The sequence below is a fragment of the Acomys minous genome (assembly GCF_964271855.1).
Source record: "Acomys minous genome assembly, chromosome: 8".
Lineage (NCBI taxonomy): Eukaryota > Metazoa > Chordata > Mammalia > Rodentia > Muridae > Acomys > Acomys minous.
Genome location: NC_140489.1, coordinates 110,744,813 through 110,876,209, shown reverse-complemented (window position 1 = coordinate 110,876,209; position 131,397 = coordinate 110,744,813). Strand labels below are relative to the sequence as shown.

General features: G+C 45.7%; 1 protein-coding gene and 2 long non-coding RNA genes across 3 annotated transcripts; 2 read left to right on the top strand and 1 right to left on the bottom strand.

Moving 5' to 3' along the window:
• Positions 1-9,838: 9,838 nt before the first annotated feature.
• VIT (vitrin) lies at positions 9,839-125,290 on the bottom strand. Its single transcript, XM_084793090.1, has 14 exons — positions 125,104-125,290; positions 104,795-104,864; positions 91,755-91,820; positions 73,001-73,157; positions 66,302-66,435; positions 60,553-60,630; positions 53,236-53,421; positions 40,790-40,834; positions 38,985-39,047; positions 34,851-34,998; positions 18,359-18,462; positions 15,436-15,662; positions 13,114-13,627; positions 9,839-10,784 (listed from the first exon to the last, which is right to left on the bottom strand). Exons 2-14 carry the CDS (start codon positions 104,844-104,846, stop codon positions 10,606-10,608), a joined length of 1,953 nt encoding a protein of 650 aa, XP_084649216.1. The 5' UTR covers positions 104,847-104,864; positions 125,104-125,290; the 3' UTR covers positions 9,839-10,605.
• LOC311603857 lies at positions 21,820-25,943 on the top strand. The gene is made up of 4 exons (XR_014781290.1): positions 21,820-21,865; positions 23,519-23,697; positions 24,317-24,571; positions 25,030-25,943. It is a non-coding gene; the product is annotated as an uncharacterized lncRNA (long non-coding RNA).
• On the top strand, positions 31,201-63,430 carry LOC311603856. Its single transcript, XR_014781289.1, has 3 exons — positions 31,201-31,454; positions 33,848-34,011; positions 63,376-63,430. It is a non-coding gene; the product is annotated as an uncharacterized lncRNA (long non-coding RNA).
• Positions 125,291-131,397: the final 6,107 nt, after the last annotated feature.

Below are 131,397 nucleotides of genomic sequence, written 5' to 3'. Positions count from 1 at the left end.
TGAGAATTGGCTCATGGACAGACATGGGCCATTGCACATTTCTTCCTTTCAGAATGAGTTGTGGCCTTAGAATCTTTCTAAGTTTCATCTTTCCTTCAGAGTCTCTACCACTTTAATGTCCTAAGGTAAAAGTTTGCTATAGTCAGTCCCTGACCAAAGTGTGTGTTGGGGGGTTGGTGGTGGGGGGCCTCGGAGAGCAGCCCTTGTGTGAGGAAGTGAGAGTGATTCCAACTCACAGGTCCAAGGGAAGACTCTAAAGGTACTGTGCCACTCATTGGCAGGTCATTTGCTGTAAAAGTGGGTGAACACTGTAGGATTAGATGCCTTCAGAAACCTCCCAGAGACCATGCGGCCAGCAGGTCACATGGTACTTCCCAGGGTGGCCAAGATCACGGTCAGTGACTCTGGTCACTGGGCTTGTCACACTGCCACAGGTAGGTAAAGATTCAGTGCACCTAAGGGCCTCAGGTTCTTTTATAGTAAGCATGTGCCAGCTTCATGTACCATAGGACAATGCTTACACAGAAGGAGCCAGGTGACAGGCATAGGAGTGGTAGGACGCCAGTTGGAAAGGGTGGAAAAATCCATCTGAAAGCCTGTGTCTGCTGAAAAGGGTGTATAGGAGAAGTCCCAGGTGTCTCTGAAACCAGGGAGATTGGAAGTAAGGTGCTTGGTGTAAGCTTTGTGAGGCAGAATGGGGCTAGAAAGGGCTGTGGAACCACACCACAGACTGCCTCCCCAGCTGTGCTCCTCAGGCCATCTCTGTTAGACCCTCAGGGCCAGTGTCAGACTGCAGCTGCCCCTGTGGGGCACCTGTGGGGGTGCAAAGCTTCTGGGTTCCTGAGGCAGAACCATTTCCCCTTATCCTCTGTGTAGGAGCTGGGTATGGGAAAGGCCCCTCAGTGTTCTGACTATCCTAACAAAGACACTGTTAATACTTATTTCAAAAGAAAAAAATTCCCCAGAGCAGCCTGCTTCTAATATGCCTTCTTTTTGCAAATGTTCAGAGTCCTTTGATATTCAAAGACAACTACTTATTAATAAAAGATATCGTCTTTAAAGTGATGAGAAGGTCCTCTAAGTGAGGATTTTTGCTTTTCCTGATCTCCCCCCCCCCTCCCCCAGCTTTTCAGAGCACACAGGGTCACTGGCAATTATTCTATGAGCAACGTTTAAAAAAAAAAAAAAAGAAACTATTTGAAGGGACACACATGGAGACGCGTATGGAGCCGAAGGGATTTGAAGAAGGAGGGGGCAGATGAGTAAGGTGGTCATGATTGGCGGGGGGGTGGGGTGGGGGGATGGGGGGGTGGAGAAGCACGTGTTGCGGTGGGGAGGGCAGGGCAGGCACTGTAACCAAGCAGAAGTGAACCTGCAGTCAGGAAATGCGGGCTCATGGAAGTTCTCCTTCCTACCTGTGTGGGCTCAGTCAAATCCCTACCCTCTTTGTGTGTCCCACTGTCCTCCTTTGAAAGCAAGGAGTACTCATTGAAGATATACTGAACCATGAAGGTGTATTTGTCCCATGGTAGACTCTCAGCTGTGACTGTTAGACACAAGAGACTTGTCTTTTCTAGAAAAAGCATGTGGAAGAAAGATGGTTCTGAAAAACAGTTTGTTCAGCAGCAGGAATGTGGGGGTGAAGTCCAATGACATGATGAAGATAGAGCCACTTGTGTAGCTCACAGCTGAACTTTTTAAGTGATGCCAATGGTTAGATGCCATTGTCACCAAAATGTTTGTAGGTTTCTCCAGCCCATGGTGTTGGCCCGGCACTGGCACACTGCACAACCCAGGTTTGCCCCAGATCTGCGAGTGAACAACCCGATTGACCCTGCCATGCAGTCTTGGCTGCACCCACATGGGCACCTCCCACGGAAACTGCCACGGCATCACCAGTATTTGGCTGGCGTTGCTCCTTGCTGACTGCTGAGGTCTCCAGCATGGCAGGTGGCTTTTCCGCTGTAGGAATGTGCCCCACTGCAAAAGCACAAATAAGAATGGGGATGTCACAGGGCTGGGAAGCCACCCTAGAGATTTCCATGTTTGCAGTTTTCCCCTGGAGTTAGCAGTATGTTTTTTGTTTTTTATTTTAAGGAGAAAACAAATCACCCTGCCACTTTGCCCTTTAGAAAACTCCTGTTTATTTATTTTGCCAAGCACATATCTTAGCCTGTCATTACCACAGCAGTTTGCAACTTTCTGACTTGTCCCCTCTTTGGATTAAAATTGTGGCACAGCCTTTCCTACTGAGGTGGGAAAGGAACTCCTTTTTTTTTATCAGCTCCAAGGGGGAACTTGTGGAGTACCAAGGCAATGGATAAAAATCAATAGGGCGATGTCAGGATACAGGCTTACAGATGTCCGAGGATGACAGAGGAACAACAATTAAATTGATTTCAGGTCTCCTTACAGCATCTGTGTGGTTCCTTTGGCTTTTCGCCCCTGTGGGTATATGTACCAGGGCAGTTGTGTAAAAGCTCTCTGCAGGGAACCCAGATTCTGATTTGCCATTAACCTGAATACACCCCACTCAGCTCAGGCGAGTGTGAGCCTGGAGGAGTCTCAGAAAGGAGCTCAGAAAGGATGTATTTGTTAGCAAAGTCTTGGCTGCCAAACCACGTGTAGTATTCGCTTGCTTGGGTAGCTCCTGCTGACAAGCCCCATTTGTGTCAGAGGGAGGGCAGGGAGAAAGCTCAGCTCAGGATTTTTCAATTAAAAGACAAGAAAGAGAGAAAAAGAGAAAGAAAGAAGTGAGTGAGTGAGAGAGGGAGGGAATGAATGAGTTAGTGAGTGATTGAGTAAGTAAAGGAGGAAGAAAGGAAATAACTGCTTGAAATTGTGATTTTTGAGGGGCTTGTTTGTTTTTCCATGCTGATGGTTGAGTCATTTTCCTTTGTCAGGCCTTCCTAGAGAAGAAGTGGTTCCCAGAGCCGTGATGTGTCTCCCCATGGTTTATGAAGAGCTTTTCAGTGGATGATAATATGCAATAAGCAGGAGTTTGCCGTCATGGGGCTAAGGGCAGTGGCACGCAGTTTCTGAGAGGCAGACATTGGCTTTCTTGGTTAAGACACAAGGCAGAACACAACTCAGCCAGCTTTCAGGTGTTCTGGTTGAGGGCTTTGCGTTCACACTCACTGGCTTTTGGCTTGATTTTTCGCGGAGCTTCTAAGCTTATTCATTAGGCCGGGCCTCCTGGCATGTGCCTGCACTTGAGTCACTTGGAAGGTCGAGACAGAAGAATCATGCACTTGAGACCAGCCTGGACTACATGAAACCATCTCAAAGTGAAACAAAGTAGGCTTATTAAATTACAGTGATCACTGGGTGTGGGTGTTACGCATGCTTTTAATCCCAGCACTCCGTGAGTTCAGGGCCAGCCTGGTCTAGATGGAGTTCTAGGCCAACCAGACTTGCATTATGTGACCCTGTCTCAAATAAATAAGTAAAAAGTAGTGATTATGTAAAACGAACACCAGCCAGGAAAGCTGTGTGGTCCTACTGGGCCCTGAATCTTGAAGCTGGTCCCTAAGCAGAGAAGTTTCCCTGTCGTCTCTCAGCAGAACTATGTGCCGACTTCTAGATAAAGATAGTCATGGAGAAAAGTGTGGCGAGAAGGTGACCTGGTTCACTGCCCTACTCCTAGCCCTCATCCTGTTTCTGAGACTCTACTGTATCTCTGGCTTTGGACATGATGAGGTACTCCCAGTTCAGCCTCCCCCACCTCTTGCTTGAGCTACAGTGGATTGAGTCTTCGTTCTGTGCAATGAAGAGACTCCCTAGCCTTCACTCTCACACACCAGGACACATGAACATACGGGCACAGTCTCACACAGCATGGCCCCACTTTCCTCTCCCGCCTCACTTAGTGCCCTTGCCTCACGGTTCACGCTGTGTCTCACTGTTCACATGGCCGCTGCTTTGCTTCTGTCATCTCCTTTCTTGGATCCCTTTTTCTTTTTCTCCATCTGAGTGAGACGGGGTCTTTTCATAAAAGCCCAGTCTGGAAAGTTTCTCCATGTTTGCCAGCCTCCTGCCACATCAGCAAAGACATGATCTGCATGTCTGGAGTGTGTCTCACACTTGGGACTAGGCCTCTGTTTATCTTTTTACCCTAGTGCTGATCCTATTGGACACTTGGTAGTCTATTACATGAAAGTTGTAAAGCTAAACACAAAAAGGATTTTCATCTTCAGGGAAATGAAAACAAACAGGAAGTATCATGTAACCTTGAGGTAGAGACCCACAAAGGACTTTGGTCCTAGAAATACAGTGATTGTAGCACTCAGTAAGGGACATGAGGACCATGGAGAAAGAAAAGCATCTAGGGTAGAATTAAGCCCTCTTATCTATCTTGCTTCTTCCAGAAACATCTGCCTCTTGTTCTACTTGTGCCATTGTGTTGGGTTCCATGATCAGATGCAAAGATTTCATTTCCTTGATTCTGTGTCCATGGTGATGTGTATGGGTTGTGCCTACAAATGAGAAAGGGCCAGAGGGCTCTGTGAGGAATAGGTGGGTCAAGAGAGAGCTTTAGTTTCTCTGAGCACGTCAGAGGGAACTCTGAAGGGGAGGTGGCATTTGGACTGACACCTGAAGAATATGTATGAGCTTACCAACCCTTTATGCTGAGGAACTTCATGGGACTGTGGGCAATAGGCTAGTGTCACCCACCTGAAGTGAGAGCATGGTGGCCGTTCAGAGAATCAGGGACAGTGATGGAGAAAGAGACATTTGTATCCAACATTTCACAGACTCTTCTTCATATTGTACATTTAATAGCCCCCGAGAGTATACTTGGTGCCATTATGTGAACATTTTGAGTTTTTGAGCTTACTGGATAATGTCCAATGCAGCCACTTTAGTCATCTTTATGCCACTGTCATTAGAAGCTCAGTGGGTAAGGGTCTTAGGTACTAGGCAGTCATTGCTTCCTAATTTCAGAGGTTTCAGCTCCCGGCCACTCGTCTCTCTTGTCTCTGGGCCGTGGAGAGGCAGAGCGTCATGACACACGCATATGGTGGAGCAAAGCTTCATGGAGCCTGAGGAGCAAAGAGAGAGGGGCCAAGATGAGAAGACATCCTTCCCAGGCATATCCCATAATCTACTTCCTCCAGGTAGGCCCCACTTCCCAACAACAACTCGAATAATAAATCCATTAGTGGATTAACCTATTGATCAGTTCAGAGCTCTTGTGAGCCAATCATCTCTCCTTGCTTGGATCTATGAGCTGGGGACCACAATGCTGCTCACATAAGAGTCACAGGTGGGAAATGTTCATACCCAAACCATAACAGCTTTACCATGTTCATGGCTTTGCACATCTCCATGCCTTAGAGCAGTGGTTCTCAACCTGCGGGTAGTGACCTGTTTGGGGGTGTTGCATATCAGATATTCTGCATATCAGATATTTACATTATGATTTATAACAGTGGCAAAATCACAGTTATGAAGTTGGGGAGGGGTCACCACAACATGATTAGGAAGGTTGAGAACCACTGCCTTAGAGGAATCATCTGTGAATTTCAAATAAGATTTCCCTAGCAAATGGTACAGGCAAGTTAATCGGTGTAGCCTTGGCACAATGCTTAGTTTATGACAGTCACTTTTAGGCATAACTACCATTTTATTTCTCATGAGGTGTTGGTAATGGCTAGGCATGCATTCAGTGTATAACCCTGTGATAGTAATTATAGATTTTTAATTCAGTTGTTGGTGCTTCCCACTGGACTACAAATTCCCCAAAGACACGGGCTGAATAAATGTCTTTTTCCAGAGCAATTTAATTCATACTTTCAAGAATATTTTCTACTTACCCATTTATATATTTTATATTGTTATCTAAAGAGAGGCCTTCTTGGAACTTTGGCTGGAAAATTACATTATTTGGAAACTTCTTTTAAGCTGAAAAAAATTCTTTGGACACAGGAAGATTGTCTTTTCTGTAAACTCATGCTGCCCCCCGAGACAGCAGCTGGGGAAGTTGCATTATGAAGGGCTTGCCCTGTTCAAAAGGGCTATTTAAAGAGCCAAGAGAAACAAGAAATATCTGAACTTTGTCAGTGTAGCCAATTTTTTTTTTCCGGATCCTTGCCGCAAAGCTTTCAACCTCAGCAAAGAAACTTCTGCCAGAGGTCGTCAATTTCTCAGAAGTGGGAAAATTAGGTTGATTGGAGTTGAGCCTGCAGGGGTGCTGGAGACTCTTACTCGACGCTCCTGCCCATCTGTGTTCATTTCTCTGAGAGGAAAGGGCAGGCAAGAGATATTTTTCTGTTAAGAACACATTATGAAAGGCAGAGTTGCTTTAGGAGATTGGATCTCATTCTCTGAGCAGCTCCATGCACACTCAGATACACTCCCGATCAGCCTCCTCCCGGGTTAAGCTGCCTAGGACATGGCCCCTCACTTCGCTTGTCCCCATATCTGCATCCAGACCATCCCCTTTGGCTCTCTTGGTTATAGTCTCATTCCATGACTGCTGTCTTCAGCCTGCCTCCATGTCACCTTCTCTCACTGCCTGGAAATACCATAGCTTCATCACTATTTTTCTTTTAATCTGACTCCTGTCATCATTTCTCCTAATTTGAACATATGCACAAACAAGCCTGACATCATGGCTTCGTAGCGCCTCCACTACCTGGGGTCCTTTGCTCCCTCCAGCACACACACATGATTGTTGGCATCATGGAATCAGTGGCTCACAGGAAGAAATGTCATTTTCCCCATACACATATGAGACACCATCCTTTGGATCGAGGTCCCAGACTTAACAAAGAGGAAAAAGGAGAAAGCAAGCCGGTGGCAAGACTTCTCTCGGCTTCCTTTCAGAGGACATAGCGTGACCAGCCACCTTAGACTCCTGTCGCCGTGCTCTCCCACCACAATGGGCCCTGCATCCTTTCATTACCCAGAATCCAAACTGAGACTTTCTTCTTTAAATGCAAAGAAACATTCGCCAGCCATTTTGTCATAGCAGTGAGAAAAGTAACATTGATGATCATCTAATTTCCAAACTGGCGTAATTTTTTTTCTGCATAAAATAAGGCACCACAACAACTAAAATTGCATTATTTTTCTGTCGGCATAATGTTCTTATGGACTGTGTACAGTTTACCCTTGTTCATTCAAGTGCTGATTTCTCTACCCCACTATATGGTTTCAATCTGGACATGGCATCGTGATATTTATTCTAAGTGTCTCCTGTCTCAGCTTTGTGTAAACATGCCCCCATTTGTTCTCTGTATTGCCAATAAAAGCCAATTAGCCAATGCTGAGCAATAACAGAGAATAGGGTGGGACATCCTGGTCCAGTGAGGGGAGGAGAAAGAGAAGAAGGAAAAGAGGGATGCACATGGAGGGGACCAGGAAAACACCAGGAGAAATGAACTGGACCTAGGAGATGAGTAAAAAGCAAGTATAATGTGGGAAATCTGAATGGAAGTTTAAGATTGAGTATTTATTGCTCTAAGCTAATTAAATATATCCTAGTCTCTCTCTGTGTGGTTATTTGCATATATAGCTGGTTAAGGAGTAACTGCTGGTTTATTAAAAGAATAAATCACTAATAAATATTAATAATGATTCAACATTTAAAAATATTTGCTTATTGGTGGCAATTTTTTTTATTAAGACTGCTAGAAAATATTTGGCTCTCCGTATCCATGGATTCAACCAATCTTGGATAAGAATATTTTTTAAAAACTCTGTCATTACTGAGTGTTTGCAAGACTTATTATTTTCTCTAAACAATACAATGATATGTAGTTTAAATTTTTGTGTATATGTATGTGTGTGGGGGTACATGCTCCTGTGTGTGTATGTATGTGTGCATGTGTGCGTGTGTGTGTGTGTGCGTGCGTGTGTGTGCATGCGTGCGTGTGTGTGTGTGTGTGTGTGCATGCGTGCGTGTGTGTGCGTGCGTGCGTGCGTGTGCATGTGTGTGTGTGTGTGTGTGTGTGTGTGTGTGTGTGTGTGTGTGTGTATGGGCGTGTGTGCACACACAGAGGCCAGGGCCTGATGTGGGCTGTCTTCCTTGTTGCACCTTCTTCTATATTAAGATAGTCTCTCATCTGAGCCCTGGCTTTGCTGACACAGCTGGAGTAGTTAGCCTGCTTGTTACCATTGTCCAGGCTCCACACCCTGTGTGCTGGCATTAGAAACCTGTCGCTATACTCCCATGGCATTTATGCCATTCCTGGGATCTGAACTCCGGTCCTCATGCTTGCATGTCAAGTGCTTTACCCACTGAGCCATCTCCTCAGCCCCCATGAACTATATTTTTATATTGTATTTGGTAGTATAAGTATCTAGATATAATGTAAAGTATATGAGAGAGAGAGAGAGAGAGAATGTGCAGAAATCATATGCGAACACCATATCGTTTTTATATAACAGACTCGAGCATCTGAGCAACTGGGACTCATGGTGGGGGTATGTGTGGCTGGAACCAATCCCTCTTGGATACCGAAGGACAATTGTAATTATATTTCAAGAACATCTTCCAAAATACAATGTAAAAAAATTTTTTAATGCATTTACAAACGCCAAAGCAACACTGAAAACAAACCTTTGTGTATATTATCCTCATGGTAAAACCCAGGCTACTGCTTGCCCCCCGGGCTCTTTCTAGTGGTTTAATTAGTCTTAGCTGAGTCTACCGCTCAGAGAGGGTCCCTGAAACTTCACTAGGAACTCCCTCTAAAAAGCAGTCTTCATATTCTGAATTTCATTAGCAAAAATGTTTGTAATTGCCTTCAAAACAAATTTTATGGTTGGAAAGCTTGAAATTGCTGACACTTTTTAATTGATTATTTACTATAAACCAGAATCGTGTGTGTGTGTGTGTGTGTGTGTGTGTGTGTGTGTGTGTGTGTGTGTGTACCATGTGCTTAGCCATGCAGGTAAATAAAGAAACCAGAGATTGACACCAGGATATCTCCTTTAGTTTCCTTATTTTATTGAGATGGTTTCTCCCTGACTCTGGAGCTGGTTAGGGCTCAATTGACAGCTTAGTGAGGCCCTGGGATCTGCCTGTTTCTACCCTCTGTTGCTAAGGGTAAGGATGTGCTGCCGTCTAACCACTATTTAAGTGGTTTCTGGGAAGCCAAACTCAGGTCCTCATCCTTGCACATTAAGTATCTTACTCAACTGAGCCATCTCAGGCCAGACCACACTATTTTTAGTTGGTGCTGTATTGTTTAGGCTTAGTGTAAGTTCTACTCACTGGAAAGCAGCCTCAGTTGTTTTTAAAATAAAAACATCACACACCAAAACTAACCAGACCAAATGTCTAATGTGATGTTTTTATTTGTTTGCAAGATTCCTCACTTTAAAGTTTATAAAAATGTCAAAAATAAATATTAGTGTAAATATTTGTCTCAGGTATTGACACATGGAAACTGTTTTCTTGCCTCCAGCCGGAGCATCATTCAGCATATTTTTTAAAAGATTTATTTGTTTTCACTTTATGTATACAAGTCTTTTGTTTGCATATATGTCTGTCCACCACATGCATGCCTCATACCCTTGGAGGTCAAATGGATCTCCAAGTGGTCAAGAGGACAATGGATCCACTCGAACTGGAGTTGTAGATGGTTGTGAGCTGCCACATAGGTGTTGGGAATGGGACCCAGGTAGTCTGTAAGAGCAGCTAGTGCTCATAATGGCTGAGGTATCTCTCCAGCTCAATGGCTTTAATAAAATAAAACAGAACTTTAACAAAATGTTATCTTTATTTAGGGATCTTTTGAATATTTGTTAAGTGTTGGGGTTAAAACCAATCACCCTACGCATGCTGGTCAAGTACTCTACTATTGAGCTACACCCTGGTCCTTCTTGTTTGTATGTTTATTTTACCCAGTCTCATTCAGTTGACTAGTCAGGCCTTGAACTTGAGATCCTCCCGCCCCAGCGTCTTGAGTAGCTGGGGTTATAGGCACGTACTGCCCTGTCCATCCCTGAATACTCTTTGCATGCATTCCGTGTGTGTTTTATAAGCTAACAGACAAGTCCTGAGCTGAGGGTGTGATGCTCAGTCAACGTCCTCCCACTTCATTTCAGCGTATGCCCAGATCTAGTATTGACTTTTTTTATTTTTGCAAGAAAAGGAATAGTAGAGGATGGCCCCACCACAAGCCTAGAGACTCCCCATCACATGATCACAAAATGTCCATGTAATTCTTTTAAACATTTATTTAAGCAACCCCTACATTCTCATGACATAAAAAGTATGGATAGTTACAGGGGCCTAATGGGAAATATAAACAAGCTTCTCATAAAATCTCAGCTCAAATCTGTCGTAAGAGCTCTACTCTCTTCTGGATATGGATTTTTGAAAACAACTGTCAAAAAATTGCCAAAACTCTTCAACACATGCAAAAGGATGCAGTCTTTGAACCCAACCTGCAACCTGATGATCAGGTTTTTTTTAACTGGCAGGGTTTGAAGCATTTAAACCACCAACAGCAAAGATTATAACAGTGCATGCATTTTCCCAAGCCCTCCCCAAGCCCTGCCCTCCCCCCAGGCCCCAGAACAAGGGGGATGCCGCATGATGGTCCCAAGAGTCAGTAAGGCATCCTCTGCCCTTCTCTGTCTGCTCCAAGCTCAGTTCCGAGGCTGCGAGTTGAACTCCGTACAGATATTCCTTATGATCCTGGGTACGAACTTGTAGAGGTTGTCAAACTCATCCACAAAGAAGGAATGGTCCCTGGCTGGGTGGGTGGCTATTACGTCCAGCTCATCCTGAGCAGCCCATGCGATGCCTATCGCATATGTGGTCACCCCTGTGGAGATAAAGATGGCATGAAGCAAATGTCCCCAAGCAAAAGGACTGACAATGACTGTTTTCCCTCTGGGCTCCCCATATCAGGAATGTGCCAAAGAAAATAAATGAGAGAACCCCAGCAACTCTGGCAGATGGTCACCCAGGATGGACTTGGGTACTCCAAGAGACACAGTCCTTATTACAAATTCAGACTGAATCTCAATTTTGGGCACTAAGACCGGAAACCAACCCCTATGCCATTACAGCCCTTAGTAAAGGTCGGTAGCTCCAGTTCCGGAGCATCTAATGCCCTCTTCTGGTCTTCAAGGGCACTGCACATACATGGTGCACAAACACACATCAGGCAAAACACCCATCCAATCAAAATAAAAAACAAGGAAACCTTTAAGAGTATATAGACTATTCTAAAAGACAACCCAAATTACACATAGGCACAGAACAACAAAACCAACCGTGGTACTGAGGTCTGTGCCCTAGTTTAGCCTCTAGTGATCACTGACCACTCAATTTCCTTTTTGTCTTTTTGTTTTTAAGAGACAAGGTTTCACTATGTAGCCTTGACTGCTGCCCTGGACTTGCTATGTAGACCAGGCTAACCTCGAACTCACAGGGGTTTGTCCGCCTCTGCCTCTGGAGTGCTGGGTTTAAAGCTTGAGCCACCATGTCTGGCCCTTGGTTTATTTTATTGTCACTTGAGGTTTTATTTTCACGGCACTTTTCAGAACAACAGTACACACCTTGTTGCTTGTACAGGACAGGCTTAAGTGTGACTGAGTTTTATAAATATTTATAAAAAAAAAGTATTTTCCTCTTTCATGCTTTAAAAACTTCTGGTTGGTTTCTTAAGGCTTTTCTGCTTTTTTACTTATTTGCTTATTTATTAGTGAGTATGCACACATACAAATGCATGTGACCAGCTCACATGTGCTTGTCTGTGAGCAGAGGACAATTGTGTGTGGTTACTTCTCACGTTCATGTCCTTAGGCTTCCACCACATGTGCTATTACCCATAAGCTCCTAGGAGTGGTATTATAAGAGGTGTGGCCTTGGCCTTGCTGGAGGAGGTGTATGGCTGGGCAGGCTTTGAGGTTTCAGAAGATCGAGAAAGGCCTAGTGTCTCAGTCGTTTCCTACTGCCTGTGAACCAAGATGCAGACTTCTCCAGCACCGTGTCTGCCTGCGTGCCGCCATGCTTCCTGCCATGAAGATGGGCTAAATTGCTGAAACTGTAAGCCAGACTCAATGAAATGTTTTCCTTTATAAGAGTTGCTCTGACCTGGCGTGGTGGCGCACGCCTTTAATCCCAACACTCTGGAGGCAGAGGCAGGCAGATCCGCTGTGAGTTCCAGGCCAGGCTGGTCTATAAAATGAGTCTAGGACAGCCAAGGCTACACAGAGAAACCCTGTGTCAAAAAAAAAAAAAAAAAAAAGACTTGCTGTGGTCGTGGTGTCTCTTCACAGCAATAGAAACCCTAACTAAGACGGGAGTCATTGACAAAAATTGTATATTTCATCTATATGTGCTGACACATGCTTATAATCCCAGCACTCAGGTGGCCAAATCAGGAGGATGTAGTGTCTGAGATTAGCCTGAGTCATATAGAAAAAAAAAAACCTTCCCTGGGGGAGAGAAAACAAAACAAAGATCAAAACAAATATGAGCATTCACCTCCAATATTTACATCTCTTTAAACGCATTATTAGTCTATAAAAGGCACAAACATAACGTGGAGTCAATAAAGCTAGACCTTTGACATCTTTCATAAAACAATGAATTAACTTCCCCCTTCTGTTTTTGCCCATGTAGAAGGAGCTTTAGGCAACGGGGTGTAAAAGAAAGGGCTGCTGTCCTACCCCTGCAGGCTCTGGTACCTGAGGAATGCTTGAGGAACTGCTAAGCAGAATCCCTTTGATTCTGTGTCCTCTTCTCAGAAACACTTCTTCTGTTTCTCCCTACTGCTCTCCTTGTGCTTGTGAACATTAAAAAAAACTCTTTATGTGTATGAGTGTTTTGTCTACATGTATGTAAGTGCATATATGCGTGTAGGGTGCACACAGAGATCAGAAGAGGGTACCAAGTCCCCTGGAACTGAACTTTCAGATGGTTGTGAGTCACCATGTGGTGCTGGGCACTGAAACCAGGTCCTCTGCAAGAACAGCAAGAGTGCCTATCCACTGAGCCACCTATCCATCTCTCTGTGAATATTTTCTTAAGTCAGACAGACCCGACACATAAAAAAGGTAGTTCCTCCCTATCCACTAAGGACACTGGCCCTTTACTCCTTCAAGAAATGCATCTTTGCCCATGTTTATAGCAGGAGTGCTCACCCTTCTGGTAGGCAGCCATGGCTGGGATCCGCACGTCATCATAGGACCTGCCGTCAGTGATGAGGATCATCACCTTCCTCTTATTCGGTTTGGATTTCTTGAAGAGCTGTTCGAGGGCGTACTGGATGGCAGCCCCTGTGCTGGTGCCTCCACTCCAGTACCCTACCCTCCTGATGGCACTAAGGATGTCGTTTTTGCTGTTGTACTTGTCGAACCCAAATTCCAGCCGCTGCTCATAGGTGTACTGCACAGCCCCGATGCGCGTGTCGGTGTCTGAGATCTCAAACTCCTTGCTGAGGTTGGCCACGAACTGCAGGACTGTGCGGAAGTTGCTTGTCCCGACGCTGCTCGAGCCGTCAATGACAAAGCCGATGTCGGCCGAGTTTAAGCAGGTCTTGCTGCAGGCCAGGCGGTCTGTGTCACAGACCCGCTTCACCAGGGGCTGCACGATCTTGTGAAGGCTGAACCAGCTCTGCATGTTGAAGGAGTAGAAGCCGTTTGTCCTGCACACTGCCTAGAAGAGAGAAAGGAAAGAGAAAGGCAAGATGCTGCCCAGACCTGGGGTCAAGTCCTTCAGCCTGCTACCAAGACCCCTTGCCACCTTGCAGGCTTTTCGAGGTCATGCTTCCTGTATTAGACTTCGGAGTGCGCTCTCTCTATTCCAGTTTCCTGGCTGGGTACCACTGAGGTCAAGACCCAGCCAGTAACATCTGGACTCACTCCTGCCCCTCTCAGCTGGGTCCCTACCTTAGTGGAAAATGGTTCGATGAGCAAATTCACAGTTTGATATGTTATCATTGACTTTGGCTTCATATTTATGCCTCTGCTGGCCAGTCAACTCATTTATACTAGAAACCAGCCAGAAGAGTGGCATTTGTGGGTACCAGCCATCCTAGGGGAGGGCTAAAGAAAGCTATTGCTCTGATACACAAACAGGGATGTTTCCAAGGCAGCCCTGTACTCTGTTGGAAGGGATTCACAGTCGCTCAGTGGCCACATGTGATGGAGTGACACTAGATGCTCTTACAGTCTCTTATTTGGTTCCCACTCTCATTCTACAATATGGATCCCTCATCAAGGGACATGGGGACAGCTGTGAAGGGACATCTCTGAGTCCCTGAGATTGGAACATTGGTTTTATTTGCCATTGAAGTCCAAGATGTGCCTGCTGCACAACCTGCCTCCAGGCAAATGAGTGGTTTTGTTTGTTTGTTTGTTTGTTTGTTTTGTTTTGGTCTGTGCCCAAGCTTGTTCCAGAAAAAACAAAACAAACAAAAAAAAATGAAGGGAACATCAAATAAACTCTGAGCAAGTTGCTTAGTATGTTCTTAGAAGTGACCGGGCTCGTGTCCTGAAAGTTGGTCATCAGTCGGTCCTCCTGGCCTCTGGGATCTGGCAGGCTTCATGACTACAAAGGAACTTGTATTTTAAACAAGAAGTAACTTAAGTTTTTCCTAGGAAATATATTCTTTTATTGATTTATAAAAATCTAAATGGGGTTTGTGAAACTTTCCACAGCCTAGGTGGATGAATGCTGGGACAGAGCTGAGTCCTGGCGAGTGGATGGAGAGGAGGCGTCCCACCAGACCACCTGTGTAAAGTCATGGCAGGAGACAGTGGTGGCGCTGGCTGCGGAAGGGAGACTGGTTGGCTGGAACACACTGTGCATGTGGAGGTCACAGCTGGATGACCAGGAAGGAGGTTGGGGCCTTGTTTCAGGGTGCCTCATCTACAACAGGTAATGGTGAAGGGTTTGGAACAAGGACCCCAAGAGGCTTGGCAGAGTGCTTCAGAGTAAAACTGAGGAGACTCAACAGGAGGATGGACATATCTTAGGCCTGGGGTGGGGGTTTAGGACTGGATAACAGCAGAGGGTGAGAGCTGTGGTGTGGGTATCGGGGGGGTAATTCTGGGATGCCACCACCGTTGTGCCATCTAGGGGTATCATAGGGACATGACCATTCTGATATGCGAAGTGTAGACTTCCTTTGTTTGTGAGACGGATTCACTGTGTGTGTGTGTGTGTGTGTGTGTGTATGTGTGTGTGTGTGTGTGTGTGTATGTGTGTGAAGTCTATGTGGCTGTTTGGTTGGGGTCCCCTAGTGCTGTGAGAGGAGCAAGGTAGGTTTAAGTGAGACTCAAGACACTGCTCTTACAAGCTGCGGGCTGTGCAAGGAAAATAAAATTTGGCTTTGAAAGGGCAGCTCCAGGTTCCCCCATGAATGGCCCCACTGCCTATTCACGAGGCTTATGCACATTGGAAGGCCCTAGAGATGAGCTCGGAGCTCCTGCCCTTGAGTGGGTCCCTGGGCAGTTACCAACCTTGCTGGCAAAGTTGGGCTCTGTCACATACTGCTTCTCGCTTTCAGCAGCCCCTTCGATGGTGATGAAGAAGACATTGATCCCTGACTCCCTTGCAACTCGTGACACCTCTTCTACTTTGTCTGTGGGCCAGCCATCCACCATGACTACGGCAACATTGGGAGCACCACCCCTGTTTCCATTTGCTTTGGAAAAGAAGTTCTTGGTTACGAAGGAAATGGCACGGCCTGGAAGAAAAAGAAAATTTGTACTTGGAATGGTAGTAGTGACTATGAATATAGGAGCAGATCTCAGCTGCACAGAGAGGTCTAGAAAACATTTGTTCCCTCTACAGTTCTATCATCTGTCTGTCTGTCTGTCTGTCCATCTGTCTGTCTGTCTGTCTGTCTGTCTGTCTATCTATCTATGTATCTATCAATCTATCTCTCTATCTCTATATACATATTACACACACACACACACACACACACACACACACACACACACACACACACATGCACACACACGACCTAGAGTTGCAACAGTCTGCTCTAGCCAAGTACCACAGTTTAGCCAAGTCTCGAGGAACAATGGTGTCTCTGGCATGCTTTCCTCATGTGTGAATTTCACACTGTGCAAAGGTCTCTGGACATTTTCAACTAGCTCAAGCCACTGCCCCAGGTTCCCAGAACTGTCCTAGTTTTATTATTGAGTGTCCTAGGTCCTCCTGGGCATAATGAGATAGCTGGCTGCTTTTCAGTTAGCATGGCTGCATACAGCATGGCTCATAACTTAGAAATTATGGGTCCTGTGTGTGTGTGTGTGTGTGTCCTGAAGGGAGTTTTTGTTTATATGACTATATATACAGTTTCTAGGAGATTCCCATATGGTTTCTCATTTCAGTAACAGCTCGAATAGGCTTGTTTGGATTTTAGAACGAACACAACTTCACTGAGTGCTCTTCTGGCTTTGGTCATCCTGGCTCCCCTGGCTGTCTTACCTGTCTTACCTGTCAATTGAAAGCAACAGGTGGTTACGTTCAAAGCTGCTTCAGAAATGTGTTAGACAACCCATGCCAACTGGCTGCAGAGACCCCGTTGTTAAGGGCAAGCACGGCTGTTGAGCACGCAAGGCTCAAAGCACCCAGCAGTCTGCTCCAGCACAGGATTGAGAACCTGCAGTGAAGTGCATAAGTTGTAGGAAGCCATAAAATTTGATGCTGACTCCATCCGATCTTAAATTTAGAGGGTGAAGGGAATCAGAGCTTAACAGACATTCCATCCACCTTGAAACAAGAGGCTGGATCTGAAAGCTGCGTTGCCTGTGGTCCCTGGTGCCTGCACTTCCAGCTTCATCTAAGTTGATGCATTTGATGCAAAGCAAGGTAGGGGCTGTGACTTCATTTCTGTGGTTTCTGCTGATGAGACTGTGGTGTATTTGGATCTTGGCACTGGGTTTGGTTGGTGGCTTTGATGGTGTTGAGGTGATAAGGGTGGGGCTTGCTTTTTAAAAATATGAGAATGATGCTAGAGCTGTGAGCTGTCATCATGGCTACCTCTGGCTGGAGCAGCTTCCTGAAAAGGCCTTGTTGACAGAATTTGGAGATTGATATTCTGATCTTGGATGAAGTAACAGCCCTCTCACTGTCCCTTGTTCAGCATGACACCTTGATAAGTCATTCTGAACACTCGAACTACAGTGTCCTTCCTCAGCCCTCCCTGTGCTCCTTCTCAGACCAGAACCCCATGAGCCTCAGTCACTTACATAGATCATGTTCCCGGGGACTCCTGCATGATGCAGGGGCAGAGGGAGAACACATCGCCCTGAAAATGTGTGCCAACTGGGTAAGGACACCTCTCTGACATTGTCATCAGGGGCTGACCAAGCTTTCTCACTGAAGCTTTGCTTGTGTAAGTGGTAACTTGGAGACACGTGTGCAATCCCTTCCATCTTGCTTATGATGCAGGTAATGTGGAGTTACACACATGGATACAGTGACGTGGCATGTGGTTATTTAGCAGTGCACTGCAGCAAAGGATTCTGCATTTGCCAGATGCGAACGCTCTGGTCACTAGAGAGATATGGGAGGGGGGGGGAGACTAATTATTCAGACTTGTTATAACTCCAAGGATGCTTGGAGAAAGTTAGTCCTGCTTGCTGCTTCACTTCACACAAGCCATTGTAGCTTGCATCTTAATTCCTGTGGCCTCTAAGGGGTGGAAGGCTCCCTAAAGCACAACCAGCCTCTCTCTCTCTCTCTCTCTCTCTCTCTCTCTCTCTCTCTCTCTCTCTCTCTCTCTCTCTCTCTCTCCCTAACACACACACACACACACACACACACACACACACACACACACACACACACACACACACACACAGAGTCCCTCTTGTCCAGCCTCTTCTGGGTGAACAGGTAAAATGGAATTTCTGGAGCTGTCCAACTGAGAACTAGACCTTGGACTCTTAGTGGCACCCACCCCTCCTCAGGTTCAGACAGTACAGGAGACTCATCTTCCAGCACTGGGCTCGCTTCTCTTGGCAAAGTCACAACTACAACTTTGATGGGAACAAGACCCTCCTGCCCCCCCCTGCCCCCCCCCCCCGCGAGGGAGCTCCTTAGTGGGACTGATGATAGAATTTAGTGCTAGCCGATTGGTGGCTTACAGGTCAACCATGAAGTAGTCACAACAGCTGTCCTGCTAGGCCTGAGGAATGTGGCTGCAACCCAGGGAACTGAATGCGTAGGCGCTCTGAGGCGCAACCTTTCTGACTGTTCTTCTGCCTCAGTCCATGGGACTACGTTAGCAAAGATACAGAGGCTGTGTGTCATTTCTTGATGAATTGGTTTTTTCCCCTTCTCCTCAAATATGGAATATTATAAGACAACCACATAGAAGGTGCACCATGGCAACGAGGTGGAATTACCTGAATCTGGGTCACATACCTACATTAGACAGGCCTCCTCGCTGGGTAATTTTCTCTATAGCTGTCTTTAGATCCTGAGAAGTCGTGTGAGCTTTGAGGTTAAACTGGGTAGCAGGGTTGTCTCTAAAGAGAACGAGAAATCAAAGTCAGCTAGAAAGTTATTCCCTCCAGAGGAGGGTAGACATCATGGTTGACTCCTTCATATACGAATAGAACGGATGCTGTGACAAGGCCTGAGGCTGTGTTCATGCACTGTTCCTCAGTGGGCACGATGATGCTGAGACAGGGAGGCTGAGGTCCTCTACAGGGAACACAGGGGCAGCAGGCCGCTTGGGACAGGGCTGGAAGGTGTGAGTTCTGCTTTTGACTGGGCCGTGTTGTAGCTTTTTGTTTCTTCTTTGAGTGTGGAGAAAAGTTCTCTTTAGTCATTTTCTCAGTAATGGAATTTCCTTTTCTTTGATTGACTTTTGTTGTTTGACAAATCTTACACGTAAATGTGCATATGGTGTGTTTTGGCTACCTTCCCTCTCCACCTCCCTCTTTTCCTCTCATTGCCACGCACACCCCCTGTTCAATCTATACTGCTCCATTTCCCAGATTTATGACTTTTGGGTTGGCTTTGCGATCCATTTGGCTCAAGTAGGGCCACCGTGTGACCATTGGAAGTGTCTACTGGCTTGGCCGGGTCATCGGAGAGTATGGAAGTCAAGACAATGCTTTCTCCAGTCTAGCTGTGCAATCTGGAGCAGCCATTTAAATCTTTGGATTCCAGCTTCCTTACAGAGATCAATGCATCATCATAATGATCTCACTGGTAATGTCCAGTTGGATTCTACCACAGGAAGAGGACCAGTGAGCACTCAGTGTCTCTGGATTGCCTAGCCCTCTGCAGTAAGGGTCTCACCTGTTAGCCACTCCATGGGTGACCAGAGAGGCTCACCTGTTAGCCATGCCCTGCGTGCCCCCCAGCACTGGGAACCAACAACGAATAGGGGTGCTAGGAAGACCACTCTACCCATCTCATCGTCTGACCTGCAAGTAGGTGACACGACTGAAATCTCACCAGAAGGTCAATGTCATCTCCCTGAAAGCTAAAAAAAGACAGCTTGAGCAGATCTGGAGTGAGTTAAGTGGTGAGACAGGATAAGGACCCCTCTCTAGAGATGAGTATGCGCGCGTGGGAGCATCGAGAACAGGCTTGGAGCTACCTGTCAAGCAGAGGGTGTGGAGGAGGACCAGAGAGGTGAAGTTTCTGCCAGGTATGTGTGCACCATCAGTCATGGTGCAGCAAGGAGAGTGTTGAGATCATGTGGCTGGGGCACTGACACGCAACCCTAGGCAGAGCAGACACCCTAGGAGCAAGCACATCCTGTGCAACCACACAGGGCTGCGTGCTCCAAAAGAGCTCTCACTTGGTTCAAAGAAGCTGTCATCTTGAAACTCTTAGCTTCTGAACCAGGGAGCCTGCATACTACAGAGCCAGGACAGGCTGTGGGACCAAGTCCTCAAGAGATGGGGAGTCTTAAAAGCTTTCCCACCAACACCAGAAACCCAGCACTGGGCAGCTGCTCAGAGAGCTTGGGCTGAGGACTCTGAGGTGTCTGCGGTGTGTTCTTAGTATGTCCTTGGGTCTCCGGTGTGGTGCACAGGGACCCAGTCATCAGGACTTCAGGCAGGAGGCTTTCTCTTTCTCCCTCCCGCCCCTCTTCCTTTCCCATTTCCAACTTTCCTCCTGCCTCAAGCTGATCTTAGCTAGGCCCAGAATGTGTGCTTATCCAAGTGGCAGATGACAGCCATCTGAAGGGCCCTTTACCCTCAGAGACATTCAGTGAGTGCTGGTTTCGCCTCCAGCCACTGACCTCCAGCCCTGTGCTTATTCACAAAAGCCCCATGTCCCCACCATCACGTCCCAGCCATTCTGCTCGCCTTAACTGTTTTATTCCCGAGTCTCTTATGAAATCCTATTAGCAGAAGGCCCTCCCTTCTGCTCTAACTCTGCCTGTCATGCTGCTCTGTTCAAAATCCTGCGGGAGCTCTGGAGGTAGAGCAGTGGTGGAGACTGTGCTCAGCAGGTGCAAAGCCCGGGGTTTGATTCACAGCATCAAAGGTAGCTCATGTCTGGTTAGCATGTGGTAAATGAATAAGTGAGTAAGTGAGTGAGTGAGTGAGTGAGTGCAGCTGCCTGCTGTGGTTTGGATGTTGTTTTGAGGTCACATGTTGTGAGCTTAGTTCCTAGGGTGGCAGTGGTAAGAGGTCCTAAGACCTTATGAGTGCAGGCCCTGGTGAGACATGCTGAGGTCACTTGGGGAACAGCACTTGGAGGGATTGTGGCAACTGTGGCAGGAGCCTTGAGCATTACAAGAGTCAAGTTGAACTTTAAATCGCTCTCTGGCAATCTGACTGACAAGGTGATGTCCCTTTGTACTCTTGCTATCTTCCAGGGGATCTACTAGACCTGAGTTAATGCTGGTGCCCTGCTCTTGAATTCCAGAACATGAGATAGTTCCTTCAAAGATTAGCCATTTTATCATGCCAAGAAAAATGTACTTCTATTGCTAGACTTCACAGTTGGGCTTTCAAACCATTCATGATTTAATCACAACATACCAATGAACTCTCCTTCCTCTTTTCATTCATTCATTCATTCATTCATTCATTCATTTTTGGATTCCCTGTATCCTAGTCAAATACTGAGTAATCTTTTCCAGCTTGCTATTTTTGCATCTGCATTCTTCCTCCACTGACTCAGCTCTCTCTAACTACAGTGTATCACACAGTGCATGGCGCATGGAGGTCCTCAATGAAAACTACCGGAGAAGCAGCATTCCTTGTCCCATTTCTGAGCATCTCTGCTGGGGGCTCCATTGTGCACATCCTCCTCAGCTTGTCAGTCGTGGTCAGGTGTACTTGTAATCGCTTCCACACATCTCCATCACAAGGAAGGTACCTCAGTTTTGGTAGTTCCCAAACTGAAGACATTTCTTCTTCTGGTTTGCTCTGCCTAACTCTGCTCCTCTTCTGGACTCCTTGACTCACCGAGGTGTCTAGCAGCTAGCGTTCTTCTCACCAACTGCTGCATCCCACCCATCTCCCACCCGTCCCTCATGGCTCCTCCCATCCTGTCTAGCCTCAGCTTTGGACTTTGATCCCTCTACTGACTGACTAAGTTTCTATTTGGATCTGGGGTGTCTCTCAACACATGTCTCTCATCCATGGTGCTATTAGAAGGTAGTAAAAACCTGAGGCAGTAGGAGGAACTGGGTCACTGGGACCATGCCTTTGAGTGTGATAAATAAAACAGTAGCTAAAAATGCCAAACATTTCCTCATAGGTGTGTGATGTGACTTAAACTTCTTTGACTTTTTATCTCACAGGAATGTAATACACAGGGCTCTTGTTTTTCTCCTCTGTGGTGGAGTCATGCTGCTGTACGCATACTGTGATAACTCTAATTGTCGACTTGATACAACCTGCAAAAACCCAGGAAGAGAGTCTCAGCAAAGGACTGTCTGCGTCAGCTCAGCCTGTGAGTATGTCTATGTGTGATGGTGTCGGTCGCCTTAACTTATGTGGGAAGGAAGGCCAGCCGAACAGTGAGCATCATTCCCAGGCTTGGGGCTCTGAACCTTACAGAAGTGGGGAAGGTTAGCTGAGTCCGGCCTGCTTTCATCTCTTCTCTCTCTCCTTTTAGATGTGATGAGCTTTCCTGAACTCTTGCTTTGACTTCTCCTCAATATTGTGCTATAACCAGGAACTGTGACCTAAAATAAATCCTTTTCTCCTAAACTGCGTTTTGTCAGGGCTTTTTATCACAGTGATAGAAATGTAACTAGGATAGGTACCATCTGCAGACTCAAATCCCATCTCAAATCCCATCCCTACCCTCTCTTTCTTTTTCTTGTTTTCAGATAGCATCTCATTATGTAGCTCTGGCTAGCTTGAAACTCTCTCTGTAGACCAGGCTGGCCTTGAACTCACAGAGATCCACCTGCCTCTGCCTTCTAAATTTTGTGATTAAAGGTGTGTGCCACCATGCCTAGCCTGCTGTTTGCTTTTTATTCAGCTCTTATCTCATAAGTCCATAAGTTCACACTCTTTCCTGCTTATTTCACATCGTCATCACACTGCAGATGTTTCTCTAGAGCTTTCTGGAGTACACTCACCTCCAGATCAGCACACTTCCTCTCCTTTTCTCAAAGGACCAAAGTGCTGATTCATGAACATTGAGTCCACAACCAATAGCACAGTCACTCATGGCCATCTGTGCTTGCCTGCAGGTGACTCATGCCCACTCGTGCTCACCTGAAAGTGCGCTTTCTTTTACTTTTAAAATAGCAGTCATCAAAGCATGCATGTGTCCGTGCACACACACACACACACACACACACACACAGAGACAGAAATAGAGTGTGTGTGTGTGTGTGTGTGTGTGTGTGTGTGTGTGTGTGTGAGAGAGAGAGAGAGAGAGAGAGAGAGAGAGAGAGAGAGAACAGTATGTTAAACTATTAAAATGACTCTATGAAAGAGCCAAAGAGCCCAAGTGTTACCTCATTCAACTGTGTTTAGTCAAGTAACTACATATTTTGCCCCACTTCAGCATTTTATCAGGAATTATTGTGAACGCCTACTAATGTGATATTAAAATGAATGTGCATTTTAGTGAGTAAGTCACTCTGCAGATAAGGAGATGCACACACCCTGAGGCACCCATGACAAGGCCTGTGTCTTCTTCCTTGGCTTATTCTCTGTGCAGTAGAGCACTCCGCCTCAGAGCTCCAGCCCAGCCTCCACCTGCCTGCATCACCTCACACACCCACACCTCACACATCCACACATCACACATCCACACCTCACACATCCACACCTCACACATCCACACCTCACACATCCACACCTCACACATCCACACCTCACACATCCACACCTCACACATCCACACATCACACATCCACACCTCACACATCCACACCTCACACATCCACACCTCACACATCCACACCTCACACATCCACACATCACACATCCACACATCACACACAGTCCAGCTCTTCATACACTTGATAGAAAAGATACTTTTCATTTTTTAAATGTCATTTCTTAAAAAAAAAAAAGTGCCCCCTTAACTAGACTGTGGAGTCCTAAATAGAAGAAACTCTATCACATAGATTTATTCTTTTAGGGGACTAAAAGGTCGGACCTGGGACCTCCGAATCCCTTCCCAGTGTCTGAATTGATGGCGATTATGATTATGGCCAAAGACATCTACCAACGGTCTCCCTGGAAAATGTAATGAGATCACTTAGATGAACCTTACACTGGTATTTCTTTTCAATGGCACAGGCCAGAATGTGGTAAACAGTAAGTGCTCATTCTGTTTAAACCAAGGGAACGAGTGGGTTGCTAACTTGTAAGCTATGCCAGTTCTTAGGATAGACCTATCCTAGGAGTTGGGATGTACAGGTGTCTTTTTTTTTTGTTTCCAAGATGAATAGCTTAATCTTCAGACAGGGCTTCTAGGGTTTAGATGCTGTGTGTCCTGAGTAGTTCAGGTATTCAGAGAGATGGTGTTGACATGGCACAATCTGTAAGAAAGGTGGGTGGCAGACTCGACCCTAGAGGAGGGTACTTATGTAACAGGAGAACCATGTTTGGAAGGAATTGATGCAGGCCTTTAGGGCTGGGTTGGTTCTCACAGGGACGGGCTGTTGTGGGCATCCTGGGGCCTCCTCACAGTCCTTGTTCAGAATGTCTCATTTTTACCTCTGCTACCCGTACTACAGCCCATGCCCCATGTTAACATCCTTCAGAAGCTCCGCCCCATGTTAACATCCTGCACAAGCTCCTCACCAGAGTCAGCCAAAAGCTGGTGGAAACCTCTGTAAACTTGAGGTAAATAAAATTATCTCCCTTATAAAGTAACAGCATCAGGCACTTAGTTACAAAAGTGGAAATATTTGAATTTTTAATTTTATTACAGGCTCTCATGAAATGAGACTACATTTTTCTGCCTCAGCGGGATCAGAGATTTACTTTGAAAACAAGAGGAAAAAAAAAAGATGTTTACAGTTTAAGGACAAAACATGAAATTGTCTTACATTTGGAAGAAGAACTAGGCTTTTAATGCAAAGAAAATTATGCGGAGCCAAGAAGTTTGCTGTGCATAAAAAGGAATAATTTTATAGTAGCAGATGGCTGCCGGGAGCAGGTTTTGGAAGCAAGGACACCAATCAAGGTGAGTCCGGGCCGTTTCTTTGAAAGACTGGGGAGGTAGGTTGGGGAACAGTGCATCCATACCCCCTTCATAGTAAAACTTACCAGTGGCATTTGTTAAACTGTATGGGTTACTTGATACGTCTTTAAGAAGAAAAGCAAACACTGGCCTGGAAGTTTCTAAAACAAAGACTCCAGTGATTCATTCTCAGGAAGATTCAGGAGGCCGTGGATTTTGGAGGGCTTCTGTTAAAATCCTAACCCTACTGTTCTGTTGACATCCCGGAGTCTACTGGTCTACCTCTGAACGCTTTGAGCAAGCGGATGAACCTTTCAAAATAATTTGTTATACAAGTAGAGAAATATTAGCTAATTAGATTTCCTCCAGCAAGAACCTTTTAAAAACTATTCCCTCTAAGCAGGCAATGCCTGAAGTTACTATAAACTAATCTATATTTAGCCATTTAATTTTCATTGTAGGCTGACGTAGGGATGGCGTGGACTTAGCCAATGCAAAGAAGGACGTCTGTGAGATCAGGAAGAGTTTCCGAGGAACGTGCTGGTGGATGTAGGGGAGGTGACAGACTTGTTCATTGAAGGCTCAAATTGAAAATGATTCTGGCTCCAACCCCTCAACAGCTCTGAGATCTGTAGAGCTACTGCCAGCCTTAGTGCATGTGGCCTGGCCCAACCAGCTGAGGGACTTTGTACAACAACTCTTACAAATGGACACTGGCCTTTGATTTCCAAGTTACAGAAAGAGGGGAATAGACTCTTCCAGAATTGAGTTTTCATGTAATTATTAGCAATATTTTCCAAATAGAAGAAAATAAACCTGCGTTAACCACTCTCTGCTGGAGGAAACAGGATGTTCCATCTGATAACCTGGGAGTCCGTCCAGAAGCAACGGGCACACCAGATGTTAATCTGGAACCACACTGGGGGCCTCCTCAGGTGAGCACTGGAATGTCTAGGTAGCACAGCTTCCCACACTCACATGGCTCTGGTCACTTTGGTTCATGTTAAGGTGAAGATTTGCTCCTGGAGAGCCAGCACGGGGTCTGAGGTTGTATATTTTAAACTCCCTGATGCTGTGGTGACAGTGTGGATCACACTTTAAGTAGCAGTGTCTTAGTGGACGCTTTAAAAAATCCAGAAGATCAGCAATGAGGTTGCCAGTGACAAGCAAAGAAAGAATAAAGAAGTCTATGCCCCATATTTGACCACGTCCCCTGGATGGGGAGGCCTAGTGGCACTCAGAGGAAGGACAGCAGGCTACCAAGAAGAGGCTTGATACCTGATGAGCATATACAGGGGGAGGAGATCCCCCTCAGTCACAGTCATAGGGGAGGGGAGTAAGGGGAAAATGGGAGGGAGGGAGGAATGGGAGGATACAAGGGATGGGATAACAATTGAGATGTAATATGAATAAATTAATAAAATATATTTTAAAAAATAAAATAAAAGTAACACTGTTAAAGAAGGAGGAGGAGGAGAAGAAGAAGAGTAGAGATGGGGAGATGGATAACGTCTCAGTGGTTGAGAGTGTGCGTTACACTTGCAGAGGACCCGAGTTTGGTTCCCAGTACTCATGCTCAGCGCCCACATCTCTATCTCTGGCTCTGACTCTCTCTTCATGCCTCCATGGACAAGTGTGCTCACACTCACATACTCCCCCCCACCCGCCCCTAACACAAACACACACATACAAATAATTAAAAATAAAACTAAGTCTTGAAAGAAAGAAGTCTTGAAAAGGGGAGGAAAAGATTGAGGGAGGGACAGGATGGAGCCCTGCAGCCCTGTGACTGGCCGCCTAGAAGGAGGCATGTTGGTCTAGCAGAGGAGTCACATGATGGCAGCACAGCCTACAGGAATAGCTGTGCCTTCCCTCACCAGTTGTATGGATTATCACCTGCGAAGCCAGTGGCGCCTTGGCTCCACATGCAGAAGTTATGATTTCACAGAACTGATGCTTGGCTTGGGCATCAGAATTTTTAAGGACCCCCCAGAGTGGTTCTTATGTGCACTGAGATGGTGGTCCACTTTTCTAGAGGGAGGGTGGGCTCGGAGGACACTGTACAAACCCAGCCAATGTGTGCTAGGAGCTCACAGGAGTCACTGGGGAGCCCAAGTGTGATTGTTTTGTATGGGCCTCAAGAGAACTGCACAGGACAGTGTATTGGGGTTATCTAAAGGAATCGAACCAATTGAATGAATACATATGGTACATATGCTATATGAGCCCATATAATAAATCCCTCCTTATTATATATTACATATTACATATATAGATAACAAAAGTACGTATTATAAAATACATAATATACACACATATATGTGTCACATATTTTAATACATATATGTATTAAAAGGGGATTTATTAGACTGCCTTGTAGGGTGTGGTCAAGGTAGGCCACATTGGCTGGCTGAAAATGGAAAGGCTGAGAAGCTGGTAGCTGTTTCGGCTCATGAGGCTGGATGTTTCAGTTGTCCTAATATGGCATTGGAGTCCTGGCAATTCCTGGAGAACTGCTGGTCTTCTGTCTACATTGGAATCCTGAAGAGCCTGGATTAACACTAGTCACGGTAACAGGATAGATGAACTTGCCAGCAAGAGTGAGGACACGCAGGCAAAATGCAGTTTCCTTCTCCCATGTCCTTTTATGTGGGCTGCCACCAGAGGGTGTAGCCCAGATTTAAGGCGAGTCTTTCTGCTTCAGATAAGCTTATAAAGAAAATCCCCCCTCTCTGGAGCACTCAGTAGCTTGGGTCCCAACTGTTTTCAGATGTAGGCAAGTTGACAAATAAGATGACATCACAGAGGGAAAAGAAAAGGCCCAAGATTCTTTTAAAAAATACTTTCTTTCTGTATTGTATGTGCATATGTGCATGTATGTGGTATATGATGTGTGTGTGTGTGCGTGTGTGTGCATGTGTGTAGGTATGGGTGAATATGTGCCATGGAACACTTGCTAAGGTCAGTCTTTGTTTTTGGCCTTGTTTTGAGGTGCTAACTAATTTTTCCACTGTGCATGCCAGGCTTTAGCTGGTCCATGAGTTTCCTGAGTCCCCTTCTCTTTCCGCATCTCCCTGTAGATGCGCCACTACTGCAGGAGCATGCTGCAGTGTCTAGATGGGCACATGGCTTCTGGGGATAGGAACTCAGGTCTTCATGTTTGTGTGACAACACTTTTTTAAAAGTATATTTATTTATATATTATATATATGAATGAGTACACTGTCTTCATGTACACCAGGACAGGGCATCGGATCATAATACAGATGGTTGTGAGCCACCATGGGGCCATGGGGGTGCTGGGAATTGAACTTAGGACCTTTGGAAGAGCAGACAGTGCTCTTAACCACTGAGCCATCTCTCCAGCCTGTGTGACAACACTTTTATCCTATGAGCCATTTCTCCAGCCCCTGATACTCTTTTGTGTGTAGTATTTTCAGGTCGCTAAGCTTTGAAGACTGTCTGAAAGAGGAAAGTGGTGGGGTGGGGTCTTGTCCAGAGACACGGAGAGTCAGCTCAGTGAGGTGGCAGCCAGCTGGCTGGGTTAGGGTTCTGTTAGTTCCTGGAAAGGCAAGATCAACTATGGGGACAAAACAGCAGCGGGGCAAACTTGAGAAGTTGTGACAAATGTTGCAATCCTGTACTTTGGAAGCGAGGCAGTGCCTTCCGGTCCAACCTTGGGGAGTCAGGTGCTTCTCACATTGGCCACACATCAAGTGCACAGGAATAAGAGGTTAAAGTATCCATTTCAAATCCGTATCTTGTCTGGTTCTGTTCCACGTATCTGTGACTATACACATTATGGCCTGGGAGGAAGAAAGAAGCATCTCTTAGAAGCTGCCTGAGTGATGCTGATGTGAAGTCAGAGCCTAGGTTGCCCTTCTCGCTCAGGAAGATGCACACGTGCACATTGTTTGTGTGCTCCCATGCGTGTACTGTGATTCACATCCGCCAGCCACATCTCTGCTGCATCCCATGTCCAGTTGCTCCCACTCCTTGCTTTGCTGCAGCCATAGACTGTGTGGCAGAGTGAATACATTGTCAGCCCTGTTTATTTCTTATCGTTGCTGTAGCAAACGTGTCCTAGACAACACACGTCAAGCTCACAGTTGCCAAAGTCTGGAGTCCAGTGCTGAGGGTGCTGGCAGGGGTGCACATCTTCAGAAGGCCTTTGCCTTCTTCAGGAGAATGCCTGTGTCCCTTGCTCATGACCAACTCTGTCCTCAAAACCAGCAATAGGCATCTCTATTCTTCCAGTCGGTGTCCTTGGTGGACAACAGCTAGGAAAGCCTCTCCGCTTTCACAGGCTTGTTATTATATTAGGTCAGCAAGGCGCCCATCTCTTTCTAATTATGTCAGCAAGGTCCCTTCCGTTCGCGGTCCACAGCCTTTGGACATTTGCATGTGGATAACTGTTAGGGCCCTAACTGTTAAGGCTGTTACTAGGCAGCCGCAGGAGCAATGCCCGCTTTGCTCCCTCCCTGCATTCTGCCTGTCCATGGGTAGGTGGCGCCACTGATCCACAGCTGCTCCGCTGATTGTGACTGCAAGTCTTCAGTCCATGGCTGAGAACCAGGGGCGGGGGGGGGGGGGGGGGGGGGGATGAGAACCAAGAAGATATAGGAGGGGTAACCCAAGTCACCATCTACAAAAGAGGGAGCTGCTGTCAACCCCAGGGCAAAGGAACATTTATTTATTTATGTATTGTTTTTGTTTTAGGTCCCCCCCTCCCCCAGATCTCCATCCCAAGACAGGGTTTCTCTGTGTAGCCCTGGCTGTCTTGGACTCACTTTGTAGACCAGGTTGGCCTCAAACTCACAGAGATCCACCTGCCTCTGCCTCCCAAGTGCTGGGATTACAGGCGTGCGCCACTGAGCCCGGTTAAGAACATTTATTTTTAAATGAAGAAAACTAGTCTGTGTTCCCAAACCATCGTTCCTGTTTTGATGCCCTAGACTTGGCGATGGCATCCAAGAGAACATGCAAAATTCTTTTCCCTTTATCCTGTTGACATGAAAAACTATGGGAAGTCTAAGGGGCAGTTAGCTCCTGTGGATGTGGGCGGAGCCACAAGGCAAGCTGCGTGCTGTTTGCAGTCACCCTGCCCACTTGAGTTCACCAGACCACAAGCTCTGGCTGTGCTGTTCTCTGTTAGTGTGCCACTTGGTAGTAAGCGCAATTTCACACCTGTGGCTTGTATAATTTTAATTTGAGAATGCATGTGGAAGATGGCACCTTGGCCCATTGACCTAGCGCTGAGTGTCTGCCTTTGGGCTGGTGGGAAGCACCAGTTATAAACTGCTTTCCTGGTGGATGAGCCACAGTCTCCCTCTGAAGTCGATTTTGTTTGACATTTGAAGGATTAACCCCTCCGATATTTGCCCTCTCTCCATGGTTGTGCATTTAGCGGGTGTTCTTAGGAAAGCCGCGTGGTATTTCTGAGTCTGCACCAGATGCCACCTGTCCTATTGAAGGCACCTGATAACTGTGGGAGAAATGCCATGGTTGCTGACAGGATTCATGGTCATGCAGTATGAGCTGTGCAGGCAGGGAAGAGGGGAGAGAACATGCCAGAACTGTGGAGGGTCAGACCTCTCAGCCACAGGGAAGGCCAGTGCAAGGCGCATTACTGGAGAAACAGAAAGCAAGGGCCTGGTAGAGGTGCTGGTATCCAATAGGGAAATAGACAGGCAAAGAGCTCAGGAGACACTGGAGAGAGCGTGACAAGTGTCTTCTCACTCTTGTGAATTCTCCAGAAACTTCACTTCACTAGGATACGTGTGAGTCTGTTCTTTGTCCCCATGACATCTTTCAGGATTCCCCAGGGATCCAACATATTGCATTTCACAAATTTATACATCTTGGACTTTTATTTTGTTTTTCCCGTTACTACTTGGCACAGGTCTTTGAAGCTCGTAATTTAATTCTTGCAGAGTCTAAACCTTGCAGAGTCTCAATTCTGAGTCCGCTGTCCTGAGGAGCTCCTCTGGGGGAGCTGTGTGGGGCAGCATCAGCGGAAATGGAGGTGGGCGCCTGGGAGGTGGAGACATTTAGTCACTGGGTCCTCGAGGTTCTTCTCAACCTCCGCCCCTCCTCTGTGGCTGTTCCTGATGGGGTAGGCACTTCTCGGCAGGGCCTGGAGATCTCGCGACACCACGGCAAGGCAAAAGCAGGAGTCTTCAGGCACCCTTTATTCTAAGATAAAGGAATGACTTTACCTGCATGTGGGAGTGCACTGAGTGAGGTGGCTAAGTTTAACCTGAGGGACACCTAGCAAAAGGCTCGGCATGTGTCTGGGCGTGGCTCAAGAGGGTGTTTAACTGAGAATATTGGTACGTGGGTAAAAGCGGACTGAGGAAGACCTACTCAGGGGTTGAGTACTACCGTTGGACAGTCTGGGGGTTGGGATGGGCTAAAAAAGCAGAGAAGGGGGATTATATAAAAGCACTTGCTGTGCAAGTCTGGCAGCTAGGATTTGGCCCCTTGGCGCAGAGAGGAAGAATCGTTGTCTTTTGACTTCTACAGGTGTGCCGTGGCATGTGTGTGACTGCAAACTCCACCCCCCCTCTCTACACACACACACACACACACACACACACACACACACACACACACACACACTAAACAAGATTTTGAAGCAGCAGAAGGCGGGTGCAGGGGCATGCGTCTTCAGGAGCTGCATTTTCCTGCTGCCGCCCACGCATAGCAGCTTCTTCAGGGGTTGTCCGTGGGCTGGAAGCCGCCTTCAAGCGTGGGGCCTCAGAAAAGTCCCCATCATCCTTCTCCCCTTCTCTGAGCTGCAGCTTCTCCGCCCGAGCGGGCTACTGACTTCCTTGGCTCTTGAACCTGCAGGCAGCCTCTATGGGACCATCCTGGCTCTAATTGGGTAAGCCAATCACATAAGCCCATTCTGACAATCTTATTTCCAACTGCCTCTGTTCCTCAGGAGAACCCTGGCTCACACAGAAGGCAACTAGATCTGGAGAGAATCCCAAGGCTGTGCGTGGATTCAGATTCCCACCCTGTCCCACCCCACCCCACCCCACCCCACCGCACTGCACCGCACCGCACACACAAGCTTTTCCTTTTTCAGCACACAGAGCTGAGCTCAGCGACATCTTGTCCATTCTCCCAGCCACTCCCTTCCTCTGCCTGCACTAACACCCTTGAGTGATGAGAGAACTGAGGAGAGGTGGGAGGTGGGACCACCGTGCACCTTTAATAAAGAGCAATTTCAGCTGGATACTGCAACCCCTTTCAGCCCTGTCAGGCCACCTGCCAATTTATTTGGTTTCTCACAGCCCACAGTGGCCGGACAAGCCCATCAGCCCATCATTTCATCGTGGATCAGCCCACCTGATCGGGACTCAGGGCTGCGAGCAGGAGGAAGCTGCTTGCTGTCCCTTTAGCCCGACATTCCTCTATTGGCTACCTTCTGAGCCAGCCACTGAATTATGCCATGGCAGAGCTGGCGGAGCCCTAATAAATCATCAGTTGACCCCATATTTCACAGGTGTCAGCACTTACACGGAGAGGTTAAGTGATCGCGCAAGGTCCCCTCCTCCCCCCACCCCCCCCACGGGGCTGAGGTCAGAATTCAGATCTCCTGCCAGCCAGTTCACCATGCTCTCCTCCCCATCCTGCTACCGGCAAGGCAAAGGTGACAGATTACTTTATATGAGCATAAAATGGAGGGACAGACACACATTTGCTTCAAATGCTTTAAATTAAACTAATACACATGGAGGAAAGGCAGCTAGCAGAGGATGCTCGGAAAGGGAAACTGGAAAGCAAGGAGGTGAAGGGGGTCGGGTGGGGGGCTGGGTTCCTTTGTTTTGTGCTGCTATATCCCAAGGCTACAGGTGGGGACTTTTATTAGGAAAATAATTCTATTTCTTCTGTTTCTGGAGGCCACAGACCCCATTTCTGGGGAGGGTTTAGTGCTGTGTCATCCCACGGCAGGGGGTGGGAGGGAAGAGACCCTGAGACAGCAGAGTCAAGACAGGCCAAAGTCATTTTCATAACAAACCCACCTTCCTCATAGGTAACCACCCTGGTCCATTTGGAAGTAACCCTGGCTGCTGTCCCCCCCCCCCCCCCGCCCCCAACCCTCCTTCCTCGCTTCCCAGCACACACACATCACTGTTGCTCTGAGGGAACATTCACACCACAGCACTCCCCCCCTCCCACCACTGTTGCTCTGAGGCCACATTCACACCACAGCCCCGCCCCCACATCACTGTTGCTCCCAGCCATGTTCATACCACAGCACCCCTCCCCCCCCACACCACTATTGCTCTGAGGCCACATTCACACCACAGCCCCGCCCCCACATCACTGTTGCTCCCAGCCATGTTCACACCACAGCACCCCCCATCACTGTTGCCCTGAGGCCACATTCACACCACAGCCCCGCCCCCACATCACTGTTGCTCCCAGCCATGTTCACACCACAGCCCCCCCATCACTGTTGCTCCCAGCCATGTTCACACCACAGCACCCCCCATCACTGTTGCTCTGAGGCCACGTTTACACCACAGCACCTCCCCTCATACACAAAAATCACGGTTGCTGCAAGGCCACGTTCACACCACAGACCACCCCCCCACACACACACGTCACAGTTGCTCGAGGCCGTGTTCATACCACAGCCCCCGCCCCCCACATCACTGTTGCTTGAGGCCACGTTCACACCACAGCAGGGTAGAGGGATTCCTATTGATTTGGCTTTCCTGTCTATATTTATTATTTAATCCTCATTCTTGTCAACACACAGCACTTCTTTGGCCATTCCTCTTTTTTTTTCTTGACATATTCATCATCTTATTTTCATATCCCACCAGAAACCCAGATACACACAAGCTTTTCACATCAGCTATTTTTGATGCAAGATAACACTGCAAGTTTTGAATACCCCAATAAAATTGAACAGGACATCTGGTGGCACTAAATACATTTGTTCTTTATAGGAAGTCTTGCTCTGCATTTGCTATCTTAAAACATAACATAGCAACGAAAGTGGGTTGACATTTTGAGAACCAGGAAACCATGACCAAAAGGGCCAATTTCCCCCCCTCCTGATTTCAAGTAAAAAAACCTCATGATAGGTCATAGGACAATGACGGGGGCATTTGCAGCAATTGGCTATTTATAATCGACTCTTAACTATCTTTAACTGCCAGTTAGCCAAGCTACCAATTTTTCCTGAAATAGAAGATAGGAATAAGTATACGTTATAAGTTATTTTTAAAAGAAAGCGTTTTCACTTATTTTTTGTAGTATCTCAAAGTCCTGCCAAGGGCTTCACATGACAACCGTAACTAGCGCACTGCTCCAGGTAGCCCTGAAGGAAAGGCCAAGCCGCAGGAGCTCAGGAACGAGAGCACTAAGCTCCACGTCGCTTTCCAGTTCCAAGGGCTATGTGGCAAAGAAAAGCATCATGGGTAACCAACACCCCTTTATGGCTAATATGATCTTTATCTTGCCCCTAATAGTTGTTGGTCAGTCCACCTGTTTGAAATGTGTGTACAAGTGGGAGATTTATGTGTGATTTTTCTTCTTTTGATTATGATCTGTCATATCTGTAACCTGCTGTAGGGAGAAACACATCCATGTCTGAAGTGAGACTCATTTATTATTCCTAATTAGAGAAAAGAAGATTGAGCTTGGGATGTTGCCATGGCCCCTTAAACTCTACCCTTATAGAAATAATCAGATGGATTGGGGCTAGTCGACTCAGTGCTCGGCCAACTGGTGGCGCCCCCTCACTCTGCCCTGGAGCTTCCCTGTGGCCTGGTGGACTTAAGGGGTACAGTAGAAGCCCAGGGGTGTCTGGGGGAAAGAGAGGGTGCCAGCTAAAGCTCAGTGGTTGGTAGCGTCTTACTCTCATATAAGTGTAGCCTAGGTTGTACCCCTCAAACAGATGTTTTCATAGTCAAGGCTAACGGGGGATTTGGCTTTCTGAGTCTAGGGATGAGGATGCTGGTGATAGCCTACCCAGCTTACTCCCGACCTGCACCCAGCACTCTCCTACTACGCATGGATTCTCTTTGAGTGCAAACGGCATTTACTCACAACATTATTATTAACCTTCTCTCCCCTTGGGAAGGCTCACAGTTCTTCAGTGGCAGCTGGGTTGCCTCCATTTTATATTATTTTTTTTTTACACATTTGCATTAGAGAAGAGAGTGAGTCAGCGCTTCGTGACACACAGGTACTGTGGCTGGAAGTTAGGTGTGCAGAGACGCTGGATAGCCGGACGCAGAGCACGCGCTGCACTTACCCGTACTGAATAACACCCACAAGGGGACCAGCAGGGCCGATGTCGAGCGCCTGGACGACGTCCGCAAGGAACTGCTTCTGGATCCCGAAGCGGCGCTTGCCGATGCTGGCGCTCCCATCGATTAAGAATGACAAGTCAACTTTGCAGTCTGAGGGACAGAAAAGGATGCTGTCATTCTTCTGTCTGGCTCTGGGTGCTCCTACCTAGGCATCTTGCCTCTCTCAGTGTTCCCACCCAGGGAAATAATGGGAAACACACACTCACAGTATGAGTTAAGCTATATAATTTAATTGTTTTACAATATACATATGGGCAATATTTATATGTAATATACATTCACTGGTATGAACTAGATTATATATATATGTGAATATACATATTATATGCATTAAACTATATATAGTTTATATAAGCTATACATAAATTACATATAAATATATAAACTATAAATATAGAAGCTATAAATATATTTATATATAGGCTATGTATAGTTTATATAGAGTGTAATTCATAAGTTACACACACTAAAAGGCTAACAATGCCTAATAACAAAGCAGAATAATTACAGCAATATACTATAATTAAAAACTAATTAAACCTTGGGGTTACTTATTTCTGGACTTTTCCACTTAATATTTTCAGATCACAGTTAATGATGGGTAATCAAAATCGTGGAGGAAAAAAAAATGGGTAAGAGGATCTGCTGTGTGAGAAGGCAGCGAGGGAGGAACGAAGGATGTCAGGCCTAGAGGCTGGTTTCAGCCTTCCAGTGAATGAACGCTACCCGGCCTAACCAACCAGCGTGTGTTCCTCTCCTCCGCCGTGGCCCTGACTCAGCGTGCTAAGACCACGCGTTCATTGTTGCGCGGAGACTCTTAGTCTTGAGATTAATAAAAAATGAAGAATGAATTATTGAATGATTGCATCTGGGGAGACAAGAGCATTTCAGAAACACTTCTAAGGAGAAACAGAAGAGTGAAGAATTTTGATCTAGAGCATCGAAGAACACCTGACGGCCAGCACCGCTCGTGGGCGGGGGAGAGACCGCTTAGATAAGCGCCGAGGCCTCGCAGCTGTGCGCCGCCTGCTCTCCCTTAGCAAAGGCGAGACAGACAAAGAGGGCTGTTGAAAGTACCCAATACTTGTGAGATGACAAAGTTTGGAGCAAAATCATAATGATTGATTGATAATGCAGAATTGGTGGGAGGAAGAAAAAAAAGTAGAATCTGAGAATGTGCTGAAATGGCCATTGAAAGCAGAGGAGGGTTTGAGGAGGCCACAGGGATGCTCGTCTGCCCGTCTATTTTGTGTCTTAGCTCTTCAGCAAATCTCAAAGCTTTTTGCCCCAAGTCTGCAAAGTCCCTTCTGGTCTTCCCAGTCCAGCTGGCTTTGTCTCATGTTGCCTGTATGAAAGCATAACACTTGAGATGGAGGTTTCAGGAAAGAAACGAAATTCAAATGTGGTTTAAAGACTCCGCTAAAGACAGAGATAAAGCAGAAACCGGGAAAGACCTGCAGGAAGGCCTCTCTCAGGTCTCGCCTTGCAATGTGAATTATGGCCAGCAGGTGGCAGTAATGTTCTTCAGGGCTTTCGCCCACCAACCCCCCCCCCCCCCTACAGTGTGTGGGGACTATTGACTCCTGGGAGCCGCTCGAACGCAGAGAATCAGATTGGCCTTTAAATTATGACTCTTAAGTTTGAGAAGCACTCCTGAACAAAGGTTTTTCCCCAGACGCCAGCAGGTTAGTTTCAATATTGCTTTTTAAAATACAGGAAAATCGATGCTAGGAAGGGATTAGGGAGTTCCCACACTCGTTTTCATGGATAACAGCACGTGGATTTGGTAGCATCTGTTTTGGTTCCTCGAGGACAGGTCTTGCTCCTTTGTCACATCTTGAACTATGCTCAGGAAAAACGTGTTCATTTTTGCAGCGAGCAATTTATCCACGCAGCTCTCTTGGCGCTCTGGCCTGATTGCTGACGGCTGATGCAGAAGTCTTCTTCGTTAGTCTTCCCAGGATTTTTTTTTTTCAATCTCGGAGACCAAACGCAAGGCCCTGTCGCACTTCCTTGGCAACCACTATATTACTGATCAAAATCTCCTGCCTCCAAACTCCCAGGATATCTTAATGACTACGCTTCCGTCTCATGGCGTATACACTCTAAGACCCAGTGGGGCCTCTCATAATGGAAATGACAGCATGCTGATCTGAAGATGACATCAGTATTAAATGGACGGAGTGGTGTCATGAGGTGCTCTGTCTTACTTATGGCCACAGGAAAGGCTCAGGTTGAGGAAGGTCAAATGTAGTGAGTGTCCTGAGGAACCAATGCATCGATTTTTCTTAATTCCATGGTGCAGTTCTCCATGGTGTAATTCTATAGATGACCTCAAGTTTTGTGCTATATAATGCATCGAGTCCATAGTCTGCACCCATCAGAGGCACGCACAGGTCACAGGTGTTATACACTTTCCTACAAAATACCCTGCGAGCCACTCTCAGGGCCTCTGGTGACATCATTGGCTATAACATCTGTCAGCGGGTCTAGGGTGGAGGCTCTGTCTCCACATTTGTTCCAGAGCCCCAGAGCAACTTGCTGCTCTGAACATACTGGGAGCAGCCAGGGGTAGCAATGGCCTGACACAACAGGTAAAAGGCAAGAGGTGGGCATCTCGGTCTGTCTTCGGGTGTCTCTTACATTTGGCAGAGCTGAGAGAGTCCGCTGGTGCCTGGACGGCCGCAGCTTTAGGAGGACTGGCAAGTGCTTTCTTCTGGTGTGTTGGGAGACACCACGCCTTCCTGCGGCTCCTCTTTCGCTAGTCCCTCCTTTGTGGCATCCCCAGGTGTCTTCCTCCCCTGCCTAGCGTGGCCCATCCTCTGCTTCCTCCATTCCCACACTGTCTACATCCCATTCGGTAGCTTCACGTTATCGTCTCTGCCTTGAACCACAGTTCATCCGTCCTCCAATTCTAACCTTCTTCTCTTTTATTTTGAGGCGTTTAAATACCCATTTAACATTCTTTTTCTTTTTAATCTGATGAAGAATGACAGAATATCTATACTCACTGTCGTCTTGTTTCCAGACTCTGAAATTTCTGACTGGACCACCCTATCCCACCCAAGTATCAACCTTGCTATTGGAAATGAATATCTATCTCATGGCAAATGGCAGACAAACACCATCTTCCTGTCCCCAATCTTGCTCCGTCTTGTGTTCTCACCACAGTGCCATTTCTCCAGTTTCACGAGTCATTTTTAAAGAGTTTACATTACACCTATGTGTTTACTTATTGTGTGTGTGTGGGGGGGGCAGGGAGCATGCACAAGCCATGGCGCAAGTGTGCAGCTCAGAGGTGCACTCATGGGAGTTGCTTCTTTCTTTCCATTGTGGATGGAATCCAGTTTCCAGCTAAGCCACCTCCAGAGTCCACTGATGTCATTTTTAACTGTCTTGTCTCTTATCCCACTCCAACACTATAGACTCTTCCTTTTCTTTCTTCTTTTTTTAAAAAAAAGATTTATTTATTTATTTATTTATTTATTTATTTATTTATTTATTAATTAAGTACATCGTGTTCTGCCTGCGTGTGAGCCAGCAGGCCAGGAGAGGGCACCAGATCACGTTATAGATGGTTGTGAGCCACCATGTGGTTGCTGGGAATTGAACTCAGGACCCTTGGAAGAACAGCCAGTGCCCTTAACCTCTGAGCCATCTCTCCAGCCCTAGATTCTTCCTTCTCCATATTCCTTGACTCTGCCTAGTTCTCTCACTTCTGCCTCTAACTCCGAGGCCTGGCTTCTTTTAGCCCCTTGCTGCCCCTACCCCTGCTGATCAGCCTGCCAGTTCTTTTCATCCCCTCCTGCTCCCCACCCCTTCCCGTTCTTCACCCTGTTGCCATAGTGACATAAAAAAAAAAAAACCCAGAAAACCTCGATCCACTCCCCCCTCATGCATGTACTTTAAATCCTTCAAAAGCTCTCCGGTCTCCTTAGAACAAAGTGTCAGAAGATGGAAGGTAAATAGATCCGTGGTGGCAGAGAAGTGGGTCTGAACGGAGGTGGGTAGGCAGGGCAAGGCGAGCCCGTCAGATGTTAAAACCACCCCGGGCTCCCGGCTGTCAGTTAACTCACTTGGATCTCCCTGGGACACTGGCTCCGAAGACTGTGTGCTGAGTTCTTCTTTTGGCACGAATCCTGGAAAGAGAAGTAAAAAACTGTTGTGATTTCCAGGCGTAGGAAGCACCTGGGCCTTACCCCAGAGAAGGGGACAGAGTGGACATTCATAGCCAGCTCTGGAGCTTGGCTCCTAGCAGCCTCTTCTCTACTCCCCCCCCCCCCCCCATCCTGGGAAAAACAAGTACCCGGCAGCCTGCCCGAGGGCACTCTGATGGGTGTTGGGGGAAACTTACTCTGCTCTCACTTCTATCTTTCTATCTCCATCCTGGTTTATTTACGTGAAAACATGACTGATGTGCTGGTGTAACGGATCATTTTTTTAAAATGCTGGAAATGCTGAGGTCAGGAAATGAACCTGGCTCATCCAGACTTTACTGTGCTCAGTGCATGTGGGTCATTGGCCAAATGTTGGTGATAAAGGCACTGAACAAAAGACGAGGCAGATGTGTGCAGGGCAGCCTGGCAAAGGTCGTGTGCCTACCAGAGGGGAACGCAACTCAAATAAGAGGGCAGAGAAGACAGCTTCTCTAGCGCTTTAAGGCCAGAGGCAGAGATATAAAGTGTTCATGCTTGACTAGGTTGTGTGAGGGTGGGTTTCAGCTAGGCAGGGGTGTGGGACTTATCAGGGCTATGGACACAGAGTATGAAAAATAAGCCACAAACACAGTAAGTGTGGCTCTATTAGGACAGCTGTGACCAGTGGGTTTCTGAGAGGCAGCAAACATGGGCAGGAAACAGGTCTCTCAGTTGTCAGGATGCCTAGTTCTGGAAGTTTCCGGCAGTGGAGGCAGGTGTGGCGGTCTCTCTTTGCTCTGTGCTGCAGTGAGCTTCCTTCCCGTCCCCCCTCCCAGCCTCCCCCGCCAGCCTCCCCCGCTCCCAGCGCCTAGTTTTCAAAGCACATGATTTCATCTTCCCATGAAAGGTCAGCCAGCCGCCTTACTTCCTCACATCACTTGGAAATTTGGTTTTGGGTGTTCAACAGTATTTCTCAGCCAGATGTTTCACAGGGACATGTCTCAAGGCTCTATATAGTGTGTGTGTGTGTGTGTGTGTGTGTGTGTGTGTGTGTGTGTGTGTTTTTTGAGGTGGGGGGAGTTCAGAGATTCAACCTTCCTATCCCTGCCTCCCCTTGCTAGCTTCCTATCAAAAAGGATATTTAGAGGATTAAATATTTAATGTGGTATGCATTGAATAACACACACACACACACACACACACACACACACACACACACATAGAAAACCTAATACCAGTTTCTTTTTACTTTCTTTCTTTCTTTTTTTTTTTTTTTTGCCTTGTCCCCCGTGCTCCCTGCCCCCAGACAGGGTCTCACTGTGTAGCCTTGGCTGGCCTGGAGCTCACGATGTAGACCAGGCTGGCCTCGAACCCACAGAGATTCACTTGTATCAGCCTCCTGAGCGCTGGGACTCCAAGTGTGCCCTTCGGAATACCATTTTCAAAGGAGACTGAACTAGAGAAGGACAGCGCATGGCTCCGGAAGAAGTGGGGATCTCAACCCAACTCTCAATGAACTCACTTCCTCCAGCTTTGTCTTCCTGCTTTCTCTCTCCCTTTTGAAAAAACCAGGGTTGCCCAAGCATCCCTAAGACGGTTTCAATGGGCCCATCCCTGGACCTTACGGTGTCAGGAACAAGGCTTTAGAAAGACCACCTGAGCCCCTAGCTGGACTGTATGTGCTCCTATCCTTAGGTGCTGTGCATCTGGTCTGGTGGGGGTTCAGATGTCAGCTGGGTACTTACCTGAATCTAAAAGGACTGGTCCAGGGTTCCACAGGTTGGTCTCTCCTGAATTTCAACAAAAAGAAAGAAACTTACTAAAAGCAAACCAGCAAATGCTCTCGAGTGAGCTGCTAGGACATTGCTTCCCAGCCCAGGTAGGAAGCTCGATGGCGGTGGAGGAAGATGGGCCCAGGATTTTGGAGGAAGCAGTGTGAAATCCTTGTGATGGTGCCCCCTGTGGAGCTTAAAACACCAAAGGTATGTGTTTCATCCCCGCCACACAAGGAGGCCTGGATGTAAAGGAATCCTAGGATCCTGAAAGGCTCATGGACGAAGCACACAACATACTTTTATAGAGTCCCTACTACGTTAGCTGTAGGGATGGGTTGCTGGGTGACACTTCTGGAGACCAGGAGTCACCACTTACCCAAACAAAGCAGTGACAGCTAACTTTGTCTTAGATTCCTGAGAACCTGGTCTTAGTTTCCTTGTAGCCATCTGGAATATTTTGAGCTACTGTTTTACCCAGGGGTCCAGGCATATTTCCCCTACCCCCTCATCCACGCTTACTAACCATTCAATATGCGCCCAATACTATTTTAATTGCACCTGTTCTACCTGTTTGGATTATTTCCCCAAATTGGTCCCTTCCACCAGTTTCTGAGCTTCCTCTCACTGTCTGCCTCCGTCACTGTGTGCTGGCTGGTCTCACGTCAACTTGACACACAAACCGAAGTTATCAGAAAGGAGTGAACTTCAACTGAGAACATGTCTCCATATGATCTGGCAGTAAGGCTTTTCTTTCTTTCCTTTTTTTTTTTTGGTTTTGGTTTTGGTTTTCTGAGACAGGGCTTCACCGTGTAGCCTTGGCTATCCTGGACTCGCTTTGTAGTTTCTTAATCAGTGACTGATGGGGGAGGGGTCAGCCCATTGAGGGTGGTGGTCCTGGGTTCTGTAAGAAAGCAGGCGGAGGAAGCCACGGGAAGCAAGCTGGTAAGCAGCACTTTCTCCACGGCCTCTGCGTCAGCTCCTGCCTTCAGGTCCCTGCCTCTCTTGAGTTCCTGTCTTGATTTCCTTTGGTGGTGAAGGCAATTATGGACGTGTAAGCCGAATAAACCCTTTCCTCTTCCCCAAGTTGCTTTGGTCATGGTGTTTCGTCACAGCAACAGCAACCCTCACTAGGGCACAGAGTAAAGAAGCAGAGCACCTGGGTTCTAATGCACTAACAGGCTGGGAGGTGGAAAGGATGGTGAAGGGGGAACTCTGTGCAACCATCCCTGCTCTTGTTTGCGGAATCTGTAAGGTTAGGAGGGGCTCAGAGGCAGTGTGAGCATGCTGGGAAACCTCACAGCACTTTCTCTGTCCTTCCCTGGGTTCTTCCCAGAGGCTCAAGGACATGAATAGCTTTTTGTCTCCTGCCCAGCTGTGCTTGGAACCACTGCATCACTCAAAAGGAGCCCTAGTTTTTCTGCATGCGAGGAGGCCAGAGAATTTTTTAAAATGTCAGTACACCCTTGTATATCTGGGTTTAGTGGTAAGACCTGAATTTAACCTGGTTCAGGCATTACTGGCTTTGAGAGTCAATACCACCCTCTGGGAGCTTTAACTAGTTTGGGTGAGATAGTCAGTCTCCTTTCTTAATCATCTTCAAACATTTGTTACTTTACCCTTATTACTCTACTGCCACCTGCTGGTGAAAATCAACACTGCACTATTTTCCTTGTTTAAAAGATGGTGGTGGTTCTCTGGGGTATTTTTTGTTTGTTTGTTTGTTTTGTTTTGTTTTGTTCTTGTTGTTTTCCGAAAGCTCTTAAAATGTTATTTTGATCAGTTTAAATTTCCCTCAACATGAAGGCTAGGATACTGAGCACATTACTACTTTTGTGACCCCAGCTTCTTATTTATTTATTTTCTCACAAAAGCCTGTCTATTGGTGCCACTTTCATCTTGCTTGGTGACAAATCTGAGCAAATTAACATTCATTTAATAGTCAGGGCCTGAAAAATATTTGGACAGCTGAGATTCCGTGTATTTTGGACTTGGTGGTAATGAGAAATAAATGTGTAAAAGGACATTTGTGTTCTGGTGTCAAGGAAGGACAAGGTGGCGTGGGAAGAAATCAGTCAGAAGACCATACTGAGGCTGCCAAAAATAGGCAGGGTGTGCCTTACCCATCTTGTCTACAGGTCACCTACAGCCTTCTCCTGTGGAAGGCTGACAGTGTGAGGACGCATCCCACCCTGACTTACACAGGGGAGACTCTGAGGAGGTACATGGACACACAGTCACTCTGAAGTCGCACTCAACAGAATAGGGAATTATTTTAGTGGCAATCTCTGCTTGGCCATCTCTCAGATAAGTATGAGCTAAGGGAATTGTGTTCTGAGCAATTTCCAGAGGGAAGAAAATTCAAGAACTGTTAACATTTACCTAGAGCTTGTTCAGTGTCAACCAGAAGCACCTTGAAAGCAGTAAGTCACAGTGAGCCTGAATTAGGTACAGCTATGACCCCATTTTGCACGTGAAAAAACCGGAACACAAAAAGTTGCCTTGGTTGATGTTTAAGCCCAGGTCAACAGGTCCAAGAGACTGAGCTTAATCTCCATCCATCCATCCATCCATCCATCCATCCATTCATCCATCCACCCATCCATCCATCTACCCATCCACCTACCCATCCATCCATCCATTAATCTATTCACATCTCTTTCTCTCTCTCTCTCTCTCATGCCCACGTGTGCATGCGCGTGCGCGCGTGCATACACACACACACATACACACACACACACACAGAGAGAGAGAGAGAGAGAGAGAGAGAGAGAGAGAGAGAGAGAGAGAGATAGATCACCTATAACTCCAGCTAATGTGGTTAAGTCTTCAAAAGCACCTAGGATGATGGCCCCTGCCCCTCTGACACACTGAATGTGATACTGGGCAGGTTTCAGACCCTTCTGCTCCCCTGCACATCTGGAAATCACTAGCATAGGACCCAAGAGGGAGCTGCAACACACAGCCATCAGGCCTATAAAGTTTTATGAGCCCGAAGCCCAGGTGGCCTGACAGCCCCCAAGTTCCACCCTGGTGAGTCCCTGGGGTGTAGTTTGGAGGAGGAAGTGGAAGTTTGATGGTAGAGCAGGCCTCCAGAGCGAGGGGACGCTAGCAGCCTCCTGTGCCCTTTCCTGGTTGTGTGTCTCTAGGGCAAGAGGGCAGCCCATTTTCCTCAGACTTCCTCTTGCTGTACCCACACCGGAAGTGCTAAGAGACTACAGGCCAGCAGCTGTGCCCAAGGCATGGCATGCCAGCAGCCTGTCGCAAAGGCACTTTTAGAGTCCACTGGGGACATTTTCCAGCCCTCGGTATGAGTTCATGCCAGGGAAACATCAATGGCCCCAGGTTTACAAACGGGATGCCCTCCAACACATACTGTGAGATGTTTATTTGGGACCTGGAAACCTTTTCTCCCCCCCATGGAAACACTAACTCCATGCTTAGATTTCCAGGCCAGAGAAGTATATTTGACTCAGAAAGGACCCATGGGGCCATGTTTGATATCCTGACCTGGGTACACAGCCTCAAGGGTGCATCGACAGGATTCAGGGACCTGCTTGCTCTAGGAGCAGCAGAACAGAAGGATTCCAGGGACTCGAGTTGTTGTAGGACGGGAGCCAACTGTGAGGCGGAGCTTGCCCAGTGGGAGCCAGCACCATTTCAGTCATTCTCAGACACTGGGCACGGGGCTCTGCTATGCACTGCCTAGGACCTGGTGGTGGAACTGGAGACATTTACTCCAGAAATCATGAGACGTTAAGTTGAGGCTCATAGATTTGAAATTGTCTTTCAAGTTGCAAGGCACTCAGGATCTCAGACATCCTCTGGTCATTGAAGACCTCACAGAGTTTTTGTTTGTGTGGGGATTCATCTCTTTGGTAGGGCGTTAGCCCAGATTGTAATTCCAGGATCTGACAGTTTTGTAGTTGAGGAACTGGGCAATTTGCTTGACATGAGTGACCTTATGGGAGGCGAGTGCTGGGTAAAGATCCAAGGGCCCCAGATGCACTTACCTGCTTTGACCCAGAGTGTACAGATAGTCTCTGCCCTCTGCAGGAGCATTTGTGAGATTTCACCGCTGCTGGTTTCTGCACATGTTTGGCCTGGCAGAGTGGCCTCAGGCAAGGCCATGCTGAGAACGGTGGGGAGGGTCTGAGTGCCTCAGGGCAGTTGTGTGGATGGTGGCGTCCTAGCTTCCTTTCTGTTGCTGTGATACAATATTCTGAGCAAAGGCAACTCAGGGAGGAAAGGGCTTGTTTGTTTCACACTTTCAAGTTACAGACTGTCATTGAGGGAAGTCAGGGCAAGAGTCAGGTAGGAACTCAAAGGCAGAAACAGGGGAGGAATAGGTGATTGCTGGCTTGCTTCCAGGCTCTTGTTTAGCAGGCACATTATAGCCCAGGACTACAAAACTAGGGAATGGCCTTGCCCATAGTGGACAGGGACCTCCTACATCAATTACAAATCAAGACAATCTTCCACAGGCTAATCTGATTTTGGGGCACTCCTTCCCTTGTGACTCTCAGGTGAGTCTAGGTTGGGCCGAGTTGACAGTTAAGGCTGACTAGGATAATTACAGAGAAAGGAAAGTGCTGCGGAAATGGACAAGATTTGCGTCAGAGGGGAGCTAAGAACACCTTTGTGGGAAAAAACATGAAGGAGACCTAGGAGGAAGCAGAGGCTCACACAACAGAAGAACTGGAGGGTGACTTGGTTAGAAAAGAGGACCGAGGACAAATGCATCCAACAGAACAGAACCTCCAATCAACCCAAAGGTGGTCAGACAGTAAACGAAAGGGGAGCCCGAGACTGGGATTGTGACCCTGTTGACCTCCACCCCTAACGAGCACGTCCAATTCACAGGGTGCATCTTGGTATTTGCTCTTTATCCCAGAGGCCAGCCTGGGGAGATTGCTCACGGGGAAATCTCTGGGGAGGATAAGGTTACACGAACCCGCTGGGCTTCTAACTTGTTTTGAGGCTTCTTCTCTGTCTTACCGAGGACAGACAAAACAAAGATTTCCCGAAGGTCGGAATGACTTGGCGTGCCCACAGCTGTTGACCTGGAGTCGAGCCGGAGAGACCAAGGGCGATCATGACAATACGTTTTCTAGAAAGCGAGACTAGGAGGAGCAAGTGGCTTGGCCAGGCTGATGGCTGCTCCAGTAGGCTTCTGGGAAGCACCCCTGGGAGCCAGCCTCTGGGTACCTGTTAGGATTCTAAAGGCTCAGCAGATCTACAGCCAGCAACTACTTTCCTCTCTTAGGTTTTCCCCAGCTGAGAGTGGCTCTGGTCCAGACGGTTTCTTGAATCAGCTGTGTTATTATCTGTAGCTGACTCTACCACTGAGGGCTGCAGAGGAGGCAGAAATCTTGGCCAGGGAACGAGAGGAGAGAATATGGCCCATGGCTTGGCCAGTTCTGATTCCGAAGCCAAGATGACAGAGTTTATGTTGGCAAGAGTGTTTGCGAAGTTTATGGAAACCCTGTTAAGACCTGATTGGGGGGTGGGTGGGAGGGGGCGGGGGTGGTAGTGGTGGCGGTGGGGTGGGTCTTATTCTCTTACCATGTATCAAACAAAACAGAAGCTGTGAGGCTGGACAGGTAGCTTAACTTGCAGAGGATGTGGGGATGGGGCGGGGTAGTGTTAGATTTCCAGCATCCGCGTGGTGGTCCACAACCAACCACAACTCCTGTTCCAGCAGGTGCAATGCCCTCTTCTGACCTCTGCAGGCACCCGGCGTACCTGCAGTGCGTGTACTCACATGCAGGTAAAAACACCCACACACACAAATAAATAAGTAAAACTCAAACAGCAGGAGAGAGACACAAACATCTCTCTTCATGGCAGTCCTGGCCTCTGGTCCTCATGCTCTGCGGCCTCAAAGGGAATAGCACAGCCCATCAGCCCCCCAGAGCAGGCCTGGTGGAGCCTGTGGAAAGCACCTGTACCATACCTACCCTTTCTACCCTCTGCGAGCTGCATCAGTGCTATAGAGACCCGCAGGAGGCTCTGTTGCAGCACCAAGTCATTAAAGGATGCAGGGATGTGAAGAGAGGTAACCTCCCCCACCCTCACCCCTGCGATTTGCTACTCAGTTTCTCTTTGTGAAGCGTTCTCTCCCTGAAGCATAGCAGATGTCCCCAAGCAAGATATGCTCTGTCCTTTCTTGGGAGACGATACAAAATTTCCTTGATCTTTTAAGTGGCTTTCCCCAAACACGAGCCCCAAGAATAGCTCTTTTCAGGCTTCTAAGGGCCTGGTTACGGAATCCTTAGGAATTGCCCTAGCAACCTGTCTGAAATCGCCTCTGGGGAAGGGAGCCTGGGCAAAGGCTCAATGTCTTCCTTACTTCCCTTGCAGGTTTCTTCACAAGTTTGGGCCTGAGGCGGTGCGTTCTGTTGGACCAACTAGTTTAAGGCTCTATTAGCTCAAAATCGAGTGGTGAGGGTTTGAGCAGCTGGAGCACCGCAGCAGCCAGAGAAGAAAGCTGAGGCTCTCCTCGCCTGGACTGCTGCCAGGACTGGGTCGGCGGCTGCTCGCGTAGGCGGTGGCGGACCACAGACCTGAAACCACAGCTGAACTGGTCAGAGCATGAACGTAAAAGCTGGCTGCTCTCATTTTTTCCATGAGCCATCCTGGCAAGCTTGGGCCCAGGTCAGAATGAATGCAAAGCCTTTGTGAAGTTTGAACCTGCCCTGGAGGAGGCATTGGAATGGAAAAATAAATAAATAAGCAAGTAAATAGACAGACAGACAGAAAGATGGATAGATACATGGATAGATGATAGAGACATAGAATGATATGTAGGTAGATAAACAAACAAACAAATCAATAGAGTAGACTGAATTTATGACAGTGGTTGGTATTCCAGGCACTAAACACCCTTGTATTTTTATGACTGGCAAAGTAAGTCCTTTATTCCATCAGGGCCATATTTCTTAAATTTCCCTGTTCTCAAAAATAATTCCTCTCAACGGTGCCACTTGTGTGGAGGCTAAAGCAATCCTGCAGCAGAAATGTCACTTAACATTTAGCAATTTGCGTAAGCTGCACAAACGCGAGGTTGATACAAACAGCATTAGGTTTCGTCATTTTTAGAGGCGTCCAAAGGGTTAGCCTTGATTGCGCTGGGAGAGACTCAAACACATTTCAGCATTCGTTGCTTACTTGGCAGTCTCTCTGAACGAAGGCTTTGGCAGGGGTGAGGGGTGGGGTGGGGAGACGGGGTGTTTGCAGAGAGAAACACAGAGCCCCATGGGGGAGCAGTTAGCTGAGGCAGAGACCCGTGTTCCATGGGAGGCAGAAGCCAGAAGCAATGGGAGGGTTCTGGTTTCTTTTAGGGCTATCCATGGTGGATCTTTTTTCTTCCTTTTGACTATGCTTTGCTTATGTGACATGAACTCAGAGCAGACTTATTGTTTGTACCATTCATAAAAAACGACACAGGGTCACCGTAAAGAGGCACCCTCTGTACACTGTGCATGGCACAGCGCCGTCACTTGTTCTCCGCCCAGCGGTTGCTGGCCTCCAGTTTTGACATGTGGAAATACAACCCTTGTGCTCTGCACGCGTCCTCACATACAGCCCACACGTGCAGGGCCAGGCTGGAAGACCGTGTTGTACCTCACGTGCCTTTGACTGGGCAACCTACCACAGGCCAGGCTGTGCCCATGCTAATCAGCTTCTTCGGTTACTTAATTAATTTTAAAGGTTAGTATTCAAAGCTATAGGTTTAAATATGACATTTTATGTATACATGTCATATTAATGATCTTATTCATGCCCCTCACACAGTCTTTCCCCACGTCCCCTCCTCTTCTTGGGGTTCCCTTTGTTTGATCACATCCGCAAACAATGCCCCTCCCACACTTTCATGTCGCATATATTCCTCCACCCTCTCACCTTTTTTGCTCTGTTGCTGTCCTCTGCTTCCCTTCCTTTCAGGCCTCTCCCTCTCCTAGTCCACGTTGGACCCTCCCCCTCCCGCCCTCCCACACTTTAAAATCTAGATTCCACATAGGAGAGAGCACGCGGGACATTTCTCTTTTGGACTCAACCTTATTTTGCTGAAAATAATGATCTCTATTCTTTCCTCCCATTTCTCCTGAAAATGCGGCAGTTGCGTTTCTGGTGTGCTGAATAACACTCCGCTGTGTACATGAGAGCATTTCCTCCTGCACGCCATTTGAGCAGCCCTATGGTAACTCTCTATTTCTAATGACGGGTGAGTAAATCTTCATTTCCCTTCCTGCGAGCACACCCCCACACTCATTCTCCTCACGCTTGGACACTATTACCTTACAATGCTTTCTTGGAAGTGTGAATTCTGTCACTTCTCCACACTCTTGCCCAAATAGTGTACTTCAATTTGCAGTGTGACTTCTCTCTGTGTGTGACAGCTTGCCATTCCATTGGGACTTATCTGATTCTTGATTAAGTTGAATATATATATAGTCACTGGCCATTTGTAGTTTTGCTGTACTTTGCCTGATCATGGTCTTTCTCCATTGTTCTTTTGAAATGCTTGTCTTTTTAAAAGATTGAATTTTAAGAAAAACTGTCTCCAGACACCTGGAGGAAGAGCAACATTCACTCGTGACAGACATATGAGTGAGAGAGAAGTGTGTGGGAAAGGAGTGCACTGACAGACGCTGGTCTCCTCCAGCCCCATTCCTCCATCGCCTCTTCCTTTCTTGCCCAGGGCTGGAGGGCTAATGAATGGCCCTGTCATTTCTATGCCTTGCCACTAGGTGGTGCTGTTCTACCCCCTCTGGCCTATTTGTATGGAGCATACATTTAATGCTACATCAGCAGTGGCCACCAAAGTGCTTCTTAAAGTGAACCTGACCGGAAAAACAATGCTGCAAGCAGCCACTGTACCTTTTAAATCTCAGCAATTCCCAACTGCCCCTCCAGCTGGGCCTGGAGATTGTCCATCTTTACGGAAGTCTTTTCTGACTAAGGTTTTGGATCTGGTTCCCTGGGTGGCTCTCTCTGGGGTTGGGTGCTGGGTGCTGGGTGCTGGGTGCTGGGTGCTGGGGTGGGGGTGTGGCACTGACACCATATCCAGCCTTTCCCGTGAAGACAGCCTTACTCTGGTCCTGTGAGAAGTCTCTGTTCCTTTGTCTCTTGGCTCATTACTCCCAGTCTTTGCTTATACACTCACAGGTCAGAGAAAGGGCCTCGATGTGTCTAGCTCCTCTTCCCTCCGAGTCCTCCCACGCTGAAAGTGCTCCTGTCTCTCCTGTGTCTAAATATTTACTTACGCTGTTTTCAACCTCGCTCTAAGGCAGTGGTTCTCAACCCCCAAGCGTCACATATCAGAGGTTTACATTACAATCCATAACAGTAGCAACATTACAGTTATGAAGCGGTAACAAAAATGATTTTATGGTTGGGGAGTCACCATGACATGAGGAACGGTATGAAAGGGTCGCAGCATCAGGAAGGCTGAGCACCACTTAAGAGCCCAAGGTATTGTGTTCTGTCTGAGAAGAAGCTTTTGAGCTCAGTGCAGGACAAAGGTGACTCTGCCAGCTACACACGTGCCAGGTGTCCTAAGCGGAAGGAACTGGCTATGGCTCTTAGTGTATTGAGGTGGTATCGCCCAGGGTCCTAGAATGTTGTCTGACATATCGTAGGCATTCAAGGGGTACTTCTTAAATGAAGTAAGCTGTGCTTGAACAGCCCAGTTACAGTCAATGCTAGAATCTTTCCATTTCCGTCCCACATATAAAAGGGGAAAATATACAACAACAACTGACTTGCCTGTCAACACTATAAGGAGCGCTTTACTATCACTGGAAGACAATGTCAGCTTGTTAGAATGGAAAGGGCAGCTCTTTATCCACTAAGTATTACTTCGTGTAGTTGGGTATTCACGGCTGGGCTTCAGGAAAGGCACCGATGATAACATTGAGAATGCAACCCGAGGCCTCACTGAGCCACAACCCTGGCCCACCTTGTCATATGATCTTATTAAGTCTATTTTATAAAAGGACACAAAGGCAATTTAAATTATTATTAGTGATCAAGCTCCAAGACCACATTCTTGGAGGTACCACTGAACAACAGCACATGGTGTGTGTGTGGGGGGAGGGGAGCGGGGGGGGGGATGGGCTTCCATCACTTGATGCTGCAACAGGATATGACATCCACAGAGCTCACATTGAGATCTACGGACTCAAGTTACACAGTAAAATTCTCATGCTTATGCAAGTCATTCATAAAAGTAGACAGCTGTTTGATTAGGACAGTGACTCTCTCTCCCTGCCGACTTGGGCTCCTGTCTTAACAACTACGGTGCCTGCTACAGGGAGGCTGCCCTCTTTCCAAGGACTTGCCCAGCGGTGTGTGGGTTGCATGGAAGCAAGGGCTGTGTGAGGATGAAAAGGGAACACTGATGGGCTGGGAGGCTGCTGTCCAAAGCCCCTGTCTCAAAGCCAGGAGTAACAAACCTCTGCCAGGTTGGGAGTCACTACTTCAGGTTTTTGGGAGAGGTTTTTCAGCCAAACTGGCATCAAGATTTCCAAGCTGCCAGCACAGCCAAGAAAACAAGCCACACACCTACTGTTCTCTGTTACATAAGAGCTGATGCCCTCTGGGAGAAACGGCAGCTGATTCAGATACTCAAAGGCATTTGAAAGGATGAAGGAATCTAAAGCCAAGAGCTTGGGATGTGATAAAGAAAAAGCTCTGGCTCCAGGGACCTCTGTGAGCTCTGGTTCCCTAGACCCCTAGAATATTTCTCTCTTGCTACCAGGTATCATTAGATTATGTTAATATTAGTTAATATTCATGTAACACAAGAATGTGACGGGGTGGGGAACATGTCTGATGGATTTCAAAACTTTACAAAATTATTTTTATGATTCTCTGGCTTGGGATCTTTAGGTCACAAATTCCAGGAGGCATCTATGAAATAGAATACTTACAGTAGAATCATTGACAAGGATATAAAAAGCATGCGATGGACCTGACCTAAGGGATGCATGGGTGCTGTGCATCCTGACAGTTGTTATCAATCACTAAAGGCATCAAGGAAGCCCATCAGCTTCCAATCTTGCCACTTCATCCTGGTCAAAGTCTAGTCCTCTGTGGCTCAGATTTTCACTGGCGTGTTTGCTGATGACCCGGGTGTCCAGGTGTTGGAGTTTGACTCCTGCTCCACTCGCTCACCTGTGTGACGTAGGGCTCCTTCCCTCATCACCTTATTCCTTAGTTTATTCACCACGACAACGGCTTTGTTCAAGGTAGAAGTCATATAGACCTATATAGCTCCTATATAGACAGGAGCTGGGACGACCCAGTAAGCTAATAAATGTGTAATGTGCTTAGAAAAGTGCCCAGTGCATTGAAATCACAAACTCTCCTGTAGACAATAAAAGGGTGGGTGGTCAGACGGCTGGGCTCTGCTAGGAAACGGGGGGATAATGCTGCACGGCGGTAACAGTTGAAAACTGGGAAAATATAGGCAATAAACTTTGAACCCCTACCCAGACCTAGTCAATGGACAGGACATCCTCCACCGTTGAGTGGAGAGTGAGGTCTGACTTTCATACAAACTCTGATGCCCCATTTCTGACCATGTCCCCTGGATGGGGAGGCCTGGTGGCACTTAGAGGAAAGATAACAGGTCACCAAGAAGAGACTTGATACCCTCTGAACACATACAGGGGGAGGAGGTCCCCTTCAGTCACAGACATAGGGGAGGGGAGTAGGGGGAAGCAGGAGGGAGGGAGGAATGGGAGGATACAAGGGATGGGCTAACAATTGAGATGTAATATGAATAAATTAATTTTTAAAAAAGGAAAAGAAAACTGGGTGACGCTGAAAACAGTAAGCCCCGGGAACTTGCTTCAAGAAGGAAAATGTGTCAGCAGACAGGAACTGTTCAGAAAAACCTTCTGAGATAACAGCGATCCCGTGGCACACTTTCCCATCCCCCCTTGCGGGGAAACTATTTGAACTGACACAGGTGCTTTTTAATCTCAGGGTGGTGACGACAGAAGCCTGTGTAGAAACTACGTGACAAGCAAACCCCTGCCGTCTGACTTCCTAAAAAGAGCCTTTTGGTTTTATTCTTAATAGTTAAAGACTTCTGGGTGTGGGGCTCTTATTATTTAAGGAAACAAACAAAATCCAATAACACAACAATGGCTAGAGCGAAGCCTGCTGTCTTTATCAACTGAGCTTTTGGAGGAAGGAGTGGTGCTTTGTGGGAATATTTTGTGGGTGTGGCAACAGTAGTTGTGTTTTGAACCTGGAAGACACAACCTGCTGCTTCCCACCTGGGTGAAGGTCTCACACACTCCTGAAAGGGCCAGCGTGGGATACCCATACCCAGATTCCAAAAAGCTGTTCCTCTCAGGATATGCCATGCCGCTCTCATAGTACACCCTGGCCCACCTACTCACCCATCTCCTGGCTCCTGTGGCCTATGGGTTGGGGTCTGGGGCTGCTGGTAACAGATGCTGCGAAAGGCTTGGAGGTGGCTCTGTGGGTGGCCTCAGCTAGTGGGATAGCTAGAGCTTGTGTCAGGGTGACAGGCTGTGTGGTTGTCCTTGGACTAGATGGCTTCTCGTAGGGTTTTGTGGTCTCACCTGTAAGAAAACAGAACTGCGTTGGTACCCACAAAACAGCCTGCCTTAGAACTGAAGAGGACCAGAAGTCAAATAAATATTTACTAAACACCACTGGCTTTTAGCAGAGACCTATGCTAGTTGCAGTGGAGGGCTGAATCTACATAAAGAGCCTGCCCAATTTCAGAGCAATAAGCCAATAAACAAACAAAGATGAAACAACATATTGAAGTTACAGATCAAAGCTACAGCAATGTAGAAAAAGCGGAACACAGGTAGTTGCCAAATTACTTTGCTGGGCACCACAAGCAATGGTTTGTTTTCTTTCTTTCTAATCTCTATGTCTTTCTCCCCTTCCGCCTTTCTACTACCTTGCCATCTCAATTGCAGTTGGCCTATGGATACATGGTGCGTCCAGGGCCTCCACTATGGCTCACTCTTACAGAAGAATGCTTCTGGCTTAGTTCACGATCAGTCAACCGGCTTCTCCTGGGCCCTGAGGTCTTGGGAGGATGGGACTAACTCAACGGCAAGGATCATCTAGGTTCTCCTAAATTATGAAGGCCTAGATTGCTTCACTGGTCTCTATCCTTTTACACTTCCTCATGTGTGCATACTGATTTGGGCGTATTTTCCACTTCTCCTTGCTCTCGCTCATCACCCCCCCCCCCCGAAACTCCTTCTCTACCCAAATAAGCTCCCTTCTATTGTGGTGTCCTATATTTGATCCACTGAGTTTGGTTTTGGTTGCTTACTTGAGTATGAGTGGGAGGTTTATTAATTTAAAATTTTATTTTTACTCTTAATCCTCTGTGTGTGTGTTGGGGGGGGGGATGCTTATGCATTTGAGCATAGTCTCAGTGAAGGCCACACGAGGGAGTCAGATCCTTTAGAGCTGGATTTATGGGTGGTTGTGAGCTGCCCGACATGGGGTCCTCTGCAAGAGCATCAAGCTCCTTTAACCACTGAGCCGTCTCTTAAGCCTGGGCAGGAGGTCATTCCCTGGAGTGTGAGGAGCTGATACAAGGCTCTACTTGCTTCCTGCAAAGCAAGGCTCAGTTTGTTCGTGCTCCAGTTGCCCAGAGAGTCTCCCTGAAGGTTTAGGGCAAGGGAAGCTACTCCAGGAACACCAAGGACTCTCTTGGAGACCTTAGGCCAGGGCCATAGAGAGACAGAAAGGTCCCCCTCATGACCAGTCCCTCAGCTCTGGGTCTGGTGGCAGTGGCTACTGGGCACCCAGTGGAGCATGTCGGCTTCTGTAACTGGGACGCTGGTGTGCTGGTGTTGCTGTTAATACATTGCCTTAAACTTGGTGGCTCAAAGCAACAGAGACTCATTTTTCTTTTTATGATTCTGGAGGCCAGGATCCCAAAATAAGGACTATTGCGCCAAGTTTAAGGCATCAGCATCCCTCAGCCTCCTCAAGGAAGCCCAAGGGTAGACTGTGATCCTTGCACCAGCCAAGTTCATCTGGGTTGGTTCATGACTGTCTTTAAGGTTAGCATCCTCCATTTTTTCCCCTTTGTCCTAACTTTATATGAACTCCTCTTCTCAGTGTGTCAAGTAACTTCCCTCTACTTTCATTTTTATGGAGATGTATGTGATTGTATTAGGGCCCACCCAGACAATTCAGGAACATATTCAACGTTAAGACCCTCAATCCTATTAGCAATGTGCTCCTCTCCGTAGAAGGGCACATTCAGGTTCCAGCGATTGGGATCTAAGTATCTTTTGGAAGGGACTTTTCTTTCTACCATAGCATCCTGGCCCCAGTCACCCTGTGTTTAGAGCTGATGCACTTTAGCCACATGGAAAGCGGGCCAAGGGGGTAACACCTGGGGTCAAAAGATGCCTCTTTCTCCATCCAACTTGCTCTTTGATGTCCTATGGCACTGTATGTGGTACAGCATCCTTGGAGAACAGTGTCAGAACAACAGCCCTGCAGACAAACATTTGTTCCTCAGACCCCTGTGCCCAGCACTGGCATCTGCTCCCTTCCACAACCTGACACTGCCACCTTCCAGGGGTGAATCACAGCACCAATTTGGGAGGGCAGGCCATACAAACAGCAAAGCTGGGATTGGGGTGCGATTCAGCCATTCCATCTGCTCTTGCGGCTAGGAAGCAGATTTTTCATTTTCATTTACCCCGTGCTGGCCAACAGTTGGGCCATCTTTAAATCAGTCAGAAGACCGGGCCAGACAATATTAAAGAGGCGTAGATGGCTTCCGGGCTTCAGCCGGCGTCTGCACCGTCCTGAGGCAGAGCCAGCCCTGCCTGATGTATGACATGTCCTTTACTTTAAAGGACAGCCATTCATAATAAATCTAGAGAAGTGTTTAATTTCTCAAGAGGAATCCACTGCCGTATGCTGATGCTAGAAGGCGTTAGCGCCTCTTGAGGGAGGTGTGGGCCCAGGTTTGGTTTGCTTTCCTGTAGGGAGAAGTAGAACTGCTTGTAGATTTTTAAAGAACAGGATCAGAATCCAATTATTCATCTTGCTGGATCATCACTTAACTGTAGTTTGGAAATCACAATTACCTTTTCCTTACCCCATTGGCCAGATCCTCGGCCCTTGACTACCCCAGTCATCTCGGTTTGTGAATAATCCTTCTCAAGAGAGCTAGAGGTTAAACGTCGGGAGGGCAGCCAATGAATCCACCGGTGGGGGGGGGGGGCACAGCTGCCTTCCAATACTCGATCAGTTTATTCAAGAGTCATCTGTCCTGTCTCTGTCACCAGGGAGAGGCATCTTTAACATGGAGAGAGAGGATGCCACTTCTCCCCAAGTCTCCCAGTTCCTTACTGAGTATCTCACTCTTCATTCATAATATCCAGTCAAAAGGTTTCTGCACGCGGCGTCAGACATACGGAGACATCTGTCTCCTTTCAAAGTCTTTTGCAGAAATGCCTTGGGTTCTCTGTGTGCAGTTCATTTGGGCATGGCCAAGTACAGCTTTCCCCAGCAGCCTTCCATCCCTAGCAGCCTTCCCCAGCGGCGGCAGATGGAGCCCCAGAACTCCCTACACCTGGCAGTTCGCAGAGAGGCTGACTCACCAGATCTCAATGGGCCATGGGATTTTGATGTAAGAATGGCAGCCTGGCCCAGCCCTGGCTCCCAGCCCTGGCTCCTGGCCCCACCCTCTCCAGTCTTTCTTCTAAAGCTATCTGATTCTTATGAACGGGGACAGTCATGGCCTCTTGGCAGGGCTGATGCCATAATTTGGGTGACGTGTATACGTCAGCATACGTAGGATTCAAATATCCTACAAATAAGGTAGGAGTTGATATCTCAGATCAATGGTATGCCTCCTCCTCTGCAGTGGACAGCAGTGTGCCGTGGTGGCGGTGAAGAGGACAAGCCGAGATGCCCAGATGTCTGGATGCTGGGGGCGTGGCTTGGGGTGGGGCTTGCTCATCTCACCACTAACTCATTCTGAGCCTTGGGACTGTACACCAGGGTAGGAGACCTAAGATCCGCTGTCCGTCTGCTGTGTGCTGACACTTTGGAGGATTTTCACATAAGCATTCCAGGTAAAGATTGTCACCGTCCTGGTACATCCATATTTTAAGCTAAGGAGCAGGCTTAACTTAAGGAGAGGTCGAGAAGCAATTTCCCATACATAGGGACAAATGGGAGTAGGCACGAGCTTTGAACTCAAGGGCGGTCGACTCCAAACTCACAGTCTTTCTCCACAAAAAGGAAAGAAAGTAGGAGATGGCCTTGGTCACTTGAGAATTCCTGCCTCTATCTCAAGGTCTCTGGCCTTGTAACCAAAGCTTACCGTCAGGAGTGGTGACACAGGGGGTGGGGTGGGGTGAGGGGATAGGGGAGGTGGGGGGTTGGGGGGGAGGGGGCTGTGGTGGGTATGGGCAGTGAGGTCAGGAGATGCCTGGGAGGTGGAACTTACTGCAGTAAACATCAGCACTGCCTCCTTTCAGGGCAGGGCTTAGCAAACACCAAGGGGAGGCAGGAGAGTGTTTTCCTGGCACTCTTTCTCTATAGCAGCTTTTCTCAGCCTCCTTTGGCCATGATATCAGAAATGTGCCTCCTCAGGTTTTTTGTTTGTTTGTTTTTGTTGTTGTTGTTTTGTGCATTTCTGCAAATCAACACTTGCCTGTTTTTAATTTAGCTCAGAGCAAACGGAAACAGTAGCCAAGTAGCAGCTGCCTGCTTAACGGTTGCTAACTGCCTGGGAGAGACAGCCTTTAAATGTCGGGTAATATCTGTCCCCAGCGTGAGCCCCACTAAGCAAATCAGATGCGTTCCAGGGTTCAAGTGAGATAATTTGCCACTGAAGACTGTGGTTATGCTTCTGAGGCCGGGGGTCATCCTAACCTGATTCACCCGGTTAACTCATTCTCTGAGAGCCTAGTAAGCATTTTTGCACAGCGTGCTGAGACTGGAGCCGGAGCTGGCTCTGCATCTACCTCTTTTCTGTTTTGCCCAATTTCTAAAGGAATTTGGTCACTCAGGAAGAGTAGCAAGTGGGGTCCCTCTTTCATAGCTCTCACTGGAATATAGCATGTAAATTAGTAAGAACTGACCCCATGTGGGCCTATCCTTTTAAAAACAGAACAAGACCCCAGACATCCCTTTGACATTGACCCATCCGCCATTTGCTTGGTTACCACACAGAAGGTCCTCAGTTCATGGTGAGTGCATGGATGAATGAGTGAACGGCAAGTGTGAGGCCTAGAAGGAAGGAACAGGTAATAATACCCGGTGAGGGGCCACAGGAGCCTGTGTGGTACTGGGGACAAGTGGCAGCAGTAATGGTTGTGCTTCAACAATGTGACCTTTGGATACTTTACAGAGTTAAATAGAAGTAGGAGGGAGAAAAGTCCCATGATCCACTGCGCTACTTCAAGATACTAGACAGGCACAGAGACAAGCCTTTTGTGGGTGGGGACAGTTCGGCATGACCACAATTGGTGTTGATAAGGGGAGCTTTGGTCAGGCATCCAGTGCCTAGGGCTTTGAAACAAAATGGATTCCAAAATCCAAGATGGTATCTCTTGGATCCTGTTCCCTTTTCCCTGCCCTCTCGTCACCACTGCTTCCTGCTTTAGGATGACGCATTCCACCAGTCTCTAAGGAACCAGTTACAATCCCCTGGGCAAATTGCTAAATCCTTCTTTGCTCAGCTTCTTTATCTGATGCAGGGGAAGATTCTGGTGCTCTCTGCCTCAGGCTGCTGTGGTTCATGGGTGTGGCATAGAGAGAGCTGTGGTCACCAGACATTGTGTGTGGGCCCTTTCCGTGTTTCAGGTTTGAACTGAGGGCAGAAGCTGGAAGGACCCAATAGTACCTTCTATACCAGGAAATGAATCCCTGAGTTTTGAGAGTCATCAGACCCAAAGTCTCCCCATGCAGAGAGAGAGAGACAAAGAAAATAAAAGGAGGGGGGGGGAGAGGAGTCATGCTGTGAGGGGTGTGTAGGGGTGAAAGTGACTTTCCTTGCTTCAGCCTCTCCAAGCCTGATTTCTAAGAAGCTGTGCCTTGGAGCCCTTGGAGAGGATTTTGCAGAGGTACTAGGGAAATACTCTGGGAAGTCCTCTCCCCCAGAGTAAAAAGGGAGCGGGTTTTGACATGTGTATTCTGAACTCAGGGGGTTCCCTGGCTGTGGCCAGTCTCTCCACATTTGCAATCTCCTAGGTTATCAGTGCCATTAGTGCATCCTTGGCCTCACCAGCTACAGGCCAAGTGAGATGGGAAAGAAGGTGACCTCACCTCAGAGCAACTCAGGCCTCCAGGCAGTCCAGAGAGAAGGCCAGGGTTCTGTGTGCAGGGGCCGCTGGTCTCTGGGATGCTATGCTGTGAGTGGAAGGAAGGGAAGGGCTGGGGACCCGGCAAGAGGAGAGTAGATAAAACAGAACCCAGCTATCCGCACACTAACGGTTCAGAAATCACCACATGAGCAGAGGTGGCAGGCTGGGTGAAATAGGAACTATTAGGAAGCTTTGTCACTCCTTCCCTGTGTCCTCACCAAAGGAAGACAGGACATAGATCAGATCTGGTCCTTAAGATATCAGAAGGGCACACTGGGCGCATGCCTGTGATCCCAGCATTTGGTGGGCAAAGGCAGGCAGATCTCTGTGAGTTCAAGGCCAGCCTGGTCTACAAAGTGAGTCCAGGCTAGCGAAGGCTACACAAAGAAACCCTGTCTCAACAAATAAACAAAAAGATATCACAAGGTCTCACCCCACTGTGGGGAATGGAGACAGCTGTGTTCCTGCAACTCAATAAATACGTCATCATCACGTCACTGATTAAAGTGTCATTAAAGGTAACGATGAGGCGGTGACAAGGTGAAAGACAAGCAACTTCTCTGAGCTGTGCTTTCTTCAAACTGTGCACTAGGGCTAAAAGTGAGGCTTACTGGTAGCAATCCAGGCTGACTGAAAACTACCCGGGAAAGGGCTGGTCGCCGTGCCTTGCACTAGGCAAAAATAATCAAGGGATGCTAGCTCTTAAAATTCCAGAGCCATGTCCAGCCTACATCCGTGAGCAGAATGCAAACCAAGTCCGCTCACCAGCCATGCTTTTGGACCGCCAACTCCGGGAAAGCACCTGACTGTGAGAAAGCAAAGCACCTCCCTAGAGAGCAGGCAGAGGGCACAGTGCCCCATTTAGCACAGAAAGAGGAATGTCTTAGTTCCTGCCGTTCCCGGGGAGGCTGGCTCGGCTGAGCCCCACAGCCATGTGTTTTGTCCTGTTTCAGACTCATTGCTCTGACTGCTTGCTGCTCGTGAGTAAGCCCCACCATTCTCTCTCCTTCCCTTTGCTTTATAGCCAAGTAGAGGCAGCCTCTTCCCTCTTAGTTGCCAGGAAATGTTTCTAGGTGTAAGGTCATATCACTGTCTAAAGTGACAACACAATACAATTCAAGGCCGCGGTCATTCTGAATGAAAATGACACAAATTAGAGAGACAGTATCAAATCCTGAAAATGACAAAATGCCCTTCAATCCCAAGCCACGGCTGTCTGGTCGCATTGATTTGGGTGCCAGGTTCCCGGCATGGATTAACCCATCATGAGGGTCAGCGGGACTTGACTGGGTAAGATGTTAGTTCCCACACCATCTCCTCAAACACGACACCGCGCGCCTGTGAACTCAGACAGCTCGGATGAAGCACGCGGACACTTGCCTGCTTTGGCAGCTGGAGTTTGGGACGATGAGTATGTAAGAGTCGATGGGTAGGCCACACCCTTTTGGGGTTTACTTTCTGGAAAAAAAAGAAAAAGAAAAAGAAAAACATTTAGTTCTGGGGCTGGTTCTCAAATCTCTCAGTGATGATAAGTGGATTGTCTCTTTCCAATTTCTCTCTCTCGAGTTCGGTAACATCTGGCACCCTTGCACTGAGCTGGTGATTACGATAAAGAAAGTCAAGTGGCATTTTGTTTTCCTATGGAGCCTTTGTTTTATTAATAATAGAATGGAAGTAATAAAATCCCTACGACTCAGAGTTGCTTAACATTAGCAATTTCTTATTTTGCTTCTGAAGATGTGGCGTGTAAGCCAAGTGGTTTTTTACCCATATGACTTTGAATGTTCAATAACTACAGTAGATAGAGGCGAATCTACTTTTAGGTCTTGGGTTGGCTGTCTGTGGATGGAGGGCCACCTTGCACTTTCAAAACCCTCTGGGACCCATTTGGACTTCAGGGCATCAAGGAAACTTGAAAGTACTCATACATAGGCCTCTCTTGAAAATCAGCATCAGTGGTCACTTGAGGAGAGACTTTATATGCAAGGCAAGGAGAAAGGACAGTCTTGTCTATCAAGGACACAAGAGAGGCAGAAATAAGAAAGACATTGGGCAACCGGAGCCAGATTAGCAAGGATCTGGAGGAGTAGTAGTAAGGAGTCGTCAAGCCTGGGATGACTGAAATTTCCCAGGAAGGCTATTCTGCGAAGCCATCTTGTTTCCAGGAGATGCCCAACTCTGGGCTTTGCTCTACAATTAAATTGAAAGTGCCAGTGGAATGCAGGTAGTCTCCTTCCTCACCCAGAACAAAGTCATTTGTCTGTGCATAGCTGTTAAGATCCCAGGGGCAGTTTCTCATGTAGTTATGGATTGAGGAAATGTCTTGAAAGATTTTGTGTGTGTGTGTGTGTGTGTGTGTGTGTGTGTGTGTGTGTGTGTGTGTGTGTATGCATGCATGCATGCATGCGCAGAGGCCAAAAGATTTTCCTTCTCCTGGAGCTGAAGTCAGAGACATTAATGAGCCCTTGGTGTGGGTACTGGGGACCAAATAGGCCCTTGCTAAAATCCCTGTGCTCTCATTGTGATGGTGGTGGTGGTGGTGTCCCTTGCCATCCTATTTATATGAAAGCATTAGGCTCGCCACATAAGGGTGGTAAGGGGAGGTGACAGTGGGGTGAGTGGGACAGAATACAGCCCAGGAATTTGCAATTTGCCTTCACTTTTTCATACCTCTCTCTCTCTCTCTCTCTCTCTCTCTCTCTCTCTCTCTCTCTCTCCTTCTATCTTTGTCTCTGTTTCTCTCCTTTTAATGGTCCCCAGGACCAAACCCATGGCCTTGTGCATGCTAGGTGAGTACTCTGCCACTGAGCTATACCCTAGCTGTTACTTCTACTTTTAATTAACTTCTATAATCTTCAAGACTCTATTTTTCTTTCATTGAGAAAATATAAATAGTGACTTGACCTCTAAAACGATACAGGGATGTAATGAAAAAATGAAATAAAAAAGTGTTTGGAGCTGCATATGCCCACAAAGATGTGAAACTTTATTTAGACATTACCTGTAAGTTCCACTCGAAGGCAAAAATGAGGCAAGCACTCTGGAGCACAGGTGCCTCTTACGTCACCGCATTAAAACCATCTGGCAAGCAGAATGGGTCATTTCCAAGTGCCTAGCCATGTCGGGGCCTGCTCTGAGCAGACCCTGGTGGAGGCTGTCTGGACCACATGAGGTCCTCCCGGCTGCAGGCTACACCAAGTTCACAAAGAGGGAGGCAGAGGCTTCCCTCCACACTTTTACTATTCTTCTCGTGACTAAAATTGGGCAGTTCTTTTGTGTTTCTGTTTGGAAAGCAAACAAGCATCTGCTCAACTGTCTGAAATGTGAACCAAAGGACTGTGGGAAGTTATTAAGGGGATCTGCCCTTTCTTCTTACAAGCCTGCACTGTCCATGAATTGTGTGGACCAAAAACCACACACCCCATCTCTCCCTGACAGCTCCTGGATCCCCGCAGATTAATTAAAGAAGCATAGTGACCTATAAAAGTTAGAAATACGTGTTCCCCCCTCCCCCCCCCCCCCCCCCCCCGAGAAAGGTCATACTGGCACCTGAGCCTGCTGAGGAAGGCTTTGATGTGATCTGGTTATGTTTGCTGGCCGCTAACTTCCGGATCCCACTGTGTCACTGGCTACAACCTTCTGAGTCAGTGCCCTCCCTACCATTCACTGGAAAGAGGCCTCTCCTCACTGTGCAAGCGTGTGCACCTATTATCTTCGGCCACAATCATCTTCTATTAAATGTCACAAGGTAGGATAAGGGGAGATGGGAGTTGAAATTTATAGAGAATAAACTTATTAAACCAATTTTATTGCAAAAACAAGAAGCAAACGACAGCAGCAAAATCCCTAATACTCATCGTCTCTTCGTTCTGGAAATGAAGTCTCCCTTTTGAGTCCTCATTTGATGCTCCGACTGCAGGCTGAGTTGTAAGTTTGGAAATTTGCTCAGGCAGGAGCCAATCGCCACACTCCTACAGGGAGGCTGTGTTTCTCTCTATTCAACTAGACATTGACATTGTCATTTGGTATCTGCCCTGAAGATTTCTTTGTTACAAGGCTTTGTTACAACTTACTCTGTGGTTGATGCCCTTCTGAGGTCTGATAAAGAAACCAGGGTCATTTGTATAATTTAACAGGCTCAGGGAAAGAGGGATTGCCCAATTTGAGGAGACTCCTAAAAGGTCTTTTTTTAACTTTTGTCAGTTCAGATGGATGGCGGAAATAAGGGTGTGGAGCCTGGGATGCCTAATGGGGCTCGCCACGGAGTAACGAGATAGTTCTCTTTCCAAGGAGATTCCTCTTGAGAATGATTCCATCGCCTTCAGTCTCGCTGGGAGGCCGCCCAGCTTTGAGCTAGAATCTAGTTTTACATCTTATGGAACATCCTTAGAGAAAACAGGAGATGGGGGAGGGGTTGTCCTGAGCAATGGCAGGGTAAGGTGAGGAGAAGACATTATTTTGTGTTCAAAACCAAATGGGGCAGAATGAACAGCTTTTCCTGGCCTGTCTCTGGAGATGTGAAATAAAAAGATATAATGATGGTTGGTCAGGTGCGGTGGATAATAACATACTATATTTTAAAGGAAAAAAAAACCTGAATGAGTCCATAGTCTACATTAAAAATGACAGCGCATGGGGGCTGGGGCGGGTACCTAGCCACTAATGTGGAAGGAATGACACAAGTAGGAAAAATTACAATTTTGCAGTTACAGTTTGCTCTCTTTCTGTAGTATCCAAATTTGTGATTCAACTAGTGTGCAATTAAAATTCTTGGAAACAACGTGCAGCTGCACTGAACTTGCATGTGGTTATTTTCTTGTCATCATTTCCTAAACAGTAGAGTGGAAAAGCCGCTTACATAACATGCACATTGTTAGGTACGGAACGAATCTAGAGACGACACAGTGCTATGGGAAGATGCTCAGAGGTTATATGCAGACACCATAGCATGGGATATAATGCACTTGAACAGCTTGTAGACTTTGGTACCCTGAAGGGTTACTGGAAAACCAATGCCTAATGTCTTATTTGTGAAGCCAGGACAGGCAATGGCTCTTAGAACCGCTGAGTAAACATTACTGGGGAATAAGTTACTTAAGCTGTTTAAAGTATCACTCTGCTTGCTAATTAATTATACATATTGTGGCCCTGGAGATGTATATTATACTATATTATACTAGTGAAAAAAAAATCAAATTTGGTATCAGCAACAAGTAAAGAAACTGGCAGTATAGCCCTTTGACATGGCCGCTGTACCATGACACCAGGGAGACTGAATGATGTAATCTATCCTTTTCAAAATATTTAAGCTGAGAGGCTGGAGAGATGACTCAGAGGTTAAGAGCACTTGCTGCTCTGGCAGAGGACCTGAGTTGAGTCCCCAGCGCCCACACAACTGCCTGTAACTCCAGTCGCAGGGATTCTGATACTCTCTTCTGGCTTCCATGGGCAGCAGGCACACACATGATACACATGCATACATGTACGCAAAACACTCATATACATACATGTACATATATAATAAAATAAATAAATACATCTTTAGAAATATATATTAAGACTGGTGTAGTAGCGCATGCCTACAATCAACCCCAACACTCTGGAAGGCAGAGGCAGGTGGATTATCTGTGAGTTCGAGGCCAGCCTGGTCTACAAAGTGAGTCGAGGACAGCCAAGGCTACACAGAGAAACTGTCTCAAAAAAACAAACAAATAAATAAAAAGAAATATATATTGAAGTTGAAACCAATCACACACACACACACACACACACAGTTGGCCTTGTTTTTGGTCCATACGGTAGGACATACTACTGGAAACTGGCCTAGACTTTATAGATGTCATTATCATTATCATTCACGATGACAAGATGTGATGTGGTGGGGGAATTAAAGGAGACTGAAGAGATAAATGACACCTAAATGCTGAGCATAATCTTTGATCCATATTACAGATCTCAAAGGAGAATAAATTATTATGAGGAATATTGGAGACGTGAGTAAGAGCCCTTTGTTGGAGAGTGCTGCATCAGTGTGAGTTTCAGATGAGGTACTGTGACAGTTGCTCAGGAAAATGCTTGTGCCTGTAGAGACACATGGGGAAATCCTTGCACATAAAATATTGGGGACACTTGCAGAGTTTTTTCAGATAAAGTATCTTAACATGATAGATTCGCAAGTAGGTAGAGCAAAGAAGGACAAATATTAACAAGTAAGGGATCTGGGTGAGAGGAAGATGGGCATCCATTGTGCCATCTTTTAAAATTTTTGGCCAGTTGTGGTGGCGCACGCCTTTAATCCCAGCACTTGGGAGGCAGAGGTAGGAGGATCTCTGTGAGTTCGAGGTCAGGCTGGTCTACAAAGCGAGTCCAAGTCTACACAGAGAAACCCTATCTCGAAAAACCAAAAGAAAAAAGAAAGAAAGAAAGAAAGAAAAACAAAACAAAATTTCTGTAAGTTTAAATTTTTTCAAAATAAAAGACTGGGTTGGAGGAGTAAACTAAAAAGGGGGAAGCATGGTCACAATGGCTCTGAGAGGGCTGGCTATCTTTCCATTGTGAAATTACACTACCAGAGTCATTGGATCACTCATATTTGAGGGGAAGATAAAGAATAAAAAATTATTATTTGTAAGAATTCTATGGAGCTAGGAAGTTGAGATGACTCAGGAGCAAAGCAATTTGTTGAGCAAAAATTCAAAATAATATAAAATAAATTTGCAGCCCAGTCTCTGTCTAAGCCTCTGCTGCCATTTACCCATTCTGAAGAGCTCAAGGGAAAATGTCCCAGATATGGGGCACAGTTGGCACCTGAAGGACTAGTTAAAAAAAAAAAACACAACTTGTTAAACGTAATTAATTTTACTCAAAGTTTGATTGGACTTGCAGACAACTGTGATGCAGTTAAAACGAGCAACTGATACATTTAGTATTCCCAGATTTCACTCTGTAGTGATTCGTCAAGTAGTCAATCTATCATTTCATAATTCTAGATTTTTAGAATTAATGCTTCGTATATTTCTGAAATGAGGTAGGCCACAAACAAAAAGTAATAGCAATGGAAAGACCACATTTCATCCTGCTGTCGCAGCGGATGCATGTATTCAGCAGTGTCTTCAGGGTGGGACCATACCTGAGATGATGAAAGACTCTCTCCATCTTGGCAAGGACAGAGACTGAACACCATGCGAGTAACTTCCTTTGTAACCAGACTGCCCGGCAACTTTCCGAACAAGGATTTTCCCTCCTGAATTATCCAGCACACCACTATGAAAAACAAAACAAAACAACTTTACACAGAAGGAAGTATAGAAACACTGCCTGACAACAACAACAACAACACAGTCTACGTCTTTACTCAGACACATGAAAGCAGTGAGGTTAAGGAAAAGCTTACATTGACTTGCAGCCCCAAAACACCAAGAATGGTACTTCCAACGAGTGTAGTGATGCACTCCTTTACTCCTAAAAATGAAGAGGCATAGGCAGGTGGATCTCTGTGAGTTCAATGCCAGCCTGGTCTACAGAGTGAGTCTAGGACAGCCAGGGTTATAACAGAGAAACCCTGTCTCAAAAAACCCAAAGCCACGCCCCTACCCCCCCACCAATGGAGGAGGAGGAGGACTTGGCACCTGACCTGTAGATCAAATGTCTTTCTTCTTGCATGATTTGTTGTGTCAGCCAGAAATTCTCTTGGTTTTTATGCTCAATTTTCTAGTTCCCTAGCTTTTCTTGCATATTTTGGTCTCCTATTTTTGAATTAATTACTTTTTTTTTTTTTTTAGACAGGGTCTTGCTATGTAGAACTTGCTAGCCCAGAACTCACTATGTAGACCACATTGACTTCAGACTCACAGAAAATTTGTCTGCCTGTTTCCTGAGTGGTGAGATTAAAGTTATGTGCTATCACACCTTGCCCCCCCTTCCTTCCCTCCCTTCCTCCCTCCCTCCCTCCTTTTCTTCCTTCCTTTCCTTTGTTTGAGACAAGGTTTCTCTGTGTATCCCAGGCTAGTCTCAAAGCTCACTATGTAGACCAAGCTAGTCTTGAACTCCCAACCCTCTTGCCTTACTCTCCATGCCTGGCTTACTAATGATTCTTCCTTTCTCTTCCTGCTTCTGTATTGGTAGGTCTCACCGTGTTGCTCAGGTTGGCTTTGGATTCCAGAACTCAAGAACTCCACCTGTTTCAGCCTCTTGAGTGCCTATGGCTATGGCACATGCTACCACATCAATCTTCCCACTAATTCTTTGAAGTTAAAAACTTTGTGCCTGAAAGTTTCTAATGTGGCCTTGGATTATCACAGAATGAGTTCAGTCACTCTAAGGAGCAAGATAAAATTATTAAAAGTACATGGCTCTTCTTGATTTACGACTAGAGAGGGAAAATGCACCGCTGAGTGAAACACATCTGAAAAGAATCCCCAGGGCCGCGGGTGTAGCTCGGTGGTAGGGGCCTGTCTAGCATGTGTGAAGTCCTGGCCTCCATTCACAGCACTTAGAGGAAGAGGAGGAAGGAGAGGAAAAAGGAAAGGAGGAGGAGGAAGAGGAGGAGGAGAAAGAGGAAAAGGAAAGGATCCCCTGAAGACTGAAAATTGTTCTTTAATTTCTAAGATTTTTACCAGGTTTTACCTCCTGCTGTGTAGGCCATATCCGTCTGTTAGGCAGGAGACCCACCCCAGGCCCTAAACAGTATCTTTACAGTGTTGTTATTTTGCTCTGGAGTCTATCATGGCTCCTCTGAGTATCTGTAGTTTACGGCATATGAATAAATTTAAAAAGTACAAGGGTTTGTTTCCATCAACACAGATCCCTCCCTCCAGGGGTGAGGTTGCCATTTCCTGTCCTCCCAGCCCCATGGATGACTCAACAACTTTCAACACTCAAATTCCCGATAGCCATGAAGAAAGTGATAATAGCCCTTGACATGGCAACCACTTAATGGCTTTAAAATCGCCTCACACATGTCTCACTGGGTCCGCCCAGCAAACCTCAGAGTTGTGTGTGTGTGTGTGTGTGTGTGTGTGTGTGTGTGTGTGTGTGTGTGTGTGTGTGTGTGAATGTTGCTATTCCCTGCTCCATAGAAACAGGCTGTTCCAATGAGTGAGTCACCCAAGATTTTGTTAACTAGTGCGTGACAATAGGCATTTGAATGCAGGCAGGTCTCAGAGGTCTCAAACCCTGGCTTGGTCCCTGTTGGTTGTGGTGGTTCTTGGGAAGACACCTCCCCTCCCCATTTCTTGTCACTCTCTGTAGCCTGTGCTGCTCTACCATGGGGTCTGGTTGGTCCCTGCTGGCTGACCAACATCATCATCCCATTCACATGGCATACACTGCGCTGCTGCCTTCTCTGGGCCCCTCTGTCGCCCATGTCCTCATAGAGAGAGCCTGGCAGCGGCTTGCTTCTGCAACCCTCTTAGACTTTTGCTCTCATAGCATCCTTGGTGATTTATTGTCTTATACTACCTGTAAAGAACTCTGAATTAATTTTGTTTCTTAAATAAATAAACATTTCTTTTTTAAAGACAAATTCAAAACTTATTTTTAATGTGTGTAGGTACTTTACATGCATATATGTGTACTGCATGCATAACTGGTGTCCCCCGAGGCCAGAAGAGGGCATCAGATCCCCTGGAACAGGAGTTCCAGATGTTGGTGAACCCCTCTGTAAGGTGCTGGAAATCAAACCTGGGTCCTTTGGGAGAGCAAGCAGTGATCTTAACAGTGAGCCATCTCTCCAGCCCCTGGACCAATTCCTATGGGAAGAATAACATTTTATTTTTCTGTATAAGGAAACTGATCAGCAGTTCAAGGCGTGTGTGTGTGTGTGTGTGTGTGTGTGTGTGTGTGTGTGTGTGTGTGTGTGTTTATACCAGCTTCGGGGACTCAGTTGCTAAGCTTTCAGGATTTCATGACCCAGTTGACTTGACATCGGGAGTTTGAGGTCAGTCATCTTAAAAGCGTCGATACGTGGAAGAAGACAAATGAGACTTGTCTCCTCTCTGTCACTTAGTGGAGAATTTATCACTGGACCTCAGCTCTGCACAGCCGTAGGCATGCCTTTGCACTCACCTCCTCCCTCCTGACCCTAGTGCCTGGGGTCTGAGCTAAGCTTAGGGCCAGCTCCCCAGATCAGAGACAGAGAGTAAACCACTGAGCCAGCTGTCGAATGGCAGCTGCTCTGAGGCTAGGCACACACTTAGACATCTTCAGGAAGAGGGCCTTGCACAGACATGGTCTTTTCCTTGCTCTATCTGAGGAAGAGCTCTCTCTTTTTCTTTTTCTTTCCTTCCTTCCTTCCTTCTCCTCCTTCTCCTCTTCCTCCTCCTCCTTCTCTTCTTCTTCTTCTTCTTCTTCTTCTTCTTCTTCTTTTCTCTCTCTCTCTCTCTCTCTCTCTCTCTCTCTCTCTCTCTCTCTCTCTCTCTCTCTCTCTCATCAAAGGTAGTTAGTGCAGCAAGGACTCATATTTCATGAGCCTTCCCTGTCCTGTCTGCATGGATTATGAATTAGCCAGTCACATCAGATTGTGAAGTCAAGCCTCATGAGTGGAATGAGAAGAAGTCACACCCATGCCAGGGGTACATACTGGCGCCATGTTGGCTCTGGTGTGTAACTAGCCCAATTTGGGTTCTAGGACATCCTTTTTACAAAAAGAACTGCCTTGCTTGATCCCTTTGCCTTTTTCACGTGTTCTTTTGCACTGATGTTATTTCTGACACCAACCGAGCCCAATGACCCAAGATAGAGCCCAGAACCCATGTAAGAAAAAGCTTCCTGAGGTGGCATGTTTCCATAATAAGGACTTCTACTGAGAGGTGGGAGGCAGAGATCATAGGGTCACTTTCAAAGTCGCTCATGGCCAGCTAGCCAGAAGTACACAGGACGACGGAATCACAGAAGACCCTGTCTCAATAAGGTCGAAGGACAGAGCTCCCCCAAGTTATCTTCAGGACTTGACATACTAGACATGGCATATGTGCACCTCCCCCAAAAGACCCTGTCTCAATAAAGTTGAAGGACAGAGCTCCCCAAAATTATCTTCTGGACTTGACATACTAGACATGGCATATGTGCACCTCCCCCATAAACAAACAAACAAATTAATGGTCAGTTTAAACGAGACTGAGCCCAGATGTGATAGCTCATTGTGATAAATGTTCCTTTGTTTTAAAAGAATAAAATAAGTGGCTTGTGAGAAAACATCTGTATATGATAGGGTGAATGAATATTAATTCCTTTAACTCAAATTAACTTGAGGTTTTGAACCCAAGTCTGTTCTTTGCTGTCTCCTGTTCTCACTGTGGAAGACTCCGGCAGGTGACTCAGACTGAAGGGTGCAAGCTCCCTTTGTGGTATCTCTCAAATCCCACTTCCTGAAAAACAGATTCTCTCTGTTTGTGGAAAACAAACCTAACAGCATCCCAAATTCCTGTTTGTCCCTTAAGACCTCTCTTCGTCCTCCCCATGGATCGTGATGCCTCTTTCTGAATAGTTTCTTCTCTCTCAGACATTGGTCCAAGGAAGCCGCAGAGACCGCCAGTTGCTCAAGACCAAGCAGTGAGCCTTGGTTTGTTGTTGTTGTTTCCCTTATCCGTGTTCTTTTCACTGATTTGCATCCCACTTTGCACACCGGGCTTGCAGAGTCCTGTTCCTCTGAACACCCTTCTCAGTTCTCTCTTTAGGCATGCGTCCATTCTTCTTAAAGCGTTTTCTGGCCATGACTCCTGAAAAGTATACATACACCCCCTCACTCCAAACACTGAGTGGTGCTGGGCCCCGCTAGTTCTTATGTACATGTGAGACCTGGGGCTCTGCACTAGAGGTCAGGCACTCAGGGGAGCTCTGAATTTTTCACTGTGCAACTAACTAGCAGTTACGTTCACTTCACTGTGCCTGAATTCCTTTTCTGACAAATGGTAATGCTAGCAGCAGTGTGGAAAGGAAGGACTGAGATGAAGTTGGAAGAAAAGTATCAGAGCATCAGAAGGTTACTGTTGTCATTTCAAAGATAGCTTTGGTGAGGTCAAGTTTACCCTTGTGGTTCTGTTCTGCTTAAAACCCAAACCAGGCAAGTGTTTGTAGTCCTGTTCCACCATGTTGCCTCACATCACTATGGACCAAGGAGAAGTATGTCTAATACCATCTACGGGTGATTCTTAAACTATATTTATGCATAATGTTTCATTGTTGATGGTTGTTTTGTTTGCTTCCTCCAAACTTCAGAGTGTATTAACTAGCCTCCTTCAAAGGAGTTTTTATACCTTTTGCGTAAATAAAGAAAAGGAAAAAGGGTCGGGTGGTGGTGGCGCATGACTTTAGTCCCAGGACTTGGAGGCAGAGGAGGGTGGATTTCTGTGAGTTCGAGGCCAGCCTGGTCTGCAAAGAGAGTCCAGGACAGCCAAGGCTACACAGAAGAAACCCTGTCTCTGGAAGGGGAAGAAAAAAAAAAAAAAAAAAAGGAAAAAGGAAACAAAACCCTCAAATATTCAGACATTATCTAATTATCTAGCATGGGGACCCTGCACCCAAGGCTGTGCCAGGAGCAGTTAACAGTAGGCATATTGTAGCTGGATCTGGGAAACCATCTAACTGGTGTTTGATAATGTAGCTTTAGAAAAGCTACTCAGGCTACTTTCATCTGCCATCTACTGTGTGTTTGTTTACTTTTGTTTTTGAAGATCTCATGTAGCTCAAGCTGGCCTTGAACTCTATGCAATAGCTGGCAACCTAGGATTCCCGATTCTCCTGCCTCCCACCAGCTGGATTCCAGGGGTGCACAGCCTCAGCTGGCCATGTCTTTGTCTTGGAGAAGTGCCTACCAGTACTATGTACTCCAAAGGGGAATCCTTGTGCCTAGTGAGTAGGGCAGCTGGACAAAGCGTTCGCCATCAGCAGAGAGAGTAAAGCAAGCACGCATTTCTCTGTGCTTGGCTCCCGGATTAAGGAAAAGAGGCCTGAGGATTCTGTGAAGGTCACTCTGTCTTTCTCATCTAAGCTGTGTCTGAGTTCAGAGCATGCCACGCCTCTTGCCATCCTCTCCCAACCCCAAAGTGACAGCTGAGCACGCGATACTACCTGTCACCCTTTTCTGTTTCTATCACCATAGCTCTGATACTCCCCTCCCAACCCTGATCATTCCTAGCATTTCCTTGCACAGCACAGGTAGGAAAAAAAAAGTGTTATACAGGACCAAGAACTTCAGTTTCTTCCCTATGATCATGAAAGAATACAATTCTCCCTTCCTCCCCAAGGGAGAAGGCTTCGCTTTCAGTTTGTTTCCGTAACTCATGCCTATTACCTGTGTTCAATTCTTCCTCAAACTCTAACATTGAGTCTCTTTTGTTTTCTTTTCTACATGTTAGGCTGGACCCACCTGCCCATATATTGTTGGGTAGATTCAGAATCTGATGGTTCATTTTTGGTGGTGGATGTGTGCATGAAAATACATTCAACAGTGGAAGCAGAGACTCTATTATGAAGTTTCACAGCTTCCCTTCCAAATGACTATGTAGCTGGGTGGAAGCCGAGAGACTTGTGAAATTTTGGGGTCTGGTTAATTTTGGTGTGTGATTTTGGTTTTGTTTGAAAATTAAAAAAAAAAACAACTTACTAAAAAAGGCAGAGGAATAAGTCAGCCAGTTTTTGTAACAGTGCTATGAAAGGGGACACAGAGTCATGCGGGACTTCTGGGACAACTCTGCAAATGGAATGCAGGAGGCTCAAACAGATTTGTGCAGTTTTGCTTGCTAAGTACAGCAACTCTGGAACCTCTGGAACCAGAGGCACCCCAACATTGCTTTGATCACTGGTTGGTGAGGAGGTCATTGCCACCCACCTGTGAATCGCGGCACCACACACGCTGGAGTAAGACGCATAGACGCCACTGCCGTAAACGTGGTATCTGGGGTCTTGGCATCCTGCGGGACATTTCACTATGAACTCTGGATTGATGATTTTTCCCGCTTTGACATCACAGTTGATCTGAGGCACAGCTGGGAATACAGAATGAGGTCAAAATTAGCCCCTTGCGGTGTCAGCTTACAGATGAGGTGACACTGTTAGGTCATAAGGACTCATTTACTTAATCTATAAAAGTCTGAATCTGAGCTGAGCCTGCATCCCTTCCATATGATGGGGTAAAGACATAGCGAGGACATTCCTCAGACCAAAAAGCACAATGGTGTCCATTGCATTTAACATGCTAAAAGAAAAAAGAAATGTAAAGGTTGACTTCTGTTCTGGTTTGGACAATTAATTAACTGAAAATAATCCTGAGAAAAGACTCACCTCCAGTGATCAAATTGTTATCTGGAGTCAACGGAAGGGGGAACTACTGTTTTCCCAGATGCCCTGTGGCTACCACAGGAAGAGAAAACTTTTAAAGGGAGGCAGGATGACAAACAAGGGGAGTGTGGGTTATAGAGAGAGAGATAACTGAGGTAGGTGGCCTTCTGGGCAGAGAAGCAGGAGGGAGAAAAGGCTAGGCTGGGCCAGGCTCAGGGGGTTGAGCATTTGTGTTCTGTGTGGGAGGGAAGACATGGAAGGTATTCGGACAGAGGAAGCTATATTCAAAGCGATCTTATTTTGATTTGGTCCTAGAAGATTTCTTTGGCCTAGATGTTGAGTCGCTACAAGACCCATCTCTTGCCTCTACACTTGAAAAGGTGGGTAACCCTCCACTGGGCGTCCAGGAGCGTGAACCCACTCTTGTCTCCTGCCTCTTTCTCCTTGTCCCAACTACAGGAAGGTCTTCAGGAGCGGAAGGTTTCCTTCCCTGAGGGTGAGGCAGAAAACATATTTTGCCTACAGTGTTTGAATAGGAGCTGGGTGTTTCCTCGCTGCAAAGCTTTTCCTCCTGCAGAAGAGAAAGGTCCCTCAAGTCACAGCTCCCTAAACTGAGTTGCAGAGTTTTGTGAGTTCAAGGCCAGACTGGCTTACACAGTGAGATCTTTTCTCTCAAAAAAGCAAAAGAGAAAGAGCATAAAGTTGGCTGATGTTAAGGAAAGGATATGATGAAGATTTTATTTTATTTATATATGTACACATAAAATCACATGTCTGTGTACCTGTATATGGACACATTTTTTTTTTCAAATGTCTGAGGAGATCAAAAGAGGTCCTTGGATCCCTTGCGGCTATGAGCCTTTGTGGGTGATTTTGAGGCACTCTGTGAGTGCTGGGAACCAAACCCAGGGCCTCATGATTGAGCCCCAAAGGGCTCTCAATTGCCAAAGCACCTCTCCAAGCTGCTGTACTACATGTTTTCCACACAGTCATGTGAACCAGAGCTCTCAGCCTAGATGGTTACAAACTTCAAATGTTGAGTAGCTGCAAAATACTGAAGATTCTCTACAGTATCAAATATTCAGATAAGATTTAATTCTTTAAGTGTAAAAAATAAAAAAGCATATCCTTCTCATTAATGTGCAAATTTGCTTGTCTTTAATAAATGCTAAAGTTATACTAATGCCAAATAATCGCCCTAAAATAATTTTTATGATTATTAGTAAGTATATTATTTATATATCGATTGTATACATCTATATGCCCAAGTGGTCTAAACATTTCTGACCCAAAAGGTTGCAAGTGGGAATTTAAGAACCTTGCCTCAAAGCTCTGTTGAGTTAGCCCACTCCTTTAACCCCAGCACTCAGGAGGCAGAGGCGAGTGGATCTTTAGAACCACCCTTGTTCTACAACAAGTTCGAGGCCAGCCAAGGCTACGTAGTGAGACTCTGTGCCAAATAACAAGCCAGCAAGCCTGCTCCGGTGACTCTACAGCTAGAGGTGTGTTCAGTTCTGGGACCTGCTCGTTAGAAGAGATTCCAAACACGATTCTAAAACATAAACACAGTTCAGCATGGACGCCAGGAAAACACTAAACGGAAATCAGGATTGACCAAAAAAAAAAAAAAAAAAAAAAAGGCATCCAGCTGGGTCAAAGGAAGAATTCAGAGGCAAGGGTTCCTTTGTCTCTACAAGCAGCACTGTTGGGAGCTGTGACACCAGAGGCTGAACTGGAAGGGTAAACGTTCCATAGAGGTACACTTACCAAGGGCTTTCCAGGAAGTGATGCTACCCTGGTAGGAAAAGGCTGTTCACAGGAAGCACGGAACAGGCCTTCGGTGCAAGTATGCAAACAGAACAGTCGTAAGGGAGTTTCTGTCCTGGGTGGGGGGTGGAAGTTAAACTCCTCCCGGTGCTAAGAGCCGGTGATTACACTCAGAGATCCAGGAGCTTTGCCAGGCCACCCACCCTCTGAGTTACTGAGATGCTCATGGAGTCTTTAATGGCTTCCAGCTGTATTCCAAAGTGCTCGTCCCACCCCACCCCCTCCCCTTAACCCTAATGTAACCGAATGAGCAGTTACGTTTCATTCAAGTTGGAGAGGGAACGGAAGTTGAACTCTTGCTTTTTTTTCCCCACACACCCCTCCCACAAGCTTTGCCACTCAGGGCTAGGCCAGCATGGCGTTCCTCCTGGGAGCCACGGTTGAACTTGATCACAGGCCTAAGCAATTTGTGGTCTACAATAAGAACAGGGGCTCTGTGCTTGAAACATTTAGTTCCGTCCTCCAGGCCCAAGTTGCTTCTTTTTAACCTTTTGTTCTTTTAAACTCCGTTACCCAAGGCCGTGCTTACTCTTTTGAGTCTTAGCGTATACATAAAAAAAAAAAAAATTAAATTAATTTATTTATTCACTTTACACTCTGATCGTAGATTCAATTCGCAGACCCAAAGAATCTAAGTAACAGGGAGGACCCAAGGGAGGATGCTTAAATCTCCCTCAGAAGGGGGAATGGAATAGACAGCGGAAGTGGCTGAAGAGAGGGATCATGGTAAGAAAGGAAGTGTAGAGAGACATGGGGGGGGCGGGGAGGGGGGAAACAGAAGTGCTACAGAGAGAGGAGAAACGGGGGGGGGGCAGGTGCGGGGCAGTGGGTGGGTGGGGGGCAGGGCTCAGGGGCGGGGGCAGCTCTGTAACAAGCTGGAGACCTAAGACAGGGTAGGCTTCTGGAAGGATCTGGGGTGGGAGGAGACTCTAGCTGAGACTCCTAGTAGCAGGGGTCATAGAGACGGAAGAGGGCTAGATAGGACTCCTAGTGGAGGGAGGGGAACACTAAGCCACCCAGAATATACATTATTATAAAAGGCAATTTGGGGGTGAAAGATGCCAGTTTAGTCTCTCCTCCGATTAGCTTGTTGCTGGGTCCCTGGATATAAATGGGGGTGCTCAACTCCCAGTACCGCCACAGATTGCTCCCAAATACATCCCTCCCTTAGATGGAAAGGAAAGAGCAGACTTCTGGGTCTGAGCTATTAGAAAAAAGAAATGGCAAACCCTGTGGATCGGGACTACAGTTTGAGGACACTTCAACACTCCGAGGGTTTGGATCTTCTGGAAGGCTAACCCAGTCTGAACGAAGCCGAACCTGGAAACGTACTGAATTGGTACTCAGGGTGCACACACAGGTACATGATGCAGGGTTCTCCATGGAATCTGTAGCTAGACAGGCGAACGGAAATGCTCCATAGGAACATCCTGCTATCTTTTTACTTTAGAAAAACAAGGAGCGATGGCAAAGAGTGGCTAACGGTTAAATAGTTGTTAAATGTATACAGAAAATTAAGCCAGAGAAAGTGAGCTAATTAAATTTTGCAGAGTAATTGCCAAGATCATCGGAAAGTACAGTAAGTATCCAGCCAGGAAAAAAAGCAGGGCATTTTGTATTTTTCTGACAGTAATTTTTGAGTATGTGAAAATCACGATATTTTTAAAGTTTTCTTTATAGTCTTCTCCAAGTTGCCTGTGAAGAGATATGTTTCCTACGGCTCCTCCCTGCCTCTACTTGGAGACAGATGAAATGACTTATCTTTGCTTTGTAAGTGGGTTTTGCCTTCACAAGACACTATCGCCATTTGTCATTACACTTCCTTCCTCTCAGCTCTGGAGTTTATCCACAGTATACATGAAGTAGACTTCTTTAACGGGGAAAAATGAAACAAGGCTGAGCTGGCAGCCTCCTGCTCAGGTGTGAGGGAGCGTCAGACATTGAGGGGAAAGCTGTCCCAGCAGCCAGCTATCCCACACACATGCACTCACAACGTCTACAAAGGCTTCTCCCTGAGAACATTCAAAGAAAGCAAGACAGAAGCCCCTCCCCCTTCTTCCTGGTTGGGGGGGGGGGGAGGCCAGGGAGACACATGGCAGAGCCACCCAGGGGGCACTGGAGGGACAAGCTTCGTTGGCACCTTGGCCTTGCAGCTTGGGCCTGGCTGTACACGCTGCTTTTGTCTTTGCTTTCTCCCCAGCGCCTTCTGACGGATCCTTAAGGCTCCCTGGCTTCCTACAGCCACCCTCCCTTGCAAACCATAGCATCTCAGTGCCAGCCACGGATTCCTTCCCTGAGGCCCTAGGAATCAAACATGGGGTAAAGACGACCGCACACAAGCCAAGTGGGTCGAGATGTCAGGTTCCGTTCCCTCCCTCCCTAAAGCAGTGACCCTTTACTACAGTTCCTCATGCTGCGGTGACCCCCCCCCCCCGTAAAATTATTTTGTTGCCACATCATAACTGTACTTTTACTACTGTTATGAATTGTAGGATATCTGATATGTGTCCCCAAAGGGGTCGCAACCCACAGTCTGAGACCCACTGCTTAACATGATTTATGAGGCCAGGATGTCATCTGTATTATTACAGACGTCCCATTTCAGAACAGAGAACTGATGATCTGAGACGGTATTTTAATGTACAATGGCTGCCTTAGAGAAGGAAGGCAGGCATAGTGGTGCACACCTGTAATCCCAACACTCAGGAGGAGAAGACAGGAAGATCACCAGTGAGAGACCAGCCTAAACTACATACGCAGATCATGCATGTCTCACAAGCAAAACGAAACAAAACAAAAATCCTTAGAGAGAGAGAGAGAGAGAGAGAGAGAGAGAGAGAGAGAGAGAGAGAGAGAGAGCGCGAGCTGCAAGTGTACATGCTATTCATGGGCGTCTTGCCTGAGCTAATAATGATGGGGCTTGGCAGGTGCCGTCCCCAATAAGCCAGGTACGTGGCAGGCCAAAGCAGACTGCATGTAGGCTTCTTATTTTACTGTTCATCTTTTTCCGTGATCCCAGAAAAACCACATTACTTCTGGGATAAAAATTCCTTATTAATTAGGGAAAGCCTTTGTAAGCTTGCTCCTGTGGCTGCTAATGAGGACGAATTACTACAACATAAAAGAGCTTACGCATGAAAAGTTTTAATATTTGGCTTCAGTTTATTGGCCTGTGGTATTGAACTAGTGTAAAACTGTACTTTAAAGAAAATTACACAAAAAGTTATTAGTTTAATGAAATGAGAACATCAGTTCGTAGACAAGATGCCCTTTTTGGTCCTGACCTCCAACAAACAGGGCATGCCTCTTCTTTCTTTGGGGGGACATCTTTTGAAAATTCTTTTTAATTTTCTTAAACAGTTTTTGAATATGTTGAATCTGCTCAAAAATTATCAGTGGCTTTTTGTTGCCTTTAAGAAACATTTAAAGATAACTGAGGCCTGTTTACAATCTCTTCTAAAGGACCTCTGGGCTTGCCAATACTATATTTCACTCCCCTAAATGTGCGCCATCTTGAAACATGACTCAAATCACTGCCCATACCTGGGCTCTACCCCCAGCCCCCCATCATCTGTTTCACCACTGCTATGTTTTTTAAGGTCTTAGTTCCAATTGGATCTCCCTTCATCTAGAATATAAACTTCAAGAGGACAGGGATTTTATTTTATTTTTTTGGAGACAGGGTTTCTCTGTGTAGCCCTGGCTGTCCTGGACTCACTTTGTAGACCAGGCTGGCCTCGAACTCACAGAGATCCACTTGCTTCTGCCTCCTCAAGTGCTGGGATTAAAGGAGTATGCCACTACATCTGTTTTTGTGTGTATGTGTGTGTGTGTGTGTGTGTGTGTGTGTGTGTGTGTGTGTGTGTGTGTGTCTATTTTGTTCATTGTTGTTTAGAGGAATATTCAATGAATAAAGCAATTCATTTGAAAATCCTGTTTGGTTTTTGTGGGGTTTTTCTCTTCTGACTCTGCTGTATCTCTTTATACCAGCTCTGCTTCGAGATGCATTTCATGTCTGGACTGCTAGCTTGATTGCCTATCATCCTGGCTTTTTCTGTGCTAGCCTCACTCTGTGTTCCCATCTTTTCTTCGTAAGCAATGTGCTGAGACTTTTTAAAAAGTGTAACTGGATCTGTATCACTTTCCTGCTCAGCCCGCCTCAGTGTCTTCCTCTTGGCCTCCGACTAGTGTCCAGACTCCCGAGCTGCAAGGGACTGAGGGATTTAATCCCATCCCTTCTACTTAATCTCTTACCACACTTACATGGACTGTGAAAGGTTCCAGTTAGCAAAGGTCTAGGGGGACGAAGCACTAGGGTTAGGGTTTGATGGAATAGTCTCTGTGGTTTGGAGAACAAGAAAAAAACTCATGAATCTGGAGCAAACTGAGTGAGGAGATGATGTTGGCAGGGACAAAAGCACATGGGGGCTTCGAAAATTCAAATCTCCGCCATGATTAATGTGGTATCTGTGTCTTTCTAGAGATGCATAATGTTCTTTTCAGAGGAAAGAAAATGTCCCAACAAGCCTACTGAGACATGGAAGGCTTGTGGGGGAGGGGGATGGACTGTTCTGACAGGGAAGAAGAAAAGGATTACTGTGGCACTCCCACAGTATGATAGTCCCAGGGCAGAGCATGAGACCAAGGGGCATGAAGTGTGAGGCCCTGGGGGATCTTCCCCTATGAGGAGGAGCCCGCTGTTGGCCATTGAAACATCCATAGTCGTGGGTCATAATATGACAGAGTGTCAGTTGTAAAAGAGTTCTTTTTTTGTAGGCAGTAGTAGAGTTGAGTCACAGTGAGGAACAGGATAGGAGAGCCACAAGAACACAGGAAGGGCATGACAGAGACACCATGAGGACCTAAGCCTTGGATTTCGCAGAAGCCACGGGAAGAGTTCCAGACTGTTAAAAAAAAAAAAAAAAGGAGGGGGCAGAGCATCATTTTTGCCTAATGTCTGAATAATAATAAACACCCAGCTAATATCCAATGACGTCACTCTAAACTTTGAAATGACAGCTGCTCATTTGTAGGGCTGAATCTAAATCCAGTAAATCTGACTCTAATTTTATCCCACGCTCATGAGCTGAGATTTTACAGAGAGTGCGCAGCACTGGAGACCCTTGGTCATAAAAGATTTGTCAAGAGGAATCTACATAACAGGCAGTCAGAGGAGAGACGGGCCCTGTAATGAAAATTGTTAGAAAGGCAATCTGAAAGTGTGTCTTATTTTGCTTGTTTGTTTCTTTCTTTCTTTATAAGGGGTCTCACTGTGTATCTTTGACTGGCCTTATCTGACTGTGTAAAATAGGCTGGCCTAGAATCCATAAAGGTCTTCCTGCCTCTGCCTCCCAAGTGCTGGGATTAGAGGCGTGTGCCACCATGCTTAGCAAAAGGCACTTGTCTTAATACATAAAGACATGCTCAAGCTTTAAGCCCTTTAAAGGGTGTATGAGTTTTTCTCATCACTGCTTCCTGTCAGGTTGAGAAAATGCCTTTATTCACATGGAAGGATGGGTGGAAGGACAATGGCCAAGGAGTGAAGGACAGCTGTAATCTGCCTGTGGCAACACAGCATTGGAGTGGCTTTCAACATTTATGACTCTAAAGATAGCCTATTTGAGTTGACGAGGGGCCCCTGTTGGGCGTGGTCTGGTGCTTTGTATTTGACTGCTAATTATTTTCTCCTCTGAGGTCTACTTGCTGTCTTTTAGGAGTAGACACGCTCAAGTACCTTAAAATGACATTTGTAACTTTGCCTAAGAATGTATCCCTGATTGGATAATTAAAAGGTCTAAGCCTGAGTAGGGCAGGATGGGGTAGGTGTGTCCAAAGTTGGCAGGATTTGAAGAGAGAAGGATCTTGGGAGGGAGACGCAGACAGGTACCAGAGGAGGAGGAAGCAGGAGGATCGCCATGGGACAGGAAAGAGCCACGTGGGCCCAGAGGAGGAACTCCGAAGTTCCACATGGAAAGAGATGGCCCAGATGAACAACATTAGCAAGCATTTTGGCATTATGGATGGGAGGCAGCCCAAGTAGAAATTATGAGAAGCAGATGGCATGGGATGGAGGCTGGGATATCATGGAAGGTATCTTAGGAGTTAAAGTCTGTCATGCCCCAGGTGATAAGGCTATTCTAAAATATATCAGGTTTCTGTATCTTTATTGATCTTGCAAGTGGGTTAAATAATAGCACTGTAATAACGATACGCCTAAGAATAAACATTTTAAAAGACCATACTTTTACATTAACAACAACAGACCCCAGTACACATTCTTACAAAACCATGAAAGACATGTCATCTTCATTTTCCCAAGAATCAGGTTGACTGCACATGCTTACAAGCAGGGCCAGCGTCAAGATCCAGCTCTTCCATCCATAAAGCCAATGTTCTGTTAGTTCTATCTAGGTGCTTCTTCCATAACTGCAGCTAAAATAAGCCGCTGTTCTCTAGTACGACCTTCCAGGACCTTTCTGAATTCAAACAGCATTAACAGCTGTTATTGGGTGAATGCATGATATGTATAGTAAATATGTTATATGTGTTAGTGTGTGTGCATGCATGGGAATACATATGTTTCTATGTGTTCACCCTAATTAACTGCAAGGCCACCCACTGGTGCAATTTTCCTTGTGTTGTTTTTCTATTATTTCTAAGCACTGGTCATGGTAGAGTTTGCTTCACTGAAAGTCTATAACGAAGAGTGCCAGCTTTCTTTCTTACCTACATATTGCAAAGAAGTCTAGAAATGTAATTTGTCTTTCTCCTAATGTGAAAAAAGGTACATAGAGGAACCTGTATAGAAAACAACCAGGATTGGCATTGGGAATCTCAGCTAGAAGCCAATGTTGAAGATTAATTACAAGTTGCTATACATCCAAGGACCTACATGCCTCTTCAACCAAATCCTCCTGCAGAGGTGCTGTGTTTTTCCACATCCTTGTCCAATACACTGGATAACCAAGTCCCAGAACAATGGTCTCTTCATGCTCAGGGCAGCGTGTCTGGAAAGCATCCATCGTCTCAAGGTAGGTTGCTGAAGTTTTTCCATACCTCATATACAAAGTATTCGGATTAACTGATTAGAGGGAATGTGTGAATTAAAGGTTGTACGTTTCACCCCGAGTTAAGCCTATTTCAACGGGCTCCAGTGTAATGGAACTATTTCAGAGTGAGGTTTCTGCATGCCTGTGGAGAACATCTTCCCTTTGCTGACTGTTGTTTCCATTGTGTCAATTTTCTGTTCAGGAATCCCTGAGGAGTGTCTCTCCTCCAGCCACAATGAAGACAAGACAACTTCTTGAAGTGGCCCCTGCCTCATGGGCCCTGGCTTCTCGCATTTCACCTGTACCTCCCAGGACTCCCCTATACCCAGAGCCTGCCCTGTCTTTCCATAGGCTCCTGGCCTCACCCCACACTTACTCCCCATGAACCCCCTCAGTGGAGCTAGACAGCTCTCTGACTTACCTCTGCCTGTAAAGTTCTTGCTTTTCATATCTTATTTTGAATCTTATTTTGGGAAGCCACTATGCACTCTATTGTAGATTCCTTGTTTGTTTTTCATGTACAGCCTTTACCACATTTTATTTTATGGAGATTTTTATTGTTCATTTGTCTGTGTACTCATCTAACAATAACCTAATGAGCACTAATTATATATCCTTGGTACTTTTGGCCTTGTTGGGAAGGCAGACTATATTAAAATGCTTAAAATACTATGTGGTAAGACTCAGAGGGCATATGACACACACAGGAGGCATCCAACCTAGTTTTAAGTATGTGCTGGAGGAAGACATTGGGGCCAGAAAAGCTTTTTCTCGTGGCTTTTGGGGAGAAGATGCATATTTTCATTTTGTCTAGGATAAAACTATATGGTTGCTCAAGTCTGAGCATCCTAAATGGACAGCCAATGACATGCGTGTCAGCCATAGTGGCTATCACCTGCGCAATGCTGTTTACCCTGACATTGCTATGCTAAAGCTCATCGTTTCTGGGGCTCTGCTGGGGCTCCTTCATGTGTGGAGAAATCTACTGATGAACAGCTTAAAAGCTATTCTGCCTCTAGCACAGACACTCTGCCAGGTAGAGATTGTTCTAGAGCTTTGGCGGCCATAATTCAGGTGGAAACATAAGATGGGTTTATTAAAGTATGGGCTGAAATGCTTATGTATTGAAAAGTAGGCTTGTTTCAAGTGCATAACCTACATATAAATGAAGTTAGTCTCACAGTCCACAACCATTCTATCATTATTTGAAGTCTTCAACAATCAAGAGAAATGGAGATGCATTTGGGCAATTTGTTAGAAACTGCTTCGGCAGGCTTATGCCGACTGAACCTACCACGAAGGTGCCTCTGGGTAGGGTTAGATTTATAGCTTCAAACTGTACCAGGAAAATGAAAGCCTTGGAAAAAGTCACCTCTAAGAACAAAGTGTTAAAACTCCCATTAGTACAACAATGTAAACCTTACCTGGGACTACATACAGAATGTCAATTTATTAAGTCACCAACATGCTAATTTTCTGGGCACATAATTGTTCCTTTCTAGAATTCTAAGATAGCAGCCAGGCTTGTGTGTGCTCTTACATCTGGAGTTCAGGGTGGCAGCTCAGAGGACAGAGTGGACCCTCTGTGCTTTGAGAATTAATACCTTTAAGCTCCTCCTATTTGTATGAATTGGCTTCTTTCTGCTCAAAGGTGATGGAGAAAACAAAACAAAAACAAAAAAACCAAGGGTCCAAGGCTGTGTGCATAAGAGTGAGTGCGTAGGTTTCCATGGGGGAAAAGCTCTTATTCCCTAGCAGCTTTGGAGGTGGTGGTGGTGGGGCTGTTTTAGAGCAGCCCCCAGTGAGACAGTGCCTAGGGAGAAGCCTCAAGTACAGAGCTTCCCCAGCCGAGATCACATGCATGTTCAGGAACCAATGGCTGCCCAAGGGGCTTTAAACTACCTGTACAATCTCCCTGTGTCTTCCAGACTATACCCAAATGTTATAGGGGCTGCAGCCGTGGGGGAGGGGAAGCCACTGTAAATATGGAATTTGAATTCCAAGCCCCTTCTCTACCTCCATGACTGCCAGTTTGGAGTCAGACTTGATTTGATTTAGAAAATCAAGTAATAAGCCAAAGTCCAATTTCTAGCAAATGCAGCCATTCATATGAAAGCAAAGCACTGGCTTGGAATGAACGGTCACCTCCTGAGAAGGGTCTGTGAGGCAGTTCTTGCTCATTCCACGTCTGCTTCCCTCTCTGCGGAGCCTTCACATCAGATTATCTTCAACACGTGTTTGGGACTGTGCCCCAGATCCAAGGGGTCCCCAGTGAAGCTCAGGGAGACCCAGGAGGGCAACTGGGAGAGACCGTGGGCCAACCAAAGAGGCGGAAAAAAGATACGGAGGATGAGAAGAAAAAGGAATGAAGAATCAGGGGTGGTAGGGAAGAGAGATGAGAGCCTCCCCCCCAGGCAGGGTCAGACCTATGAGTAGGCAGAATAGACACACTGGTGGGCCAGCACTCTCAGGCCAAACCAAAGGAAGCGACACAGGCTCCTCTCTTTACTTTACTTCCCTCTTGGTATCCCCCTTACCTGCTGCCAAGTAACAGTTTCCCTCTGTGCCCTTGCTCCCTGCCATGCCTTAGTCCACCCAGCTAGAGTTTAAAGTCTGCCTTTGACAGCTAGTGGAAATCCCAAGCACTTGAGCCTCAGGAGTCTAGGATAACATTTGACGTGCTGGAAGGATCTGAAAATTGTCACATGACCAACAATAGCAGATCAGCTCCCCATGGCTATTTGATCTTTTACACACACACACACACGCACACACACACACACACACGTGTGTGTGTGCGTGTGTGTGTGTGCGTGTGTGTGTGTATCACTGGTGAAACATGAAGGCTTCCAGAAAAGAAGAAGTCAGAAGAAAGTAGAGAGGATCTGTCGAGATGGTCCTACATTTATAGCTACAAGCAGCACTGGCCTTGTCTCAGTCTCTCATCCATTGACACTCAATAGCCAGAATCCCCTTGCTCATGAGACCACAGATGCCTGGTGTTCCCCAGAGTTTCTGATTCAGCAGGACTAGTGTTTGTAGGACAAAAGGGTTGATGCTGATATTGCTGGCCTGGGAGCTTTGAGAACATCGTGTGCTCTCTCACTGGGCCCTACATGGTTTATCCAAAGTCCTGCTTCTATTTCTTTGCATTTAAAATCCAAGTATCTCCTATAAGATAGGTTCTGAGTTCTTAGCCATAATGGTAAGATGGTCAGGACTTTTTTGTTTAGTGACAAGGAAGGAGGGCTCTACCTCCCTTTTGAGAGTATGTCTTTTTGAATGTGTTGTGGGTCAGTAAAATAGGTCATTGTAAGTCAATTCTGGCTCTATATTCAGCCAAGGGGAAAGGCTGACCTTCTGACTGCATGGGTCAAGACCTGCCTAGGCGCTGGGCTCCTTCAGCAGCTCTCGACTGAGTGCCGCATAGAAGTACACAGAAGATAAGCACAGTTGCACCTATTAACCTCTCCAAGAGAAATGACAACATGGAGCTGTCTTCCACTTAACCATCTGCTGTCCAGACACATGCCCTTGTGGTCTACCCATGTGCATGTGGACATGTAATGTTGGCTCCCTAACCAGCTGCATTCTGCCTTCTCTCTTCATACTCCGGTGTTAAATGTTACAGTGGTTGGCAGGGCTATTTCATCTTCCCACTGGAAAACTTGCCCACTCTTGTCTCCGTTGAGAATGGCATTGCCCTGATATGGTCAGATTCCAGCCAGCTTAGATGGGTGCAATTCAATTCTCTCTTTAAGAATGGGATCGGGAGGAAGATTAGGGGAGGCTGGGAGAGATGTAGGAGGGTAACGCGGATGTAGAGACAGGCAGAGGTGTTGGCTCTCTGATTTGGTCCTTGTGACCTTTCCATCTGGGAACCCGTCCCAGGGAACGCCAGCTGTGCTTCCTGCCTTGGTTTCTGTGAATGACCTCAGGTCCAGCACAAATCCTCTTTTCTACTTCAACAAATTGGGCTTGGATTTCTGCTGATTGCAAACGAAACAGCCTGTGCTGAGATGCTCCCTGTTGCTTCGTGATGCAGTCCAGATCCCCACACAGTAGTGAAGTGCTTCCCCGTCCACTGTGGCTGGTTCGCCACCGTCCACCTGAGCTCATCCGATTCATTCTATTTCAGTCAAACTAATAGGTTTTTTTTTTTTTAAATTTTGGGGCCTTGGGACAGAGTCTTGTTATGTAGCCCAGTTAATTTTCAACTCGTGATTCTTCTGCCTCAGTTTCCCAAGGGCTGTGATTACAGGCATGATCTGTCATACCTGGCCAACTTTTTAAGCTCTTTCAAGTCTTCAAGCCTAGAGCACTCTCCTTCACCCTCGCTCTTTGGCTTTCTCATAGTAGGCACATCATTCCTCCATACACAGTCTGGTCCTTTACAGCCTCACAGGACTGTTACTCCTTTATGTGTGATAAACTCGCCTATCACTTATCTTCCTGATTGGTTTGCAAGCTCTGTGATGGTAAAGAGTGAGTCTTAATTCCGGTTGGCTCTGGGTGTCTAACACCAGGCCTAGTGCTTAGCTGGCCCCTAGTATATCCTTGCAAAATGCATGCATGCTGCGCCTGCCTGCTGTAAGTTACCTAGTCCAGCTGCAGACAACAATTGAAAAAAATGAAAATTACGCTGGCCTCAAGCTATAGACTACAATTTGCAAATACTCCTGAGGTCAAGAATCAGATATGTCCCTGGCTCGGGAATATTCTATTACATTCATTGTATCTTTTCAATCCCTTATTTAATGATTGTGCTAGAGTTTCTAATTAGAGAAAAGACTTCAGGCGTTTATTGATTCAAATGTGCTGCATCACAAGGGAGATTTTGAGAACAAAACTAAAATTTAGCATATCAGAAATTCAATCCATCTGAGATCTCTCCAAGGGGTTTGCTCTTGGGTCACTTAACACAGACTTTCCTAGTCAGAGAGAGCCGTTGCCATGGTAACCATGAAGCCTTTCCTGAGTTTTGTATCAGAGTTAATGAAGATACTGGAAATAGCCCAAAGGAATTCGTACTTGGGTGTGCGTCTGTCTCCATCTTAGCCCCATCATTGTTTTGAACACACATCTGCCCCAGTGCTATTCCTCTTTGCTCTTGGTCCTGACAGGGATAAATCAACAACGGATTCTTTTTTAGTATTTCAACCTAAGAGTCCATGGAGGGCTGCCCCTTTGGTCTCATTGTAGCAGGAAATCCCACATGGCAGCTTTTAAGAAAACCCAGAAAAAGGGTGGTTGCGTGAAACAAATTTCTTTCTTTCATTTCAAATTATAAATGTTGCTGATTTCAACGCACTTAAATTTAATGCCTCCGAAGAAAGCCTTTGCTGTGGGAAGCCCAGAACGTTGGCTTTGTCTAAAGCCTTTATTTTATGGTCTCCTGTAAACTCCCATCACGCCTTCACTTCTGGATCCAGAAATCCCAGTGCACTCACAGAGCCCCGGTTCCCATCTGCGTTCTGGTCTGCTAGCTGTTTCCCAGCATCCACTCTGGCCTTCCTTCCCAGGGAGAGAGTCCCTTACGTTCAGCAAAGAGCGTGTTTTCTGGCAATCAAGACATTCCCTCTGTCCCTTATTGACACAAATGACACTTAAGTAAAGGTTATATTTCACTTTCTGGATATTATTATTGCTTTTTTTTTTTTTTAGTGAACAAGTGTGTGCATCCTTCATTTCTTCTTGTTGATCAGAGTGATGAAGTTCAAGTCACTTTGTTTGTTATTATTGATGTTTTGCTTGTTCAGGGAACCGGGAGTCCTTCAGTGTTACTAGTGTAACCTTAAATTCATGATACTCTTGCCTCTGCCATCCAAAAGTTGAGATTATAGATTTGTGGCACAATATTTAGGGACATACCTGTTTTTAGAAGAAACTAAAGAAGATTAATTTTGCTTCACCTGTCATTTAAAATAAAAATAATATATGTATATTAAGCCAGGAATAGAGAGATTACCAAGAAATTGACAGCACTCTCATTATGATCTCATAGTTGAAGATTCCTAAAAGATAATATATATTTGTGACTGAATATACCTGTATGTGTTATTCCTCTATTACGTCCAAATAAAACATCAGGAAACCTTTGAATTTGAAAAAAATGCAACAAAGATAAGGCAGCCACTCTGGACAATTAGGAGCCAAGTCAAAAATGGCAGAAGTACAATCCACGCTTGCATCAAATTACAGCTTGATTTTATTTACGGGAGAGAGACTTCAGTCTCATGTGAGTGGTAATTATTTTAGTTTTTAAAAAAAATATGAATTGATATACAAGAAAATAAAATTTGTTTTTCCTTTCCATTGTCTGAGTGTGGTATCTGCTTGGCTTTTCTGTGATTTGTCTCCTGAAACGCCTTCAGTGGAGGGGAAATGGCCCAATGCTGCTAGCTGTGCAGCCTGCTGAGGTCTTTCCACTCAGATACAGTCAGAATCTTGATTTCTACCCTAGCAAAGAATTTCAGGAGAAGTCAGTATGGAGCGAAGTTGGAGTTTATTAAGAAGACAGTGGACCCTCAAGGGGTGGGAACTCTCAAAGCAGAGGCTCATGGAAGTGCCTTACAGGTAGCTATCTGTAGTTACGATTACCTGTCCTTTGAAGTTAGGTTGTTTTAAAACAAGTAATTTACAAACAAGTTTAAAAATTAGGCAAAACTTCAAAATTAAGTAAAACAAAACAAAACATGAATTTGCTTACTTTCTTCTCCTATCTCCAAGAATTTCCTTTTGCAAATGAAATTGTAAGTTTTTGTTTTTGTTTTGTTTTGTTTCTGGAGAGGGGGGATGCACATTGTTCATTCGGGTCTGTGGATGTGAGAGGCGTGCTGATAAGATTAAACTCACAGGTCCTGTAGGCTTCAGCCTTAAGGACTGCTCATTAGCTGTTTAAATACTTGTGTGAAGTATGCTTTTGGAAAAGGGAGCGTGGTCTCTATGTGAGCAGTCCACCTCCCACCCCACGCCCACTCCTACCACCAGTGAAGAGGATTTATTTTGGCTTACAATTTGAGGGTATACAGTCCATAATAGTGGAGAAAGTAGGAGTGGGAGGTGGCTGGTTACATTGTGTCTATAGTCAGGAAGCTGAGAACAGACATGCTGTGATTGTGCCAGATTACACACACACACACACACACACACACACACACACACACACACACACACACACTCACACTGGGGGTGGGGCACAACACTCAAGGCTTCCCACAAGTCGCCCATTTCTCCTGAAAGGCCCTAACTTTTTTCTTTCTTTCTTTCTTTCTTTCTTTCTTTCTTTCTTTCTTTCTTTTGTTCTTTCTTTCTTTTTTTAAGGTCCTGACTCTTAAAGATTCCAGAACCTTCCAAAATAGCACCAACAGTGAGTATGAAGTATTCAAACATATTTCACATTCAAACCAAATATTCTGCCTCTTGGCCCCCTGCACTCATGGCCACATACCACATAACGCAAACTACATTCATTCCAATTTTAAAAGTCCTTATAACCTTTAACAGTTCTAACACTGCCCAACAGTCCAGTTTCTTCTGAGACCCAAGATAAACTCTTAACTGTGAGCCACTGTAAAATCAAAATCAAATTAGACATTTTTAACATGTAATGGCTCAGATTAAGCTATCGTATTCCAGAAGGGAAGCGCGGAGGAGGCATGACAAGAAATGGCAGGACCAAATTCTGCAGCTCCACCTTGGTTCTCTGGGACTAGTGGTAGGATCATCTGGGCTCCACAGTGCTTAGGTAGCCTCTCTCCTCTAGGCCTGCAGCACACATGTAGTCTCTCTGTGGGCCGACTCTACTGCATGCCTGCAGCTTTCCTTGGTACATGTTCATGACCTTGGTCTCTCCAACAACCTGGGGTCTTCACTGCAACTTGGGCATCACATTCCCAATTTCCTGCAATGGCTATTTAGGGCTGCCTTATAGGAACCCCAACCCTGTCACACATTGCCTGGGCCCACGAACTTCCTTGGTACAGCTTCATAATGACATCACTTTTGTATTTTCCTTCCCTGCAAAACCAGCCCCATGTGAGCGATGCTGCTTAGCTCAACTACCAGCTCGAGATGCCATCCAGCCATCTCTCTCACAGCTGTGGTGGCCACAAAGTGTCTTAATGGTGCAATTTGAAACAAACAAACAAACACAAACAAACAAATGACAACAAATTGCTTTCTTGGGCAGGGAAATCCTTCAGAGGCATTCTCAGATTAGGTGTAGTCTCTTCAGATGAGTTTTTATTTTAACAGGCTGAAGACTTTGCTGAGCGAGATGCTGCCTATGAGACACCTTTCCTATGGCCACAGAGCAGAGCAGGAGTTGCATAGTGCTTACCTCTCAACAATTACAGGTGCCTATCTGCAACGTCCACTTCAGTCAGGCTGCTCTTGTCAAACTGCACAGTCCACAGGGCTTTCTGTCTCACTCCTTGCTCTCTCAGTGTAGACTGGGTGGGAGCAGTGACTGTGGTCCCGATACCTCCGGAATACTGTCTTGTCTTCAAATTTCTCCTGCCCTTACAAATTGGTTTATTACTTTCAAATTTGGCCTCACTCAAGTTCTGAGGACGCAGGAATGAGCTCTGAGCCTGTTCCCCGTTGAATATCTTATTCCTCTCCGGAGAGCCGGGGCACCATTACACACATTTCTCTCAGCGTTCTGATCTTACAAACTCCCGCCAGAATGGCCTGCAAAGTTACACTTACAGCATGACAGTGCTCCTCCAGCCCAAGGCTTCAAACTCTTCAGCATTCCTGCTACAAACCAACTCTAAAGACCCACAAACCGCAAGACCAGGTTTATCAAAGCAACAGGGGTAGGAGTATAAGGTGGCTGGCCACACTGCATCTGCGCACGGAAATCGGAGTTGTGTGGCAATCTGTACAATGGTTTGGTTTCATCAGTTGTGTTGAAATTACAGCCAGTGAGAAACGTAAACCAAATCCATGTTAGCTGGGAGGGTGAGAGACTCTTTTTTTTCCTTAAGGTCTTTCTCTCTTTCCTTAAGGTCTCCTGGCCCCCCTCTCTCTCTCTCTCTCTCTCTCTCTCTCTCTCTCTCTCTCTCTCTCTCTTTCTCTCTCTCTCTCTCTCTCTCTCTCGCATTCTGGGAGCCAGGAAGCTATGATAGACTTTTCCCACTGAATCTTCTGTCATGGGGAATTGAGACACCAGCCACAAAAAGTCAGTTGCCTGGCTCTATGTGTGAATTTTGTGTTTTCCTCTTGCAGTGGAACCATATTTGTTTTACTTTACAAGCATTTTTTTGGAAAGAGGTGGATAATGAATAAGACATTGCTATTGCCATGTAAAGCGACAGACACAGAACCAAAAACCCTGGCCATGCCCAAGTGGGAGTTGAGGTCAGTTGTGGGGTTGGATAGGGCACACAGCCTTGTGCCAGAGAGGAATTTGAGTTTACTTACTGAATTTGGGCCTTTTAATCTTCTTTGTCACTTCTTTATTTGAATGTATTCCAGTTACCAGCAAAACTATGTGAGGCAAAGAAAGAGAGACAACAACAACCAAAATTAGTCTAATATAATTTCCCCTAAACAGTGTGTTCTTTATGGCCTCTCATTTTTACAATGATTATGCATGAGGCATTTTCATGGATGAGAAGAGTCTTTTCTTACATTGGGGAATTATTGTAGAGTGTCTTAGTCTCTGTTGAAAGGCCTTTCTAGAAAACCACCTTGGTATCATCCCACACCATGCTTGCAGCTCCTTTTCCAAGGGAGAAAAGTGTAGGCCTGATCCTGGGAATTAAATGTGAGTATGGGATGAGCACTCAGCCCTTGCTTGTGACCCTTTCTCAATGTGGCAACAGCTGCCAAGTATCTCATTTGGCAATGCCCAAAGAACCACACATGAAGAGTAGACCACGAGTGTGAATGCATATGCACAGGTGTGTGTATGTGTGTGCATGCATGTGTGTAAGAATAACTGTAGGAAGGCTGAATGCAGGGGATCTGTAAATAGCCTTAGCAGGGGTTATACTGGGAAAGAAGACACAGGGGAAGGGACTGGGGGAGAAGGGAAAACTCTCACAGAGTCTGAGGATGGAGCTGAGTGCTACAGCAACCCTGGTCCTGTACTTGCCTCAGAATCAGAACCAGAGGAGCAGGATTTGCATACTTCCTGCCTTCATGGACTCAGTAACCAGTGAATCGGGGGGGGGGGGCAGTAGAATTTAAAGACACATTTATGGGCTCCTTGTCAGTGCATAGAATCAGCTTGAGCCTTAAAAAAATATATATAACATGGACTGTTTTTCTTATTGCTAAAGTGATGCATGATCCTTCTAGGAAAACACAAAAAGCAAAACGAGTTATGGAAGAACACAGGAGTTTGTTTTCTGTATGTATATTTGCATGCATTTTTATAGGAACTTTAAACATCTGATTGCGCACATACTATTTACAATGTTTTATAACTTATTTTAACATATATGTGCACACACATGAACACACACATATACACATATTTTTCTTGTCATTAAATGTTCTTCCCACAATCATTTTAACTGCCTGCAAAATAGTGCATTATATACATGTGTCTTGATCTAACTGACCATCTATTTAAAGCAAATAGCTTCATCTTTGCACAGATCTGTCATTATTTCTTTAAACTAAAATTCTAAAAATAGAATGTTTAAAGTTTACATTCATTTAACATTTTGGCACATACCACAACAATTTTCATAGCAGTTTTGTATTATTGATGTATGAAGACACTTTCCTCCGTGCCTATACTACTGCTACTTGTAATGAGAAAAGCAGTTCTATCCTTTTCAAAATGCCAGTCAGTCCTGCTTCCTTCACCAGGCATCCTTCCTCCACCTCAGCCACCCCAGGGAGGCATGGCTTTATCTTTCTTGCCTCCCTGTAGCTATGTTTGGGGGCAGAGTGCTTGCTGGATAGAGTTGGGGTTCTGGAGGTGAGCATGGGAAAACACAGCAATCTAAACAGGCATCTGAACCCGAGCTGGGATACACACCTGTAGTATCAGCACTTAGGAGGCCTAAGGCAGGAGGATCATAAAGGCTGCGCACTGGCTCTGTAGTTTTTAGACAGAGGCTCTCCCTAAAAAACACAAGACAGAGCTGGGTGTAGTGGCGCATGCTGTGAGTTCAAGGTCAGCCTGGTCTACAAAGCGAGTCCAGGACAGCCAAGATAACGTAGAGAAACCCTGTCTAGAAAAACCAACAAAACAAAACAAAAATAAAAAAAACACAAGGCAATTGATCTCTGTCCTCTCAATAGAATGTGTGTGCGTGCATGTATGTGTACATATATTCAACTTAGGTACAAGTGGACTCTTAAATTGGCATCTAGTTTTGAAGGAAAAGGTAGTAATGTCACAAAGAATTTGAGAAAATTACAAAGCTACTGCTACAGAAATTCGGCTGTGTCCCTCAAAGGCTGTTATGCTGAAATCTTAAGCCTTACTGGGACAGTATTAGCAGTGGGGCCTTTGGGAAGAGATGAAGATGGAGGGAGCCCTGTCATGAATGGGGCTAATAGGGCTGTAGTGGTGGCTCCATGGATAAAACACTTAGGTTCTAGTGCCCAGAACCCATGTTAAGCTAGACACATCAATTTAACTCTTCGGTCTGGGTCCCATTGTTCCTATGGTGAGATGGGAGGAGACAGGAAACTCCCACAGAAGCTCAAAGCCCAGCTATCCTGGGGCTATCAGCGGCAAGCGACAAAGAAACGGTCTCAAACAAGGTAGAAGGTGAAAACCTATCTCTAAAGTTGTCCTTAACCTCTACATGTGCTCTGTGGCATGCCCACACTCTCTCATACACATGTCACGTGTGTGTGTGTGTGTGTGTGTGTGTGTGTGTGTGTGTGTGTGTGTGTATCATACACATAAATAAAAAATTTAAAGTGTAAAAGCCTGGTACAGGGGCTTGCATCTCTAACATCAGCACTTGGGTTGGAGGCGGAGACAGATCTCTGGAGTTCACTGGCCAGCCGGCCTAGCCAATCACTGAGCTCCAGGAATTCACTGGCCAGCCAGCCTAGCCAATCACTGAGCTCCAGGTTCAGCGAGAGCCCCTGTCTCAAAATAAAAGCAGAGGACTGTGGAGGGAAGACTTTGGAGATCAACCTCTGACGCCTACACGTGTTTGTGCAGGCTCATGGGCACACACACTTGCACATGCATACTCCTGAGCGTGCATCACTCTTTCCACTCACAAACAAAAAGAAAGCTGTAAACGTTGACCTTGGGCAGGAAACGCATGCTTACACTCATTTCCCTCAGGAGTCTAGCAGAGCACCAAGAGGGAAGGCTGACACCATGCCTATGGAAAGTAGCAGAGAGATCTGCAAGCCAACTCTTTTCAGAAAAAAAAATAGTAGCTTTGATTACCTACCCACTGACATCATTTGTGTCTAGAAATCTGGAGGGAAACTGAGGCAAGAATGCACAGCTCTAAAGCAACTGGGAAGCGACGCCCTCTGTGTTCTGTTTTGAAAACCCTAAGCCTTTTCATCTTTCATTTAGTAGGTCTTGGAATTTCAAGAAAATTAAATATTAAAATTATGTTTTTTAATTTAAAAAGTTCTGCTACTTCCTGCTCTCTCTTCCTCTCTGGTGTGATAGCAAACTAGCCACAGTTAAGGTACCAGAGGTGTAATTGTTTTTATGTTTAATTCTAAAGACACGACCATACAGATAATTCACAAACAAAGAAAACACAAAAGGATAAGCTGGAAACAACATTGGATTTCATTAACAATTCAAAGTACAGACTAGAAGAAGATGAGAGATTGTTTTTCTGTGTATGCAACAGAAAATTACACTTAATCCTGGCGGGGAATTGGAGCTAGTGAATTTCTCTGCTCTGTTGGTGCAGGCAGAGCCATACAGGAAAGCAATTTGATAATAGGTTTCAAGAGCCTTGGAAATTATCTTCTCTGACATAGAAACTGCCCTCCTAGGAATAGATCCCAAGTTATAATCTTTGATACAGACAGAGATTTATGTAAAGATTCTCATTAGAGCATTTCTAATGGCAGCCTGGAAAATACAGAATGTTGGAAATGTCCCAACAATCAGGGAAGTGTAAGCACTTATTACAAATGATGTGTAGAAGGTGACTAAATTAGCTGTGAAGTGCCTTAGCACTGATCTTGCTCTACCTTAGCAGTGATCTTGACAGTTAACGTAGAGGCAGATGGGGAAAAAAACCCTGGAAGAATATACCAATGTTAATAATGATGGCCTCATGATTTATATATTCCATGTTGTGCATTTCTCCCTATTGTGTCATATAATTTATATATAAAACATATATTTCACAGGACATATGTTTCTTTTACAATTAAAAACAGACTTTATCACTAAATTATTTTTAATTTGGTCTATTAAAGTCATATGGACTTGGGATGAAGTACATCCTAAAGTTATTGGATGATTAATCTGTGCTCATGTTTTGTAGTAAATAATGAATTATAATCTAATTTCAAGAAAAGGCATGAAATGTCGGGATAGCTCACCAATAATCAAATCAGTAAGCAATTCGGTGCTTGGAACGTTCACAGAGATGCCTCGCTGGTGCCCAGAAATTTCTTGTTAGGTCTTGTTAGTGGCCCTCAGTCCACTAGCACAGGTAGTATTCACCACACCTCGAAACCCTACTCCGTACAGCAGGCCATCTTGAAGTCATTCAAAGTCCCGAAAGCGATAATGCGTGCTGTATGCACTCACTGGAACCGTGTGCATCAAATAGATCAGTTTCACAGCAAACACAGGACTCTGTTTTCTATAATCCCATAAAATATCAGCCTAGGCTTCAAATAATAGAATAGTAAACCTAGAAGGAGCTTTGGAATTTATCCCTGCCCTTTGTTTAGGGAAAGGAATCCCAGGTCAAAGCTCACACCTTGGCTACATCTGAAGCTGGAACCAGAAAGCTGGTTTGGTAGCGAAAGTCTTAGCATCTTTTTATTTCACTTTTTCCCTCTGGATAGAAATGTTAATCATACTTGGGAGCCTGAGACAGTGAGTAGCATAGAATTCAGTAGTATGCTTAGGGATGCCTAAAAGGAACATGCTGGACTAAAAAGATGGCTTAGTGATTAAGATCACATCCTGCTCTTCCTGAGGACCTGAGTTTGACTCTTAGCACCCACATAAGGCAACTCCAGGGGCATCAGATTATCTCTGCAGGCACTTGTATTCATGCGAGTATACCCTCACAGACACACATGCACATGATTAAAATAATAAGACTAAGTCTTAAAAGAAAGGAAACATGCTGACTCCGATACACATTAAGTAAGCAACTGGTTTTAAAGATTTTTTCTTTTGTTTTGTTGGTTTGTTTGTTTGTGTGGGTTTTTTTTTTTTTGAGACATGGTTTCTCTGTGTAGCCTTGTCTTTCCTTGAATTCATTTTGTTGACCAAGTTGGCCTAAGAACTCACAGATCCACCTGCCTCTGCCTCCCAAGTGCTGGGACTAAAGGTGTGTGACACCACACCCAGTTTTATCTTTTCCATTTGATAAAGGACACTCTAATAGATATAAAATAATATTTCATAGTGGTTTTGATTCGTCTTTTCATGATCATTGGTGATGTTGAACTTTAAAACACTATACACATCTATCTGCTGTTTGTGTATCTCCTTCTAAGAAATGTCTACTCTGGCCTATCTTGAAAATTAGATTGCTTTCTTGCTTTTTAGATTTTTGAGATCTTCTATAATATCAATATTAATATACTAGAGACATACAGCTTGCAAACATTCTCTCTCACTCCATAGGCTGCTTATGTACTTTGTTGATTTTCCCTGCACTGTGCAGAGTTTTTTCAGGTGACCTCATCTGTCTAATTCTGCTTCTGCTCCCTGGGATTTTAGGGTCATGTCCAACAAGTCTTTTCCTAGACCAATGTCAAGATGATTTTTCTAGACTTTTCTTTTCCACATCTCTGTAATTTCAAGTTTAAGACTTTTCTCTTTTTGGTTGATTTTAAGAATTTAATCAGAGCTAAATATTTAATTCCATTCTTCTGCTTTTGAATATCATATTTCTCCAGTGCCGTGTATTTGGGGGAGTGTCTTTTTCCTGTTATCTTTGTTAAAGATCAACTGACTAGGCCATCTTTACTTCCCCATTATTTTTAGTCTAGTGCCATGCTGTTTTGGTTACTGTATCCCCTGTGGTTTGAATATGAGACATCCCTTGTAGCCTGATGTGTTTAAACACTTGGCTCCTAGTTGGTAGAGCTGTTTTGAAGGGTGTAGAGCCTCTAGTTGAGGGGTGCTCACTGGGAAAAATGAGTCATTAGGATGAGACCCGATGTTTTTAGTCCAGCGCCACTTCCTGACTACCCTCTACTTCCCCATTGAGATCACACTGTAATCAGCACCTCAGACTCCTGTTCCCACAACTTCCCTATTATGATGGAGTGTCGTCCCTGAACTTAAGCTGAAACAACCCCTTTTTCCATTAAGTTGCTTCACTTTAGGCTGTTGGTTACAGCACCAAGAAAAACAGTCAACAGAGTATCTTTGAAAAGTACATCAAAATAAGGTATTGAAGTGCTTTCAGCTTTGGTTGGCTTCCCTCAAGAGAGGAAATGTAGAAAACATGTTGTGTGGGGCCAAAAAGATGCTCCCTTTAAAGTGCAAACAAAGAAACAGTAATTGTTAAAGAAATGAGCATTGCCCAAGGAGCTGCTAGTGCTTTCATGGGTCCAACCATCCAGGCATTCAGAGGTCACAGAGGCGGTGCTCCAAGAGGTCCCCGATGCTGCTTGAGCTAGCAGCAGAGTTTAGCATTCATCGCCTGTGTGCTCTGTGTTTTGCAGCCAGGCAAAGGGTAAGAGTTCAAGGCCCATGGGGGCTTCCACCAAGATCTCTGAGAAAAGCCTGGGAGATCAGGCGATGTGTAGGTTGACAGGTTGGATACTCGGCACCAACCTCACTAAGTGATCCGTGCAGCTTAAGTTGCAAGCGAGTTCCTAGGATTTTGGAACTGCCAAGAACATGAGATATCTGCCAAGGAAAGTGGCAGGCAGCAAGTGGAGATGTGAAAAAAAAAAAAAAAGGCTTGTCAGCCACAATGTCAAGGCCATAGGTGCAGTGATGTCCCGGCTTGCTGGAGCCCAGCTACCCTGTGTATCAGGTGCTTTGCATAGAGCACCCAGTCTCCTGTTTCCCTTGATGAATTCCAGGCTTCCTTTTTGTCCCACCTTTTCTCCCTGTCCTCCCTCTGTTCATTTTGGGGTAGAGATGCCCACTCTCTGTTATTATATATTGGATGAATGTGACTTTGATTTTATACAGACTCATAATTAAGAGTTTGCCTTGAGCCCCAAAAGAGACCCTGAACTTCGGACTTATAGGCAGCATTGAGACCGAGTGGGGCATAACATACTTTGAATCTGAAATGTGCCCCAGTCTCCTTCTTTGAACAATTGTTCCTTAATTGGCAATGTTATGTAAGGAGGCCGAGGAACCATTTGAGTGCCAGACTTTAGCTGATGGAATTAGGGCACAGGGCACAGCGGTTGGTTTTTGGAGGTTGGGTCTGGCCCTTTGCTCAGTTGCTGTGTCTGCTAACTGGTCTACACTGCCCTGCGGAGGTTCTGCAGTGAAGTCTCCAGTGAACCGACGGCCCATCCATGCCAGGCTTTCCCTAAAGCCGCTAAAACCGCACCCCAAAACAACTCTTTTTTTCTGTGTATGTTGTTCCATCAGCCGTAGCCAGTCACAACAATACGAAGTAACAAAACTCTGTAGATTTACTGAAGCTATTCGCTAGTTCTAAAAGCTTGATGGTGTACATTTTCTGCATATCATGTCACCTGTTCTCATAGACGACTTTTGAGTGTTTTCCAAATATAAATAATATTTCCCAATTAAATTGTTACTTTTAATTTCAATTTTGTATGTGTGTGTGGTGGGGGGATATTGGGTGCATGTGTCTCTCTAGTCCAGGGGAACAAAGTTCCGCTAGAGCTGAAGTTACAGTGGGTTGTGAGCTGCCAGGTCACCTGTAAGAGCAGCATCCGGTCTGGCTGGTGCCTCAGCGTCTTTTTATCTCTCTATTCATTTATAAACGTTTTCCTTGCCTAGCTGACCTGGCTAGGAACTTCAATGCAAGAGTATGCACATGTAGCTCATTCATCATCACTGAGGGCGTGTGTAGGAGGACGCAGGCTGTGGGAGTGTCGTGTGTGGCTTCCGTTGTGTTGAGGGCCGGTGTGCTCTTTTTCTACTTCGATTTTATGGGCATTCCTGTGAAGGAAAGGGCAGGCTAAGAGAAGCAGGGAGCAGGGTAGCTATATCTCCCATGTTGGCTCTGTGATGCTTAGGGAAGGGCAGGGTGTGAAGTGCCCTTAAGATTTGTTTTATTTAAAAAAAGATTCGTTTTATTTTGTTTTAGGAAATTCTTCCTATTCTCTTGCTCCCAGCTACAGGGTTTTTTTTTTTTCCCTGAGAAAATTTTATTGGGCTTTTGGATAAAATTTGTTTGGCTGGCAGGATGATTCCAGCATAGCTCTGCTGGGACCAGTACATGTCTTCCTCTTTGCTGATTCTGTGTTTGGCCTCAGTGTATTCTGTCCTTCGCTTCTGGTCTGTGACATTGGAACCTGCCTTACCCAGGCCACAGATCCCAAAGCTCTCAGGTCAGACTTGACGCTCAGCTCAGTGTGTTCCTGAATCCTCAGACCAACGTTTACAGTATCTCAGAGGTTATTTTCCCATAATTCATACTTCTGCATCTTCAGACCTTTCTCAAGGATTTCTCCTACCTTGGCTCCATGGATTGTGTGGGAATTAGCAATCTTTTTTTATCTCACCTGATGCTAAAAGAGCTGATGGTGTATCTAGCTTGGGAAGATGTGGGTATCTGGCCCATGAGCTGCTCCAGCACCTGGGGCTGCACAGGTCAGCCTGTCCCCACTCTCCCCCTCACAGATACTGAGGCAGAGCGTGTGGAAGACAATTTCTCCTGGGGTTCTCCTTTCCACCTTGACCTTGTGCCATGATGGAGAGCAGGAAGAACTCACCTCCACTTTTTTCAGTGTTAAAAACTTGTTAACCTGCTGTTGGGGTTGGTCTGGTGCTATGTATTCTGATGTTAATTACTGGCCCTCAAGATCTCACTGCTTCCCAGAGGAGCACATTCTCACATATACCTGTCTTTGTTCTGTAAACCTTGTTCTAATCTAATTTTAATTAAACATTTTTTATTTTTACATATACACTTATATTATTACACATATATATAATAAACTACCTATAGCAAGAAGTGACACAATCAAGAATTATATAAATTTGCATTCTTAGTGTTTTGGCTATTTGTATTTGACAGCCTTGAAGAAGACATCTTTCCTACCTTGGTGTGTCTAAAATTCTGAATATAAATCAATCTCCATCACATATTGTCATTATCAACTTAGATCACCTATCTAGACCTAAAAACATCTTAATCCCCAAACAACTAAGCTTCATAGTAAAACTAAGCTACCTGGTCTTCAACCCCATCAGAGACTTGAGAAAGAGTAAACTTGACTGTCTGAGTATGCCGGGAGTGCAGGTTAGTAGTTTCCAAATGAGAAGATCACAGAGACAGTTTGCTACCTGAGCAGTCACCTGAAGCTCTCTATAATATTGGAGCATCTTCTTTAGCCTTCTGGCCCAATATATCTGACAGACATATTTGTGAGGCAGGAACTATTGAGGACTTGCATACCCTGTTTTGGCAGTTTGACGGTTGACTCTGCCTGCATCCAAACTTGACCTTTTTAAGGCAGAATTCTGTCTGTGGCAGAAACGATGACATTTTGCCCAGTGGCTGGTTTGCCACATTTGAAGCCATCTCCATAAGAAGGTTTTTTGATGCTCGTCATCCACTTTGAGGTAGGCTGGGTGTTGCCAAGATTTAACCTGTCTCATTGTCAGCTCTATCTAACTTAAAGTTGGTTGGTTAATAAAAATGCTGAAGCCTGTGATTTGGCAGAAGAGAAGCAAGCAAGTTTAGGTTCCCAGCTTTGGGGTCTGGGCTTGTAGTTGAGAAACCACGAGGACGGGAGATGAAGGAGCAGAAGATGGAGCAGGAAGGAAGTCACCCTGGGTCAGGATGGATGATGAGCACGCAGCCATGAGGAGGTGGCCTGATGGAGCAGCTGCAGCCCAGAAAAGGAGAGATAGCTAAATATGTTAAAGGGTTGATATCTGCCCAGCTCCAATGCTTTAAGCTTGTAAAATCAATCATAGTCTCTCTTGTCAATTATTCTGGAAGCTAGTGGGGCTAAAGACAACTGTTGCTTTATTAATTAGTATTTTACAACTGTAGCTCAGAATAATAAGGCGGAAGTGAAAGACTGCTTCCAAGGTGAGTGTTCCCTTCATGACTAAGGCAGGCGAGCTGTATAAACTAAGCGAGTTCACGGAGCAGCCCTGTGCTCAGAAAGCCTCGCAGAGCAGAATTTCACTTGGCTCAAGCTATTGTCAACCCCTCTTTAAGCAAACACTTGATAACCTGGGATGCCCACCTACACCAAGCAGAGCACACACCCTGCTGTAAACAGTGCAGTTGCTCTTCGCAACAACCTTGGTAACTCTTTTTTTGTGGTTATTTTCCATTCAAGAATGCCCCATAACATACTAGGGAGCTAAAGACAAGGGGCCTGACCCAGCCTGAATTGGTCAGATTTGGGTGCATGCTGAGTATGGCAAACTGTGTCCTCTGTTTTAGGGACATTCTCGTATTTATCATCTGATGTCCTTACATGACTGGGTATGCATATGATTCGTGTCAGGTGAATTATGTAAGGCACGTGCAGGTAAAGAAAAGCCTAGTTGGGCCTAGAGAGGAGGAGAGTGGCTGTTACTCCTGCAGAGGGTCTGAGTTCAGTTCCCAGAATCCACAGAGACTATAGTCATCTGTAAGTCTAGCTCCAGAGGGTCTGGCCTTCTTTTCTGGACTATGTGCGCACCTGCATTCATGCGCACACATACACACCACACACAGAGAAAATTAGAAAATAATAAATCTTTAAAACGAGAAAAGCGTATATAATCTAAACCCACTCAGTTAAAACAAAAACACCCACGGAACACTCTTTAGCAACCAACTCCTCCTTCCAGACCCCATAAGAGGAATCCCAGATGCCAAGGGCAGGAACCAGAGACTTATCAGTGGGGTTTTTTTTTCTGAACAGAAATCTTCTTATTATTGTAATTTATTCATATTACATCCCAATTGTTATCCCCTCCCTTGTATCTTCCTGTTCCCACCCTCCCTCCTCTTCCAGCCTATTTCCCTCCCCTAGACCTCTGATGTGGTGTAGACCTCCCCCACTGTCTGACCACAGCCTATCAGGTCTCATTTGGATCAGTGTTTTAATTCAAGGAGCCTGCTGCTACCCTCCCAGTGTGCGTGCTCTGTACTGCTACTTTATTTCTGAATAAAATGTTTTTGCCACTTTGATTCCTCTAGGTGAATCCTAAGCTCTTTGAACAAGACACTAAAAGCTTAGAAACAAGACAGTGACTTCCTTGTCATGGTGGTCAGGCTGGCTAGGTGATTCTTGGACCTTGTCCAATCAGATGAAAGCATCAGTAGTTGAGGAGAGAGCTCCTGGGCAGGTAACCAGAAGACTGTGCTTTCTACCACCATGTGACAGAAACCACGTATGGTGGCACTGAGGATGAGCAACAACCTACTCATGTTCCACTCTCAGAGAGGATGACCTATCTGAGAGACAAGCGGTCTGGCAAAAACTGTCCTGACCCCCTGCAAACATCTGACACAGAGCTGGGTGGTCCCTAGCTCAGTCACTTCACTTACAGAAGAAACAGCAGGCTCTAAGAGACAGCGGTTCTCCACCTGTGGGTCATGATCCCCTTAGGGGGTTGAATGACCCTCTCACAGGGGTTGCCTATCAAATATTTACATTATAATTCATAACAGTAGCAAAATTACAATTACGAAGTAGCAGAGGAATAATTTTAGGGTTGGGGGGTCACCGCAACATGGGGAACTGTATTCAAGGGTTGCAGTGCTAGGAAGGTTGAGAACCACTGGTCTCAGAGAAGTAGCTGCCAACATCAGCGAACTGATGGTGTCTCAGGACTAGAATCATGACCCCTCTCTGACTCCCAGACCAGTGCTCATCCTACCACAATGGAATCCCCTTTGCTTTGTAAATTATGTCACCCTTTCCTCTCCTTCTGGGCAGACTTAAACATTTTCTCACTCTGTAATGGGTTCAACTTCACCTCTCCTCAATGCAATGTATGCACTGAAGTCTGAGTCCCCAGTTGCTCAGAATATGGCCTGGTCTGGAAATAGGTGAACGGCACAGATCCTTGGTTAAACGGGATGAGGTCATACTGGAGTTCTTGTGTTAATACAACTGATGTCATTATGAAAGGAAAAAGCCAGAGGCAGACGTGCACATAGGAGATACTAATGTTGTACTCATAAGCACAGAACATTATAACTTTCCAGAAAGCTCCTGGAAGTTAGGGGAAAGGCATGGGATAGACTTCTCTCTCTACGCCATCCTTGCTGACACATAGATTTTAGATTTCAAGTCTCTAGTGCCAGAAGATAACACAGGTTTTGTTTTTTAAGGCTAACCAGCTTGTGGTGTGGCCCCAACAAATTCATATTGACCATCTGCAAGGACTTTGTGGCCCCTCGGTTTCACCATGACCTACAGGAATATGCTGGCTGGCAAAGTCTCAGACAGTGGTACTAACTCAAGAGAATACTACGCCTGGGCTTAGTCCTAAACCCACCAGCAGTGTCTATATTCTCGTTGGCCTGCTGTTCCTCAAAGACATGTCCAAGTTGTATTGTTTGGACATAAAGCATGTCTCAAATATTTCATCCCCAAAGTATGGGATTATGACAGAAGCAAAACCGTTGTCATGATAATGATAAAAATTCTCCCTTTCTTGGAAATTAAGAAAAAAGCCCAGCAGTGGTGGCGCATGCCTTCAACCCCAGAATTCGGGAGGCAGAGGCAGGCAGGTCTCTGTAAGTTTGAGGCCAGCCTGGTCTACAGAGCGAGTTCTAGAACAGCCAGGGCTACACAGAGTAACCCTGTCTCAAAAACCAAAGCCAAAAAAGAAGGAGGAAGAGGAGGAGGAGGAGGAGGAATAAAAGAAATTAAGAAACAAGAGGATCCCAAATTCAGAATCTGCAAATATACTATATCTGAAATATTTGTTGCTGAAAAATACTGATTGTGTGCAAGTATATGCAACATATAAGCACATATACCTGATATATATTTGCCTTATATGAACACACACACACACACACACACACACACACACACACACACACACACACACGGTCATCTTGAATTTGATCTAACATTCTCCCTTAATCTTCTGTTATTGTTTACGTGTTCTGTCTCTGTTTAAAACCATTCTTGGCCAGATTCAAAGAGTATCCCGATGCACATATAAAAGTACTTACCAAGCAACACTTCAATAACAGACGCCTTCATAGTGAGAACAGCCATCCCCATAAATATCAAAATGGCACCCTGGAGACAAAGAAAAATATCATTAAGCTTCATGCAGGAGTTCTGAATTTGAATGCTCAAAGTATGTGGGGGACATCCTGCATCACTTTTCATTGCTCTCTGGAGTCAGGATTCAAAGCTTCAGCTTTCTATAGATGGACCTGGATGGCCTCGCGGGGACCCGGAGAACCCGTTCACGGTTCGAAAGCCTGATCTAGTTATCTGCCTCTGGTGTTTGGTCTTAGAACTGACAAACAACTCCACGATGTTGAGACTATGTTCCAGTAGTCCTCAGATTTGGCCAATAGACATATTTATGGTGTTGAGAGAACAATTTAAGATTGCAAAGAAATGATTCCTTCAGTAAATATTAAATTCCTATAATATGGCTGCTTTGTAAGGAAGAAGGTGATAAAGTTCAATTAAAGGCTAGTTCTTACTCTTAAAAGGCTTAATAGAGGTGGAAAAACATGTGTGAACACAAATAATCAGAGCATCCGAGAGCACGCACGAGAGAGCCCGGAGGCCTCGTAAGGAGGTGGAAGCGGAAGCAGCAGCGGCTTTTACAGGGCAGTGGGTCTCGCACATTGCTGGGAATAATAACAACACCGAAGTCCAGGCTGTGCCCAAATCAACCGAATTAGGGGCTCTTGGGGGAAGAGTCTGAATGTTAGGCTTTAAAACTCCTCTGATAATTCAGCAGGCAACCAAGTTCAAGATGTAACAGTCAGAGAAGGCTTCTCTTCACAGTGCGCACTAATGCCCTGGGTGTCTTACTAAGGACACAGATTTTAGTACAGTAGGTCTGGGTCCAACAAGAGGGACGTTAAAGGGAGAAAGGAGGGTCCTCGGTCATACCACCCTGAATACGCCCAACGTCAACTAGTCTAAGAGGCTAAGCAGGGTCTGGCTTGTTCTGTACTTGGGTGGGAGAACGGACAGAGATTATATTATCTGTGAGAATAAAGAAAAGCTTCACCGAGCTGGGAAGAGCTGGTCCACCTGGGTGGAATGAACAGGGTTTCAAAACAGAAGAAGAGAAAAGCCTCCCTCCCTCCTCTACCCAGTGTAGGGATCAGCACAAAGTCATAGGAGCTGGGAAGCACAGTGGGTGTGAAAGGTTGTCACCTATAAGGGAGACACCTCCCTTCTCTCATAGCTATAAGGAGATGGGTTTGCCAATACTGTTGTCCCCTGCGCTTGTACTTCATTTTGTTTTGAGTCCTCAGGATGTCAACACGGAGGGCTTGACTTAAGTTACAGTTGATGACCACAATGACAACAGAGAGTAGTAGTGAAACAAAAGGGGGCTAGGTGGGCAGCATCTGCCTTTGGTTCATGCAGTAGACTATTGTAGAGAATCCAGACATGAAATTGGCTTGCATTTTATTAGCATTATCACCTAAAAAGTTTAGACAATATCAATGACAACAAGTCACTTCTCCCTGGGCAAGTGGCATCCCCTGTGCCACTGTTGGGTGGCCTGAAGCCAGTAGTCATAGCCCTGTATCCTGCTGTGGCCCAGGAGTTTGTAGGTTAAATCTACTTTCTGGGAAGAAAAAAGGCCCTGGGTTGTATACAGTATGCCGATTTCTACATATGAATCCTCATAAAAATCTCATTTTTAAGCCACCAAAGTGGTATTACTAAATGGGAAATGTCTATGCTTGTGTTCACTACTTAGATACAGACCCGTAAAGAGTTAACACAAAGTGCTTATCAGTCATGATGGAAACACCAACACAAATACCCAATGCGAGGAATTTAAAACTATTATGTGCAAGGTGTGTTCTAAACAATTAAATTAGTCACAAAGAGTGACCTCCTCACAACACTGGATCACTTCGATGATTCTGAGCAACGATTGCGGTGTATTAAATCTCCCAGTTGAAGTAGCGGACCACTAGTTAATAGTAAAGAAATGGCCTTTAGCATCAGAGTAGAGACATCCAGTCTTCTAATTCAATGCTACAACAGCTGTAGCATTGAAACTGGTGTAATACATCATTTTTACTAATGTGAGACACCGCCGAGCGGTAGGCATGAGTTCAAACCTAAATACTGGACATTCCTATGAGACAGATGCAGGATGCTAAGTGTCTGGACTGGGTGCATATGGCCACTACTGTTTTCCCTGAGTATTACAGACCCAGCATCCTCTTTCTCTCCCACTCCGCATCTCCACTTGCTAAGCTCTCCATCTGTACTACATCCAGAATCAGTCAGATCTCACCCTCACCGCTGCAGCTGGTAAAGGCCACACCCTAGTCCATCTATACTACTCATTAGCCTTAGAGGGAGGCTACCTGGCATGAATGGCCCTGGCTGAAGGAAATGGATTGGTGGCATCTCCCAGCTTAGAACTGTACAGTGGCTCCCCACCATACAGAAAGAAAAGCCAGCCTTTTCAGGTGGCTAGATTTTTCCACCACTCATCCTCCTGGTCTCATTTTGAATTATTGTTCCCCTCACATATTAAGTCTGGGGCACTTTGGGCGTTTGGCTATTTCTAGAGCATGCCTTTCGCCTCATGGTCTCACTTCGGAATTTACTGTCCCACTACTTGTTCTCCACATCAGCATGTGACTGATGCCTTATTTCTTTCAGAGCTTTTTTTGAATGCTCTGTAATCATCCTACTTAAAGTCACAATCTCACTTTCTGTCCACCGCCATGGCTATGGCCTATTCTTGTCACGCTTTCCCCCCTTTGTTACTTATTACTTTTGACATACTCTATAATTTACTTATTTTATTTGTCCACTGCTGGGTTCCCCCAACAGAATGCTAACCCCACGAAGATAGAAATTGTTACTTGAGGTTATAGATGCTCAACAGATCCATGGCAGATACATTTGTAATACCAAAGGCCGTCTCTTTTCCTAGAAAAACAAAACAAAACAAAGAAACAAAGCAAAGGAAAGAAAGACAGTCTGGATCTACATAAAATAACAACCAAATCATTCTATTTAAATGCTCTATTTTGTGACATGAGTTATATGTAACAAATTTATGCTAGGGATTAGTTAATAAGGCATTCCTGGTAGTCTGCACACAAACCCAAAGAGGAAAACAGGCAAGCAGAGAGATGTGCTCTCAGGTCTGTTCTAATGCTTTACAAGTCACGAAGAACACACATGACGACCGTAACACTGGGCTGCATGGATATCCACCAAGCAGTTCCCAGAGACAACCTCTGCACTCCAAGAGATGTCACCCATGCATGCCTCAACAGCAAAGAACTGACTAGAAACTCTCTGGTCTTTTGGAAACAGAGTGTGTTGAATATTATTCCTCACTGCTACGCTTTCCTTCCTTGCTTGACCTGTTTTTTTTTTCAGACTCTTAAATGTTAATGTGAGTTTTGAAATGGGAGGGAAAACATTACGCACCCAGCCACCAAGCCCTGGCACCCCAGAGGCCAGGGCTGAGCAATCTCTGCAGAAGGGAGGTCAGTGTCATGAAGCCATGGGGCATCAAACAACTAGGGAGCCTTAATTCCTCCTGTGCTCCCAGGAGCGCTGACAAAAATTGAAGAAGAGCTTCCAAAAGAATGTTACTTGTACGTGAGTTATGGATTGTGCTGTAAGCTATAATTTAAAAAGTCCCCCAATCTGGAGTTCTGGTGAGGCAGATAAAGGCAGGTTGTGGAAGAAAAATATACTTTAGTGTAAGTAGATTAGCATAGCCAATTCAATTAGATATCATTGCCTGAAGTTGGAGGAGGGCAAATTTGTAATAAATAATAATCACACCTTGTTATAATTTGATCTGTCTTGCAGTGATATGACACTCTGCCCAAAAACAACTTAGGGGGACAAAGTGTCGGTTTCAGCTGGCAGGTCAGACTCCATCACTGTGGGAAGTCAGAGCAGGAACTGAAGTAGAAACCAAGGAGGACCGTGGCTTTCTGGACTGCACACTGCAGCCCACAGTGGGCTGGCCCCCTCTGACATCAAATACCCACCACGACAATCTCCCACAGACACGCCCATAGGCCCTGAACTGGGCAATCATTCTGAGAATCAATTCTCCAAGTTATGCCAAGGTGACAGTCTAAGCTAACCAGGACATACCGTATACGTTCTCCACAGTCTTAAAAAAAAAAAAAAAGCTCTGTGTGTGTGTGTGTGTGTGTGTGTGTGTGTGAAATGGTAGCCCCCTTTGTTATTGTTATTCTTGTCACTGTCTTCCCCCTCTTCCTCCTCCTCCTCCTCCTCTCCCTTCTCTGATTCACTATGTAGCTCAGGATGGCCTTGGATTCTATACCATCACAAAAGGTTTCTGTGGTGCAGGGATCAAAACCAGGGTTTTGTGTGTGTTGGACAAGCACTTCACTGAACTGCAAACGGGAAGTCTTCCTTTGTCTTTGTTGATAAGTTGGTTCTTAAACCCCAGCACATTGCTAGGCAACGGGGGTCATGGTCTGTGCTTGTTGAGAAAGATTTGTTCTCGCACAGTGACCTTGTTCATAAAGTGGAGGCTTACATCTCAGTTTCTACTTTTTGTTTGTCTGCTTGTTTTTCAAGACCAGATTTTTATGTGTAGTCCTGGTTGTCCTGGAACTCCTTTTGTAGACCAGGCTGGCCTCGAACTCAAAGAGATCCGACTGCCTCTACCTCCCAAGTGCTGGGAATAATGGGCATGGTGAAGTAAGCCTTTAACCCCAGCACTAGGGAGGCAGAGGCTGGTGGATCTCTTGGGTTCCAGGCCAGCCTGGTCTAAAGAGTGAGTCCAGTACAGCCAAAGCTACACAGAGGAACACTGTCTCGAAAAACATCATCATCATCATCATCATCATCATCATCATCATCATCAACAACAACAACAAAAGGCATGTGCCGCTGCCGCCCACATATTGATTTCTACTTTAAAGAGAAAGAGATGGAGGTCCACGGAGGGTCTTCTTTAAGGTCACATGTTCGAAGTCAGGCCCACATTTTATGGCTTGTGCTTCAGTTCTGTCATTTTTCTCCTGGACGTGTATAATATGTACTTTATTGAGACTTAAAACAAAAGTGAAGCTGACTTTTCCTGATATCTATTTGTTAATGCACTTGATGCTCACAGGCTAAGGGACAAGCTACTTATGTTAAAGAGATCAGAGAGGGTTATTGTTTCTTAAAGGTGGAAGGAGACTTAAAGGACAAATAGAGAGAAAATGACTCTCCTGTGCAGTCCATGCCAAGTGCGCTGTAATTGCCTGTTTAAACATTACCCTGAGCACAGAAGCTGACAAACCAGAAATTAATAAGATAAATAAATATAAAACAATTATTAAAGCCTTCCAATTTGGGAGAGGCATTTCGGAACTGTCTTATCATCATCACTGTGTGTGGTGTGTAGGGTGTGTGTGTGTGTGTGTGTGTGTGAGAGAGAGAGAGAGAGAGAGAGAGAGAGAGAGAGAGAGAGAGAGAGATGCATGTACCTGTATCACCAACACTTTTAAGGCCAGATTTAGTAGTTATACAATAAATAGAAACCAACCTGAAGGTTGTCATAAAATGTGACCTGTGGAGAAGAGTCACCACTTCACACGATGCCAACATCAGACAAGGAGCAACTGTGCGCAGCCTCTGACCTCCTTGCCGGTTGCTCTCCCTGTTTCATACTCCCTTGCCCTCCAATCAGAAAGGGTCAGCTAGCTTCCTAAAGCATGGGTGTTGATGCGCATCCACCTGTCAAAAATCTTCCCAGCCCACTCATTCTCTAAATAACAAAGGCTAACTTCTGTGGGGAGTCAGAAGGAGACCCTTCAACACCATTAAAATGGAATTCTCCTTCATAATTCTCTCCCCTGGCCCCAGCACCCATGGACTTCTGATCTTTATCTTTGCACATTGGCACCACAGCTCTCACTCAGTATTGCTTCTTTGGAATACCTTACCACCTGCCTCTCACAAGACCACTATCTTCCAGGCTTTGGCTCAAGGTCCATCTCTTTTATGCTAACCTTCCTGGCTTCCTAAGGCTAAAACATATCTTCATTCATACTTCTGCTCATGATTTGAAGAAGAGAGAAGGAGAAAGGAAAAGTTTATGTGAGAGAGAGAAACAAGACGCCATGTCCTAGTGTCAAGTTACTAGGAGTCTTCCGGAGGAAGATTGGCATGTATTTGGGCAAGCTAATACTTATGGAACACATGTTAAGTGTAGATGATGTATTAACCTCATTCATCTTTCAACAGCTTGGCAAAGTACTGGCTATTTATTGCCTTCAGTTAGATATAAGGCCCTGAAACCCACACTGAAGTCTGTGACTTTGCTCAAGGTGACAAGGCTGGAAGGAAGAGGAGTAAAATTCCCAGATCAGAGGCCCTGCCCTTGTAACTGCCATGGTTACCAAGGCATCTCCCAACAGGACAGCAGTGCCCATGGCTTGGTAACGGGTGCAGAGATAAGCCACTCCAGGGACAGTTTCACCCAACAGCATCTGCTTTACTGCACATGAGCAGCCCCTTCTATAGCGGACGTCTATCGACGGTGATTGCTTAACCTATTACCTCAGATTGGCTAGTGAGCGCTCGTATCACCAGCGTTTCCATGTGGAAGAAGCAGGCTCATCCAGCAGGCCAGCTCCTGGCTACTCACACTGTTTAAGAATTCAGTGTTCTGACTTCAGGAGGGTGGTGTGCGTGATTCTTATTTAGAAGCGGGATGTGCCGAGCAGGCTGGCTGCCGGGTCATGCTTGTCTTTTCTCCTACACTCCACTGTCCATGGCTGGCCCGTGGTAAGCAGGTGCCTTTATCTACGTTCTGACTCAGTTGGTGTAGGTTGGAATCATACTCTCTGAGTATTCTCACATGGACTCCACTGGGCAGCCAGCAGTGAGCCCATCTGCTTTCCAAGCTACCGCAGCAAGGGAAATTTGAGTGGATGGTACATCAGCTCAAGTATAGGGACTTGGAAGAGGCTTGAACAATGTAACTGAACTTCAGGGAGCTTCTGAGCCAGACATGGAAGGGGAATGAGATTATTATAGAGGAAAGAAGTGGCTATGTAAGACTTGAAAGTCGTGCTGAAAAAAATGTGAGACCCATCCTGTAGGCAACAGGGAGACATGGAAGGCTTAAGAATGATTTTTTTTTGCATTCATCATTTTTAATAAGCCCCTTGGAGGTATACTTTAGCCACCCACTTGGAAAAAAATCTGCCCCATTGGACATATAGAGGTAATATAATGTTAGTGTTTGCCTGATCTAGGTGTGGCACTGGGGAGCACCCAACCATGCTTGGCTCATGAGGTGGAGAGAGCCAGCATCCATCTGGAAACACTTAGCAGTTATGAAGAGTTTGGGCTGTTGCTTCCAACATGCTGAAAATCCCCAGGGACAGATATCTCTGTGAGGAGAGAGGCCACAGCTGCAGCTTTGCTTTCTCCGTTTCTGCTTGCCTACCACCCTTCGCCACTCGTTGTTGGCTGTGGGGTGATCAGAAAAAAGAGAAATGGGAGGTTGGCAGTTTGATAGTCCTTTGCAAGGTGGAGGTGGCCCCCATATGGACAGCAACCTTTACACAGACTGTAGATATTATGGGAGCGAGGTCTCAATGGCTGCCATTGCTGTTGCCTTGGTACCAACAGGCACCATGAAGAGGATACTAGAGTCTTCTACGACTGGGGAAGGGAGGGGGCGTAGTTCACTTTCCAGTTATTCCTGTTTCCACCTCCCTTTTAGTCTTCAGGAAATAGCAATAGAAAAGTGTGACGAGTAGTCAAAAGGGGAGAGCAGACAGAGATATTTGACCCATTCTTAATATGTTTTGCATTAAGTCTATACAAGACTTCCCAAAGATGTACTGTCAGGTTACATGGTCAAGACTAAAAAACAGTCTTTACTGCTAAACCAACCCCTTCCTAACAGACCTTCTGAAATACAGACTGATTCCAAATTAGCAGGTGAAACAAATGCACCTGGAGATTTTAGGGATGTGTCTTGGACCAATCAGCAAAGGGCCCTGTTAGGGTGTTGTCACAAACTGAGCATCCACGTGACCCGATCTCTGAAATAACTTGGGTATTAAAATGACACCACGGCTAGAAAATTTCACATCATGAAAGGTCATCTTATCCACAAAAACTAGTTTTAAAATGGCATAAAATGACCTTTGGGCTATGTATGCAAGATGTGCACAAAGCATGTGAGTCTTGAGCTCAGACTTGGACCCCACGGCCAGAATCTCTCATTGCATATATGAAAGCAGTCCAGAAATCCCGAGCAAAGTCCCAGGCACTTCAGCCAAGGACCGTGCACGCTGTCATAGCTACTGCTCCAGGTGGGCTGTATCCAGATGCACAGCAGGCAGACATGAAAGATTTTAACCCTATGGTTTAGAAACAGCAGTTGCCTTGCTTGTTGGAAATAGAAGAAGGTAGCTGGAGGTTCCAGGCCTAGTGGCTGCCATCTTGTGACCATGAGAAATGTCAGGCTTCAGGAAAGGCAAGATCAAGAGGGAGTTGGGCAACCTGGGGTATTGAAGAGAACAGATTAGAAGCTCGGAGCCTAAGCCAACTCTGGACCGTCTGTTATATGAGACAACAGGGCTCTCTTTCAGTTAGGTTGCAACTGGGGGATTTCTTCTTCTTCTCCTTTTTCAAGACTTATGTATCTAATTTATGTATATGAGTGCTCTGCTTTCATGCACACCAGAAGACAGAATCAGATTCCATCACAGATGGCTGTGAGCCACCATGTGGTTGCCGGGAAGTGAACTCAGGACCTCTGGAAGGGGAGCCAGTCTTCTTAACCACTGAGCCAGCAGAAGTAGTGAAGTTAAGTCATCCAGTGTCACACAGCAGATCTGCATCTTGCTATGCTGAGTGTATCTATGTGTGTGTGGGGGCGGGGGCAGGGGCGGGCGTGTATTGCATGTGTATGTGTGGGCACGTAGAGACCAGAGGACAACCTCAAATGTCATCTCTCAGCCACAGTCCATCTTATTTTTTTTTCAGACATGGCCTCTTACTTGGCCTGGGCCTCATCATGTCCCTAAGACTGGATGGCCAGTGACCTCATGGGTCCTCCTGTCTCTGCCTCCGCAGTGCTGGGATCACAAGAGTGAGCCACTATGCTCAGCCTTTTACAGTGGGTCCCACTTGAGACTGGGAGTGAGAGCCTCACGCTTGCACACCAAGCGCCTAGCCAAGATGGTCAGTTCTCCAGCTTAATGCCCTTTGTCCTGATGCCGCCAAACTTCTTGTACAGCCACTGCTATACATTTCAAACTACGCCGCCAATTATGAGCTAATTGTCAGGAAGTGAGATTTCCGCACTTCTCTATGGTGCACTGTTCACTTTCAAAGCCCGGTGACATCCACGACTTCAGTCTTGCATGATGACCCAGGACGGTCAGGAGGAAACTCAAACAGTCACAGAGGACATTCAAGTGAGTTTAGGTGAGTCAGCGGTCACAGCCTGTAATCTAGCAAGAAAAGATACCTTGGAGCAGCGGAGAGCTCCCCTGGGCCTGAAGAATTGGGGCTTTGAGAGCTTTAAAGTGTGTGACTGCTGAGCTTCAGGCCTCGTGGGGCCCTGCATTAAAAAAAAAAAAAAGACTGAACAAGAGCAGGAGAGGGAGGTGACAGTGGCACAGCCCGGGGGAGGCAGGAAGGGATGCCTTCATCTCTGGCCACTTGCCAAGCCCCATTTCCAGTCTGAGGGAGACCCAGCTGGACCTAGCTCTTGTGCATGACATACATATTTCTGGGTGCTTTTTCTTGAGCCAGTTGGAGTTAGTTTCCGTTTCTGGCAGAGTGGACTAAAGCCTTTTTTCATGTTTATTTTTTAGTTAGGTCTCGTTTCCCAAAAATGACGGCTGATGGAAGACAAACCCAAAAACCCAAAACACCAAAAAAACACCACCACCACCAACAGCAACAACAACAAAACGCTCCAAATGAGAAGGATGCACACAGTTTTCTTGTTAGCATCTGAGTGGGGCCTTCACGGACAGGCAGCGTGGAACCCTGAAGCCGGGTTCTGGAAGGGGACATGGTGAAGGGAAGCTGCAAGTTCTGGAGATGGGTGACCTCAAAAACAGAGCTGTGGAGTTTCCCCGGATTATGACAGCACTGGACCATGTCAAAGGGAGACACTTGATAGCTTTGAAGACACTTTGGTTGCTGCAATTTGGCTAGGTGAAGACACCGCTGCTGGGCACCTACTCCATGGGTAGAGGACATTGAAATAGATAAGATAGACCCCACAACAAACAAGCCTACTGTTTAAATAAGGAGTTGGCAAAGTCTAATTAGTGTGGATGGTGACTTCTCAAGTTGTTTGTAAGAGCTTTGCATGACCTGGTACTATTCCCCAGGATTTCCCGTAATCTTACATACACCTGGATGAGTATGGTGTGAACTACTTATGGATACATTCCTTTCTTGGGGGCTACATTTTAAAAAAATTATGTGTATGTGTAGAAGGGGTTGCCTTCCAGTTGGGGGTGTTCACTGATGTCTCCTGCATCTGGAATTGTAGAGGGTTGTGAGCTATCTGCCTCGGGGGTGGGGGGGTTGGGAACTGAATTCTGGTCTTCTGGGAAAGTAATATGAGCTTTTTAAAACCACTGAGCCATCTCCCCAAGCTGGGGTCACTTTTGATACCAGGAAAATGCCACAACAGTAGTACTCACCTATGCTCATCGACTGGACCAACCACCTCATGGATGTGTCACTGACGGGACACGTGCGTGCTTATGCCACTCATCCATGTGGCGTTTTTCACATTTCAGAAACCCCAAGGGGGAAAGCCTTTTTTGGTATGCGTTTGAAGCCATCATTTTGTACCTCGTTAAGAACCTGCCATATGGTAATGCTTACCACATCCACAAAGGCTTCCACCAATAGTGATTTCCAGGGAAACTGCAAATAGCAATTACATTTCTGAAGTGGTAGTTTAGATCTCATGCTGCCAGTGTGTGTGTGGTGGTGGTGGGGGGGAATATACTGGTTTGCAGGCATGCACTGATGGGCTCCACTGAACTCCTCCCAAGAGCCATTTATCCTGCGTAATGGAAGAGCCATCAAGAGCAGAACGTCTGGGGACAAAAAGTCCCTCTGAGGTGATGTGGGCCATGAGGGCACCTCCCAGTTACCCCAGAAACCAAGAAAGGCTTAAAAGGAATCTCATGCCACTCTTAAACATGAACTTCTCTCATCAGAGGTGCCTTTGCCTAATGTGTTTGACATTGCGCTAGCTCTGCCTCCTCCCTGTGAGTTCTCCCTCGGGCTTTTGTGGTTCCTGACTGCCAAGGCCTATCTACTGTGAACTGAAGGCTGGGTGTCTGCTTCAATTCAGCTGGGATCCCCAGGGCCTTCACTGGCGTGAACACTCTGTCCTTCCTTGCTCGGCCTTCAGTTCTGAGGCACAGAAAAGCACGGCCAGCTCCCGGTTGGCCTTCCAGCTGAGGTAGAAATAGGAGGGTGGGGTGTGTGGGACCCATGCTTTCCTGACTGCCTCTTGGTAAAGAATGGGTTCGTCTCAGATGACAGGCCTTCGGCTTTCCCAGAGCAGACAAGGCACATTCTTGAGTCCCATCGAGTAGAGGCTTGTGGAAAATGGAGGGTGTGGAGGAGTATGGAGGAGTGGCTGTGGCCGAAGAATGAAGGGCTGTGGAGGATTATAATCTGGAAATTGTCAAGGACAAACAGAAAGAGTCCTTTAGATACTACATGCTCTAAGGGAGGCCACCCAGCCTCGAACTCAAGAGAGCTGGGGAGACCGTCCTTGGCCCTGGAAGAGCTTTTAGCTTCACCCACCTGCCTCTCCTGCTATTTTTTGTTATGCCAGGTGGGATTTGTTCCTTTAGTCTTCTTTGTGGAATGATGTGTTGTTTTGTTTTGTTTTAATTGAAATCACACCTTACTGTGTTGCCCAGGATGGCCTCAAGCTCTGGGCTGAAGTGATCCCACTGCCTTAGCCTTCTTGAATATCTTAAACTGTAGGCATGCAACCATGAGTCTAGTTTCTTGCAGAAAGTTGTAGGAGTTGAAAGTAAACCCAATAACCACTGTCATTTCAGAATGCTCTCAAAATGCCACACACCGCACTCCATAGGACTTACTGACGTCTCATGGTAATAGGCTCAGGAAATACTACTATGTTCATTTGCTTTTCAGAGCAGAGAATTAAACCTCACAGAATGTTCGTAAACTGTTCAAGGTCATAAAGGATTATACAGCTGTCCTGGAACTTGAATGTCACACTTCACGCCTTCCACAGCTCATTTTCCCCTAACTCACAACATGGTTCCTGCCTCTTCTTTCACCTGACTCGTGTATCATAGGCTTTTAAAATACTTGCCTGACAATAGTTAAAATTCAGGCTGTAAAGCACACACATTGAATAATAAAAGGTGTCATAATTATAAAGAGTCATACTGGGGTCTGAACTCACAGTATCCTCTTCCTCGCAAATGTTAAGGTGATATATGAGCATCATTTTTAAGTTTAACCAAGCTTGTCCCCCCTCATAGAAAAAGATACTTGAGTGTATTACAGTTGACTTTGTGATGGGATGTTAAAATGAAAGATTCTGGGCACAGCGATGGCATCTGACTGCTCTCATGTCCCAGGGTGACATCCTATAGCTCCTCTCACAGTTGCCTGAAAAGGAACTGCCTGCCCCCTTCCTGAATTTGGAAGGATCAGGAAGGGAACAAAATGCCAGTACATTTTTTTTCCCTAAAGAAATCCTTGCCTCCAGTCCCTGAGCACTTCTCTTGGCTTCCATGTCCTTCTGCACAGTCTGGAAAAGAGAAGAAGCTGGGGTTCCACCTCCCACTCCTCTCTGGAGCCTCAGTGCGGGTTCCCTGGAACTTCACTAGAAGCCTCTGAGTAGCTGTCCTTTAGGACTGGGGCACAGGGGACCTGATTTAGACTTATGATTTACTTATACCAAATCAGGGAAGAATACGCAACCGGAAAAGACACCCCATGGATCTGGGCATCTTAGCACATGCCTATAATCTCAGCATTCAGGAGGCAGAGGCAGGAGGGTCATTGCCAATCGTAGGCCAGCTTGGTCTACATAGCAAGCTCCAGGCCAGCTGGGTTTACGTAGTGAGACACTGTGTCGAAAACCAACTGGCCAAACCAAGAACCAAACAGAAACACAAATAAAACCAAGCAAACAGACTCCCTGTGTGAGACGGTCTTCTTGTGGTGGGCAGGGCTTGGATCCTGCAGAACTGGGAACTCGGAAGGCAGAAGGGACTGCACAGAAAGCAAGCAAACACGAATCGCCAGCCTTTCAGGGGCTGAGAGAGAAACTGTAAACGCCAAGCCAGAGCACCTACAACCAGGTGACTACAGGTAAGGGATCCCCATTAACGTGAGGGCATCTCCAGAGAACCCGCAGTGGGTCTTTTGGGACCCAAAACAACTGTAACCCCTTCAGAGCTTAGAGAAACTGATGCCAGCCCATAACAGTGCCAATCTAGCAAGGCCTTTCTGTCACATTTACTATGTTACCCTTCATGGTCATTGATTCTAGACTTAACAGCAGTCACGATTGCTGGCCAATAGAAAGAGAAGAAGGAGCATAACACAGAGAAAGAGATAATTTGGTTGGCACTCACATGGAGGCGGGGTGTTGCCTAGTGTTGTATACATGCCAGTAAGTACTATACCACTGAGTTAAAATATCAAGTCATTGAAGACCTCTGGGGCATGGCTTGAAATTCTAACGGTCCTAATCAGATTTTATTCAGGGCAGAGGCAAGAGCTATTCCAATGTGAGTTCGCGGTGCAGCTATCTGGGGAATATTGAAAGGGACTAGGAGATCACCCTAATCACCATGCCTCCATGATGTCTCCTGTCCTCAGCTCCAAACACCACCCTGGCCCCCCAAAACATGAACCCACTCAACCACTCAGGGCCTTTGCTAGGACTCTTTTGTCAATCTGGTAGCATGAAATGCTCTTCCCCGGGGCTTTATAGTACGTCCCAGCCCCAATCATGCAACGGAAAAGTATTCCCCCATTTCACTAATTGTGCCTCTCCCTCAGCTTTCTTGCTTGTGTTTTCTGCAACCACCACCAGCCACACACACACACACACACACACACACACACACACACACACACACACATTTTCTAGTACATGCCCCAAGATCGGCAGCTCCCAAAAAAATGGACGCTCCTGTGTTCACTTTTCTTTCCGCAGCTCTAAGAATTGTGAACGCACACGGAGGCGGCCCAGGAAATGGTAGTGGTTATTGTCGTCAAACATTATGATCTTGGTTTTCCTGAGCAGCTTATTCCTACTGAGTACAAATTTCCTCACGGCATTGCACAAGCAGCGGTGGTCTGGGCAAGCCAGCTTGCACCTTTCTGTCTAAAGTATATTTTCTCTGTCTGGGACACAAAGAACCCCAGAGGGAACTCCCTCAGCATTAAGATTCCAGTGGGCTGATCCTCTGCAAACTACACATGCTCACATATTCTCAAGGAATAGAATCCCCAACCCACACGAAGAAGAAGAAGAAGAAGAAGAAGAAGAAGAAGAAGAAGAAGAAGAAGAAGAAGAAGAAGAAGAAAGTAAAAGGATTTCTTGTGTCAGTAAGTTTTGCTGTATGTCCACATGAAACTTTAGCTTTCTTCTGACTGAGAAAAATAATCAGAGATATCTTTCCTGGAGTCTTGTCAATGTAAAGAGTGGTTTTGTTTAGTCTGTGATGTAAGGAACAGTGATTCCTTCTGTACCTAGCTGTTAACTTCACCCCAGGAAAGGTAAAGGAAATCTTTTGGAGACACTGACTATGCAGAAGCCACACCCCTTTCCCCACTAGCTGTGCTAGAACTTGCTCTGAGCACCAAGCTGGCCTCAAACCCAGAGATCCACCTTGACTCTGCCTCTCCGGTATTGAGATTAAAGATGGGCACGACCACTGCCAGGCTAGAAAGTGATTCTTAAATCAGAAGATTATTCAAGACCCTCCCCCAACCCCCAACAATATCTTCCTTCTTCTTTTACTATGGAGAAGACTCTACTATAGGTAGAAAGCCTTAAAAATGATGTGTTCAAATAGCAAAGATTCATCTGATAGTGACTGAACAAACAAACCAAACCAAAACAGGACCCTGCGTGCTTGGTGTGTTAAGAACGAGAGCCTGAGCCTGGCAGTGGTGGCGCACGCCTTTAATCCCAGCACTTGGGAGACAGAGGCAGGTGGATCTCTATGAGTTCGAAGCCAGCCTGGTCTACAAAGTGAGTCTAGGACAGCCAAGGCTATACAGAGAAACCTTGTCTCTTTGCTGTGTGGGTTAGATAGGGCTAGTACCATTGTTATCACATTGATGATGGCTGTTCTTCCCACACTGTCATCATCATTATCACATCTACTATTTTGCAAGGTATGGTCCACCTAGACAGTTGATTACGACCCAACAGAGCAAGCAGTCAAATCTCTCAGTAGGATAATGATGCTTCTGGGGTAAACCATGGCTTGATTCATGCATGTTCTGGTGAAGGAAACTGGTATGGTCCAAATGTTAATATCTCTCAAGATTCACATAAACCCTGGTCCCAGAGGCAGTAGTTTTTGAAATCGGGGCCTTTGGGAATGACTGGGTCAGAGACCTTATGATGAGTGCAAAGAGGAAAAAAAAAAAACCTCATCAAAAGAAACACCAGTGGCTGCTCTGTAGGCAGGAGCACTGGCTGGGTAAGTATAACAACCCCAGTTCAAATCCCTAACACCCACGGAAAATGCTGGGCATGGTCACAGACATGCTTGTTATTCAAGTGCTGTAGGAGGTGGGGACAAGAAGACCCCTGAGGCTGCCTGCCAGCCTGGCTCTAGTTTCCGTGAGATGTCCTGTCTCAAGAGAATAAAATGGAGAATAGTTGAGCATATTTCCCAGCTCCTCCTTTGCCAGTACCCCCACACCCATTTACAAAGACAGTGAGAAGATGCCATGTATGAAAGAGAAAGTTGACTCTCACCAGGCATAGAATCTGTGGGTGCCTCGGTCTTAGATGTCTCAGCCTGCAGAACTCAAAATAAAAATTTCTATCTGTAGGCCACTCAGTTTCTGGCATTTCTTACAGAAGCCCAAATGGACTAAGATGCAAGTAGAAGGAATCATCACTGCCGTTGGGCTTAAGTACTTGTGAGGCCCCAGCACAATGCTCTGGGTTTGTGTGTCATCCAAAATTCACAGTTGGAAGTTCTAGCACCCAATATGATGGGGTCTTTAAGTGGGGGAGACGTTGGGAGGTAAGTTGCCACAAGGGGAGCCATCGTGAGTGACGTGAGTGTCTTATTATACAGACTCAGTTACTCACTCTCTGCCTTCCAATGACTCAGAGAGAAGATGGCTGCTTATTACTAAAACTCATGCCCATATCATATCCCAGTCTTTGAGGTCTTTCATCTTGTGCTTTCATTCTCCAGAACTGTGGGAACTTAATGCTTGTTCCTTCTTCTTCCTTCATTCAGAAGTTTGTAAGGCTTTTCTGCCAATTCTTTTGAAAATCTAGAAGGTTGTATTACGTATTTGGCCAGTCAAACGGTCAGGAAATCACACCTGCCATTTAATTCTCAAGAAGAATTGAAAAAAAAAAAGAACTAGAGATGGAGCTAGATGAGGTTTTTTTTTTTGAATATATAAATTCTAAGATAAGAATAAAGCAGGACTGTTAAAAAAAAGGCAACAAAACAAAACAAAACTTCTCTCAGTTGACTTGGGAGCATAGTAGTGTTTGTGTGTTGCACATCTGGCTGCAGCTGACACGGGACAGGACTGGGGCATCCCTCACTTCACTTCACCTTCTCCCCTTGACCTGGAGTGCAGCAGTGGATTTGTCCCGGGTCACATCTGCTCTGCGTGTGTTTGCCATTTTCAGGTTGCCATGTAACATAATGTGTAGGGATGGTCCCATCAAACACTGCATGGCGCTTGCTTTGGCTCCTTCCCAGGCAGCCCAAACATCTCTACTCATCCCCAAGGACCTCAGGAAGGCTTACAGAAAAGTTTCTAGCTGATTAAAAACAAATTCTACAGCCAGTATCCACAAATGTTTGTTTTATGGATGAGGTAACCATGGAAAATGCAATAAACAAAACAGAAATAGTCCTTGCTTTGCTCTGAACATGTGACTCCAGGCATGCTACCGTGGGGGGGGGGAGGAGCTTGTTCTTTCAGCTCCTCTACTAAGGCTCTGTAAAACAGGAGCTCACCTCAGCACTTCTAGGCTGATGTGCGTGCGTGCATGCGTGCGTGCGTGTGTGCGTGCGCGTGCGTGTTTAATGAAGAATCTAACAACTAGTACAATTAAAGTGTGACTTCTGACCTCTACCATGATTGCCTGGCTCCTCTCTGGATGCATTTTTCTATAGGAATGGAAGCTGTGTGCTATCATTACCCGCGTGCTGCCCACATGTGTGTAGAGCAGCTTTCCCCCTGTGTAGCCTCTCTTCCCTTGCCCTCCCTGTCTGTGTTGGAGGCTCAGGATTTCCCCCTGCCTTCAAGCCACTATGGGGGGGGGCACACACATCTTGAAGCAGGGGAACGGAGCTTTCTCAAGCACAGAAGTTGCCTCCTTTGACTTATCCTTAGCCAAGTGAGGGACCAACTCAAACCCTCTGAGAGAAGTAATGGCAGTTGATTTGTTATACATTCAAGAACTGCACAAAAGCCCACAAATTGTTTACTTATCATGCCCGGAGAGGTAATGTTTAAAAGTTCAAAGACAATTACAAATGGTGGCTCCACTGAAGCTCTGGTTTCTTGTTTCAGTCATTAATGCAATGAAGATCCTTTCTAACATTTGAATGCACACCGGGCATTTGGTGCTTCAGGCTCACTGGAGGCTCCTTGCTACAGATGTGAGAGACAGGGACTAATTCAAAGTCTCCTTCATAGATGGGAACACTGAGACTCAAGGCTTTCAAGTCACTTGCCAACATTTGGAAAAAAGAAAAAAGGCAGAGCCTATTGACTAAACAACCTCTAAAGAGTCCCAGAGCACTGCAAGGCCAGTCAGCCTCAGCCTTGGCCTCACATGGCATCTTTAAACTCAGACATCTGACGTTATCTTCACACCCAGATATGCAGATAGTCACAGAAATACACCAGGAAATGGAAAGAAATTGGCTATACAGCTTGGAACACTCCTTTCTAGGTATGCTATGGATGGGGACAGACACACAGATACACAGACACACACAGACACACACACACACACACACACACACACACACATTTTTACCGAGTCACTTAAACACAGATATTTAAAATACAGTTTCTGTTACTTCTTCATTGTATGGAGAGTCTGAATAATGAAACTGTCTTGTCCTCCTCCTTCATTTTATATGTCACGTCAGGAGATGGAGGCAGAACTATTAGTTCTTGGGGTCATTTGATGACTTTTACTGACAGACCCTAGGCTCCCCTGCATCACTCCTCTAGCCTGACTCACCTGGGGAGAGCTTGGGGAGGAGAAGCTGGGTATGTGGGTACATGCTAACAGGACACTACCGGGGGATGTCAAGCATTTATCATAAGACCAGTGGCTTCTCCACTAGATTTTTTGTCTGACCATATAAAATACATTCTTATAGCAAACATCTACCTTTCAACTCCCTGTTGGAGCTGCCAATCAATATTAATCCTCACACCTGCCCTCGGAAGGAAGGGATGCAAGCATTGTAGTTCTGTTTTTTGAAGGGGACAAGAAAATGCCAAGAAGTGTCCCCATGCCTTTCCCGCAGGAGCACAGAGAGGGAGAGGCAGGGCTGCCCTGGTTATTCCAGACTCCTGGCTTGGTACAGTGGGTCAGACCACACAGCTCCCCTGTGTGCCACGAGCCTTACAGGCATTGCAGTGAAGAACAGCCCAGGCACTTCTGTTCTCGTGGGCACCGTTCAAACTATCTGCTGTGGTTGCTCTGAAAGAAGCTATTCTTTATGTGATAGGCAACTTGCTGGAGAGATAATTGGATCTGCTGAAGGACAGCCACAAACTCGATTTCAGCAGAGATATGGAGCCTTCCGGAGGCATTTCCTGCTCAGCCTTTCCAGTGGTGAGGCTTAAGGTATATTTAAAATGAAGTTTAGGCTGGGAAATTAGCATATTGCAAAAAAAATGCATTCCTCATAGTCTTAAAAGTCCTTGTCTAATGCCTATTTTTAACACACACATGCGTGCTCACACACACACACACACTCTCTCTCTCTCTCTCTCTCTCTCTCTCTCTCTCCCTCCTTCCCTCTCTCCCCCCCCCCCCCTCTCTCTCAAAGAAGAAAATACACAGTGTTTGATCCTGTCTTGCTTTAGGGCATTTCATCCTTCAAGAGACCAGGGGAAAAACAACCTCATAATTTTACCACCAAAACTTCCAAATTTATTGCAACACAACGTAATGGCAAAATAGTATTTTCTTAGCAGAAACATTTTTTTTAAACAACCATCAGGTCCAAGAATGCCTGGTTTTGTTTTTATAATAAACTTCAAGAAAATCTTGAATCCCGTTCTTTATTTGGGCTTGGCTAGGGATGCTGCGGCTTGTTTGGGGGAAAGGATCTTGGCTAATTGTTCAATTCGATCCTCTGTTTAACCTGTGCCTCAGGCATTTATATCATGTTTATACTGGTTCCGAGAAATCCCTCTTAAAAGAGATTGCACATCTTTTCTTCTTGTGCAAAGCTGAGCGACAATGGCTAGGCTCACAATGCCAACCCCTTCTTGGTCTTATCAATAACAGAAGCCTTCAGCCTAAGAGAACACTGCTATTGTAAACAGTCAAAGACTGCATATCTAGCCACATTCCAGGGAGACCTGGAGAGCGACAGGGAGAGTCCTCTGAATCAGTTCTCTTTCAGCATCACTCTGCCCATTCCTCATAATGGCTTTTCATACATTAAGCAGTTGCTATATTGTTACTGTATTCCTTATAGGAAACAAATTGAATTTAAAAAAAAAAAGAAGAAGAAGAGAGAACGATGTAAATTACTTAAAGTTTCCATTTTTCAAAATGTCCCATTTTCCAACTTACTTTAAGCAAAATGAAGTTGCTTTAGTGACATGGCAAAAACTTTGTTCTAATATTAATACTTTAGCATTATAACACACACATTGTTATTTACAACCATGCCAACAAGCATCCACTTCCATCGCAACTCTCTTTAAATTAAAATTTATCATCTGGCTTAGGCATTTATTCTTGTTTTTCAGTGAAAACTACTTTTTAATGTTTTTATAACAATGAATGGGAAGCAGCTATGTGTGTGCCCCTTTAGCAATTCGTCAGACATACCTTGTTTGAAGAAAGCAGGGGTTTCCCCCCTAAATTTTCCACCACAAAGAATGGTTATCCTTTTTCCTTTAAGCTTTTCTGCATCACAAATCCCATCCAAATTATTCTAAAGAAGAAGCAAGAGGAGGCCCGGGAACCCTTTCTCTTCTCAGCCGAGCTAAGCAAATACTCGCATGTACCTCTCAGCCCTCTAGAAAGCGCATTTGTAGCACACACACACACACACACACACACACACACACACACACACACACTCGCCTCTCACACTGGGCTTAGTGCTGAATTAGGCGGTCCTCTTTCAAATTTCCCCTCCCACTTGCTTTTTTTGGGAAAGGATTTCTAAATATTCTTTTCTAACCCAAAGCACACATGCAGTAAGCAAATTCTACAATTAGATATTGTGCGACGCAGAGGTGGAGGAGTGTGATAGAGGTTTTTTAGTTCTTTAAAAATATGCTTTCAAAACTATCCAGGAAGGGGGCCGTTCATTTCTTCTTCTTCTTCTTTTTTTTTCTTTCTTTTTTGAGCACTAATGAGCACAGCTGGATCAAGCTGTATGACCACACGAACATCACCCAGCTTAGTCTACTGGACTCTCCCCTTTTCACTGAAAATGCATATTTTCCTACTTGCAGATGCTACTGCTTTGTTTTGCTTTGCTTCCATTCTTGCTGCTCTGGGCAAGCTTCATGAAATAATTAAGGAGGAGGCTGCCGGTAAAAGGACACAGGATAATAATAGTGGGACGCAACGCCAACGGTGACTCATGTTTCACTGAAAACTCCTCTTGGGTCTCTCTCGTCATCGGGGAAAACTGCCCATTTTAGTTACTTAGACATTAGTGACATCAAGTAAAGCCAAAGAGATTTGGGCCCAAAACATACATAAGTGCGTCTCAGCATTAAAAAAAAAATCTGACCAAAAAGTAAAATAAAATAAAGGAGTCCATCTGACGGGCGCTCAAGGCTGCACTGTCAGTGTGATGGGGCATCCTTTTCTCCAGCTGGGGAAAGGGTAGCAAAGAGCCATTCCTCCTCCTGCTGGGGAGTGTGCATTCCGGCAGCTGCAGGAGAGAGCTTTTTCTCCACTCTGGGTTTCCCCCTACCCTCATCTGCTGGTGCTGGAATGGCTCTCGACCTGCTGCCATGCTATTTAGCCTTTCTTTCTTCCTTCCCAGATGTGCACTGAAATTACTTTTCAACCTTCATTTTTTTTGTTTTTTGTTTTTTGTTTTTGTTTGTTTGTTTGTTTGTTTTTGTTTTCCTCTCAACAAATCCTGATGCCAGGTCCATAGCAGACAGGACGATGCTTCTCGCAGCTTGTGTTAGGGCAGCTTCCTATGAAGCGGAGCTAAGGTGACACCAATAAAACTACTGGAGCTGCAGCTTTTTGGGCATTTTTTTCCTGGGAGTGGTAATTATAATTTACATGTTCTGTATTACGTAATGCTTAGCAGTGTAAGGATATGTATGGTATATAGCATGTTACTTATTGCTTAGAAGACTCTAAGGCTCAATATCATTCGCTATATTTTACAGAAAAGGGAACCCAGGCTCAGAGAGTATGAGTACTTTTCCCAAGGTCTTTCATGTCCAGGAGAGAGACCTTGGGTTCTCACGTAAGGCTTCCAGACGCCTGTCAAAGGAGCTGCTTGGTGTGTACAGCTGTCTGTTTTGCTATCTAAACTTCAATTTAAATTCATATGGTGAATAAAGGACAAATAAAATATAAATGTGCTTTAAAGCAAATGAAGAACTGTTCAAAGATGATGAAAAGCTACGCTGTTTGGGGGGGGTGGGGTGAAGAATTTTTTGGAAATAGAAGTGATGGCTTCCCAGTGTTGTCAGTGTGACCCGTGCCACTAAATCGCGACCTGAAAAACGACAAAAAAAATTGTAATAGCAAATTTTATGTAATATGGTTTTACTGGATAAAAAAAATTACTCAGCAAAAAGGAGTAATTCCTTTAAAAGGTAATGAAACATTGTTTGATTTTAATAATACTGGCTAAAGACATGCTCTGGCTTGTTGGGCTCCCGGTGGCAGGTAGCTACGGCTTCTGTGAGAGAAAACCAGAGGTGCTTGGGTAAGTACGTGTACATCCTGCCACCCACGGAATTCCTCTCTGGTGCACGTTCCAGTGAGCTCCTTCCTCACACAGAGAACTCAGGAGCCAGATGTGGGAGACGCACAGGGTGAAAGAGGTAGCACCTGAGGCAAAGACCTAGCGCTCACCTTGCACTAAAGTCCCCACCATCTTCCTCTGGAGCCTTCTCTGGCCCCCACATTCATATTCTTGCTCAAATGTCAGCTGAGTGAGCCCTGTCCTATCTGCCACGTGCAAAATGTCACACACACACCCCACCATCGCCCTAAACATTTCTTTTTCCTCTCCTCTGCTTTGTTTTTCTTTTACAAAATCTTCTGTCCTTTAATAATATTTCCACTTGATTTTCTTTTTATTGATAAATACTGGTGCTGGAATGAAGGAAGTTTTATGTTTTATTCACATATATATTCTTGGATCTTGAGTCTAACATGTACTAAGTATATAGTAAATTCAAACTACATGCATGATTGGAACTACATCAGGATGGTTACCTACAGTGAAGAGAGTGGGTACTTAGGATTAGTGGAATAAAAATTGCCCAAGAAAAGTCCTAGAGCCTTGTAGGAATCAGTGGTACTGGGATTGGAGTCCACTCCCCATATCTGGACATCTGGCCACAGCAGCAATGTCCACAACTAAATTGATCAATATGATAGCATCAAGAAAATGCTCACTTGTGTTTTAGAGTCACAATGCCACGATTTCCTGGTGAAGAACCGCGAGGTTGTTGCTTGCTTGGCACCAAATGAAATATATAATTGAGAAAAGTAATTGTGGGGTCAGGTGGGGATGTAGCTCAGTTGGTAGAGTGCTTGCCTAGTGTGAGACCTGGGTCCCACGCCCAGCACTGAATAAACTGGGTGTGGTGACACACATGTGTAGTACCAGCATTGAGGATGAGGAGGTGGTGGGAGGACCAGAAATTCAAGGTCATTCTTAACCACATAGTGCGTTAAAGGCCAACCTGGGCTACAGAAGGGTTTTCTAGAGGAAGAGAAGGAGGGGGAGAAAGTAGGCCTGGGCTGTACTGTTTTCCCAAGGTTCTGTACTACTTGGCAGTCTCCTTTGGTTGCCTGAAACCACATGCTCTTTCCCAAATAGTTTGTCACTACAGACAAGTTTGGTGCCATAGTCTTATGTTGTACACAAAACACACACACACACACACACACACACACACACACACACACACACACACACCACCCTCCAATCTCTTTTAGAACATTCTCTTTTGAATTTTTTTATTATTGTCATAAGCAGTGAACTTGATGGGTCTTTAAAATACTGCCTCATCCCACTCCCTACCCCCACTCTCAGTTTCGCTCCATAACGTGTGAGGCAATCAGTGTCATTGTTACATTACACATCCATTCTTTTATGTGACTTTTACAAATGCAGGCTGGCGATTTAAGAGTCTATGTAATGAGGCAGCCTTTTCCGACACTTCCGATACCTTCGCTGTGTGCAAGTATAAAACACAAGAGTTATACCTTTCATAACCCAAATGCACCGAACTATCTTGGGTTTTATTGCGTTTGATGCTACATCAATCTTTCAAAGAAGTATGATTTGCCTTGAACTCTTCTGTATCAACTTCAAGACTCTCCTGTTGGTGACTGAACTCACTTGCAGGGATCTGAGACAAATTCAGTGTCCCAGGAGCCGCTGAGCAGTGATGAGCACACACCTTCGTGGCATCAACGCAAATGGAAAATTTGCCAACCCAATTAGCCTTTGTTAAATTTATATCGCCACTGCAGTCAGAAGCAAAGAGCTTGTTATGAGAAGAATATACCTTTCTAAGCACGGAAAGAGCCAAATAAGTGACGGGGGCAGCTTACAGACAGGTAGAGAATACACAAGCAAAGGAGAGTTTTTGCCAAGCAATGGAAAACAAAGAGGACGAGAGCATGGTAGAGGAAAAACTGATTAAATACTAAACACGAGCCACTCATTATGAGGAAAAGGCAAAGCTGGTGAAGGAAAGAAGATGATTGGGCGCTTGAATGCATCTTCTTCCTTGGGTCATTAAAGCCAACCACAGAAATGAATGTTGAAAAGATTATTACTCTCAAATGCTGCCTGGAAGCCAACTAGTTGGACCCATTGTAAAACTGGACAATACTCACAATAATTTAGGATAAACAGAGAGAGAGAGAGAGAGAGAGAGAGAGAGAGAGAGAGAGAGAGAGATATGAATCCAGATAAGACACTGTGGCTGCTCTGGCATGAAAGAGGTTAAAAGACCTACTGGCTGATCTCAGGAATTGGAGAGTAGCCTGCGAATCCTAGCATTGCACAGCACTGCTGACCTGGCAAGTTTGCAAAGCATCAAAGCATCCCATGCAAAACCAGGGCTCACAATGGTGAGCAGGAGATTATAGGCCTTTGTAGCTCCCCGTTTTATGCCCAGTAAGCACAGTGATTCTAAAATAAAAGACTGGTTCACAAAACATGGCTAGCCAGAGCTCTGCTGACACAGCCATGTTCCACACTGTTGTGCATGTCTTCTCTGGAGGCCTTGGGCCAGCTGGGGAATCTCTGCTGTACAGTATCCCCTCCTGCAATTGGGGCAGCACACACCAGAGACAACTTTCTCATAGCAGTGATAATGTTGCAAGAGGGTAGTAGGGACAAGGTGAGGTTTCTTAGGTACTGGCCTGATGTTTCAGCTTAAATGAAATTCATTATGAGAACAAAGTCAAGAGGCTGGGCCTTGAAGAGGCCCACAAAGAGGGAATGGTGAAGGCTATAGGCTAGGCTGCAGCTTGGTGTTAGAGCACGTAATTGGTTTGTTCTAGGTCCTGGGCTCTATCCCAGCACCGGTAGAGGAGGAGGGAAGGGGGAGAGGCCTTGGCAAAAGCGCGAATGAACGTAGGGGAGAGGAGGGAAGAGTCCTGGCCATAATTCAACTGATCACACCATCCATTCACTGTTAACTTTTCTTTGTCCTGATGCTCATCATATATTTGTCAACAGCATTCAGTTAGATTTTTTAAAATTCCTAGGTTGCCTCTGCATTTTTTTTTAAAAAAAATTAATCTATTTATATTTATTGTGATTACTGAAATGGTTGGTGTTATTTACGTACTTTACTTGTATCTTTTATTTACTTTCCGTCTCTGTTGGTTTTCATTTTCTGTGTTCTGTATGAATGACATTTCTATGTTCATCGCTTCCTCGCTGTTGCTTTGGAATTGTATGTTATGTCTCTGAAATGCTATGGTTTTTCTCTAAATTTCAAACTGTATCTGTAGCTATATATTTTTTCTTGTTTAACTTACTTCTTATTTTGCTTTCCGCTTTACCAAGGTAAGACTCTCAGACCACTTTATGTTCTCTACGGTTTTGTTGATAACTTAGTGTTGATCTTTTAAAATATGAAGTTAGGTTGCTTTAATTCTTGCTTTAAAGGGCTATGAACACCTTTAATTTTAACACTTAAGATGCAGAGGCAGAGGCAGAGGCAGAGGCAGAGGCAGAGGCAGAGGCAGAGGTAGGCAAGTTTCTGTGAATTTGAGGCCAGCCAGGAATACATAGTGATATCCTGTCAACAAAGAATTAATTAATTAATTAATTAATTAAAAGAAGACTACAGTTTTACAGTGTTTACAGTCATCATTTTGTCTTCTCAAACCTTTTGGAGTTTTTAAATTTCTTCTTATTGACAAAGACATTCGAGAAGATAAGAATTGATAGGTAATTTTAACACAGTACAATACATAAACCTTGGATGGAAATTCAATCATCTTAATGAGAAAACCCTAGAGACTTCCCCACCAAGATCAGAAACCCAGCAAAGATATTCTCTGTATCTACTACCATTTACTACTCACTGAAAATATGAGCCAATACAATTCAACAAGACAAATCTATTGGAAAAAAAATTCAGTAAAGCAGTTGAATACTATCCCTATTTCTAGATACAATACTAGCCATAGATGTGTATACACATATATCTTTGCTTTGTTTGCAGTGAAAACCTAGCAGCAAAAAAAAACCCAATGCAATAAGCACGTGTGGCACCAACTACTTGCCTTCTAGATGTCAATCTTCAATAAGCAAAGTAGAGCTCTTTCAAAAAATAGATGAACCTGGGAATCCAGATAGGAGAACATGAGATATGAGATATATCTGAAACATGTTTGCATCTGAAAGTAAGAATAAAGCCAAAAAATAATAGA

Excerpts from the sequence above, each read along its gene's own strand:
- VIT (XM_084793090.1), bottom strand. The coding sequence starts at position 104,846 with ATGGGGATGGCTGTTCTCACTATGAAGGCGTCTGTTATTGAAGTGTTG. Across the intron at positions 60,631-66,301 it reads AGAGTCTTTCATCATCTCAG|AAAGTAAACCCCAAAAGGGT; the intron begins GTATGGTCCCAC and ends TTTTTTTTCCAG. Across the intron at positions 40,835-53,235 it reads CCACAGGAGCCAGGAGATGG|GAGAGACCAACCTGTGGAAC; the intron begins GTGAGTAGGTGG and ends GTTGAAATTCAG.